The following is a 143,610-nucleotide window of genomic DNA, read 5'->3' as shown; positions in this document are numbered from 1 at the left end:
TCATCATCATATGACCACGTTCCTTACAATGGTAGCACTTTTCGGATTTTTTTTAACACGATCCTGGATGGGATCTCTGACAAGTCTGACAAATAGCTAACACTCCAGTGCTATTGTGGGGCCTCGGGTTGCTAATCTCAAATCTTAAAAGGCAATTAATGAATAAGCATCATTAATCTAATAAGGAAAGAATAAGGATCAAGAATTTTTTATTTTTTTTCAAAAAGGGGTGCGCGCGGGCGATCAAAAACTGCCGCGCGGGTGCCCCTATTTTTTTTTTCCAAAAGAGTTGGCTGAGCACCAGGCTGCGCGCGGGCGGTAGTTTTATGCCGCGCGGGCGCATCCTGGGCAGAAAGCCTGCTCTGTTCTTTTGTCAGCAACTTTGATCCTTTCCAACAATTCCAATCCATCAAATTCAAGTCTAGAACATGAAGATTAACATATAACCAAAACTAAACATGTTCATAAGGAAATCGATACATCAACAAGAAGATTAAAGTCTAGAAAAAGTTACAATTTACATATGTTGTTCACTCACAACTCAATACCAGCTACTTCAAGTTTTTTTAACATTCAATCTAGAACTTAAACACCTCGATTCAGCTAGACACAACCCGAGTCCACATCTAATCTTCACTCATTAGCTACTATCGTCGTCCTTGACCAGCTCCTGCCCCATCTGTTGTCATGCACACATACAAAACAAGACAACAACCGGATAAACTCCGGTGAGAAATCAATCCCAGTATAACCAACATATAGAAAGCGTTAAATAAATCATATCGACTCTATTTAAACTCGATTCAACAAATAGAGTAAATTAACGCTTTGCATAAGAACTGATTCATATAACTTCGAAGCCATCAAGATTCATAAATGATCTTGACATAGATATCCATCTATCGTAGCCATTTTGGCTAGAAAATAAGGTTAACCGCAACCTTGGCATAGAATCAATTCAATATACTATCATATCGACTCAAACTTAAAGATCCACTACCTGAGATGGATCGACAACATCAAACATACAGAAAAACATATCAAGTATGTGGTTTTTGCGGGCCAACTCAAGAATAGTCGTTCTTGAGTTTCAAAGTCCCTAACTTGCTATGTCGTCATTATACCTTCGAATATCTCTATTCTGAACACTTCAATCTGCAATATAACAATCAGAACATATATATCAAACTTCATCAACTCAATCATTTCAGAACGAATCAAAACCATCAACAATTCGTCAATCAATCGCATTTCAAACCTCAAGCAACTTCTGCGGTTCAAAGTCGACGTCTTGAGTCGTTGGCCTTCCAAACTCAACTGAAACTGAAGAATAAAAATGCTATAACATTCATAACATCTAGATAAGGACTTCAGCTTAGACATAGACTATCAAAATGGCTTCAAAACATGATTCGACGGCGTAGCGATTGAAAATCGGTAACCAACGAAATATCGAAATCATTACTAACTCCAATATCATTCATTCGTGCATCAACTCAATAAATCATCATCCAAATCATCCTAACATCAGATATAAACTTCGAATCATAACTGAATTCAAGATTAAGAACAAATAGGATAAACTCTTCGATCCGGTTTCGAATATAGAATTGCATATATGTCAATAAACATGATCAAGAACTCAGAATCTGATATCTGTCAACTACTGATTTCGAAATCCATATAGAATAATACAAAACTTACACGAGATCGAAGCCCTCGTCGTAAGGATTCCAGAACAATTTACGGAATCAAAATCGGATAACCGGAGCAAAAGTTTTGGCAAATCGAAAATCATGAAATCAAAGAAACAAGAAGATAAACTCGGCTCTATACAAGTTTCTGAATTGGATATTCAAAGCACACGTCCAAGTGATGACTATACACTTAAAATCGGATATGTTATAATATAATTTCAATTTAGTCCCTCGTACTTCAAAAATTGCAATTCAGTCATCGGTCCTTTTTTTAATTCAATTTCAATCCTAAATAATTTAAGAATATTAGAATTTAAATCGAAACTCTAAATATTCCCAAATTAAATATACTCAGATTAAAATTAAATAAGTTCGGATTAATATTAATTAATCCCGGGCCTTACATTTCTCCCCCACTAAGACATGAGTTCGTCATCGAATTCATAAACAGTATAGATATGTAGTCTGTAAGCACATAAGAATAAGGAATAACTTAAAACTGAATAAAAACTCACTTCAGTGGAATAAGTAGGGAAATCTTTGCTTCATATCTTCCTCGACTTCCCACGTCGCTTCTTCAACTCCGTGTCGATTCCATTGAATCTTCACCAAAGGAATGGTTTTGTTTCGGAGTCGTTTTTCCTTCATATCGAGTATCTGAATTGGTCGTTCAAAATAACTAAGAATAGCATCCAACTCAGCTTCATCATATCGAATCACATGAGATGTATCAGATATATACTTTCTCAACATCGATACATGAAAAACATCATGTATTCCAGATAAAGACATAGGAAGAGCGAGTCGATAAGCAAGATTTCTTATCTTCTCGAGAATCTCGTACGGCCCAATATATCGCGGAGATAACTTTCCTCGTTTACCAAATCGGACTGTGCCCCTGAATGGTGAAATCTTCAGAAACACTCTATCTCCCTGATCAAAAGATAACGGCCGTCGTCGTACATTCGCATATCTGGTTTGTATGTGCTGCGCTGTTCTCATTCTTTGCTGTATAAACTTTACTTTCTCAGTCATCTGTCTGATCAAATCTGGCCTTAAGTCAGGTATCTCAGAAACATCATCCCAATACAATGGCGATAGACACTTCTTCCCATATAACGCTTCAATAGGAGCCATCTCTATACTTGTATGATAACTGTTGTTATAAGAAAATTCCACGAGTGGTATAGAATCTTGCAATGTAGTACCAAAATCAAGTACTACTGCTCTCAACATATCCTCAAGCGTCTGAATAGTTCTTTCAGATTGACCGTCAGTTTGAGGATGGTAAGCAGTACTCAAATGTAAGCGCGTACCTAGAGCTTCCTGTAGGCTATGCCAAAAGTGCAAATTCAATCTCGGATCTCGGTCAGAAACTATTGACTTTGGCACACCGTGTAGTCTTACCACTTCTCGAATATAGAGATCTGTCATTTGATCATGACGATAAGTCATTCGGTAAGGAATAAAGCACGCAGATTTTGTCAATCTGTCGATGATCACCCAAACAGCATCGCATCCTCGAGATGATCGTGGCAATTTTGTTACAAAGTCCATGAAAATGTGGTCCCATTTACATTCAGGAATCGATAAACTCTGTAATAGGCCACCTGGTTTTTTTATTTCAGTCAAACATTTGGAAACAAATTCAGTCACATCAGACTTCATTTGTTTCCACCAGTACTGATTTTTCAAGTCGTTATACATCTTTCTGCCTCCAGGATGAACACTGAAGCGACTGCAATGGGCTTCTTTCAAAATATTCTGTCTCAAGTCTGCAACATTGAGAAAAACTATTCGGTTATTCACATACAACATATCATCATCACTAACCTTTTACTCAGACTAATCCTGATCGGATTATTTCAATTGATTTCTGTACATTCTGATCGGCTTTCTGCGCTTCTTTGATACGAATCAGCAATTTTGGCTCAGCACTGATTGCATATACTCTCATCGGCCTTCTATCTGTCTCAAATACATACCCAGAAATATAACAATCCTCAATCAAATTAGATACACCTACCGTAGACAAGGATAAAGCACATAACTTTCTACTCAGGGCATCCGCTGCTGCATTAGATTTCCCCGGATAGTATTTGATTTCACAATCAAAATCCTTCAATAAATCAAGTCATCGTCGTTGTCTCATATTCAATTCGGATTGTGAGAACAGATACTTCAAACTTTTGTGATCAGAAAAGATTTCAAACTTCTCGCCATATAAGTAATGTCTCCAGATTTTCAATGCAAAGACGATTGCAGCCAATTCAAGATCATGAATCGGATACCTGACTTCATGTGGTTTCAATTGTCGAGAAGCATAAGCGACAACATGTCCTTTTTGCATTAAAATACATCTCAAACCCTGGTGAGAAGCATCACAATAAACAACAAAATTACCAGTACCTGTAGGGATTTTTAAAACCGACGATGTAGTCAATCTCTTCTTTAGTTTGATAAAACTCCTTTCACATGCCTTAGACCAAATAAATGGTGCATTCTTCTGTGTAAGCTGTGTAATAGGCTTCGCTATCGATGAAAAATCTCGAATGAATCGACAGTAATACCAAGTTAAGCACATAAAACTTCGAATTTCTGGCACAGATGTCGGTCTCTGCCAACTGATCACAGCTTCTACCTTACTCGGATCAACCGAAATGCCATCTCCTGAAATTATATGGCCAAGAAAAACAACTTTCTGCAACCAAAATTCACATTTGGATAACTTGACATACAATTTCTCTTCTCTTAATGTTCTCAGTACAATTCAGAGATGATCAACATGTTCACACATATTTTAGAGTATATCAAAATATCATTGATAAAGATAATCACAAAGTCATCTAAATATCTTTGAAATACTCTATTCATCAATCCCATAAAAACTGCTGGTGCATTCGTTAGACCAAAAGGCATGACTATGAATTCATAATGGTCATACCTGGTTCTAAATGCAGTCTTAGGAATGTCCTCGTCTCTAACCCTCAACTGATGATAACCGGATCGTAGATCAATCTTCGAATATACCGACGATCCCTGCAATTGATCAAATAAATCATCGATACGAGGTAAAGGATAAAGATTCTTTACCATTGCTTTGTTCAATTGCCGGTAGTCAATACATAATCTCATCGATCCGTCCTTCTTTCTAACAAATAAGACTGGATCACCCCATGGGGACACACTCGGTCTGATATATCCTTTGGCCAACAAATCTTCAAGTTGGTCTTTCAGTTCTTTCAGTTCAATCGGTGTCATTCGGTAAGGTGCTTTCGATATCGGCTGTGTACCTGACATCAATTCAATACCGAAGTCTACCTCTCTGTACGGTGGAAATCCCGGAATCTCGTCAGGGAATACATCTGCAAACTCATTCACCACTGGTAAATCAGTCAATTTTGGACTAGTCTTCAGCACATCAACTGCATAGATCAAAAATCCCTCTGCTCCCTTCTGTAACAAATCAGTCATAGCAATAACAGATATCAAGGGAATTTTAGATCTAGCACCCTTACCATAAAATTTCCATTCGTCAGCCATCACTGGTCTGAACCTCACTATCTTCTGAAAACAGTCAACTGTAGCTCTGTACTTGGTTAACATATCAATACCGATTATATAGTCAAAATCAGATAAACCAAGAACGATGCAGTCAAGCTCAACTTCATTACCTTCGACTGTAGTATACAGTTTCTGACAGACTTCACTGATACTATACCTTTTCCCAACGGTTAAGATATAGACACTACAGTAGCTAATGACTCAACAGGTAATGAATGCAATGCAACAAACTGCTCAGAAATGAAAGTATGCGACGCACCAGTATCAAATAAAACATACGCAGGATAACCAGAAAGAGAACAGTTACCTGCAATCACATCGCCTGGTTCCGCTTGTGCTTGCTCCTCTGTCAATGCAAACACTCGTGCTTGTTGCCTTGGAGGTTGATTCACTGTCTGACCTCCTCCTCTTCCTTGTGCTGCAGGCTGTGGTTGAAAGAAATGAACAGAAGACACTTGTCTTTTAGCCTGAGCTACCGGTCTAGACGATCCAGTACCCTGAGCACCTTTAGAACCTCGTTGTGGACACACTCTCGCAAAATGTCTCATATTGTTGCAAATATTGCAACTTCCAAACACACCTCGGCACTGCTCATTTGTATGTCGACCTCCATATTTGGTGCAATAAACATCTGACCTCTGTCCAGCTCTAGACTGTCGGGAACTACTTGAACTAGAAGAGATACTACCACCTGATCTCTTAAACTGTTTGCTCCTACCCTTGAAGAAACTTTTCTTTCCACTGCTACTACCTCCAGCTTCAAATCGAGGTGGTGGTGGAATCGATGGCTGTTCTTGTTGTTGTTTCATAGGTTGGGGAACAAACTGAGCTCCTCTTTGTTTCATTATTCCCGCTTCTGCACCATTTGCACGATTCAGAGCATCAGCGAAGGTACTTGGTCTTCCCGAATTTACAAGAGTACATGTCAGGATTCAAACCATTTATAAATTGATTGGCTTGAGCTTCGTCACTAGCAGCAACATGTGGAGAAAACTTCATCAAACTCGTAAATTTTGCAACATAATCTTCGATATTCATTTGGACCTGTTGCAAACTTGCGAATTCCGCTCCCTTGTCCTTCCGATAAGACACGGGAAAGAAACGCTGATAGAAGGCAGTTTTAAATACAGTCCAAGTAATAACTGTACCTTGGTTTTCAAATGCTTTCTTTGTCGCTACCCACCAATTCTTCGTCAGGCCATGTAACTGATGAATCACTAATCTCACACGTCGTTCATCTGCATAATCAAGTGACTCGAATAACTGCTCTATATCCTCCAGCCAGTTCTCACAGTCAATAGAGGTCTCAGTCCCTTGTAGTGTTGGTGGTTTGAAGGACTGTAATCGCTTCAAAAGCTTCTCCATCGGATTGGCATCACCAAACAGATCAACAGCAGTATTACTCTGTCCATGTTCAGTTGCTGTCACTGGGACCTGTGCAACATTTGTCTGTTCTGGTTCATTCACTGTCAAAGTCTGTCTAACTCTCGGTACTGGTCGGGGAGGCATATCTGATAATCAAACAGATTAGTGTACAATTCATCATATCATAATACATTTCAGGTTCAGTCTTCTTCTGAGTAGCACAATAATGTCTTCTCAAGAGATCGAATCTAATTCATACTTATTCAATACATGCTATGTCTTCAATCAAATAATCAGATAGCATGTCATTCAGAAAACTGTACGGCATACGCTTCTCACTCTATAACAACATCATATGATAAATAAACATCGGGGAACAAGAATTCATATACCATACAAGTATGAAAGCAATAAATAAATCAGAATAGAAGACTCGATCTACCCCGCTCATCTATTCTCAGTCCAAGAAACTTAACGCTTTGATACCACCTGTTGTGGGGCCTTGGGTTGCTAATCTCAAATCTTAAAAGGCAATTAATGAATAAGCATCATTAATCTAATAAGGAAAGAATAAGGATCAAGAATTTTTTATTTTTTTTTTCAAAAAGGGGTGCACGCGGGCGGTCAAAAACTGCCGCGCGGGCGCCCTTGTTTTTTTTTCCAAAACAGTAGGCTGAGAACCAGGCTGCGCGCGGGCGGTAGTTTTATGCCGCGCGGGCGCATCCTGGGCAGAAAGTCTGCTCTGTTATTTTGTCAGCAACTTTGATCCTTTCCAACAATTCCAATCCATCAAATTCAAGTCTAGAACATGAAGATTAACATATAACCAAATCTAAACATGTTCACAAGGAAATCGATACATGAACAAGAAGATTAAAGTCTAGCAAAAGTTACAATTTACATATGTTGTTCACTCACAACTCAATACCAGCTACTTCAAGTATTTTTAACATTCAAGCTAGAACTTAAACACCTCGATTCAGCTAGACACAACCCGAGTCCACATCTAATCTTCACTCATGAGCTACTATCGTCGTCCTTGACCAGCTCCTGCCCCATCTGTTTTCATGCACACATACAAAACAAGACAACAACCGGATAAACTCCGGTGAGAAATCAATCCCAGTATAACCAACATATAGAAAGCGTTAAATAAATCATATCGACTCTATTTAAACTCGATTCAACAAATAGAGTAAATTAACGCTTTGCATAAGAACTGATTCATATAACTTCGAAGCCATCAAGATTCATAAATGATCTTGACATGGATATCCATCTATCGTATCCATTCTGGCTAGAAAATAAGGTTAACCGCAACCTTGGCAAAAAATCAATTCAATATACTATCATATCGACTCAAACTTAAAGATCCACTACCTGAGATGGATCGACAACATCAAACATAAAGCAAAACATATCAAGTATGTGGTTTTTGCGGGCCAACTCAAGAATAGTCGTTCTTGAGTTTCAAAGTCCCTAACTTGCTATGTCGTCATTATATCTTCGAATATCTCTATTCTGAACACTTCAATCTGCAATATAACAATCAGAACATATATATCAAACTTCATTCAACTCAATCATTTCAGAACGAATCAAAACCATCAACAATTCGTCAATCAATCGCATTTCAAACCTCAAGCAACTTCTGCGGTTCAAAGTCGACGTCTTGAGTCGTTGGCCTTCCAAACTCAACTGAAACTGAAGAATAAAAATGCTATAACATTCATAACATCTAGATAAGGACTTCAGCTCAGACATAGACTATCAAAATGACTTCAAAACACGATTCGACGGCGTAGCGATTGAAAATCGATAACCAACGAAATATCGAAATCAGTACTAACTCCAATATCATTCATTCGTGCATCAAATCAATAAATCATCATACAAATCATCCTAACATCAGCTATAAACTTGAATCGTAACTGAATTCAAGATTAAGAACAAATAGGATAAACTCTTTGATCTGGTTTCGAATATAGAATTGCATATATGTCAATAAACATGATCAAGAACTCAGAATCTGATATATGTCAACTACTGATTTCGAAATCCATATAGAATAATACAAAACTTACATGAGATCGAAGCCCTCGTCGTAAGGATTCCAGAACAATTTACGGAATCAAAATCGGATAACCGGAGCAAAAGTTATGGCAAATCGAAAATCATGAAATCAAAGAAACAAGAAGATAAACTCGGCTCTGTACAAGTTTTTGAATTGGATATTCAAAGAACACGTCCAAGTGATAACTATACACTTAAAATCGGATATGTTATAATATAATTGCAATTTAGTCCCTCGTACTTCAAAAATTACAATTCTGTCCTCGGCCCTCTTTTTAATTCAATTTCAATCCTAAATAATTTAAGAATATTAGAATTTAAATCGAAACTCTAAATATTCCCAAATTAAATATACTCGGATTAAAATTAAATAAGTTCGGATTAATATTAATTAATCTCGGGCCTTACAGCTATGACCATTAATCCTTTGCTACTGCGATTTCTACTGGCCCTGAGGCCGCCGCAGCTGGCTAGGGGGATTTGGACCCTTAAACGGCTCAGTGAACTGCTTCTTCATTGGATATTGCGAAGTCTGACCCCTAAAGAGTTGTTGTAACTACCTCTTCTTCTGATAATTCGATTACATTTATCTTCTCGCCTTCTTGGACCTGAAAGCTCTATTAACTGCTGCTATGTAGTCCGCTACATCAACCTTATACATGTCGTAATTAATATCCGATCTCAAACCATTTGTGAAATGTCTTGGCTTTTCTTTATCATCTCCAGCAATTAAGGGTACAAAATGACATCCTCTCTCAAGCTGCTTCACGTAGTCGGCAACAGAATTGTCTCCCTGACAAAGACTCATAAACTCCAGAATCAGTCTGTCACGTGTCTCTACAGTGGAATATTTCCCGAAGAACATCTTTCTAAATTCTACCCATTACAAGGTCTGCAAATTCATCTTAATCATTGTTCCTTCCCACCAAAGTGCTACATCATCCCTCATCATAGAGATAGAACACCTTATTTTATCAGCATAAGTGATCTCCATGTAAGCAAATCTTATCGAATCCACTCCTAAATAAAAAGTGGTTCAGTAGTACCGCTAAACTCCTTGGGCCCTTGCTTATAGAATCGCTCTGTCACATCCTCCTCGTGGGACTTCCTTGGTTGTGCAGCCTGGTGCTCAAGTAGCTTTGTGATCTCAGCCAACATATCCACGCTGGCTCTCTCAAACAGTGCAAGCTGAGGTAGTGGAGATAGATTATGGTTCGTCTTACCACACCGATCACCATTATTGGTACTGGTTTCCCGAGGACTCCTTCAGGGAGGCATAATGCAATTTCCATAAATCTCTCACATGAATCACATGCATAACTAAGTATAAAAAAAAATTCTCATAACTTAAATCATTAAAGCATTATTCCTAATTAAGCTCCATACAAATAATTAAAATATTTAAACTTACAGACTGGTAGTGCGACTTCTGAGCTCCACGTAGCAACTAGTACCCTCTAAGGACCTTGCTCTGATACCAACTGAAACGACCACTACTACTCTGAATTTTTTTTTAATTTAATATTTTATATCTATAACGTATAAAAAGAATTATTATATATAAATATGTTTAAACTCAAAATAAATTTCCATAAAATATTCTACTTAAAAATTTTCATAATATTGCATGAAATTAAATATTTTTAAAATAAACATAAATTCATGCATAAAACATCCAAATCAAAACCCCTAAAAATCCTTCACATAAAATTCATAAGCTCATAAATAAATATTAAAACTTGTGCGAAAAATGTATTAATATTCAAATCCACTCAAAACATAAACTTGAGCACAGGTCACGGGCTAGCCGACTGCAGGGAGGCTCATACGTCTTCACCATCAGTCGGGGCAATAAACTTTAGATCAACTGCAGGTTCACCTGCACCATTTAAGTCTAGTGAGCCTAAATGCTCAACACGTTCTATCTCATAATAACAACATGCTAAAATCCATGCAACATTAAATAAATGCAGTATACATAATATATTATATATATGCATGTTCTTAACATTTCTATTTCATAATCATAACATAAACATATCATACATAATCTTAGCATACATATTCATCATGCATAATACTTAGGGCATATCATAACTTAAAAATTTACTGAAGGTTATATCCATGCCGTGTGACCGTGAAAGTGATTGATCAATCAAAGAACCAACGTACGTGGCAGTGGGATCTCCACCTCTTGGCCCCTTCACCAGGCTGACCCCGGAACCGTAGGCAAACATAATCATAATCTTATGGAAAGGCAATCGGGCCCCAGTATCCCGACCCACAGTCCCGTGGTATATGAAAATGTCTCCGGGCCTAGGCATCCCATCTCCAATCCCGTAGATTGTCACACACCCACTTCAACTTGCTTAAAATATTTTCTTATGCCCAGCATCATACATATATCATCATGCACAATCATAAAAATTTCTTCATGATCATATTTTCATAAACTTTTGCCCCTAAATATATATTTAATTATTTAATCATATAAACATAAAGATAATACTTTTTAATACTTAAAATATTCATGCAATAATTAAATATATATTTACGGATCATGAATATTTTTAATTGATTGGTTCAGGCTGCTGACTCCTTATACTTAGGCCCAATAACTTCTAGACTGTCCCAATAACTCATCTTAAGCTCATTAACTTACATTTAAGCCCAAATAAATTATTCAAGCTCATTAAGACATGTTTGACCCAATATTGAAGTTCAAGCCCATTAATCACCTAGACTGGCCCAATGAGCACTCCAAAACTGGTCCAATAACTTTCACGGACTCTAGGCCTATAAAATTTAATGAACTCACTTAAATAATTATTTAAGCCCAAAATATTATCCCAAGTAGCCCAAATAATTATTTAAAACTAACTTCAACCCATCAAATCATAACTTAAAGTATTCATCAAAATAAATTAAAATACCCAAGCTCAACTAATATAACCCGGACCCGAACTCATCTAACTTAACTCACAATAATTTAGACCCGAACCGGACCCAAGAACTCGAGCCTCGCCCGAAAAACACCAAATTTCAGAACCTACGCTGGGCTGTCCCATGACCAGCAACCAACATACCTATATGGACTTCGGCCGCCTGGCTCCGGCCACCACCGACCGGAGCACCACCCCTCATACCTAGCCCACATCGAGACGGTTCTAACAAGACCAACCCCAGCCCCTAACTCATCTTATGGACCCGAAACCAGCCCCTCCTTCCTCAACCTATAATCTGCTCGCGCGCAGAACACAAACTCAGACTTCAGGCCGTTCGACCGTCCAACGCCGGACATCACAGGCCGGAAACCCACCTGGAGGACCTTCCCCAAGGTCTTGGGGTTCTAACACAACTAGAACCAGCCTCTAAATCGCATCCTACAGCCTACACGATCCATTCTCCCAGAACTGATCAACCTGCGCGCCTGGTGCAAGTTTCTGTTCCTGTTTCATTTCCAACCTATTCCATGTTCATGAACTCATCAAACTCGATCCTAGGGACCCTTAGACACCCCTTAACCATGAGCCAACAGACCTTGAACGATCCAACCAAGAAAAGCTTGAGGAAAAACTTGAAGAGAGCAAGAAAACATGATCTGCTCAAGGTATGAAGCAAAATTCACAACTAAATCATATAAAACATGCATGGTTAAATACTGTATGAAGATAATGCTGCATGTGTTGCTCAAATGAAAGAAGGGTACATCAAAAGTGACAGAACCAAACATATTCCCCCAAAGTTCTTTGCATTCACCCAAGAGCTTGAGAAGAACAAATATATTGATATCAGTTACATTCAATCAAGTGAGAACTCATCAGATCTCTTTACAAAGACAATTCCTACGACGATATTCAGAAATCATATATATAATATTGAGATGCGCAATCTACTAAATATGTGAAGAATTGTTCGTGTTAACATGAGGGAGAGTTTACGTGGCTGTACTCTTTTTTCCTTACTATGATTTTTATCCCAATGAGTTTTTTCTAGTAAGGTTTTTAACGAGGCAGTATAAAACACATAATAAAGACAATAATCGTATCACGATCACAAGAGGAGGGAGTTTTGAAAATATATTATTATTATTTAATGTTGAATCTTGAAAATTGAGTTATAAAATTTTAAAAATTAGTGTGTGATGATGTAGATGATTATATATTAATTTTTGGACTAATCTCCAAATGATATCTATAAATAGATCTCACCAATTGTGTAGAAAATCACAATTTAAGAGAAATTTTTTTTTATAAAATGTTAAGTTTGATATATTTCGACTTTAAAATTTTTAATTTTTATCATAATTTTTTTCTTTTTTAACAACAATATATATATTTTTAGATTTGATTAATTGATTTATTATCCTCGCGAAAAACAAACCCCTCTACCTTTCCAAACGGAAACCCAAGATCGAGGGCTCCACAAACTCGATCGATCAAATCCGTATTGAACAGTTGAATCGAACTCTCTTCTGGAAATTCCCCACGCGAGAAAGTCCGCCGTCGGCTGAAATATTCATCTCCAGCCGGAAATCGGTCGGTTTTCATATATTACCGATGTTTGACAATAACAGGTCGGCGCCTGTTCCCGCCGGATACAGGCCAACCCAGGGTATACATACGCAGCCACCTGTTTATTTTTTGGAAGATTTGAAGGGCAAGGTGCTTTGGGAAGCAATGGATCCAGATTGTTGTCACTTCTTGCGTCACGTTCTCGAGAGAAGGAGACCGGATGGCTTGCAAATGATCTTTTCCGAGGTGAAAGATCATATATGTATTTTGATGCTCGATTGGTACGGTAGCTATGTAATCGAAAAGCTTTACGAAGTCTGCGACAACGAACAGATGGAACAGGTGGTTTTCTCAGTCACCTCTGATGCCGATGTACTTATGGCTGTCTGCCTCAACTCTCGAGGGTATGTTAACAATTGCTCATATACACCATAATATGTGTTGTATTGTACTGTAACTATTTGATTTCTGGATTTTCTTGCAGATCAAAGTCTATGAAGAAATTTATAGAGTGTCTCAGGACACCAGAGCAGAAATCCCATATGATATCCATCTTCCAAAGCATGACTGTTCCACTCGTAAACCACAAGACTGGTGTTGGCGTAATTCGACATTGCTTATATATATTCCCTGAAAAACAAACTCAGGTATTTATCATTGAATGTCTCCTAGTTTTCCGAATTTACCACATCTATAACATCACTTGTGTTTTTGCAGATATTTGATGTGATAGCTGATAATCTTTTCGAAATCGCCACCACGGAAAGCGGGGCCTTCCTTCTTCGGGAAGTCCTCAACTCACAAGTCTTTCCACCGGAAATCAGGCAGCATATCCTCTCAGAAATAATAGAAAATGTGCATCGTTTGTATCTTGAGCCATTCGGGTACCTATACATAGGCACACAAATCATTTTCTTTTTTATAGCCGTCTTGCAAATTTGCATCTACAATACATAACCCTACAGTTTTCTGGTTTCAGGAGTCGTGTGGTGCTGCATGTAATAACTGTCAGGTTGGAGGAAGGGGTAAGAGATATAGTAGCCCGGCTGACAGGGGCTTTTGCATGCATGTCTGTGAACAAATATGGAACCTGGATTGTAAATGAATTGATGGAGATATACAAAAAAGAATACACGCCTCAAATCATCAATGAGATAATATCCAGTTCTGATTTCCCGAGAGTCCTACTTCATCCTTATGGCAAAGATATTATCGAACACGCTAAGAAACACACTACGGTACCATTAACGATGTTCATGTTTTTTTGTTTCTTTTTTTACAATCAAGCTATAGCTCGAATCAAACATTAAGGTAATACAAATTTATGCAATTTCACAGGGAGCCGTTCTCAATAGTTTGAATCATCAGATCGCCCTACACTCCGATCACTCGCGTAGCCCTTGCCATGGAGAGAACGTTAAGCCAAAATGGAAAATTTAGAGGTATGATAATGAGAAATCTGGTATCCTTTCTGTCCCCGCAATGCATATGAATTTTTTTGTTTGTTTCTGTGTGTCCTGGTCCTTGATAGTTGATACTGATGTTTTTGTGTTTTAGGGTGAAAATTGAAGGAATAACTGTATTTGAACTTATGTTTGTCTTCTTTTCTTTAAAGTTCAAACCCATATCAAGATAGATTTCCTTTCTTGATCATTTCATTTATTTGGATATTTTATTCCCTTCATATTGATTAGATTTCTAGTATTTGCACCTAATTGATTAATATTGATGGCTAAATTTTTTTTTCTTATATTAGTGAATGTTTCTATCTTGCTTTTCAGTGCATGATTGATTATAAGGTTTGATTAGTAGAGAACAGTTGAAAGTAAAGTTCAATCTCTCCCCCATTACTTGTAGTTCCAGTTGGGGTTTAGTGGACGCTGGGAGAGGCCCATTCTTGTCTGTCTGAGGTGGTGATGTCAAATTTTAGTTTTCCTTTAGACAACTGATGATAAGTGTTTTCTTTTTTATTTTTCTTATGAAAATTTATACAAGGTTGAGGTGAAATGTAACTTTTGGCCAAGGGGTGAGTGTAGTCGTGTGGTAAAACTGATGAAATGGACGAATTGTTTGGTGATATTTGAATGGTGAGACCTGTTTGGTAAACTTCAGTTTCTAAGCAAAAATTATTTGTGAATGTCTTGAGAAGTACCAACTACCAATAAAGCTGCAGATCTCGACCGGTGATAACCCGGAACCTTACATGTATGACACGCATGTTTTATATCCATCTTAAAGCAAATTTTCATAAATGATTTGGTTCGAAATGGAAAAATAATTCTAGATATTTGAACCTTTTGTGGGATTGCCATTTATCGTATTTATCATCACTTCAGAATTATGCTCCTTTCCTGGTGTATATGTTCATCTACTACTTAATGGGAACCCAAGATAGAAACATCATCCATTTCAGGAACAAAATTTAATATGTAAAATAGCTTCAATATTCTCACTGGAGTTCTGTTCTTCCTTGCAGGCTTTCGAGTTCAGGCTTGGATGTGGTGCTGGAACTGAGTACTAAAGTCACGTGATAAGATTTCACTCAAAGATAATAAACAATACAATAAGCAATAAGTATATGAGCAAGAAAATTAGATCATAAAAAACCGTGGAACTGGCATATGAATATGCTTCTCTACAGGAGTATGGCCGTTATATTGGCTGTACTGGTAGACTGTAGAGTTAGCTATGCAAGCCCCTTTCTCGACAACCTAGGTCTACATTTGAAAATGATTTTTCAAACTGCAAAAATGTTCAACTGGATCTAGTGAAAAATAATAGATGCTATAATTTAACAAATTGGGTTAGAAAAGAAATATACAAAGAGTAAATGACACTAGAGTTTGTTGAAGTTAAAAGTGTTAATCCTTCTACGTCTTCCTTTTTTTTTTTTCCACTCGGAAATCAGAAGCCCGTTAGAATACTTTGTAGAAGTTAAAAGTGTTAAATCATTTTACATCTTTTTTTCCACTCGGAAGAAAGAAGCCTGTTAGAATACTTTGTAGAAGTTAAAAGTGTTAAAATCATTTTAGGGAAAAATCCCAGTTTAGCCTCAAATCTTTTGGGTCATTCCCGGTTTAGTCCCAAATAAATTTAATGGGCCGATTTAGTCCCAAACGTTTAGATTTTTTTCCCAATTCAGTTTTCCGTCAATTGAAGAGTTAAAATAGACGGGTAAATTTGTACGCATCTTCATATCGATATTTCTCTCCCCAATTTTCAAACTCAGTCCACCCTATTTTTTTCTCCCCAACTCTTCTTCTTCTTCCCTGCTACCGCCGAGGTCCACCGCCGGACCACCACCTACCGGCCTATCTCCTCCCAAGGTTTCTTCTTTTCTCCTTGCATTATTTTTCCCGTAAAATTTAGTTCAGTTAAAAAAAACATTTCTTACATTTCCAGATCATGTGCTAAAATAATTAGAGATTTTGTATTTTTTTACGAAATATGGTAAGCAATAGATTGATACAAAATAGGATTAAATATAATCGAGATGTTGTACCGAGTATTTTTGTCTTTCAGATTATATATGATTAGTCAATTGTTTTTTTTTTTCTTTTTCCAAATAATTAAGAAAGAGCATATTAGAGTTGATATGATATAAAACTTTTGTACGAGTATTTCGATTTCATCAGCAATTGTGAAGAATTTAATTTAAGAGTAGAAAGTTTATTTGCACAATTCATATTAATGTATCAGTGAAGTCCATAATTATTAATTCTTGATGGAAATATTGAGACTCACAAATTATGTTTATAAATACCTCTCTTGTTAAATGCCGATGTTTGTCTCATGTGGCTGCTTCAAAAAGAAACCAATGATATAATTATTAGAGGCATAAAGACATAACGATCGACAACTAATGTAAGCTATGAAAAACTTATTTATTGATTTAACACAAAGTATTTTGTAAAATTTTATGTATTGATATAGGTTCCTGCCAAACCAGCTTTTGTGAAAGGTGGCGTCAACTTCACAACAGTATCGCGACTGAGATCTTCCATGGGTGTTCAACCTAGAGATGAACAATCAGCTTCACAACAGTCTACTTCTTCCAAACGATCTGTCATGAAGAATTGATTCTGAGAGGGATAAAAAAATCAGCTACTGAATCTAGAGATGCAACATCAGATGCTGAACTTTAATGAAATGATTAGGATAACTATTTACGTCTTTTGGTTAGGCATGGTAGATGAATTATCTTCTTTTGAGATTCTTGTTCTATCAATATATTATTTTGGTGGCTGCTGATATTAGTTCTATCAATATCTAATTTTTGGTGGCTGGTTGCACTTGATGGATGTATGAGTTGGAATTGTTGATTTTGGAGTAGTTGTTAGAGGTCTCTATTAAAATTTTGTGTAGTTCCAGTGGTTGGATTTATATGAAATTTGAGCTTCGTAAGCCACTTTTATATTTGTGCGTACTTGGTACAAGTTTGCTTTGGTTCCTAGATCCACATGGAATGGTAAGGATTTGTCTCGGATGTGTGAAAATCTCAGATTAGTTTTTTTGGGAGAGCCTAATGAGTTTATTGCATCTGTCATAATTACCCTCAACCAAAGTAAGTTAAACAGTAAACACCATAGAAAATGTATTCTAAATTTATTATATTTAGTACTTAAATTCAAAATTCAATTAACTTCTTCAAGAATCATGTGTATATTTTGAGTAAAAATTCTGATTTTAGTTATATAAGTTGACATGTTTTGGATTTTGGCCTGTAAATTGTCAAAATTTACTTTTCTAAATTATTTAAACTCTTCCAAAGAATAAAATATACAAACTTTTCACACACCCATATATGGATGATACATACGTAGGGGTTGGTAGAAGGATTAACAAAAGAATAAAGAACAGAACACCCTCTATGACCAAATACATAATCGAAATTCCTTTTAAAAGAAAAAAAAACAGAAAATATAACAACATACATATTTGAGATTCTAAAAAAATAAAATAAATAATCGGAACAGAAAATACAGCAACATTCATATTTGAGATTCTGAAAAAAAAAACATCATCATACATATTTTAAAGGGATTCATAAAAACAGAAAATATAGCAACATAAAGTATCTTGAGATTCTTCATATATTGCTCTAGCTTAACAAAGTATATTCCACATAATATAGCAGAAAAAAATAGGACCAATAATATCTTTCAATCTCCTTAACAATAATAAAATTAACTTCTTCAAAAGTCTACAATCTTATATTGTCATAGGATATTTAATCATCAACCACTAATTTCTAGAGATGCAAGTTGTTGTTTTATATCTTTCATTATCTCTTCAACTCTCGCCGCATGTTTGTCGTTCTCGTTTGCTAAATTTGATAACGCATCTTTCAACTTAAGTTGAAACTTGTTTCTTCATATAAGCATCAAAGGCCTTTTTTGCATCGTCCCTGCTATAGAATGACCTGTGGGAAGCGCCGCTAATTATTCACTTGCTCTTGTGTCTCTTCACAAGTTGATCTATATATACCAGGTTTACGCCCAATGAAAACAACATATGTTTTTCCCTACATTAAATAAAAAATTACAAGCAATGCTAATTATTTCATATATAAAAAATAATAAAAACAATACCTTACACCAAAAAAAACAAAACAAAAACTCACAATTTAAGAGAATATAGATGCGTCCAAGTAGTTTAAAAAAAACACAAAAAGTTACTATCCGACCTCAACAACTTTGCAAGCACAGCAAAACAAGACACTACAATGTCAAAAATAAAATTCAATGCATCATATTCACTTCCTATAAGAGATATTTTCTTAGCATTACGCGTTTTGGGACTAGATAGAAATGAGAACTCCAATAATTTCTTTGTTTTCAACACTCCTAATTTCTTAGAATAAATCACTTCAACAACCTTCGATGGTGAAATTGGTATACCTATTCACTGCCTCGTTCCAAAATTTCTTAAATTATATAGAAAATAATCGTCATTGTACATTTCGCAAATCTAAATATAACACCAACAAATAACTATAAAAGAGTGGCATACATATATAGTTACTATTAAAGATACTCAACATGGAAAGTCCACACAATAAATTAGCTCAAAATGAGTATTCTACCGCTCAATCTTATGTGCTTAAAAAAGCACACCTTTTTAATCATATTTTGTATCAAGCTATTGTTTACCATATTTCGTAAAAAAAAAATACAACACGTCTCTACTTATTTTACCACAAGATCTGGAAATTTAAAGAATTTTTTTTTTTTGAACAGAACAAAATTTTGATTAGCATCATTTTGATTATCATAATCTCAGAACACTATTCTCGCTAGCTGTATTTGAAGAATGCTATTTTAGCATAGGATCTGGAAATTTACGGGAAAAATAATGCAAGGAGAAAAGAAGAAACCTTGGGAGGGGATCGGCCGGTAGGTGGTGGTCCGGCGGTGGACCTCGGCGGTAGCAGGGAAGAAGAAGAAGAGTTGGGGAGAAAAAATTAGGGCGGACTGAGTTTGAAAATTGGGGAGAGAAATATAGATATGAAGATGCGTACAAATTTACCCGTCTATTTTAACTCTTCAATTGACGGAAAACTGAATTGGGAAAAAAACCTAAACGTTTGGGACTAAATCGGCCCATTAAATTCATTTGAGATTAAACCGGGAATGACCCAAAAGATTTGGGACTAAACCGAGATTTTTCCCATCATTTTACATCTTCTTTTTTTCCACTCGGAAGAAAGAAGCCCGTTAGAATACCTTTGTTTTACGAACTTTGTAATAATTCACTTTGATTTAGAACATATCTTGTGTCCAATCGAAACTTATAGTGTAACACAACACCAAATACAAAGAATGTTTGTTTATCTTAAACCCTTCTACAGTAGCAAAAAACTTCAACTACAAACCTTGGATAAAAACTTGAGTGATTGCAATGCAAAAAGTAATCATTGACGACTTCAATGGACAATGATTACTTTAAACTCAGACTTCAATTTTATTCGATAAATTAATGACATAATACTAACATTCTACCGTTATTTAAAGAAGAGATTTTAATAAATCGGTATTATATAACTCGATGTATTTAAATAGTGTTTGCAATTTTTAAAAATAAGTTATTATAGAGATTGTAAATACTACCTTAATTATTAAAATGATTTTCTAATAATAAAATTTTACCATTAGTTTTTCTTCTCCCCCAGTGCTAAGCATTGGATAAAAGGAATCCGGTCCATATTTCTACGTTTTTTTTTAACCTCGTTATGTTTCAAATAAAAAAAATGAGTTATTTGTACCAACCATCCCTGTGAAATATTAAAAATGCATACTTCTCCCCTGTGAAATTTTAATAGACATCTTCAACCCTGACATTTTAAAAAATTAGCACACTCGCCCCTTCATATGAGTGATTGTTGCGCACGCGCCCCTCATGCGACTGGGCAAAGATTTTGATATTTTTTGCACCAAATACCCCTGTGAAATATTAAAAATGCATATTTGACCCCTGTGAAAATAATTTTTAAATCTATTCAACCCATAATACACAATTTTTATTAAAATCTAATTACAAAATATTTAACAAACATTTTTCGTTTTATTAATTTTATTTTTATTTTTAAATTTATTATGATTATATAATTGTTTTCTAAACAAATATTTTTTTTATTTTTTTCTAAAAAAATATTATTATTTTATTTTTTAATCATTATTTTATTAAACTTTCTTTTTGTTTCCAACTTTTCCATTAAAAATGCATTCATAAACAAGATTTAAATACCTAAAAGTACCAAAATATTAAATCAAAATGATAAGTTAATGATAAGTACCAAACATTTTTAATTTTATTTATGTTTAAATTTAATTTATAATTTATAATTAATTTATTTTTTAAAAAAATTATTACTTTATCTCGTTATCATTATTTTATCTAATCACTTCGTATTTTCAACTTATCCATTACACATGATTCATAAATAAAGATTTAAATATCTAAAAATACCAAAATATTGAACCAAATGATAAGTTAATGAATGTTACTTTTTCGATTTAGAATTATATAAGCATGTATTTTTTTTTATTATTTATTAAAAATTATTCAATGCATATTCTCGAAAAATTTAAATTTTGGTTCAATAATATATAGTCCTAAATCAAAAAAACAATTTGTTTGAACTTATCAGTTTAGTTCAATATTTTGGTACTTGAAATTATTTAAATACTTGTTTATGAATGCATGTTTAATGAAAAAGTTGGAAATATGAAGTGAATTTAATAAAATAATGATAACAAGATAAAGTAATAATATTTTTTAAAAAATAATTAATTAATGATAATATATTTAAAATAAAAAAATAAAAATTTAATAAAACAAAAAATGTTTTCTAAATATTTATACTTGGATTTTATTAAAAATTGTGTATTATGGGTTGAATAGATTTAAAAATTATTTTCATAGGGGTCAAATATGCATTTTTAATATTTCACTAGGGTATTTGGTGCAAAAAAATATCAAAATATTTGCCCAGTCGCATGAGGAGCGCGTCCGCAACAATCACTCATCTGAAAGGGCGAGTGTGCTAATTTTTTAAAAGGTTAGGGTTGAAGATGCCTATTAAAATTTCACATGGGAGAAGTGTGCATTTTCAATATTTCATAGGGGTGGTTGGTGCAAATAACTCTAAAAAAATTGTATCGTAAACAAACATTTTATATTAAAATATAAGCGTGCCTGCATTGGAGGCGAAGTTTTTCTGAGTTATTTTAAGGTAGTGTTTGCAACAATTTGTTAAAAAAATCTTCATAATAATTTATTTTTAGAGATTACAAAAACTATTTAAGTTTGATGTGTTTAGAATACTTTATTATTTTTTATTCGTTTAAATTATCTCAATCATCATTCTTTTGATTTAAAGTAAATTAAATTAAATAATTTATATTCTAAAAATTAGATAAAGTTTATGTGAGAAGTGAGAACGACTTGAACTTCATCCAACTTTATTATAATTTAACATAGTGCATCCACTAGAATTCCTAACTGATAGCATCCGTCAACTATGTTTTCTATTTTATTATCCTGAATATAATATTCAGTAATTTTTTTTTTAACTCTAATACCTCTATTAAGTCTTGAAAATTACGTGACAATTTTTTCGAATACATTAAATTTAAGAAAATAAAGTAATTTGTTTTCTAAAAATTTTTCTGAAACTGTGTGAGAAGAAAAAAATAGGTCTACATAACTGAGACTTAGAGCGTATGATATAACTTTTATAATGCATATTAGCATTGGTATATCAAGAAAAATTAGTTAAAACAATTAAACGCCATTAAGAGGATTCTTAGAATAAAAATTTAATTTCAAGAGTCTAGAGTTATAAAAGTAAGCTTATCATTGATGAAAACTTAACATTATGATTTCACTCTTGTTTAACAAGATATTTATTACTCCCTCCGTATCAATTATATAGTCTACGTTTTCTTTTTTGTTTGTCCCAAATACATAGTCATATACCATATTTAGTAATATTTTTTTTACACTCCTTTACCAATATACCCCTATTAACTACACATTGAAAATTGTGCAATCATTTTTTAATACATTAAATAGGGATAAAATAATAACTTTGTATAAAATTTAATTTTCCAATAATCTTTTCTTAATCTGTGTGAAAAAAAAAGTAGGACTATGTATTTGAACGGAGGGAGTATTTGATAAGTGGAATGAATAAGAAAATAATGAAGGCGAGGAAACGAATTATTATACGATCTAATGATTGACACGTGGCTTTTAATAATTTTTTTGGGAAATTGCATATATCACCCTTGTGAAATTCCGTGCGGGCTAATAACCCATGTGAAAATTTTTTAAGCTAATAACCCCCTGTGATTCTAGATTTGTAGCATACACACCCTTTTCGGCTAAAAAATGACGAAAATGAATAAATTAAATAGTTCATAAAAGTCGAGGGTATTTTCGTCATTTTTTAGCCAGAAGGGGTGTGTATGCTACAAATCTAGAATCACAGGGGGTTATTAGCTTAAAAAATTTTCACATGGGTTATTAGCCAGCACGGGATTTCACAAGGGTGATATATGCAATATTCCAAAAAAATTATTAAAGAATGCGGCTGTTTTCAGTCACCAAATCTAAGAATTTGTATTGGCCTTTTGAAGCCCTTGATATAAGCTTCAATTTGACAACTTTTACAAGGGGCAATCTTCGTATTCGAGTTTCTCCAAGAACCCTAGGTAGTGATTGGTGTTTGTTTATTGATTTTTCCGCGGGGTTATTGTTAGAGATGGCGTATTTGAGCTTGTATAATGTTTTTAGCTAAATCTAAGCATTTTTTTTTCAGAAGCTAAGGGTCTTGTTCTACGTAAGCTGGAGTGCGCCGTGCGACCGCCTCTGTGGACTGTTTTCAGATTTTCTTCAAGTGTAAGTATAAGACCTCTTTTGGATAAACTAATGTTTATATTTGATTGCTTCTTTTGACTCCCAAATTTTTAGAAACTGATGAACAAACAGAAAATATCTTTTTTCTAAGCTTTTGATGGTGTGGTTATTGGTTTATATGGTTAATGGAATTCTTTTGGCATTTTGATATTTATAAATTTTTAGAAACTAATGATACAAACAAAAAATATCTTCATTAAGTTTTTGATAGTGTGGGTATTGATTTATATTGGTGATGGAATTCTTTTGGCATAGCGATATTTATAAATCATAAATGTGGTGATGTTATATCAATGTGTGGTTTTCGAATATTCTGAATGTAGTTATATTTAGACAAATGTGGTGATGTTATATCAATGTGTTGTCTACAAATATTCTGAATTTAGTTATATTTAGAATAATTTTTGATTTAATTTTCCTTTTTAGGTATTCCATTTTAATTTTTTTTCCAGTTTTTATACTCACTTGAATGCTTGAATGTGTGTGTGTGAAGAGTATGTCGTTCGTTGAGGGTTCTAGCTGTAGCACAAAGGGAGCTGGTAGTGTGGAGGACGCCACACAATCGCAGCTGCAGCATGGGAATGTATCGGTTTGGTGGGACCTTGAGAACTGCCCTGTTCCCAAAGACTGCAAAGACATTCTGCCGAGGGTAACTTGCAACATTATCCAAGCAATTAGGGGTTTGGGATTCCGGGGAAAAATTTCCATACATGGGTATGGAAATACAACTATTTTCTCCGAGGAAGTGCAAAATGTCCTGCAATCCACCGGGGTGCGGTTTATCCACATCCTTTCTGGTGTGTATATTTTTTGAATCAGTGTTTATTACTTAATGTATTGTTTCTGTCTCATTTCTTTTCGTCTCATTTTTTTTAATGAAAGAAAAGATGCTGCGGACAAGAAAATTACAACCGACATGTTTTTTTGGGCGTACAAAAACCCCGGGGCAAGTTATCTTTTGATATCGGGAGATGTAGATTTTAAGTATGCCCTCAGCAAACTGAAGGGCCACGGCTGCAATATAATGTTAGCAGGGAAAAAATTTTCATACGACACTGGTGCTTTGACCGCTGTCGTGTGGGATTGGGGTAGCCTATTGCGTGGAGGGACGCCTAGGTTGACAGGCTGATGTGAACTTTTACTTTTATGTTTTATGTTCTCGTGTTTAGGGCGCCAAGATTGAGTGTAAAGTGAATATTTTGAACTTTTATTTCTATATTTTATGTTCTATTTTACCATTACATTTGGTGAAACTATTAACATACATATGTTTTTAATTGTTGTTTATTATTGGTTTTAAAAAAAAATTTGTTGTTTATTATTCGAATTTTTTTGACATTAGCATCTAACATTCTTCTCATGAGTGACCTAAAAATGGTATATACTAGTTAAATAATTTATTCAACCTCTAACTTTATTTTCATTACACAAATGCTATTCAATCTTCGTTTATGGAAATTGAACACTAATAGAAGTTACAAATTAAATACTTTCAGTGCTAAACATTATAAATACTTTCAAATAACTAGTCTCTCTCATATATTTTTATAATAGAAAAGTTAATTTGGTTTTCCATATTAATCATTCTCATTTCAACAACTTTACAAAATATATCATCTACACTTCAATTTTTTTCTTCTATTTTTTTATCTTCCCCTCTTTTATATTAGTTCTTCTCCTTTTCTTGTTGAAAAACGAACTGTCTTTTCACCATTTATAACTTCCATCTCGACGCCTATGTTTTGTTATTCATCAATGAACTTTTTTATTATTTGCATGAATATGTTAAATATACTATTTCGTTGTCTGACCTTAAATAATTAGGGTGTGTTTGAAGTTATAGATAATTAATCTACCTATAAATTATCTTATCTATTTACGTTTTTTTGTGATATTATTTATACATCTTTCAATTATTTATCTCACATAAATCAAATCATAAATTATTTATCTTACATCAATCAAATCATTTGGTATGTGTGATGGGATTATTAATGTAGAGATAATTATATTTTTTGAATATAATTATGAATATATTTATAAAATTTTAATTTGTTTGTTTGATTTTGTGTGTGTAAGATTAAAAGTTGGACAATCGAGTTTTTTTTTCCAAAATTGCCCCCGATCTCTGTATAAGCCTATGAAAAATGAGAATGATCTAATCTCTTTTGACATCTTCAGTTTTTCTCCTTTTTCTCCACCCACACACACATTAGCTGCTGCATCGCCTCAAAGTGGGAGACCAACAATTCGACATTTCAATTTTTTTGCGTTCAAATCTGTCCATTTCTTCTATGATTCACGTCGATCTCTTCATGTGGTTCTCCTTAAGTAATGCTACTGATATTGGTAATGAGAAATTGTGCAGGAGGTGGCTTGATTAGTCGATAATTGTTCTGAAGTTTGTTGTAAAAACAATAAAAAAAATCATTACCATCTTCAAATTGTGAACAAATTTGCAACCTCATATTTTGTCCAGCTGTGGAGCACGGCGCCTAGCTTGATATGGGAGATAAGATATGGGTGGTGAAGTAGGGCGAAGGGTAAAAGGGAAAACAGAGTTCCTTCTCTTTCCACTGTAGATATAGGGATTGCTAATACCAAGGTGAAAGGGAGGCTTATTAACCTTCATTTTCCGGGCATCCACAGTAGTTAATCACGGGCCGGGAGATGGCAGATTTTGCGCTAAAAACGAGTCAAACAAAGGACTATTGTCCTTATCCCATCCTAATCCCACGTACCAAACGTGGCCTCAATGATTTCAAAAAAATTATAATTTATCGATCAAATCAAATTTTATATTAACTACTATTTTTTATTACAATATATTACTTATTTCTATATTATTTATCTTATATCCAACTTCAAACGAACACTTGTATTTTGCAGTTTTTTGTATTTTGCATGCAACTGCTTTAAAATAGCAACATGTGTTCAATATATGCTAAACATAGCCTGAATTTTCAAAAGTCATCGACATCATTATCTAATTCAATACTAAAACAATATACAAAAAATTTAAATATATTAATATACTAGAAAGGTACATTTCACGGAAAATTTGAAATGTACGCATATAGCATCGCGGTTCACAACCACAATGCTTTTGGAAAAAAAAATTGATATGGCCGGCTAAACTTAAAAGAAGTCATTTTTATAGGTTAAAAATTTTTCAGATTAATCCACTTCCAGGGCTATTAAATATGATATAATTTATTGTAAATTCAGTGGAACAAAACACTTTTCCACTCATGAAGTCTCTTAATATACTAATGTAAATAATGTATACTAAACAATGGATCTCCATAAATATGAGATGATTGTTCAGATTTTTAATTTGATGTACTTATCCGTTTATTTTTTATTATTATTTCATCTAATTACCTAATAATAATTTTAAGATAAAAATTTCAATAGTAATGAAATCAGTTTTGAATTTATTGCAAGGAGTCATTTATTTTTGGGTGAATTTTCTTAAAATGATGATTAATTATAGAAATTATTTATGCCAAAAAATGATCGATGTAAATGTAATTAATCTGTTCATATTTCATATCACATTCATAAATAATATATTTGGCTCCATTCACTCAAAGGAATAAGTGGTTATATTTGTTTGGTAAGCTCCTTCGTAAAATTTCGTCACTTTGAATCTCTCTTCCAATGCTGTGATGAAGAGAAAGGATATTATGATTAGTTTGAGCATTTGGTAGCGGATACAAACCCATCTTGAAAAACAATAAATGATGACAACATTATTGGCACATAATTTATATGGAAATCCTATTTTGTAATGTTTTAAACTGATATAAGATATGAATTGAGATGAGCGAGGTTATTTAAAATTTGTTCATGTTTTCTGGACAATGAAACTTATGACTTAGCATGTAAGTATACTTGTAATACACGCATTTATATTTCAGAACTATAATTGAAGTAATAACTTTAAATGAAACATAAATCTATATCATTCACACACGGGAGGAAAATAAATTAAAAACAAAAACCATCCGCACAACATTTTCTAATTCTAAGGAAATATTTCAGTTACGCAGCCAAACGAATACTTCTAGCTAGGTTCTAGCACTTGTTTGTACATTTTTTGTTTGTGAATCATCTGTTTGATTAACATCTGGTTTGATCAAAATTTTAGTAGTATTCATAAAAACTCCTCTTGATATTGCAACATATATAATTGCTGTGTACAGGCTTAGGGCAAAATCTTTAGAACACCAAAAATAATAATGAGCTAGCAAAGAAGAGAAAGAGAAATTCAAAGAAGAATTAAGTTGAGAGACATATATAATGCAAGAAGAGTACCAAGTTTTGTAACACTAACGTAAATGAAGCCCCCAAGACACCAAGTGGGACACCGAAATTAAGAGACAAAAAATATGCATGGGGGAGAAATGAAAGCTAAATGCAACTCACAATTGTCTATGCTGCTCAAATATTAACGAAGCGAACAGCCATTCACAGGGCCTGCAAGTTGTGAAGAAATTAAAAAAAAACGATACAAACATCAACAACCATAAGCAAATTAAAAGAAGCCCGAGATTCAAGTTATACCAACCATCAAGGGGAAGGAGTGGAGAACAATCGACACGCACCTCGGCAGAAAGATTCATGTGAGGAGAAGTGAGAAAATGAGAATTGGGAAAATGAAAATAAAGAGCATCTTAGATATAAAGAAGAGAAGAGTGTGGTACGTAGTGAGTAAGCAGACCTTGAGTGGGCTTCCTGGCACGGGCCATTATTTGTAGAAAGAAAAAAAAACAAGAAACGATGAAGTCACAGCAAGGGGTAATATATAGAAGAAACGTCTAGAAACAAAAAACGTAGTCAAAGAAATTGCAGTGAAAGAAACAATCAAAGAAGAGTAATTAATGATGGTATCAATTAATAGATAATTAATAATGAGAAAAATGTTAATTAGAAAAAATAACAAATGAAACCCCTATATTTATAGGGGTAATAGTCTAGATGAAAGAATTGAACATTTTGAGTAGTTGGGTGCCTAGTGGTACATAGATGGAAGTATGAAGAGGTATAAATAACGAATTACTTTAGATCAACAACTCAATATCAAGAGTGCAAAATAGTTCAGGTATAATTTTTACTAGAAAAAAAAATACACGACATGTGTGAAAACTACATAAATACAATAATTGAAAGAAAAATTTGAGTGAAAAAAAGATAAAAAAAACATGAGATATTTTATGTTTTTTTATCACATAAATAAATTGTTTTTGGGCGAGGAGCACAACCAAATATTATACAATAGTGAATAAATCGTGAGAGAGAGAGGTTAAGAAAAGTGGGATAGTAAGAATGAAATATTACTTTATTATTATTTTTTATTGATTTTTTAAATTTCAATTAGTAAAATTAGGGGCATTTTAGGATGTTCACTTAAAAATACCAAAAGTAATTTTTATGATACTCTCTTCTATTATAATATAGTAAAAATTTATAATATTTAAATATAATAATAAATGAAATGAATATTCATGATAAAATGAAAAAAAAATTGGTTTCAAAACCACCGACGTCGTTTGAATCATATTTATTTTTTATTTTGTATTAGAAATTTTCAAAATCTTTAATGACGTATATAATATTCTTATAATTATTTATTAATTGATATACGATTCATTTAACACTGAAATATAACAATTAAATTAATTTTTTATAGTAAACAATGAAACAATTAATAACATTAAATTACTATGATTTGAAAGTTATTATATATTGAGTAATGCTACATATACAACGAAATTTGTACAACAAATTTTACAACATAAAAATTCAGTACAAGAATTTAATTATCAAAATCTCACGATAAATTAAATATAAAATCTCGTGATAAAATAGAAAAATATCACGATATTATTGTTGTAAATATCGTTGTACACGATATTTATTGTATCTCTAACATTTTTCATTATAATAACATTTTTGGTTGTATGTCATTGAATTACTAATATTCATATTTATACTATACCGCTGAAGAAAAATTTCAGCAGAATTTGAAAAATAGATTTGATCTATAAATTCAATCCAATCCATTAATAAACTTTTGTTATCAAATGACGTCACAAAGTAGTTCAATCTGCAAATATGTGAACGTACGATACAACTCATTTATTGATGTTGAATATATTAATTGTTTGTATATATATATATATATATAAAATTGATCTAATAAAAATCTAATATGAGAGAACGAAGATATTATAAAACAAGCTTGAGAGTTTGAATCAACCCGATAGTGGGAATGAGAGTTTACAAGTTTTAACATGTAACAATTGAGCGGGACGTCGAAGTGATTGATGAGTAAGTACTATTAACAGACAGAGGTGAGAAATTGATAATATGTTTGACTGTACGTAGTCGGATCAACAATGGTGGAAGGGTTTTCGTAGAACTTTTGGTACAAATTGATATTTGCATATTGTACTGTCCAAACAAGTTCAAACCACTCATACGATTATCAATTTATATGCAAAGTGATTGACCAATTAATTTCAAAAAATATATATAATAGCGGAAAATATTGGTAACTAATTGATGAAAGTGTATTCGTTTTATTATGGTAATTGTCATTCTAGAATTTTTTTGTGGTGAAAAACAAAATTAATTTATGTCTAATATGCAAACAAATTACTATTTTCTTTTCATTGTTTCTACTGTTTATTTGGGGGAGTTTTGTCAGGAATTTCGTTCATTAGGGTAGATGAAATCTTAGCATATGAGTAATACCCAAACCATGCATCCAACAGTTCGTATTTTTACACATAGGCGTAATTAATTATATATTGTTGACGTGACAAATTATGAGACATTAGCTCTATCATTGGGGTATTACCTATATGCTAGGTTGAAATCTATCCTTCATTAGCATTAGTATTACTGCATTGGTGTATTTTTTACCTTTTTTTTGGCTTGTATTTCTTATGCATTGCTTCTTCTTCTTCGTTTTTGTTTGTTTTGTTTTGTTTTTTTCTTTTTAACAAAAAGCCTATTGATTAATAAAATTAAAATTTTAAATTATGAAACTCTTACACAGATAAAGTAGTCGTTTGATTTTGGTACATTTATTTTGTTTTGCTATGAAAATACTAGAAAAATAGGTGTAGAATATTTTTTTAGGCTACTTATTAGATTCATTCGTTATAATTAGTTGAAATAATTAAGTTTTTTCCGAAATCTATGAAATAAAATTAATTGTCGTTGTGTTTCCTAATATTTTTTTCTTTGAAAAAAAATATTTAATCAAGAAAATAAGAAGATTTAATTAGTCTAAAAAGATAGACTCTATGCATCTTTAATTAGATGATTAATTTCACTTCCAAATGATGGTAATTTTATAAACATGTTAATAATTCATATGTTCTCACGTGCACCCCTTCTAGTTATTATAAAATTTCAAATAATATATGTTCTACACCAAGGAATTGGGTCAAACAATGGTAAGATAGAGACTCATAACTTCGACACTTAAACGAGAAAATGATATTAATTAATAGCTTGGAATTTGGAAAAAAAAAAAAAAAAAACAGAAAACACATGAGCTACATTATGCATCACAAGATCCAAAAGACAAATGGTGCAATTTTTTCATTTTCAGCTTTTCTTTTCACAAATTTCAAATTGTTATGAAGGACAAGCTGAATCTCTCCAAAACACTGTCTAACACTAACATCATCACACATCATGTGATGACAATGATAATTAAGCTAGTGATCGTCATTTGGACAAATCATGCTATTTGGTGATAGAAATATTATAAATTGGCGTATAAATAGATATCAATCTAACCTCTATCTTACTAATGCACCCTCAAATGCGAAAATAATATTTCATTATTAATCAAACCATTTGATGGCTTCCCTCAAATTTTTCATCGACAATAAATGTGGTATGTGGATAGATTAGATTGCTTTATGTATAAACACAAGATATCATATTTCATTCGATATTTTTGATGGTAATAGTAATAGTAATTACGCAAATCAGTAAAACAAGGAGGATTACACCAATATCAATAAAAAATTATAACACTCAAACTAAAAGCTACGACCCGAAATCTCACTAGAGATCCAATATATTTACTTTATTGTGTTATGTATGAATAAGAATTAAGAAACATATGAAGTTCCAATGGCAAGACGCCAATACCCACACCCACACCCACCTGACTCCTTTTCCTTTCTTCTCATCTACGAGCAGTGTCATGACAACTAAACCAAAAAACTAAAAGACTAACATATATGAACTGTTTAGTTGCATACCTTGGTCCAAATTCAAGTTAAGGTGATAGGCTATATTTTTGTAGATGCTACGAGAGAAACCCAACGGTTAACAGATTTTGTGAAGAATTAAATACAGCAAAACGACTCCATTCTTAGCTTTTGAAAATTTTTTGAGTGCAAGTATCAGCTAAGTGTAGAACAATCAAAGTTGGCAAACCGTGAAATGGCAAAACGAAAAAGTGTACTTCAACGTCGCAGTTACACCTCTTTCTGTAAGGTCATGAAGCAGAATGGGGCTCAGAAGTGAACAAACAGAAGTTTTTGAATGGATAGAATGGCACAAAACAGTCGGAACATAATGACCCTCCTCCACTCATTAAGTTCCTTATTTTCTTGTGAATCTCTAGAAGTGGAATTTTGCCTCGACTATGCACCTAATGAAGAAAAGAGATTATATCTCCAGTGACACTGCTCCATTATAGTCCTAGGCAACACAACCAGAAAGTTACTGTCCATTCGTGCGCCATTTTCCACATCAAGACTCAACCACAATGATCGTAAGTTACAGATGGTGGTCAAGTTAAACTTGGGATGGGATGTACTTCAACTTGTTTTGTCATGTTGACAGGCGACAGCAGCTACAAACATGGTGTATAACTAAAACAGTTTTTTTCCTTTCTATTTCCTGGTAATTTTTTAAGCCGCGAGACTTTAAATATTCAGCAACACTACATAGACCTACATGAGATAGAATTGAGAGGTGTCAAACGCGGTTTAGTTCAACCTATGCTAGGATCTCATTAACCGTCAAACACATACTTGAAATAATCGCAGATCAAAAAATCAATAAAGCAGAAGATTTTATCAACAATACACTTCTATAATCATGAAACAAGAATCAACTAATTGTCTAGTGTCTACATATGATGCCTGACGTAACTACAAAAAACCAATTTGAAATCCACCAAAACGCAATTCACACCAACAGACTACATATAATTGAGAATATCGCACTGAGTATTAGACTGAGAAAACTTCTGCTAATCAACTGTACACTACATCATGATTTTTACACACCATTTAGCAAGCAGCCTATAGGCTATAGCCAACTCAAATACTCAACTCAATCAACACACTCTCTTCAGAAATGGAGAAAAGCTGATTTCCAGAATCCTGGAGCAAATAATTGGTAGAGACAATCTATCTTGAGATGGGATGGAACAAAGCCAGAACACAAACATAAGTACTAATATTCATTCAATCTTTAAAACAACACCCTAAACACAAAAATATTAAGTATCGAATATCAGAGAACGAACAAAAACATGCAAACAAAGTCATATGCACTGCAGGGGCGGGTTCATCAGTTGAGAGTACCGGCCAATCAGATCATTCAAAGTCTTGCAAACAGTTCCCTGCAAGATCAGATAACCTTGTATTAACCTAAAGCTTTGTTTTCTGTTTTCCGAGCTAGCTAGACTGTAAATAAAGAAATAAAGCCGAGCATTTTTATTGGCACCTTAGAGTATTTCTTCGCAGTTTGGAGAACAGAGTTGCCACAAGGATCAACTACTAGACCTGGTAACTCATCACTACTGAGTAGCTCATCGATGATTTGAGGGGCATATTTGTTATCGGATGCCTCCATCAATTTCTTTACTACCTCGCTTCCATATAGGTCCCTCGACAGGATATCAAAAACCCCGGTCAGTTTAGATACTATACGTTCTGTCAGATGTGGCATCTCAAATCCTATTACATGTTGTACTAGACGATTTCTGAAACCGGAAAAATGTTTGGTTTTGGATAATAAAGCAAATTTGTAACTTGGGATATGAAAAGGAAACGTACCCAAATTGTTCTAGAGACAGATCAAATATATTTAGGAACATTACTGTAATAATATGCTTCACACTCCCTCGTGAAGAGCAGTCTTTTGTCATGATGTCTTGCAGAAGGCGGGATCCACTGTCTTCCACAATGATTTCCGAACAATCATCAGCTATCACCTTGAGTATTGGCTGTGAAATACACAAGTACTGTTATAGATATGGTAAATACACAAAAAAAAAAAAGAAAAAAAGAAGGAACATGAAACTCAATTATAAATATCAAATACTTCAGTGTCTTCTGCAGGGAAGATACGGAAGAAATGACCAACAACAACAGAACCAAACTGGTTTTCTACGAGGGGAACCGTGAAATAACTGAAGACCGCTATCATATAAGATATTTGCTTCTGTGTGATGAGACACTCGAGAAATTTCTTCATGGACTCAGAACTGCAAAGAAACACGAAATCGAGTTATCGCATTCACGGAGGTCACAGCGAAACACGAACATCCATTTACATACCCTTGAGGGTGGAGACAGACTGACATGAGTAAACTGACATTAGCAGTAATCAAAGAAACCAATTGGTTCATCTGTTCCTCGTCGCATACATGGAAAAGCTTTTGAATCACATAGCTACCCCACCGATGGATCATCAAATCGCATATGCAATCTTTCACCTCTGAAAGGATCATTTGGATGTCTTCCGGTTTCTTTTCTTGGAGCTTCTGATGCAAGAACTCACAACTACATTCATCCATTGCTGCTTCCGAAAACACCTTGCCCCTCAGATTTTCTAAAGAAGAATTGGTTGGCCCATCTCCGGCGGCAACAGGCGGCGAAGGGTTATCGACATCCATGGGGAATCTGTGAACACCGGGATAGGAGAGATCGAGAGGGATGGTTTCAGACGAGAAATTCGTAAGATCTTCTATCAACGTCGGTTGATTTGCGGGAGAAGGCGAGGAATCCATAAAAGTATTATGATCAAAACATGGGCTTGGAACTGTTAAATAGGGCACTATTTAGCGGGGGAAGAAAAAAAAAAACTTAAAATATGTTTTCGGAATTTTTATAAATTTTCTTTGAAAAGTTTTTTTAAAAAGTATTTTTCAATTACGCTTTTTGAAAAATAAGTGTAAGATATTTTTTGGTGTTTTTAAATTAAAAAGGGCGGGTTAGATAAGTTCGAACGAATTTGATGTTATTTGTTTGAAATTGTTGTTTTTTATCTTCATACACGTCTGAGAATCCTATCTTTTCTCTTGTTTCATTTGATCCCAATCGGCGGTCGGCATCCATCATGTGCAAGTCCTAATTTTGTAGTGAACTATTTCAAAGTGTTGTAATAGTCAAAATCTTCTAGATTGAATATTTCCGAGGAAAAAGAAGGGATGACGCAAGAGTTTTGAAATCTCCGAACATCCAGAAACAAATTATCTTGTTGATTAATTTCTGCACACACAACCATTCGAGTCATCTTGAATAAATTCAATTTGTTAGTCGACCACATTCCACTCTTATCTAAGTTGGTCGAATAATATAGACACACAAGAATATAAAAAAAAAAAAATATTTAAGTTGACGTTCAATTTAACATCATTGGTGGTCAATTGCTACAATGTCAATCAATTTACCAAACTCATCCTATGTCAATGACGGGAATGTCTATGCTGCCCTCCGGGGTAGTGCCCAGAGGGCAATCCAATGGCCCCGGGCCTTGACACATCATTATGATGTGATGTGCAAAATGGCCCGGGGCCATTGGATCCGGCAGATTGGGCACTGCCCATCTGCCGGCTAAGAATTCCCCGTCAATGACATCAAAGCAGTTTACCCAAGGTATTCTCTACCTATCCATCTATGTCGGTTTTGGGTATAGGTACCCTTTTGTTTAAAAGTTGTTTGAGCTTTTTCTGAGAGTATGACATGGGTTACTTCAGCACCATAGCATTCTACTCCTTATTACCCTGAAAAAAATGTATTTTCATAATTATCAAAATTGACGAATGACCATACTGCAATTTAATGTGAAACATTGCAATATAATGAAGGTCATACAAACCTGCAAAAGTAGTTCTTGTGAAAAATTGATATGCATACACACCCTTAACTTATTATATTATTTGCACACTTGTCCAAAAACAAACGATGGTTAAATTAATTTGTCATTTTACTAAATTAACGTTGTTTAGATTTCAACCATAAAAAAATTAATAATGATGCATTTGTTTAGATTAAAAATAATGGTAAATAATATCATTATGATGATTTTTTTTCCTAAATTTAATATTGAATTTTATGTAAGATTATTTTTTTAAAAAAAATAAATCAAAGTGTCATAAAAATGTAGAACGGATGGATTTCCAATTTTCCATTGACTTGATAATTAATCTTTTTTTAGATATTTATTCGCAACAGTCACTTCATCCACTTGATAACTAATTCATTTTAGATATTTTTTATTTTTTTGAAATAAAAAATTATATAAAAAATTAATAATATTATTTGCAATCACAAATTAATTAAGGAAAATAATATGGAAAATAAAAAATTTAATAATATACAAAATATAAATTATAAAATAAAGTGAAAAATGTTTAATAAATGTTTTATTATTGGATTTTTTTTTTTGGGTAAAGGAAAATGGTTGTATTATGATATAGGTGTTAATGTTATATTTTTACAAATCTAAAAATTATTGTAATAATATAGAGGCTCTTTTGTATCACATGGTTTATATTGTCAAGAAAATGCATACCCAAGTGCAGGAAACACACGTGTCCACCCGTCACAATTAGAAGAATAAGTTATAAAATTTTTATAAAATGTTAAGAGTGGATGAGAGAAGCACATATTTTCATTAAGGGTTGTCAAAAGTGAATCTAATTGTCAACTCGACACGAGTCGATCCGAAAAATATCGGATGAAGATTTGAAGTTTTTGGGTTAGAGTTGAATCGGAACTAATTCGAAAAAATTAATCGGGTTTGCGCTCGGTTCAACCCAGATTGACCCGAGATAACCCGAAACTCGTTATTATAATTATTTAATATAAAATTAAGAAATATTTGTTAAATTTTTATATATGTTAAATGTTTGAAAAAATTTATTGTATAATTGATATAACATATTTTTATCATGTAATACTTTTTTTGTACAATTTTGATTTTAAAAATAATTTTTTTATTTTTTGTAGTTAGTATATTTTAAATTTTATATGATTAGACTTTCAAATTTAAATTATACATAAGTTTAAATTTTGTAAATTCAATATTACTCTCATTATTGTGTGCTTTTAATTTTTATTTAATTATTTTTTTAAAAGAATAAAATAGGGTTGGTTCGGATTAATTGGTTAGTCGGATTAGTTGGGTTCGGGTTGACCATTATTGGATTCGGTTCGAGTCAGATTGAGAAAATTTTTAAAAATATTTTCGTCGACCCGACCCATTCGAATTGACATCCTATTTTAGTTATACAAAAAATTTTGTGAGACGATGTGATGGATAAAATTTGTGAGACTAATCTTCTAAAATAGATCGCATACGATAATACATTATTTTTTTAGGTAAAAAATATAACTATTTATTTATCGTACATATGAATGGTGTGATCTCAACGAATAGACCAACTCTTTTCAATATTGCACAAGCGTGATTGATAAGAAAAAACGAAAACTCAAACTGTCGAATCTCTCGTAAAAATCCTCAGAATTTCCCTCCGTATATTTCCAATGTTCGACGCGCCGCCTGTTCCCGCCGGATACAGGAGAACCCATCCGGAGCCGCATGCTTATTTCTTGGAAGAATTGAAAGGGAATGTGTTTTGGGGAGCAATGGATACAAACTGTTCACAGTTCTTGCATCTAGTTCTTGAAAGAAGGAAACCGGAAGCCACGCAGATGATTTTTTCGGAGCTGAAAGACCATATATGTATTTTGATGCCCGATCGCTGATCAAGTGCATAGCCATTGCCATGGAAAGAACATTCTGCCTATATGGAAAATATAGAGGTGTGATTATTGAGAAATATGGCCTCCTTTGCAATATGAAACCCTGTCACCCCGCTATGCATATGACCTTATTGTTTGTTTTTGTGTGTCCTGATTTTTTATACTGGTATTTTTGTGCTTTAGGGTGAAGATTGAATAACTTTATGAGTACTTATGTTTGTCTTTTGTCTTTAAAGTTCAAACCATGGCAAGATAGATTTCGTCTCTTGATTATTTCATTTATTTTGTCTTTAAAGTTCAAACATTATTGTTGTTTTTGTGTGTCCTGCTTTTTGATACTGGTATGTTTGTGCTTTAGGGTGAACATTGAATGAATGACTTCATCAGTACTTATGCTCGACTTTGTCTTTAAAGTTCAAACCTGTATCAAGATAGATTTCCTCTCTTTTATTTACATCTTCTATTTCCTTCATATTGATTAGATCTTCTATTGTTTGCACCTAATTAATTAGATTCACTAATATTGATGACTAAAATCCTCTTTCTAATATTAGTGAATGTTTCTATCTTCCTTTTCAGTGCATAATTGATTATATGGTTTAGTTAGTGGAGAACAGATGAATGTAAAGTTTAATCTTCCACATTACTTGTAGTTCCTGTTGGGTTCAGGGGATGCCGAGAGAGACCGGTTATTGTCTGTTTGAGGTGATATTTATGATATATTTAAGTTTTCCTTGGACTACTGTAGATGCGGGGGTTTTTTTTTTTTTAGTTTTTCTTGGAAAATTTATACATGTTTGAGGTGAAATGTAACTTTTGGCTAAGGGGTGAGCGGAGTAGAGTGTTAAGACTGATGAAATGAACGAATTGTTTGGTGATATTTGAATGGTGAGACCATCAGAATTCAGACATGTCTGGTAAATTTCAGTTTCTAAGAGCCAAAAAATATTTTTGAATGTTTGAGAAGTACCAGTAAGGTTCAGAGCTCGACCGGTGATAACCTGGAACCTCGCATGTATCATATTACATATACATCTAAAAGCAAATTTTCATCAATGATTCTGCTTCGAAATGGAAAAATACTTCTAGATATTCGAAACCTTTTGTGGCATTGCCATTTTATCTTATTTTTATCACTTAGAATTATGCCCCTTTCTTGGTTCATATGTATCTACTACTTAATGGGGAACCCGGGATAGAAACATCATCCACAGCCATGTCAATGCGAATCTATTTCAATATCCTCACCGGAGCTCTGTTCTTCCTTGCAGGCTTTCGAGTTCGGGCTAAGATGCAGTGGTGGAAACTGAAAACGTACTAAACTCCAATATAAGATAGGATGGTATCAAGTATCATTTTTTAAGGTTATGAACTTGTAGGAAATGTAAATGTTATATTGTCCAGTTAAAATGGAGATTGCAAATACTCGTAAATTCAAACTAAACTTTTATAAAGTTGCTCATGGGTTCCAATTGCATCCAATTCTCAATTAGAATACGGAAGTTCACTGACAAACATCCTCTATCAAATTGAATGAAAAATTCATGCAAATTCCATCAGACGCATCATGCACGTGTGAAGATTCTGGCAAACTCCAGTTTCTAAAAGCTTTAACAATAATGGATCCATTTCTCAGTGATCCACAGAGAAGAATATATCACAATGACTAATATAATTTGATTTATTTTCCGATTCATGGAGAATACAATTCGTCTACGAGCAGTTTTTCATGACATATAAGAGTGTGATATGATTACCACACTGATATGAATTGTTTAGGTGCAAGTATTGATTCAGATTCAAGTTTAGATGATTAATTTTAACTTTTTGAATCAAATACAGCAAAAAGCCTCTTTCTTGGCTTTTGAGCGCAAGAACATATCAGCCAATTGCAAAACTATCACATTTGGAAGTTCTATATTATATATATATATATAGAAATGATATGGTGAGCAACCACCGTGAGCACTTGCTGACGTGGCATCATGCACATCCAATAGTTGAGTGACACGTCAGCAGGTGCTCACATGGATGCTCACGATAGTTGCTCACCATATCATTTCTATATATATATATAGGGATAATTGCATTTTGACCCCTTGTGAAACGTCAAAAAAGCTGAAAACCCCCCGTGAAAAATAAATAAGCTAAATACACCCTATGTTATTAAACAAGTTACACACGTGCCCCATCTTAATATTTTAGTTTATTTAATTATATATAATTTGGTGAAGACTATTTTGCCCTTCAAATAATAATACCCTCACAACTGTTAAACGTAATCCTTCAGAAACCCTATTCTTCAAATCTTCGCGATCTTTGACCACTTTCTTGCAGAAACCCTATTCTTCAAATCAATTTCCCATTTCTATTTCTTTCACGCTGTATGGATCTTTCAATTAATTTCGATGTATGGCATGGAGGTACGTTTCAAGTTAATCCCAAGAGCACATACCCCAAATTAATTTATGTTGGAGGGATTAAGCACGAGTTTAAAAAAGTTAACTTCGACAGGTTTAATTTTATGGATTTATATGCTCTGTACAAGCTTTGTGGTGGAAAAAAGTTGAATGTTAATTTTTTTTTATAGAATTCCTGGTGTAGTGATTGAACACGGTTTGGTGAATATTTTTGGAGATATGGATGTGTCGAATATGTATTCGTTTTATAAGGATTCCGACTTGGTAACCATATGGATTGAAGAGACAATGCCAGAACCAGAAATGGTGTTAGATGAATTAGGAAACATTGTACCTCCTAATCCCGTGGGTTATATTGAATATAAAAAAGATGTTACAGCCTCTAGTGAAGTGAGTGAGAATGAAATTGATCCTAAAATCCAAGTCTCTGACCAGGTACTTGAGAATGAATGTAATCCTGCCTCTGACCAAGTGCTTGAGAATGAAAGTGGCCAAACTAATTGTGAGGCTCATGTTTCTGGCCAGCATTTGGATGAAGACCTTCACTTGTTTGATGATATTTTTGACAGTTATCATCAAACGCTTCCTTTTCAAAAACCAAGCTCTCATGACCCTGATCCTACTAATGTTGTTAGTGGTGCAGATGATGACATTTCAGATTCTAGCGAATTTGATGATTCAAGTGATGAAAATTATTCAAATCCATCATCCAAAGGAGGTTTGGATGATGTTCAATCGAGCACTGATGAAGATATATTCGTTGAGAGTTTGAGTACTGAGGGTGATGGCTTTTCAAAGGAAAAAAAAATTAGAAATGAGAAGAGGGGGAAGAGTAAAGTAGGTGAAAAGAGGAAGAAAAGTGAAACTACAGCTGAGTGTGAATGGTATAGTGATGGAGATGAAGATGATGTTGATGATCTTAGTATGAAGGGCTCTGATGAAGAGGGGCCTAGGCATCCAACTTTCAAAGATGGACAAGATATGAAGAATTTTTCACTAGTTGTGGGCATGAAATTCAAGAGCGCACAAGAATTTAGGGAGGTTTTGAGAGATCATAGTGTTAGACAAGGTTACAAATTAGTTTTGAAGAAAAATGAAAGGACTAGGATAATAGGTGAGTGCAAAAATGGTTGTAATTGGAGGATTCATGCGTCTTTGGTAATGGGTGGACCAATATTTCAAATCAAGACAATCTCAGGTCAGCATAATTGTGCTAGAATTAATGAGAACAAGCTTGCAAATTACAGGTATTTGGGTAGGAGAATTGAGAAGATTGTTAGAGATAATTGTGACATTAAGATTGACCAGCTCAAAAACACGATAAGGACAAAATGTGGAGTTGAAGTGAGCAAATGGAAAGTGATTAGAGCTAAGAAGGCTGCTGTCCAGAATCTACGAGGGATCAACAGTTTACAGTACCATCGACTGTGGGATTATTGTGAAACAGTGAGAAATTTTAACTCAAGAAGTTCTCTTTTTCTCCAAAGAAAGGAAGATTTTGAGCCCCCAACATTTGATAAGCTTTATTTTAGCTTGAATGCTATGAAATGCTCATTTTTAGCAGGTTGTAGGCCTATTATTGGTCTAGATGGTTGTTTTTTGAAAACAACACATGGTGGACAACTATTGGCAGCTGTTGGTAGGGATGGAAATGATAATATGGTGCCAATAGCTTTTGCAGTAGTGCAAGTTGAGAACAGAGAGAATTGGGCTTGGTTTCTTCAAATTCTGTTGGAAGATATAGGAGGAATAGGAGAAGATAGGTGGACTTTCATCTCAGATAGACAGAAAGGATTAGTAGAAGCATTGAGAGAACTTGTTCCTAATTGTGAGCATAGATATTGCTTGAGGCATACGTATCAAAACTTCAAAAAAAAATTCAAAAGTTTAGAGTTGAAAGACTTATTTTGGAAGGCTGCTACAACAGGAAACAAGAATCAGTTTGAGGAGCTACTGAAGAAAATTGAACAAGTGAATCCTAAGTCAAATGAAGGTCAAGAGACAGCATATGAATGGCTGAAGAAAATTCCAGCAATTCATTGGGCTAGAAGTCATTTTTCCTCAAGATGTTTGTCTGACTGTGTAGTCAAGAATTTGTCCAAGTCATTCAATAGTTTCATTATAGATGCAAGGGATAAGCCTATCATAACAATGCTTGAGTGTATTAGAAACAAGTTGATGAAGAGAATTCAAGTCAAGAAGACTGGTATGGAGAAATACATTGGTCAGATATGCCCTAACATTTTGAGAAGGATTAACAAGAATCAGAAGTTTTCCAGAAACTTTTTTGCTATATATTCTGGTGAAAATGAGTATCAAGTTCAGTGTTTGTCAGTACACGGAGTTTTAACACAACACGTGGTTGATTTGTTGAAGAAGACTTGTACATGTGGGATGTTCCAGTTATGTGGTTATCCCTGCTCTCATGCATGCACTGCTATTGGTCATAGTAGGTTGAGATTGGAGGATTTTGTACACAACTGTTACAGCAAGGATGAATATTTAAAGGTGTACTCACACATGATACATGTTGTTCCAGGGGAACTTGATTACTGCAAAACACAGTATCAACCACTTAATGCACCTGTTTATAAGAGCAAAAAGGGCAGACCTCAGAGAATGAGAAGGAGACAAGTTGATGAGGAAACCAGTGTTTCTACAAGAAAGGGTCTTACTCATACATGTTCAAGGTGTTTGAAACAATCTCATAACAAGTCAACTTGTAAAAATCCAATACATCCAAGATCCAAATATTTCAAGGTAATTTCATATATATATTTCAATCACATGTTCATAACATTGAATTATTTTGATAGTGGCTTCAATGCAGGGGACTAATGAAGAATCTGCTGGAACGAATACACAATCTGTTCATGCTAGGTCCCAAAGCAGAGCCAAAACTGCTAGGCCCCGAAACACAGCTGTGGGAATTCATATTTACATTTCAATCACATGTAATCATTTGAATTGCATATTCATAACTGAATGTGTTTGACATTAATTTTAATGTAGGGGACTGGTGAAGGACATGTTGGAAATCAAGAATCAGCAGGAGCAGCTACAAGTGAAGATGCAAGTGCTAGATCTATGCCTTATGAATCATTGAGTGGTACACCTCAAAGTTCTGGAAAACAAGATTTTATTGGTTCTACATCATTTGCATCAAATATATGTTCAAGTGTAAGCAATAGATTGATGGTATTGGGTACTGTGCCTCTTTTGTGTGTTGTGTTGTGTAATTTAGTGTCATTTTATGAATTTAACATGTACAAAATGATGATAGGATATTAACACTACTGCAAGAAGGGTGCAAATGAGTCATTTGAATAGGGCAAAACTACATGCAAATGCAAGTGTGGATTCTAATTCTATTGCAAAACCAACTGGAGGTGAAAGTTCCAAGGCCAGAGCCACTGCAATTGGAGATGCAACTACAAGAGGTAGAGGTAGAGCTACTGCTACTGCAATTGGAGATTCAAGTGCTTTTGGTGCAAACTCCAGTGCTAGAGCTACTGCTACTGCAGCTGGTGATTCAAGTGTTTTTGGTGCAAACTCCAGTGCTAGAGCTACTGCTACTGCAGCTGGTGATTCAAGTGCTTTTGGTGCAAACTCCAGTGCTAGAGCTACTGCTACTGCAGCTGGTGATTCAAGTGTTTTTGGTGCAAACTCCAGTGCTAGAGCTACTGCAACTGCTAGGTTGGGAAGAAGGTTGCCAAGATGGGGGCCGTAGTCTCTACATGATAGTATTTTTGATGTTTTCTAGTGTTTTGTATTAAGTCATGAATGATGGGCTACTAATTATTTTTGGTTTGTATGGAATGCAATATCTACAAAGACATAAATTGCTTTTGTTGATGCTTTATGGTGTTTTATTCGAAGTTAGAATTATGTAATGGTTGTTTTTTCTTCAAAGAAGTTATGATCTTTAGTTGAAATTATAAGACATAAATTGCTTCATTGATGAACTGAGAAATTACAGAAATTGAAATTTCATATCTAAACACTTGGATTCAATACATGACACGAATTTTTCATATTGCAACACAATGAAACACAACTCAAATGAAACACACACAATGCAACAGAATGAAACACAACTCAAATGAAACACAATAACTTCAAATACATCAACAATGGGCTATGACACATATTATCTTCCCACTACTTGAACAAAAGAACGGTTAGCACTAGTAGAAGCAACGCACAAGCAATCCATGAAACATGGACATAACCAGCTTCAATTTCAACAGAATTTCTTCCTCGCGCAGTAGAAGTAGCCTCCTCTTCAAAGCCTTTATCTCTGTTCTTCACACCACCATAGCTATTGTAACTCTGACCTTTAAATTCACCATCAGATTCATCTCCATCTTCATTTGGAAACAAAGTATAATCATCGGGGTGACACCAACGGAAGAAACCACACAGGTTCTTCGAGCAACAGTAGTATAAAAGGCCCTTGGTTTTCTTCTTTTCGGACAACACAACTTTGATATCAGCTCTAACATTGCAAGAACAAGTTGGAGGAGTTGGGTACCTTAAATCCAAGCGCTCCAAAATGGTTGGATTTCTGGGTTTGTAAGAAGACTCCATTGCAATCTTTCACAATTGTCCCGATGGAATTATTGAAGAAGAGCAAAAAGTAGCCAATGATTTAATAAAGGGTTAAGGGCATTTACGGTACTTTGGGTTGAAAAATCTCCAAATAGCAAACAATACTCACATCACAAGCGCGTGAATATTACTTCACGGATTTAGGGGTACGTGTGCTACATTTTGTATAACATAGGGTGTATTTAGCTTATTTATTTTTCACGGGGGGTTTTCAGCTATTTGGACGTTTCACAGGGGGTCAAAATGCAATTATCCCTATATATATATATATATAGCAAAATTTTTGCATTATGTATTTACAACATTGCCCAAAAGATATGAATGATTGATATTAATGCATGGACATGAGTGAAAAAATGGTGTAAAATTTAGGGTTAAATTTCGGATATGAAATTTAAAAAAATCAATGTGTTGTTCATTCATTTACTCTCTTTGATGCATTTATTATTATTATTATTATTATTATTATTATTATTATTATTATTATTATTATTATTATTATTATTATTATTATTATTATTATTATTATCCCTATATATAAAGAATCTTTCCCTTAGACATCATCTTTTCATTTGCCGAGATTGCTCTTACGTGATATAAATATTACACTTTTATTTTAATTTGTTTTTGTTTTTTCAAAATTTTGATATTTCAAATTTCGATATTTTTCTCAAATAGATATTACATATAAGATAAATTGATAAATAAATTATAATTTTTTATATTATTTTATAAATAAAAAAATAAATTTAAATATTATCGAAAAAATAATATTTATATATAACATACAATATTAAATATATTATATAATTTTATACACACACAACGCGTGTGTGCAATTATGCTAGTTATATATAAAAGTTGAGCACCTTAGAGGGAGGACACCATCTTTTGTTCCAAAATATTTTTATTTTTAATATTAATATTTATGGGTAATAATGATTTTTATGTTGAAAAATATAGAATTATGAGGTAAATTAGGAGGAAAAAAATGTTGTGATTATGATAATATAATAGTAAGATACTAATAAAAATGATGAATTGATCATATTGAAATAGATAATAAATTACATAAGGATTGTAACAAATATAGCAATAAAAAGAATTCACATACTTTTTGTACTATGACAATAAAATAACTCATCATTTAAAATATTTAAACAATATTTACAATTTTACAAAATTTGATTTAATATAATATATAAATATATAACATCACAATAAATTTTATGAATAATACGTTTCATAATGTAATAATATATTAATAAAAGCATGCTATATTAGAAAAAAATAAAAAATAATATAAAAAATTTTGAACTCTTTCAACACAATATTTTAATTGGTTTTTTAAATATTATATTGCATTTGTAAAGTTAATCATTACTATAACAATATTAGTGAAATCAAGAAATAAATTATCTTTATATAGTTTTTGTGTTATTAAAAATACATTGTGTCAATTCACCTTTTATTTAATTATAAAAATTCTCCATAAATGAATTGGTTTGAATTATTTTCTATAAATTTAAGAAAACACATTTTTAAAAAAAATTATTATGAAAAAATAAAATTTGGTTATGACATAATTGTAAGAAAATTTGAAAATAATGATACATCAAAATTGAATAATATTTTATTATAAAATAAATTAGAAAAATAACATTTTATCGAAACATAATTCTTAGGAAAATCTAAAAAGAATTAACATAAAATTGATTTAGATGTTGAAAAATAAAAATATGCATTTACTCATTAAAATTATTAAAGATAATATATATTTATTTTATTATAACTATAAAAGTGTAAATAGAATGAATAAGTTTTTTACTGTAATTTTTTATTTTGCCATTAGATTTATATTCATTCAATTAATTGTATTGAAATGAGATTTTCTACATAGTGTTTTAAAAATATAAAAATTGATATATATAAAGTGAATATAAGTTTGAAAAATAAAATATGTTTTTAACTGAAATTATTTAAAAAAAATCATGTATATTTAATAATTTTATCTTTAAAAGTATCAATAGACATAAAAAAAATTCATTAGAGTATTTGTCGATAAATAATTGCATAAACATTTGGTACTCGATACGCTATACTTGGCCGACGGTGGCTCCATACGTAATAATACTATATGGAATTTTTTTTGACTTTGAGATAAATAATTGCATAAACATTTGGTGAAAAATGAATGTAAAAAATTAAATATATATATAATATAAAATTTATGGATAATTTGGACATAAAACAAAATTAAATATTATAAATTTCATTCATAAATATAAATAAATCAAAGATAATTATGGAAAAATAAAGAAAAAATTGTAATTTTGTTCGGCTAATATTTGCAAATTATGATTTTGGCTCTATATTTTCATATGAGATAATTATATACATACCTCTGTGAAATCTCAAGATTACTAAAAACCCATTATGAAAAATAAATTATCTATTAACTCCTTGTGTTTTCAAATTTTGAGCACATATATCCCCATATTTTCAAATTTGAGCATGCATCCCCTTATATCCATACGTGTTTTTGTAGGTGTTTATATTCAAAATTTGAAACACAACGACTTAACAGATATAGAGAGCTTTTAGCGATAGAGAAATTTAAGTTTTAGTTTAGTTTTGCGTGTTTCGATTTTTGGTAATTTTAGTTATTTTTCATAAAAAATGATGATGCAATACTATAAATGTCTACGCTACAGAAGTGTCACATCGAAAATAATACTCTAAAATCTTCCAAAAAAAATAAATAAATACGACAAATTTTGAAATCTGATAACATAGAGTATCAGAATTACAAATAAAGAAACTTATAGAATAAAAAAAACAATTTTTTCAAAAATAAATGTCATAATTTAATCCATGCACATTTATCTAAATAAATTTAAGACTCATAAGACTTTATCAAATATTAAAAATTTACTATATCTTTAAAAAAAACAAATGGATATTATTCAAAATTTTAACCATTAATTATTTTAATTTTATTTTAAAGGTGAATAAATTTAAATATATTATTTGTTTTATGTTATATCTAATACATTTTCACGTGTCTCACGTGCGAGACACGTGTTAATTGATTTTTTAAATATCATACTATATTTATAAAATTAATCATATACTATTATAATATAAATGCAATCAAAATAAATTATTTTCATATAATTTATTTGTTATTAAAAATACATTGTGTTAATTCGCATTTTATTTAATTATAAAACTTCAACATCAGTGAATTGGTTTGAATTATTTTCTATGAATTTAAGAAAACAAAATTTAAAACACGTGAGTATCAAAGTGGTTTTTTTGAAAAAAAAATCTAATTGAAAATTAAAATTTGGTAATTTGGTTACGACATACTTATAAGAAAATTTGAAATAACGATACGTCAAAATTGAATAAAATTTTGATAATAAAAATAAATTAGAGAAATAACATTTTATTGAAACGTAATTCTTAGAAAAAATTTAAAACAATTAACATAAAAACGATTAGATGTTGGAAAATAAAAATATCTATTCATTAAAATTATTAAAGATAATATTTTACTAGATTGTGTATTATTTCGATTAACATAAAAATGATTAGATGTTGAAAAATAAAAATATTTATTCATTAAAATTATTAAAGATAATAAATATTTATTTTATAGATTTTTTTATTATTTTAATCTAAAACAATTAACATAATAAATATTTTAACCATAAATTTTCTATTCTTTAGATTGTGTATTATTTCGATTAATTGTATGAAGAATTTCTACATAATGCTTTAAAAATATAAAAATTGATATATAAAGTTTTTCTTTGAAGAAAAAAATTGATATATAAAGTGAATATATACATATTTGACAAATAAAAAATATTTTCACTGAAATTATTAAAATAAAATCATGTATATTTAATAATTTATTACGTTACCTATCTAAAAGTGTGAATAAAAGGAGAAAGATTACCATTGTGAAATAAAAACTTTGTCATTTTATTTACACTATAAGTAAGATCATATAAAAATATATAAAGATATAAAGTAAAAACAACATTTTAATTAGGACATAAAAGTAATTAAATATTTCTATTATATTATATGTAAATATTAATATCCATAAATATATTATACACATTCATTAAATTGCAACTAATGCGTCCATTAATACCATTACATAATTAATTTTTTAATTATTATTTTCTGAAAAGGATCATTTTTTAATTTTTTCGCAATTTGTTTTTATTTATTTTACACTTTATGTAATGTTTTTCAATATAAAAATATATAAGAATAAGCTAAAATTTAGTTTGTGGCTTAATTGAGTTGTAATTTTTTTTTTGGGAAAAGTAATACTTGTAATTTTATTGAATTAATTGAAGTCATCACTTACAAGATTTACCAACCAAAACGAAAACTTTCATGAGACCAAACAAAGGAATCCGGGGAGGAAATAGCAAAAATTATAGCAAGTTTATGAGCAACTATATTCTTATTCCTTCGAAAATGCATTAGATTTATATTAATTCTGCCCATTAGCATGTCCTTAATATTTGGGGCAATTGCTCCAATGTAACTAAAATCCTCTTCTGGTTTGATAATTGTTTGCACCACCAAAAAAGAATCCGAGTTTACTTCCTTAACTACAATGTGTCGATCATAAATGAATTGAATCCTTTGATAGCCAAAAGTTCCGCCAATGTTACTAAGGTTGGTTTGGAGATCTCCTTTCCATAGCTAACATAATATATCCCTCTCGGTTTCGCACCACTCCTCCTATGGCATACTTCCCTTGAGAATCATTCACGGCTGCATCAACCTCAATTCTCAAGGAATTGGAAATCAAAACAGAAGGTGGAATTGATCTGTCATTGTTGTTTATGCCGTTACCAGGTTTGAGAGCTTGTAAAGCGCAATGAATATTTCGTAATGGTGTCTCACTCCATTTCATATACATTTGCTCGAATTGACCTCCTTTTATCATGCTTGAGTTGTAGTTAATTAAATAGATAAATAAATCTTGAAAAGAACAAAAGAAAAAACTAAAACTTAACGTATTAATATAAAAAGTTAGAATTAAAAAAATATAAGAATCTTGAAAAGAACAAAACTAAAAACTAAAATTTACGGTAATAATATTAAAAGTTAGAGTTAAAAATATATATTTACGAAATTAATATAAGAGTATAAATTAAATCTATTATTTACCTAAAAATGTGAATAAAAAAGGTAAAGTTTTATCATTGTGAAATCTATCTATCTATATATATTTATCTATTATATATTATTATCTATTTAAAAGTGTTAATAAAATGATAAAGTTTTACCATTGTAAAATAACAAATTTGTCATTTTATTTACATTATATATAGGATCATATAAAAATATAAAGGGATATAATACAAGTTAAATGACAAAAAATAAAAATAATATACAAGATAGATGACTATAAATAAAAAAAAAAATGTGAGTTAAATGATCAAAATAAAAACAACATACAAGTAACATGACTAAAAATGAAAATGCATCGTAATATGACTAAAAATAAAAAGCATTCAAGTTACAGGATTGAAAATACAAATTCACCATTAACATGACTAAAAGTGAAAAAAAAAATGATTATTGTATTATTTCAATTAATTTTCATAATTAATAATTCAAGTTTATATTATTTTTATTATGAGGCCGTGAAAATCTCACTAAATATAATTATAAAAAATAATAAATAGATATATTATATAAACAAAATATCATCACGTGTATCGCACGTGCTGTTTACCAGTATTTTGAAAAAGAATACTTCCACGACACTTTCACAACCTTTTCAGTTAGATCATGAAGCAAAGTGGTGCTAAGAACTGAACAAGCACAAGTTTTTGAATGGATAGGACACAAAACAGACACAACATATCACCCCTACACACATTAAGGCACCGTTTGGTTTGAGGTATGATATAAGTAATATATAGATAACTAGTATAATGCAATAAAAATAAATAAAAAATGATAGTTAAAATAATATTGGATTTGATTGATAGATTATGGTTTATTTGATTTGATTGATTAAATTTTATATAAAATATTAAATGACTATTTTGTCTTTTTAATAATAAATAAAATAAAATTTATATTATTTATAAAGGGTAATATAGTAATTTGAATCCAATGATTTGATTGATATGAGATAAATAATTAATAATTTGATTGATGTAAAATAAATAGTTAATATATGGATAAATAATATGATGAGAAGAACGTGAGATAAAATGGGATGACTTATACATATATTAGTAATACGGTAAAAAAAACGATGCCTAAGTTCTTTTTTTTCCTTGGACAGCTGATGCGGTGATATTTATGATATATTAAAGTTTTCCTTGGACCATGAAAATAAAAATAAAATCAAAATCAAAATATATATAATGACGTTAACATATCGATGAAATATAAATAAAACCAAAATATATATAATCAAAGTTAGTGCAACAATCCAATTCTTAATTTAGAATACAGTAGTAGTTCATTAACAAACATCCTCTCTCTAGTAATGTCCATGGGGGAATGACTAATCCCAAACGACTTGTATAAAACCCAGACTCTGACTGACCAAAGCAATTCTCCAATCTTGATGGCTAGTTAACCATTAACATGAATACAAAATTGATGCAAATTGAATGGAAGGGGATAGGTCGCAGTCGGAAAAGGTTGACCTCATCAACATCAAATAAGTTTAGCTACAAAGACTTTCTCTCAATAGCTTCCTTGAGTTTTCTTCCCAGTGCATATGCTAGAGGAGGTGGAACAGCATTCCCAATCTGCCTGTGCTTGTGAAGAACAGTGCCAGAAAATTTATACTTGTCCGGAAAGCCCTGCATAAACAAGTCCAATCTGGTTTTAGGAAACAATATCCATATTCATCGCAATCTAGAAACCGAAATCTCACATGTTCTACCAGGAAGTGTTTTGACTTTGAAAGGAGAAGGCAATAATTAGCGTATGGAAATATGCATGATACAATTAGATCCATTCGACAGTTTAAGGCCTTAAATCTTGGTCTCCACAAGTATAATACAATCAACAGATTAGCAACAACATAATATCAAACAAATACTGAATTATCTGATATAGATGGTGTGTTCATGCATAAATTTGGTGCATTTGTTTGTATAAATGAGGTTGAGTCAACATCAAATGAAGTCTTACCTGTGAACGTGAGCATTCACGAACAGTGACAATCCTATCCTGATCGGGATGAAAGCACATCCCCACTTTACCCATTGGCTGAGGGTCTGTTATGGAAGTAGGAAAATTTCCCTCCCAATCCAACCTTCCAAAAAGACCCTTCCACTGATTGTGCCTCTTGGCAGTATTTGGTAGGCACCAAGGTATCAGATCGACATCTTGGCCAGTAGATAATTTGACCTGTAAGGCAATGAAGGACAAGTTAAGACTTTCAGATAAAATACAGTAGGATATTTAAAACCCAATCCAATCCAACCTCGCTTAGTTATAATGATACCTTTTCGTCTGGAAGATCACGCCAATCTGCACCAGGACGCCTGGGAATCCTCTGACACCTAATTAGGTTGAGCTCATTCATCTCTTTTGCAATGTGATCATTTAATACCTCCATGTTCCCACGAATTTTCTTCTGGAACCATGATATAGGATCACTTTGATACTGCATTTCAAGGTGTGAGAAAATGTAATTAGCTAATTGACCTCAATTTGTTACCTATAATCTACGGAATATCTGACCAATACTATTACATCATACAACTTTTTTTGTTCTGGATGATTCCCATCCTTAGTACCTCTATGCTTGCCTTAGATGCACCATTGCCAACTGGTGGGAGATCTCCAATTGTATCTCTAACAGTAAGAGAACGAAGAGGAGCCCCTCTTGCGGTACTCCTAACAGCAGAGTAATACAAATTTCCTGACAGTGAGATTTTCAATTCTGGTACCGCAAAGACATGCATTGGCTCTGGCCACTCAGGAAGCATCTCCTCAGGAGAGGCCGCCCATATGAAGGCTCTCTTCCTTGACTGAGGTACTCCAAATGCACCAGCTTCAAGGATACCAAATCTCACCTATCCATCAACAAATACACATGAATACTTCAGCAGATATATTAAATCAAGAACCTCATACTCCTAGTAAAAGCCACAGCATGTACCTGATATCCCATCTCAAGAAGGGAAGCTAAAGTTAAGCGGAATGTCTGTCCTTGGTTGAAAGTCACAAAATTCCGCACATTCTCCAAAAGGAAAAACTTTGGTCGATAGTAGTCAGCGAAAGATAAAAAAGCTAAAATCATTTCACATTGAACTTTACTCCAGGTACTGTGATTGAATCTATTCATTCCAGAAAAACCCTGCAGGAGAAATTATGCCCACAATACACATTTATCAACGTGGTTAATTCATTTAGTTTGGAAATTCTGAAATTCTGACGGTGGATCGTTCAAACAAACAATGAAAAGAGTAGGTTGCTTAACCAACCTGGCAAGGAGGTCCTCCATTTATAAAATCAACTTGCCCTGGCAGTGGGAGTTTATCAAGATCCTCCTGGTTCAATGATGCGGCCAATTCAGTGGCCTCGGGGGTTGAAATGCAGTCGTCTGCGTCACCACATTTCTGCATCACAGCCCTGCATATAAAACGGTTTCAGTAAATATCGTATCTGTTCCGTTGATGCCTGATGGTATGTCTGAGGTGGCTTTGTGCACAAGCATCTGTATATACATGTGTGTGAGACAATATTAAATCTTATGAAAGAAATACCTCAAGATTACATTACAGTTGCTAACAAACACTGAAGCCTCGGGATGATTGAGTTTAAAAGCATCTCCAGCAGCTTCATCGTACTCAATAGCCCATTTAGTAAAAGAGACACCTGGAAAATCAGATGCATCAGATCCCAAATGAGAGGCTTCCACATGCAAGGAACTATAAACTTGAAAATGTTCACAAAAACAAAAGCAAGTGAAAGTAGTGCCTGATTGCTGCAATCCCTCAGACAAGCCACCACAGCCAGCAAATATATCTAATGATGTCAAGCGATTCCCCTGAGATTCTTCTTTTAGTCTGCCAACTTCTAAGTCATCCTCTCCTTCCTTGGATTTTCCCTTATTTCTGTATGTAGCATCATCACTTGGCTTCGCAGATGAATATCTTATTTTAATATGAGATGGCAACTGCATGTGAAGTAGATTGGAACATTTATTAAAAAGCGTCGATAAGGAGGTGACATACCCAGTTTAACTTTCTTGCATCCAATAATTTTGAATAAATGTAACGGGAAAAGGAGCAAAATATTACTTGCTTGATTGATCCTTTGGAGGGATCATACAAACATTCACAAAAGAAAGCATGGTCAAAGGTGCAAGGGACATCTTGAAGTTGAAGGTCTTTCCTTTTCCTGATCACACATTTGCCTTCAATCATATCAACCGGTACAGTATGCATTTCCTCACTGTAGTAGAGCTAAGAACGCTCCAGAAAAAGGTGATTTCAAAAACCATCAAAAGATAACAAATTCAGTATAGATGAATTCACTCAGTACTGATATGAATCTTTATTCCAGTATGATTATGATAAATATAAAAGGATTAAGTAATTAAGAATGACATTAGCGTAAATATGATGGTTTTCAAATGTGGTATGAAGCAATTACCTCTCGAATATCTGAAGAGTAAGCCTTCGTCACTGATATGTCCTCTGGTCTGAAGAACCTCCTAACTTTGACCTGAACTGAATTGGCATCATGTTGCTCAGACTTCTTAAGATTGCAAATTTCGAGCAGCTGGCAAATAACATGGGCCTTTAATCCAACATTTCTTCCACTTTTGAAAATTTCACCTTCCTTTTCTATTGAAAAGTAACTAGGACTCACATAGACATAATCAAGAATTGAGTATTTATTTCCTCGGTATATAAAACCATTCATAGAATCATGCAGGATAAATTTCTCATTATCAATGTCAGCTTCCTTTGATTTGCATGCTTGACAAGAGCCAGACCCCAGCCCCATCGATTTACAGGGAAGAGCAAAGAAGGCACCCCTCTTGGGTGAATACAAACTTTTGCAGTAATATTCAGTTGGCAATCCCATTTTCTTCCTTTCTTCTGCTCGCGCCCTATTCATTTTTTCAGTGTCGGCATTTGCCTTTCTATGATGATAACCCCATGGCGTTGATCCAATCTTCACATGTACACTCTGTTTGACTTCCTCTAGTTGAAAGTTCATACAGTGCTCCGTCAAAAATAGCTCCCTTTCATTTGCAGTGTTTCCAAGCACAGTTTCACAGCCTTGTTGCATCAACCTCCCATGAAACATTTTATCTCCATCAATTTTTTCAAACATGTACTCAATAAAACAGATGGCCAGATCATTGACTACATCATCAACTTGGACAGTTCCACCAACTTCAATTTCATATCCATGGACTGTGGCCCTTTTATATAAAGCCTCGCCAGTTGGTAATTTGCCCGCTGATTTCCCATCCCACTTTACTGACTTGCTACCTGAACAAGACTTGGTTTGCCGTTGTGCTGAACCATGTATCTGACTTTTGTCTGGAACTGCCAATTTCTCCTCAAGAGCATCATCCTCCTCATTTTCCTCTTGCTCTTCAATCTCATCATCCTCTTTTACGTCACTAAGGATTCCTTCATTTGATTCCTCAGGTAAGTGATTTGAATAATAACCACCCCAGATTCTATTGATTAGCCTGGTTGTCGTCGCCTGCATAGGCTTTCTTTTGGACACAACAGGCTCAATTGCAGATCTGGGATTCAAGTTTTGCCCATTCCTCAACACAACCTTCTTCTTGCTGACTAGCCATTTCCGATGATGTCTCTCTTCCATCTTCTTGATGAGGCCAATAACAAACGCACACTTCTTTATATCCCTGTCAGGAAATTCTAAAAAGTGCTGCAGAATAATCTGACCATGCACAACAACATATCTTTCCACCACTTCCTTATTAGAAGATATAAAGGCAGGATGATCTTTGGTGAAATCTGAAACTCTCTTGATAACATCATTAAAAGGAAGCCTTGCCAACCTAATCTCGTCCTTTAGCATAGCAAGGATGCTAATTGCAACCCTTACTGTTTTCAAGACCCGCTCATACCAAGCAGCATATTGTTTTGAGGGCTTTCCAAGCCTATACCTGAAGAGTTGAAGGAAGATAACAGTTGTGAGTGAAGAAACTTCACGTGTTTCAAAATCTTCATGAGTTTTAAAATTTGCCATGTAATAAAAACAGTATCGCTGCTGCTTTCTCTAAAATGAATCCACTGTACTAATGGGTTTTATAATTTATTTAAGGTACTAACATCTTGGACAATTATGTCACGTGCTCTAACCAAACGCCAATGACAACAAAAGTGCTTGCTGTTTCAGTTCAAGTAATATGATGCATAGTTAACAGATGCATGCTAGTATTTTTTTTTCCCCGCACAGAGTTACATTCACGAGAGGAATGGATGGTTGGAAGGGGAGGGGTGGGGGGGTTGGGAGGGGAGAGAAATCGTACCAGGACATATCAGTCCGTATGAAAATAGAGACCATCGCAGATCCAAACTCAATTACCCAGTCCTTAATCTCGCTCAAGAAAACTGGTATCCCTTCTATTTCAGAATCCACAAAACCACTAGAAGAATGAGCACATTCACCATCAAAATTATAACCAGAACCATCATCAACAGTCATTACTCCTGAACCAAATATGGTCACATCAATTTCAGAGCATGGTTTCATTGGTAGGAGCTCTAATGGAACCAATCTAGCATCTGAATTGTACAAAGCCCAGTTGTGGAGCCTGTTTTTAGGCAAGTCATTTATATCGTATACACCAGCACCACTATCAAAAATTATATACTCATCAGTTTCTTCACTACACGCCTTATAATAGGCAGGTAAAGGATAGTCATGGGCAATTTCATCCTCATTGATCTTAATGTAGTATTGGCTAGATAAAGAGGCAGAACCCTGTCTTTTCTTCTGCTTCATGGAGCACCAGACCTCCTGATCCTGGTATAGCCTTGCCATTTTTGAATCTTCAGTTTCTTCCGTTGGACAAGATATAGCAGATAAACTTTTGTTGTTTTCATCTCCATATTTTGGACCAATCCTAAGACTCCCAGGCAACGAGCCAGGCTGAGCTTGGACAAGATCTACTAACTTGCTGCATTCATCCTTCAAGGCAGACAGTACAGGGAGCTCAATAAATAGGTTATCAGTCCTTTTTGATGACTGGTCCAGACCTATAAGTTGGTTGTAGATGAAGTCTCCCTGTGAAACAATGAAATCCCTTATAGATAGACCACCACGGAAGCATTTCATCCCACTCATTGTGCGCACAACCCCAGCAAGCAATTCATCAAGGCTTACATTGGGATCCCCTCCAGAAGATTTTGACAATTTCTTGTAAACCTCAACACAGGCAACAGCCTTGGCATAGAAATGGTCATAGAACTTCTTGAAGCTTCCCGACGGTTTAACACAATCATAATCAGCTGTCTCTGTGGAGATCCATATTACTGGCAACCCATCTTCATAGCCAGATATGGACCATTCTTCAATGCGCCCAAATCCATCACATCTTATTCCCTTTGCTTTGTCTTTATCAACAGCTTCATCAAGCGGCAAGATGTGACCAGATATAAAAATATCATCGACTTCTGACATTTCAAAAGGTTGGGGTATCCCATCTGAATTATGAAAGATGAAATCCGTGAGCCTCCTGCATGGCCTGCCATTTTCTTGTCCAACAGTCAGACGAAGTGCCAACAACTCATCTTCCACACTAACGTCTTTTTTTGTTTCAATTACGGAGTCTTTTTCCGTTATGTTAAGCAATTTTTCCTTGAAATTTGAACAAGCAGCAGATCGCTTTGGCATTTTACGCAAGACAACGGAATCCTCATTGGCTTGTGAGGAAAGCCTCTTTCTCTGTTTTTGCTCGGTTGCCACTTTTACTTTATCTGAAGAAAAAGATTTCGTTAGTGTTCTTTTTATGTTAACTGTATCAAGATCAATTACAAATAATATTGGACACAAATAATAAATAAATAAATAAATATATATATATATATATATATATATATATATAATTCATTCAATATTTCAACGACTTAGCTGTGAATGAACAGAATAGAAAGTTGGCATCAGAATCAATCAAGATTTAAAGAGTAAAATGGGTTTGAATGAAATAAATGTGATAATACTGGTTTCTTGTTAATGCTTAAAACTAAGGCTGCACGAGGTAGACATCTCTTGAACTGCAAATATAGCAGTTCCATAAATTGTAAATATGAATAACATTTTTGGCAATTAAAAGTTAAAAATCAGTCATCTACTTGTATTCGTGCTAAAATAAACAACTTTACGCAAAAATCTGATTCATAAAGTTATGAGCTCACTTGAAGTCGACTTCCTACTAGATTGTGGATTTTTGAGGCGTTGAACTTGTTGGCTTGAATCAGACTGATTCTCATGCCTTCCTTTTTGAGTCTGCTTGGCCATTGCTGCATGTATACAACACCAAACATATTTATCAAAAGCCCAATGTTGTGCACTCAGGATTCTAGAAATTTGATGTGTTCAAATTGTTCACTTCAAGAGTTCAAATTACAATGCAACAAAAAATATTGGTTCACATTTCAAACTCTAAAGAAACTAATTGAACATAAAAAACCAAAAGTTGCTTTCACTGGTCCTGATGCAGCCGCACAGGATTACCTTATCACTGTGTTTAAACAACTATTGTGTTCCCAGGGAAAAGAACCACGAATTAAATGCACTTCAACTAAGTCTTTTATGTTTTATACTGGTTCATACAATTTAAGCTTTGTCATAATTCATCCTATTTAACCTTGTGAAAATGCAAAATGTAGGAATATATCCACCCACGCTTATATCTACCAGACTTTGGCATGTTCGTCTAACATTATGGCATAATTACACTCAACTCAACAACCTCAGCTTTGGCAACTATTATTGAATCGTGATTATCAAAATGATACTGCATTAGTTCACTAAAGCAATTCTGACAGAGTAAAAAATTTGATACATGTTTGAAACAAAATAACTATGGCAAATCATTAACATAACCATGGAAATCCCCATAGTTGTAATTTGTAAAAGATTTTTATAGATTCTTGTAGACTAATTTTGCAAGATTTTTACAGAAATTTATAAACTTTTTAGGACCAAGAAAAACCAAAATCGGCAATCAGAAACAGCTCGAATAATCCCTCAATTGTTTACTTGGTTGGGACTGAATCTGCACAAGACTTTGATCTATGGAACATAGGTAAAATTGAAGCTTCTAGTTTAATATTTTTAGATGATATATGATAGAGTTGTATATATTATATATTAATGTATCCCTTTAATTACTACAAATGTTTACATTTTTTCAGATAGTTCACTAATTTTCTTTTTTTTTTCCTATTATTGTTTTAAAAATTTGCGCGCGCCGACCGTTAAATTGGAACTGAAACGGCAACCTCCACGGCTAGATCCGTTAAATTCGCGCCACAAAAATTCCAGCAAACCTTGCTTCCGATGGATTTTATACTTCGGTTTCTATCCCATGGATGATATATCTTTTTTTTTCTTCTATAGAAGTTCTGACAAATCAGCAGCGATTAAAAGGGCAAAAGAAAGAAAAAACAAACATAGATAGAGGAAATTGATGGCGTTAAGGGAGCATGTCCAAGAGTCAAAAAGATAGATTTAGTAAAGTAGAGCCCTCATTCATGATTCAACCATCAGACTCCAAAAAAATTTAAGAAAAACGCAATCTTCGGGTATCAATGTAATGCAGAATCATTGAAAGCGTGATAGATTGAGATCTTCAATGGATTGTTTACAAATCAAAAGCTGAACTCGAAATCATCAAGCCCAAAAAAGAATTAAACCAAAATCAATCAACAAAAAATAAATGCCCAAAATCTTACCCCAGACCTCCTTCTATTGCTTGCTCTACTGATTCAATCCCTCGAGTCTAATCAAACAAGAGGCCAAAATGCACCAATTTTTCGCCAAAACAATGGGCACACAAATCTGCTTCCTAAGCTGTAATAGAAGATGAAAAAAATTAGAAAAAACAGGAAAAAGTAGGTTGTCAAAGAGACGACAGGTGGGAGAGAGAGGAACCTGTTCCAAAATCCAACACCTGTAAGCAGAAATTAATTTCTGGTGGGTTTTATTAGGGCTTTTTGCCTCTGGATTTTGAAAAGCATAGGGAAATTTAGGCAATTTGGATGAGCGCCAAAAACCAAACGGCATCTTCGATGCAGCGGGATTTCTCCCAATTTATGATTTCTTTGTAAATTATATTTTTACTTTATTTATCTATTATTTATTTATTAGTGGTTCATTCATTCCAATGGCCTGCAAAAGTGCAAATATTAATCATCCAATCCAATTTTTAAAAAAGAAACATTTACTATTCTTTTTTGGAAAATAAAATTTATTCAACTTTGTTTTCACCAAAAATATTTTATACCCAATGAAAGTAAATAAAAGAGCATTAAAGTTGTGTAATTCATAAAAGTCTCCATTATATATTTAACTTGAAAAATAAGAATTTGTGTTAATAAATTAATTTGCTAGATTCACGCACGTTCGATATTTTTTAACTATGACATATATTAAATAGTCATATCGTCGCTTTTTGGATATTTCAAAATCTAAATAAATGATATTAAATTATTGAATCTTTCTGATTTTATCCCCATGTTTAATCTAATTTATTATCGTTGTAATCATATTATGTCACGTTTGATTCATACTTTTTTTTTCTTTTGGTAAGTCACGCTTATGGCAAAAAAATACCGAAATGCCGTCATACCGCATTTACTGTACCGAATTTCGATATTCGGTACGGTATCGGTATGAGTTTATGTCATACCGAAATTTCGGTATACCGAAATTTTCGTTACGGTATCGACCGAAATTTCCGATACGGTATGCGGTATTTGGTACGGTATGCGATATACCGTACCGAACCACCCCTAGTCAGGCATATGAGATTTTCCCAATTAATCTCGAGAGAAGATGACCTTCCCCTAGTAACATAATTATTTTATTTTACAATTTATATCCCGCATGAAATAAAATAAATTTATATTGCGTATAAGTTTAGTAAAATTAAATTATGTACTTATCAAATGTATCCAATCATCTATCCATTGTAAGTATACTTTCCACCAAGCAAAGATTTGACTTTACTCTATAAAAATAAAATAAAACAAACGGTGCATAAAAAACAATAATAATTAATAACGATAAAACATAAGACAATAAAACGTGCATAGTGTCCACTTGATAATTGGGCCGGGTCGGTCGTATGTTCCAGCCCATGAAATAAGTAACCGAATACGCCATAACTATGATACTGGGATAGGCTTGCTTATCCCTCGAACCCAACATATCGTGGGCCAAGAAATGACCCAGGATCGGCTCGGCGCAAGTGGCGTTCAATGTTCATGTAAGTTGCCCAAAATAATTTGGGTGAATTAAAAACACTACATGTTGGATTACACATTGCACTTAAAATTACATAAATATTTTTAATGTATGTTGAAAAGATTTTTTTTCAAATAAATAAGAGGGATAATTTTATAATTTCAAGTGCAACGTATAACCCTCCGTGTACATGTAGCATTTTCCTAAATATTAACTATCTGTATGTTCAATTGGTTAGGCACACATACCTCTAAAAACATATGTAGACAAAGATGTATGTTCTCAATATTTGGAAAAAAAAAAAAAAAAAAATGGGACAAGTGTTCTTATGATTTGAAAACACGATATGTTAATTGATTTTTTTACGAGGGGTTTTTCGCAATCTCGTTATTTTCACATTGTACAACAAAAATTACTCTCTCCATTTTAATATATAGACCACGTTTTTTTTATTTGTCCCAAATATATAGGCATATATCATATTTAATAATATTTTTTTATATTTTTTTATTAATATATCATTATTAACTGCATATTGAAAATTGTGCAATTATTTTTTTAATATATTAAATAAAAATAAAATAAGAAGTTTGTACAAAATTCTTTATTCCATGTGGAAAAAAAATAAAAATAGGACTAAATAAACGGGGCCCAAGAAAAAAAGACAAAAGATTGCTATAAACATGAGTAAGCCAACACCATCGGCAATGGTAAACCTTCCCAAAAACTTAGGCTCGTACAAACAAGAAATGCTGAAAGAAAAAAAAATTTCATAATATTTACAAATATTCGCTCATGAAAAGAAGTTGTAAATCATTAACAAGATGGAATGATGAGTGCAAGTTCTCTGTAATGTTTCTTGAATTAAATGTGCACATGAACACTTGCAGTCTTCATTAACCGACAAACGGGGCAAACGTCAATAAATCCTTCACAATTCGGACACAGACACAGATGTCTGCAAGGCAACAACAGGAACGAGACTTCTTTGTTCTTGCACGATCTGCATATCAGTCGACCATTCAGTTTAAAAGTTTCAGAATGATCTGTGCCTGATACCGCATCGTCTACTTCGCTTTCACCCGTGCCTTCATGAGCTACAGCAGTTCCTTGTGCCATGAGTTGCTGAATATTGCTTTGCAAGACACTCACTACTGATTCATTGTACTGCGCTCGGTAGTGCCATGACTGAGCTTCCATTGAGACCTGCCTTATTTTATCACCTAGCTCCTTGTTCTTGCGGTTAATATTCTCTATTTCGAGCTCCTTCTCGTGTATTTTCCGATTGACTCCTTGTTCCAGTGCATTCATTAAACAAACCATGTGCTTCTGATTCAACTCTTTTATGCCCTTCAGAACAGTTTCTTCCTGCTCATGAAGTCAAACTTAGAATAAACAACACAATGTCCACAGTTGACAGTACATAGATGCAAATATCTTCGAATAAATATGGTAGGAAATGTTTCTTATAACTAAATCTCAACAGCATCCTAACAAAAATACATCATAATACAATGATACCGATTTTTTTAAAATGTTGAAATATCAATAGAATGTTTGCATGCGGGATTTGACATGAATTGCTATTTCTATACCTGAAGCTTGGCGTACCGATCAAATTCTTGTGCCTGCAGACCCATTTCCATTCTAAGAGTACTATCAAGGTAAAAGATGCCAGGAACCACATTTTTCATGTGCTCACTGGCATAAGTAGCAGATGAACTATGCTCTTCTTCCTCACAAGAAAGCTTGAGCCCGGTCGATACAGGATTAAGATTTTGTAGATTCCCCATTTGACCGACTTCATTTGGGCCATAATTCTTGGCCGAAGATATATGAAGCTTATGCTGCATAAATACTGGATTTTCTTCTCTAAGTCTTTTGTTAAAGCCATTGCGCGTGGGTGCATGCTCATTGCTCCTACAGTTTGTGGAGCCAGTGCCAGCATGGACTTGTGCTGGAGCTGTAAAAAGAAATTTTGATTATTGAGTTAGAAAAGATGCCACCACTGAAAAAGATAGTTGATGCAACATATTAATCCTAGACACCAGAAAAGGTTGGAAATACAAATTGGAAGCACCAACACGCCGATTGCTGGATCAGAAAATAACAATAGCACCCTTTGGAATCTACTAATGACAAACAATCCACAAAATCTGATCAGAATCAAAGGGGGGGAAATGGGAATGGAAAACAATTTTGCTACCAGCCACAAGCCATTTGGAAAGAGAAAAACATCATCTTTTGAATTAATTTATGTACTCATCTCCTCAAAGGTAACAGATCAGTCAGTTTATCATATGTGCAATCGAAGCACTTGAGATCACTTGCGAATAAGTAAACCTCACCTCCAGCCCAACTGAGATCAAGATGGACTATCGAGTAATCAAAAATCAATTTCCTACTCGAATCTAGTTTCCATTGCACATTTTCAGTACTTTGGCAAAGAATTGCAACAAAACTAATAAAGGTTGTGACTACTTGCCAAAATTATGAAAATTAAGGGGAACCAAACTGGGTGAATCATGCTAGAGCACAGCCTACACCACAATTTGCAGGGATGGGGGTTCCGACGACCTTTTGTCATTGTTAGAAATTAGATGCAGTATCAGGGAATGTGGCTAGACACTAATATTCAAGGTGTAATGACACACCAAAGTTGAATTTTATTTAACACCATATGTTTTAAACCTTCGAGTTTTGACCTCCTGACTCTGACACCATATTGAAACCATTTTCTCCAGAGGTTAAAGCTCAAGGAAAGTGAACCAACATATGCTTTACTAAGCTACAAGCCTAAAATCATGTGTTGTGTGGCTAGCGCAAGTTGTTTGGTCCATTAGGTGGGGTGCGTTGTGGTTATAGCCTCGTAACAGGCATGAACATGTAGTCATAAAGCAAGAAACTGCTCCAAACAAGGTTCTTCCTCCTGAGATCGATCCTCTCCTCCCTGTTCTTTTTCAGACTTATAATGCAGACAAATTCAGAATGATACCTAAAACTTTTCATGCCATGCTATGCAGAAAAATTAAAAGTTGTCTTAAACAGTAATCACAGACTATATAAATGACATGGAGATAAGATGAGAGTTGAGCGTTAGTAATGCGAGCAGCATCATTAGTTCATTACCCATTCAAGAATGGAGCATTTGGGGAAAATACTTTAAAATGAACATAGTTTCTTAGACAACTGATAAGTAAGCTCACCGTGACCAAATAATTGGAGGTGAGGTAATGTGTTTATATCATTTGGGACACGATTTTCCTCTGTGAAACAGGGGATCATCGTATTTTCATTAGGCCGACCTCCTCCTAACATCTTCCTGCAAATCACACGATTATGTATCAAACTCAATAACCAATTAACGAAAAAAAAAAACCAATCTTGATGGTTCAGATAAGGGATTTTGAGCAAGCAAAAGCTTAAAACATTAGAAACTCGATCTCTCATTGAGAAAGAACACTTAAATTTATGAGTTATTGATTTCACGAAATACAGAAAGCAAGCAATATGCACAGTGGATAAACGATAAACTTTCACAGAACTAGTTCTATCAAGATCCAACATAATCCCTCCGATCATTGAGTCCACTTGGTTTCAAAAATCCCAAAAAGACAGCATACATGAAAAAAGAGATAAAAATCACCGTCCTTAAAGTCAAACTCCAAAGTCCCAAGCAAATCCTGCCGATAAAAGTAACAATACCCAATAATTACAAAAAAATAAATACCACAAAAGCATGAAAAGGGAACAAGACAGCTCACCGAGATTAACCCAGAACAAAAACAGACCAGTACAAGGGCTGTCCACTTTCTTGATTTATTTCTCCGTCCTTATTTTAAAGAAAAAGGGTCAAAATGGATGGTGAAAACAATAATAAAGGAACCGAGAGAAGAGAATGCCAATGAGAACAATAATGCCAACAATGATGGATGGTGATAATAATGAAAGTTGGATGATGGAAGAGTAGCAGTTGTTTTGGTCAAAGAAAACAACGATTCCATTTCGTAGGTAGTGGAAGTAGAGGACTAATCGTTGTTGTCTTGTTGAAGAAATGTCGTCCGCCATGTTTTTTGGGCTCTCTCTTTACATATAATATAATCTGTCTTTTTCTTTCACCAATATCTTGATTCTTGGGCATGTTGTGTCCAGCTCCGGCTACAGCCCATATATAAATAATTACTCTACAAGGACGTTCGAGCTAAGCTGTTAGCAAACCTCTCACGAAAAAAGATAATTTAATTTTTTATTTGACGGAAGTTTGAACCCGATAATAAGTCTAAAATTTAAAAATCTTGACGTCAAATGAACTTAAATGATATGCATGATATAGTTATCATACATTATGGCATTAAATACATTGTCAGATGTGCAAAAGCATAAATCGGATAAATAAAACTTCTCCAATGTGATTAGATAATTGTGGAGAAATTTAATGATTTTCAGACAGCGAACCCCAAATCACAAAATACAGATCAGACCCTATGCAGGACTAGAATTTAGCACAAGGGCATGCAAAGGAGAAGCAAAATCGATTTGAAAATGCAATAGAATACAATTATCCACCAGTCCATTGTATTAACTAGCTTTGTAATTACAGTTAGAAATCCTTGCATTTGATTCATAAATGGCTGCCAAATCATTTGTTTTCCATGAAGTTCGACCTCGAGAGGATCAACTATCAGCTTAGCCACCGGATATTTTCAGGAGTTCAAGTTTTTCTGAACTGAGATGCCACACTCTGATCCTCTATCTGATGCAAAAATGTCTTCCAACTCTTTGAACAATCCCTTTGATTTTGACCTGAAATCTGCTGATGTAGACGTAGCAGATGAGCTACTTCTCCATAATTCACTTAATCTAGTCTTACTAGTTGAGGGGTCGTTTGGAGTAGCCTTGTTTCCTTCTCTACTAAAGCTAGACCGTGTCAATTCTCTTATACGCCTCATCACTGACTTATCGCTTGAGTTCCCGCTGCCGGAGCTCCCATGTCTGCCGCCTGAGGACGTCGTATATCCCGTTTCACCAAGGTTGTATATAGGGAATCGACTGTCAAAATTCTTAATGAAGCCACCAGGGAATAAAAGTATGAGTAATCCGATCAAAGCCGTAGTTAAACCTTGGAAAAAAGAGTTAGTCATGGGATCGAGATGCTTTATCTGTTTGTATAGGGCATACCACTCGTTGATCATTTGAACTACAAAAGCTAGTAAGAAAACCGAGAGCATTGAGATCCCGAATCTTTTCTCGTCTTTGGGTGAATATTCATGATCCGAGAGAACCAAGCAGAGAGCGAAAATAACAACTTCACTGGACACTGATACAATCTCAACAAATTGAACCCTTTTCTTTATGAATGGCTTCTTGAGGATCATGAAAAAGAGCTGAAACGATGTTACGCTGAGTAGGGTGATTGAGGGGGTTCTTGAACACCAGTCTTTTGAGTATGCACCAGCTATGATTCCAAGAACCACGCGCTTCACACATTCGAGCAGTGTATAGTATATTCTCAGTGTTCCGAAAACTTTCTGAATGAAGGATCCTTCTGCATCTTCTGTTTCGTCATCTGAGGCAATGATTCTATCCTCTTGTTTGCTTGAACCACCTCCTTCAATCTGTGAGACCATGTACTTGGGAGGACCACTCAGATCCTCGAATAAAGGTCCTAGAATGGTAAGATAAATTGAATGGGGTTGATTCTTCCATGTCCACTGGCCTCTTTTACCTGGACCTAATGCCAGCCGAATAAGTTCTTGATACCAGTGAAATTTCCGGTCCTCTTGTTGTACTTCTTTGTATTGAAGTAGCTTTCCAGATATAATTCCAATGGAGAGGAACAAGAGCAAAGATAACAGCAGAAAAGCTACTAAACCCAATATCAGAACACCGACAATTATTCCAGACGTCGTTCCCCCTTGCAATGTAAAATCAGAAGATGTAGATTCTTCATCAAATCATTAGATCAAAGCTTGTTTCGTTTCTAATAGCCATAATAAGAGAGTATCTTGTTTTTTCTTTCTTCTTTTTCTTTTTTTAAAGAATAAGGGAGTCTCATGTTACCACAAACAAAGGCTAAAGTAAAAATTACTGATGTGAAATACCTTTAACTATAGCTGCTGAGGATCCAGAAAAGCCTGGTAAAGAGAGCACGAGAAGAAAAATTTCAAATCTTGGAAAAACTGATGCTCCATAGCTCCATTTTGGCACGTCCTTACTTTTAAATTTGAGAACAAGAAGCAATAAGGCATGCAACAGCATCAAGCTGCCGCCAATTACTGCCAGCCAAAACATGCTTCTACTGAAATACCTCCACCTACAAAAAACACTTTGATTGGTTAAACAAAAATGCCCATATTCGCGGAAGTAACCGTACTCAGAAAGGACTGTCAGAATAATATCGAAAACTTACCCATCTGCATTTTGTGGATCTAAAAGGGAATCAACTCCTGGCACGATACCCTTGCTCTGTCACCCAAAAAAACCAAAAAAACCAAAAAAAACCCACAATCAACATACAGAGGTTTAAACATAGTCCGAGTAAAAGCAATGATGTCAAACCTCAAAATATGCACTGTACTCCAAAGGAGTCAGTGGCAAGCCATAAACCTTTGCAGCTGAATCTGGATTTCCTGCTACTGGTTGAACACTCTCGATGATTATCGAATCATGAATTCTAGAACTATGTCGATCCATGGGAGAACTTGACCCCACCATGACTGGTTGAACATTTCCCCTTTCCCATGGGAAACTGTAGTAAGGTATACTCCATTGCAAACCTCTTGACATTTCATAATATTCAACAGGCAATGTAACTGCCAACCATCTGGATAGTGCAAATACTTGAATGTGGTAAGCAATTCTCTGTGTAAAGTAAAAAAACACAAGATGCTCATGCTAAGTAAATGAACATTGTCATGTGGTATGTGATCATGATCAACATGAGCCACTTACGAATATTGACCATGAATGACACAAATGCCAAAAATCATTTTGGTCACAAAAATAGTTGTTGGATTGGGTAATTGTCGTAGTATCAAAAATTAAATGTATATTTGGTGATCTGGATAACTCAAATATTTTAAACATTCATACTTCATATTTCGATTCTTGTGGCACATAAGCGCCTGTACAGGATAGAATATTTCCATCTCTAGGCCACATAGGACAGTACAGGCAATTTTTGCTCATTTACAGTGGGCTCATGGAGGCAGCCATGTGTGGTTACTTAACTTGTCACATGATTAAAGGAATTTGAGTTTCGTTTGTCCTCCACAATCTCCGAACAAGATGTGTATACAACATGTTTATTGAATCATGCATAAATGTGAAAAGAAAAGAGAGCTCACAAAAATATTTCTAGTGGGGTAAGTGGATAAGGAAGAACTTGGTCTAGAGAATGCCCCAATGGATAGCAGACTGGAAGTCGAAACAGTGAGAAACACAGCGACTAAACATGTCACTGCGAATGTGATATTCACAAAGGTGGAAACCACCAAAGACACAAGAGGTACAGAATCTGCAAAAAGAAAGAGTTTTAAATAAATAAAATAAATAAATTTATTCATAAGATACTGCATTTGTCATTAAGGAATAGGAGGAATATTCTGTAAGTGAAAAACTTTAAAAAACTTACAGTGCCTCACTTGTAGTTTATTAGAAGCTGTATTTTTATTTCCTGAAACATCAGTCGTTACATTTTGAGGGATGGTGATTGATATTACGTCAGTATCTGCTTGTATCTGCGCAATGTAGGTGCTTCTACTCATCTCCTTGAAGCTGAAGTATTAATTCAAGAAAAAACCCAATGATGAAATGCCCATTTTTCCTACAAAAGAATCCATCATCAATGATATGTCTAAAAATTTGTTCACAGACTTGCTTACCTTAGCAAATGCCCCCCAGAGATGGATATATGAGAAGAGTTAAAGTCAAATACAGGCTTTGTAAACTCAATCAGTATAGGAACGCTCCTTTCCTTTGTCCGAGCAGAACACCTTGTGCTCAACCTCACAGTAGGCCTTTGAGAATCTAAGACCAAATTACAAGCAGTTAGTTCCTCTTTCTGAATTCTGTAGCAATTGATCAAAAGCTTGTAACTACAGGCAGTTAATCGTTGTGTTTTGGCTATCAGATTCATCAAGTACCCATGTTAATAGCTGAATATATTAGAATTTAAGAAAATCTCGTTACCGTTTCAATGTCTTCCTTTGGTTGCATTATATTTTATATGAATATTTTAAGGAAGTCCTCAAAAATGTCTTGGAAAGAAAATGTCTTTCTTTGGAATGATCTGACACTCCATTCCATTTTCTTATTACTTCATCCGCATGATTTTCTCCAAAAGAAACAGAAAATACCGTAGAGGAAGGTGATCGGAGATACAGAAGCAATGGGGGTTCCCTGTCTGCTTATCACAAAGTTTGAATACAAGCTCACCGTGATAATGGCAATCTCTGGTATATCTGTCAGCTGCTTGGTGACCAAACAAAAATATAAGAAATTAGTTATTTCCCTGTCATAGATGAAAATACCATCAAATAAAACATTAAGTATAAACCTGATATCCAAATCTACGTTTTCCGAAGTTTTTCCCAGTAATGGGGACAAGTAACCCTTGACTAGTGTTGATGGTGTTCAAGATTTCAGCTGACGAATTCTTCACAGGTTCTGTAAAGTACAGATACACCTTTAAGTTCTTAATCTTGTTGGTTGCCATCACTGCTCTAGTTCCTTCGTCGATCTGAAGCAGTCTTTCCGGTATATGAGTCCTCATATTTACATACACACTTCTTGTATCTTCAAAATTTCACAGTAAAATATCAGTGGTTTTTAAATTGTGCTCAATATTTTTCAGTGCATAAATTCATATGTTTCTCCATGTAGACATACGAGAAAATGGAAAGCAGAATAAGCTAGTGTTAAAAAATCACAACCTTTTTATATAAACATGGAAGCAATGAACGATTAATTTCGTTGATTTTTGAGGAGAAAGTACTAATTACAGCCTTTTCCACGAGATTTACTCACCAACATGTATGAACAGAATTGAATTATCTGTCCTTGTAAATTTGTTTCCAGTAGAGTCTGTACAGAAATCTTTTTCCATTACTAAAATCAGACGCCCAAACCGAACCCTTTTAGCTAGACTAACGGTAATAGAATATTTCAGGTTCGGCTGTATAATCCTAAGTGTGTTTGGCACAACCTGACCAGGGCCATACACAAGAAGCTGCCAACATTAAAAAAAAATCTGAATACAAAAAAGTGGATAACTAAATCTCGATCAACATTTCTAGCAGATAATTTACTCACATTGCAGGCACTTATAGAAGAACATCTGAAACCACCTCCACCACCACATGGCTCGCTGAAAGATATGTTTATGGGAACATGAGAAGTACTTGTGAAGGATGATGCAGCGGTAATATATGCCGTAGGATTAAGTGTATCTGCAGAGGACATTTACAGCAAATCCTGTTGATGTTGAGAACCATTATAGTCCTAAATAAAGTTCAGTTAATAGTACTTTTTGGCACGAAAATAATGTCAGTTATGAAGTCTAAATATTCTACTAAGTTGAGAGACTACAAGATATACGAGAAGATTTGGTCAATGCAAGAGAATGTGCAACACCAAAATTGAATAAGATTTGTTTTGCAAACTTAAAAATCATTGATTCTATTAGGATTTGATGCAACCAAAGAAGATATTTGACTATTACAGATACATTGTAACTAGTTTTCTTGTGTCCTTACAGGCTATGAATATTGTTGTATTCCTTCAAAATGTATCCATTCGCTTCATATTTTCTCGGCCTTGAGATAAAATGGTCTACATGCTATTCACAATGCTCATTTCGAGGTCCATACGTGATACGTGCCAAAAATAGTAGCAAACTGCCTGAGAGACAGTATTCTCCAGAGATTTGATACAGCTTTTCAAACCTGAATCCAACTTGAATGATTTATTTTGAGCCAAAAAAAAAAAAAATTGATACGATTTAAGTTGCTTAGGAATAAATACAAGTATGGGATAAAAAGCTGGTATTTTCTTATTTATACACATTTTGTATTGAAATGTTAAATTTCGAAAGATGAATTTTGAGAAGAAAAGGAGTGGTGTTCAACCAACAGTCCAGTTATAGCTTGCGCAGGCGACTCCGTGAGGAGAACCGCTGGTGCACACCTCAAATGAATGAAGCCCATCCTGCAGCCTTGTATAAGACTCCTCCCCACCATTACAAGCCGAGAATGTACCATGATCCAGCTGCATTTGCCAAAGATAGCTTGTCAAATCGAAAGAAGATTCCACGGGAATCCATCCTAGAACTTGAACCAATCGTTTACTGAAACAAGGATTATAATATATCACCTAATGTCTCCTCGAGTAGCAAGGAAAGATTAAGTTTTTTTAACTTGAAATACATGCAAAAACTGGAAATCATATTTCTTGGTCCATTTCTGTCAGTTTGTAAAAGAATGGTACTGAAGCTAAAATTGATTACCTTGCAAACCGTGGAACAATCGGAGCAGACGCTACCAGAATCGCTCACAAGAACTTGAAAACCAAATGTGACGGAATTACTGTTCGAAAATGGAGAAGGGGCCTTCAATAACTTCACAGAAAGCTCAGATATTCCGCCACAACAAGCTCCCAAACACAAAGCAAGAAAAACCCAACATTTAAGATTCAAGAATGAATGAAATTTCGAACCCATCTCGGTACAAAAACAAGCTGAAACTGTCTGACCTCAAATCACTCGAAAACCCAAGAATGAAATTTTATCTTTGCAAAACTGGGATTGTGCTTGGGATAATTCCAGAGAGGAGAGGAGATTGAATGCAGTGGTCACGAAGTCTGAGTGGGGGGGATAAAGTGCTCGTGAATTTTCGACAAATACATAGCAAGAGACAAGAATGGAATAGGCTTGGAGTTGGCTAAAACTCAGACCTCTAACGTTCAAATGTATATATAGACAACACCCGAGGGGTGCCAAGTGTGAAATAAGTTATCCTGTGACACAAATGGCGAGGATTTGGATTATTTTGTCAATAATTTTTTTAATGAGTGAGTCTCTTCACAAATTAAAAATTACTTAGTGCGGTTTAATTTGCATTTGATTATTTTAATCCTGTAATTGATATCGAAGAATAACTCTTGCGACTTCCCAAGCACTTTGCATGGGATATAATATACGAAATTATTCAAAAAGTAACATATTAAAAACCAATCGATTATTTTCTTATAATTGCTCGTAAAAATTAACTGTCACTTCGTCGGTCCGATGAAATTAGTGCGAACCGACAACCTCAAAAATAAAGATATGAAGATCAGAGACAACTAAATTTATTTAAAGCATTCTTGTATTTAATGAACATGAATGACCCATATCAAATATATCAATATACATTGGATTTATCATTAATTCTTTGCAGCTTGGATTGGAAGAAGACGTATAGAATCTTGCACATGCAGAAATATGGGAGTTTTCTTCCTTTGGAAAGTGATTTTTAATTTGACATTAATATACAATTGAAGGGGGCCCTGTTTCTCTTATTGCTTCTTGGCCTTTCATTGATTGATATTTTCTTCAAGTTCCGGTTATCATCAGATTGAGAGTTATATATGTCAACTATATATACACACACCACACGATGACACGAAGTACTATAGATCATTTATATATTCTCGATAAAGATGGATTTTTTTTTAGAGCTGAACTCGGCAAATTTAATTTTCAAAATAATTATCTGCCCAAAGAAAAGAGCAAAAATTACTTAATTATATTTTTAAATGGAAATGTTTTTTTTTTTGTTACCGATTTTTGAAAATATTTTGTGTGTATATGTATACTATATACAAGTATTTCCATCCCTCCGAATTTTAATCAAGCTTATGAGCATTAATTTTCTATCAAAATTTCACGTTCTTTCATGATTTTTATTTTACTTTTAAATTTTAATCATTTTAATATTGTAATGCTCTTTCATTATAAATAAACTTAAATATCACAGCATATTCTAATATATTAATTTGTGATGTCTTGGGTTGATAGTGTTGTTTAAATTAAACACATAATTAAACATATATTATATTTCCTAATTTATAATTTTAAGAAATAGTTTATAGGAAATAATAACCTTGATGTGTCGATCCAACACAAAAATTGGAATCGAATGTTATCTATGTTATATTACTCGATGCAACACGAAATTCTGAAACCGATGTCGTGCCAGATTCAGAGCACCGCAGACCCCTGCCTGGAATTTGTGGGAACTTTTTTGGAAACTTAGTGCGATTGTAGGTACTATATAAATAGGGATTCTCACATATCCGGTGAATGAAAATATTTTTATTATTATATAAAGCTGTGTTTATTTATTTTGATAAATGAAAGATTACATAATTTATATCGACTAATCCTATTTTTACTTGCAAAATTGAAAATGAGTATGATGCCCCGAGAAATTATTTTGACCCGAACCCGTTCATTATGGGTTGGCCCAATTTTGGGATTATTATTATATATCAGGTCCAGCCCAGTTTTCTACCTGTTAGGGCATGTCAAGACCTGGGCTGCTTATTACTGGGCTGACTCGAGCTGGGGCCTAATAGGGCTTGGTATGTTTTATAGGTCAAGTGGAACTTGAATACATTGGAGATAAGCTTGACCATGGCACAAGATATGAATGAGATAGGGATAAACTCAAGGGTGGACCAATGAGTGAAGAGTCCTACTCCATGACATGTTATAATTCGACTAGGTAACTTACTCTATTTTTCCTATAAATACAGGTACTGTTATGGTATTCATTATTCATTACTCACTTTTACTTTCACGCACTCATATCTCTCAATTTTCGCATTAATCATACCATCTGCCTTCAAGACACTGACTTAGGCATCGGAAGGGTCACGCCGAAAACACTTTCGGCGACCCTTGACCTAGCTGTTGCTTGTGCAGAACTTGGTGTACCCGACCCGACCTGCTACATTGGAGATTTGGAGGATCCATTCTACCAGACCGAACCCGAAATAAAATTCCAACATCATCAATTGGCGTCGTCTATGGGAATTTGAAGAAAAAGAGTTTCGATGGCTGATCAGAATGGAGATCACCCAAATTTAGAGGTACTAGTAGCTCAGACTGTTCAGAGGGCTTTTGCAGAAAGAGCAGGGGCCAATCCACTACACATTGATCATAATGCCCACCTCGATGAAATCAGAAAGTTGAAGGAGGAGATGGAGCAGTTAAGGAAAAAATAGTCCGGGTACCTAGCTACCACAACAAGAAACATTCCTTTTACTCAGGAGATATTGGACGCCGACCTCCCCAATCAGTTCAAATTGCCTCATATTGGGGAGTATGATGGCAAAGGGGATCCTGAAGACCATTTGGCACGCTTTGAGAATGCAGCTCTGTTGCATAAATATTCTGATCAGATTAAGTGCCGGTCTTTCCTTATACTCTCATAGGACCAGCCCAGCAATGGTTCAATATGCTACGTCCTGGGGAGATCAAGGAATTCAAGGATTTCAGCAAATCCTTTTTGCATCACTTTGCTAGCAGCAAAAAGCATCCTACCACTACTTTCAGCCTCTTTGCAATCAAGCAACGAGAACATGAAAATTTGAGAGCATACATCCGCAGGTTTAGTGCCTTGGCTCTCGAGGTACCCATGGCTACTCCAGACCTGCTCATCAGTGCCTTCATGCAAGGGCTGGATACAAAAGATTTTCTTAAATCTCTAATAAAGAGGCCGCCAGAAACATATGAAGAATTACTTGCCTGAGCTGAAAAATATGTCAACATGGAAGAGATACAGGTTTCGCGGGCAGCTGTGAAGAGGGAACGGCCGAAAAGTCCAAAGAACAATAGGGTTCCAAACAATAATTCAGGGATGGGACAGCCATTCCGACCTGCGTTGTTGGGAGAATTCACCTCTTTCACTCCTCTACACATGAGTAAAGTCCGAGCCCTACAAATTTGTGACGATCGAAAACTCACACAAAGGCCTTCGTGGACGGAAAATAGACCCCGAAACAGGCAATCAGATAAATATTGTCACTTTCATAATGAGTATGGGCATACTACAGAAGACTGCCGACAATTAGATCAGGAGATTGAGAGGATAATACAACAACATTCTGAAATAAAAAATATATTGATCCGACAAGAGGGGTACCGTCCGAACAGGAAACAACGAGGAAGATCGAGACAGAGAGCCAGGACTACTCCTCCTCATGAGGATTTCAATCGCCCAAATCAGGACCAGCCCAGGGATGACCGAGCTCATCAAAGATCGGCTCCGCCTGCTCGGGGAATTATCAATATGATTTCAGGAGGCCCTACTGATGGAGATTCCAATCGATCTAGGAAAACTAGCAGCCGAAAATTAATAAATATGGAGATTGACAATCAAACTGTCAACACTGGCCCGACCCTCTCTTTTGGGCCGGAAGATTTAAAAGAGGTTGCTAACAACCATAATGATGCACTGGTAATAAGGGCCATGGTCGCGAATTATGATGTGGCCCGGATATTTGTGGATTCAGGCAGTTCTGTCAATGTTCTATTCCAAGAAGCTATCAATCAAATGGACCTGGGACAGCACAAAATAGAGCCCGTCGTCACATCACTCTTTGGTTTCACGGGTCATGCAATCCGGCCTGTTGGGTTAGTACATCTACCCCTAACTCTTGGGAAAGGCAACGGTCGCAAGACCAGGATTGTGAGCTTTATTATAGTAGACGCTCCGTTTGCCTATAACGCCATACTGGGTAGACCTGCCATGACCACTTTCATGGCCGTCGCATCAGCTCTGCATCAGAAAATTAAGTTCCCAGTGGGTAATGAGGTCGGTGAGGTGCAAGGTGATCAATTTATTGCACGAAAGTGTTATGTGGAGGAAGTCAGAATAGAGCAAAAAGTAGCCAGGACTGATAATGTTGACAGACCTGGATTTGCTGGCATGGAAAAAGTCAACTTGATAGAAGAAACATCTGTCGCTGCTGAAGAAGAAATTGAAGAAATAATGATCTCCCCTCCTTCGGGGATGGTAAAAATTGCCCGTACCCTTGAAGCAGAGTTGAAGCAACTACAACCGGAATGCTTGCAAAAAAATAAAGACGTCTTCGCGTGGTCAGTTTCAGACCTGGTAGGGGTCCATCGGGAAGTAGCAGAGCACAAGCTCAATGTAATAAAGGGCTGTCGCCCTATTATTCAAAAGAAAAGGCACTTCGGTCCTGAAAAAGATGCAGTAATAAAGGAGCAGGTGGACGAGCTACTCAGAGCTAGGAATATTGAAGAAATCCACTTCCCGACCTGGTTTTCTAACATAGTCTTAGTCCCGAAATCTACGGGAAAATGGCGTATGTGTGTAGATTTTCGAGATTTGAATAAAGCATGCCCTAAAGATTGCTAACCCCTACCTAGAATAGACCAGCTTGTCGATTCCACTGCAGGGCATGAATTACTTAGCTTTTTGGATGCTTACCAAGGATATCACCAAATTCCCTTGGCAAAAGAGGACAAAGACAAGGTCAGTTTTGTCACATCAGCAGGAACCTATTCCTATGTGGTCATGCCGTTTGGACTCAAAAACGTCGGGGCTACATACCAAAGGTTGATGGATAGAGTATTCGAGCAGCAAATTGGAAAAAATATCGAGGTCTATGTAGATGATATCCTGGTCAAGACCCGAACTGCGGACCAGTTCATTACCGACCTAACTCAAACTTTTCAGACTTTGAAGCACTATCGGCTTAAGCTAAACCCCAGAAAGTGTACCTTCGGAGTCCGAGCTGGAAAGTTTCTGGGTTATATGGTTACAAGAAGGGGAATCGAAGCTAATCCCGAAAAGGTCCAAGCCATCATTACTATGATCTCCTTCAAGAATATACAGGAAGTACAGAGATTAACAGGAAGAATTACAGCACTGGCCCAGTTTATAAGCAGATCAGCAGATAAAAGCCTCCCTTTCTTTAAGGCACTACGAAAAACGAAAAATTTTGAATGGGATGATGAAAGTGAGAAAGCTTTCCAGGACTTGAAAGCTTACTTAAAGCAGTTTCCCGTGCTGAATAAGCCTATCCAAGGGGAAGAATTGTTCTTATATCTGGCGGTGACCAACTGAGCAGCCAGTTCAGTCCTAGTCAGGAAGGACGGAATAAATCATCAGCCTGTGTACTTTGTGAGTCATGCCTTGAAGGGAGCTGAACTCAACTATTTAACGCAGGAAAAACTAGCCTTAGCTTTAGTTATCACTGCGAGAAAATTGCGTCCTTATTTTTTGTCACACCCCATCACGGTGCTCACCAACAGCGTTCTGGGAAAAATTGCAGCTAATCCAGATGCATCAGGGAGACTTATCAGATGGATTACAGAGTTGAGTGAGTATGACATCAAATTCGAGCGGACAGCCATAAAAGCTCAAGCCCTAGCTGATTTCTTAGCGGAGACAGTACAACTAGAACAAGAAGAATTATGGAAGATTTTCGTAGATGGGTCATCATGTCAGTCCGAGTGCGGAGCTGGAATTGTGATCATCTCACCTTGGGGGGAAGAAACTAATATTTCAATCAGGTTAGACTTCAAGGCCTCAAACAATGAAGCGGAATATGAGGCATTATTGCTTGGGCTCAAAGCAGCACGAAACTTGGGCATCTCCCGAGCTAATCTGTATTCCGATTCCCAATTAGCAATCCAACAGAGCAACGGGAGATTTGAATGTAAAGATGAGAAGATGTTGAGATATATCAAAGCATTAGACAAAGCCAAAGAAGGGTTCATCGAGTTGAACTTAGAGCTCATCCCCCGGGCTGAAAATATGAAGGCAGACCACTTGGTCCGCTTAGCCAGTGCTCTGAGTAACCGATCTGATCCCATTGTCGCAGGTCGGGAACTTGTTTCGCAACTAGAAACTCTGGATAAAATTATAGCTCAGGTACCAGAAGGAGACTGGCGATATGATATGCACAAATATCTAATCAAGAAAGAATTACCGAGTGATAATAAAAAAGCAAAGGAAGTTAAGAGAAGGGCTCTCCGCTTTGTCGTGATCGATCAAATTCTGTTTAAACGATCTTTCTCTCAGCCTTTGTTAAAATGTTTGGGTCCTGATGAGGCCAATTATGTCTTACGAGAAATTCATGAAGGGTCTTGTGGCAGTCACCTGGGCAGTCTGGCCCTAGCTCGAAAAGCACTTTTGGCAGGATTCTTCTGGCCAACCATGCGGAAAGACTCAGCAGATCTGGTTAATTCTTGTTATAATTGTCAGAGACATGCTAACCTACAATGGAGACCTGCAGAATACATGAAGGCAGTGGTGGCCGCTTGTCCTTTTGATCAATGGGGAATGGATATTGTGGGGCCATTTCCTGTTAGCACAGGACAAAGAAAATTTTTGTTGGTCGCAGTCGATTATTTTTCCAAATGGGTTGAAACCGAGCCCTTAGCAAAAATTACAGAAAATGAAGTGCTCAATTTTCTATGGAAAAATATAGTGTGCCGCTTTGGAATCCCTCGCAGGTTGGCATCAGATAATGGGAGACAGTTATGTGGATCCAAAGTTCGGGCATGGTGCCAGGAAATGAAGATCGAACAAGTTTTCACCTCTGTAGAATACCCGCAAGGGAATGGACAAGTCAAAGTTACCAACAGAACGATAGTCCAAGCCCTTAAGACACGATTGGATGCAGCCAAGGGCAAGTGGGCAGACGAGCTCCCTTCAGTATTGTGGTCTTACCGAACTACAACTCGATCCGGTACGGGTGAAACCCCTTTCAGCATGGTGTATGGGACTGAAGTTGTTCTCCCAGCAGAGATCGGACAAGAGAGTTCCAGGATCATAGCATACGGCCCAAACAATCAAGAACTGCGAGCAATGGATTTGGACTTACTTGAGGAGCACAGGTCCCGGTCTGCAATTAGGCTCGCAGCCTATCGCAAACGAATGACCCAGACCTACAACAAAAGAGTATACCCTAAGGTTTTCCAGGAGGGAGATCTGGTTATGCGAAAGATACAACATCCAGGGGAAAGAGGAAAGCTAGAGGCCAAATATGAAGGCCCATTCAAGGTGATAGAAAAAGCTGGAATAGCTGCATATTACTTGGAAGATGCCCAAGGTAAGAGGGGTAAAAGGCCATGGAATGCTCAACACTTGAAAAAATACTATCCCTAGTAGCTCAGCTCGGGCCTCATCATGCTATAGCTCCCTAAGCTGGATAACCAGTTAGTCATTCTTTTTGAGCTATTTATTTTGCAGAAGTCAGTCCTGGTTTGTTTACTTTATGGTCAGTCCTGTTTAGCGTCAATTTTTGGAACACTTTAAATGCAAAATTCAATTTTGTTTTATGGAACTTACCCTACAAAGTCCACCTCAGTGGCCCACATTAGTGGAATTCAAAGCCCAGGCAGGTCTGGCACACAAAGTCCACCTCAATGGCCCACATCAGTGGAATTCAAAGCCCAAGCAGGTCTGGCACACAAAGTCCACCTCAGTGGCCCACATCAGTGGAATTCAAAGCCCAGGCAGGTCTGGCACTCAAAGTCCACCTCAGTGGCCCACATCAGTGGAATTCAAAGCCCAGGCAGGTCTGGCACTCAAAGTCCACCTCAGTGGCCCACATCAGTGGAATTCAAAGCCCAGGCAGGTCTGGCACTCAAAGTCCACCTCAGTGGCCCACATCAGTGGAATTCAAAGGCCAGGCAGGTCTGGCACACAAAGTCCACCTCAGTGGCCCACATCAGTGGAATTCAAAGCCCAGGCAGGTCTGGCACACAAAGTCCACCTCAGTGGCCCACATCAGTGGAATTCAAAGCCCAGGCAGGTCTGGCACTCAAAGTCCACCTCAGTGGCTCACATCAGTGGAATTCAAAGCCCAGGCAGGTCTGACACTCAAAGTCCACCTCAGTGGCCCACATCAATGGAATTCAAAGTCCAGGCAGGTCTGGCACTCAAAGTCCACCTCAGTGGCCCATATCAGTGGAATTCAAAGTCCAGGCAGGTCTGGTACTCAAATTCCACCTCAATGGCCCACATCAGTGGAATTCAAAGCCCAGGCAGGTCTGGCACACAAAGTCCACCTCAGTGGCCCACATCAGTGGAATTCAAAGCCCAGGTAGGCCTGGCACACAAAGTCCACCTCAGTGGCCTACCAGTGGAATTCAAAACCCAGACAGGTCTGGTACTTAAAATTAGTAATGAGCAGTACTAACACCCACATTTTGGTGGGTAATTAAAAATCCAAGTATGATTCAATCTCGAGGGTCACATTAGAGCTTAAAGAGCTTAGAAAAGGTACTAATTTGCATTCAACCAGTCCGGGCACCCTTAAAGGTCGGAATTCAATTCTCACTCATCCAGTGCGAGTACATGTAGCTCGGGTTTTAGGGATACACTTGATTAATTATGACTTGATTTTCATTCAGCCAGTCCGAGTGCATATAGGATGAGTCCTTAAAATTTTGTTTAAGGTTATGGTTTTTTCATCCAGCCAGTCCGGGTATATTTAGCACGGGCTTTCAGTAATTTACATGGTAAAGTTTGACTCAACTGGAATTCAACCAGTCCGGGTATATATGTAGGTCGGGCCCTTAAAGGATTTATACTTGATAAATTTTGTGGCTGGATTTGCATGCACATTTATAACAGTAAAACCATGTTAGAAAAGGAGAATTCTTAAATAAACCTGAACTGGGCAAAAACATTCATATGTGAAAGAGTAAACAATGTATCAGCCCTACCTGGGCAACAACCGAAATCAATGACCTCGCAGGGTCTACCATTTAGATCATGTTTTTAAACAATATTTATACAAATAATCAAGGGGCGGAGGCATCCTGTGGCTTTGAGCTCTGGTCGGGATCTCCTGGTTTCTCTTGCTCGGTCTTTTCTGAGTCTTCGTCGGGCATGTCGTCAAGAGCTTTGGTACAGTCAAGGAAAAGGGCGGGGTGCTCGGTCTCCGAATACCCATTAACCCTTAACTGGGCGAGGTACCCTTTAAAGCCTTCATCAAAAAAGGTAGCCGCCTTCTCAGCTACCGCGTTGGCAAAATCCACGGAGTTCAGGAACTCCTGTTTCCCGACCTCCTTCGCAGCCTCAAGCTCCTTGGTCAGGGCCCGTACTCGGTTCTCTAGTTCAATCTTATCCACCTCCAGATCGGCAGCCTTTTTGTGGGCAGCCTCAAGAGCATCTCGCCCGGACTCAATCTCCACCCTCATCTCGGTCACCTCCTCGTCATGCTCCTTCTTCATCTCACAAGACTTCCGTGTAAGTTCAGAAATCCGAGTTACGAAAGCTTCCTGATTCAGGGCATGCTCCTCTCGGGTTTTGAAAGCTCGGCTAGTGATCTCCCCTCCCCAAGCTAAAGCCTGTGATAATAAATGCCAGCTCTGTAAGTGCCAGATCAGTATACAAGGTAAGATTGAAAAATCGCAACATACCTGCAAGGATGCCAAAGCAAAGTTTTGTTCAGCTTCTAGGTGTGGCACCGCTTGTAGGATTTTCAAGTCAGAACGGGAAATTAAGTTCTGCATTATGCCCAGGCACCCTTGGGGGTCGGGCTTCGAGAAAAATGACATCTCTGGGACCCCGAGCTGATCGGGCATTCCTTGAGGCTCAGCGTCAGGTAGGGAACCGAACTCTATTATGGGTTCCTTGCCACGGGCTCGGGACGAGGAAACAATGGACGGCTGCTTAAGCTTGGGAAGATTAGTGCTGGGCTTTTCCTTGGTTTTGGAAGCTTTCTTTTTTGACTGTTTAGGGGGAGGAGGTTTGGGATGAGTGTTGGCCTCACTATCCTCTATTTTCTTCCTCTTCAAGTTCTTCAGTGCAGCTCTGAAGTTGGCAGGCATAGCGGCAAATCTGATCCTGTCGTCTAAAAAAAAAAAATACAGTAAATAAAAGGCATAAGGGGAATTAGTCTAAGATAAGGATAACACGGGTACAGGGGTACTACCTACATCTCCTTGGATCTCTACTCCCTTCCCACTGAAGCCATAATGACAGAGCAGATCCTCCTCAATCAGGCTCTCAATATCAAAAGTTTGCGCGGACATGGTGTTGATAAAATTGGTAAAGTTATGAGTAGGCAGGGCTGGGGATTCAGGACTGGTGAAGTTCATAGCCCAGTTGGATCGGCATTCCCATGGCTGGTTGGGGTTGACAAAAACGTATCTGTTTGTCCAGCCTTTGTGTGAGCTAGGCTTACCCTTCAAAAAGGGGTATTCGGGTCGCATGGAAATATAGAAGCGGCCCGGGGCGGTTTTCTTAATTTGCAAAAAGTAAATTAAATTTCCTATGTCTAAGGGAATTCGGAAGAAACAAAAAAGTACACCTAATGATAGAATTGAACTAAAAGAGTTCGGGGATAATTGACTCGGGCACACACAAAAGTATTGACATAAATAGGATACGCAGTTCGGGACTGGAAATCTTAAACCCATCTTGATCTGATCTAGGCTGAAGCTCAAGAAATTAGGGGGCGGTCTGTGAGCCCGGTCTTTATGGCCCGGGATTATAAGATCATAGGTATCGGGCATTCCCGATTTCTCCCTAATGAGAGGACCCAGGTCTGGACTTAGATGGGAGGCCAGGACTTCATACCATTGTTTCCCTTTGGCAGATAATCGGGCCTCATCCGACCTGAGTTTGTGCAGTCGCTTTAATTTTTCTATACGAGTCTCCGACAGATCCAGCTCTGAGCTTGGATTATTGGAATCGGAGGGCTCGGAGTTGTTAGAGGGAGAATTGGATGCTTCAAAAAAGGCCACTATTTCCCGAACAGAAGTCTCGTCTAGGGAGGACATATTAATCAACCTAGTGTAAGGACGGTAAGACTTACAGGTGAAAGAGTTGTAGCTCGGGATTGACACAAACAAGACAGACGCAGCAGTCCGGGTCGGGCGAGCTCTTGAAATTTTTGCAGCGTAACAGTACAAGAGTGAAAGGTGAAAAAACAAAATTTTTACTGCCCAGTATATATAGAGGTGGTGAATCGATCTGGACCGTTGATTTTTAACTTGATCTACGGCTCGGGACGGGACAAGCCGTGTTTTTTTTGGCTTTGGGAAAAGAACCGTCAGAGGACATCTGAGCCGTTCATTAAAAACACATCATGCGGATCCTGATCTGGACCGTCCAAAAGAAACACATTGCATGAATTAAATTCTGAACTGGTCGAATGACACATGCATAGTTCGGGATCCGGACTGAATTCTTAGTCTAACTTCATTCTTCTTTTAGACCGATTAGGGAGGTACTATTGATGCCCCGGGAAATTATTTTGACCAGAACCCGTTCATTATGGGTTGGCCCAATTTTGGGATTATTATTATATATCAGGTCCAGCCCATTTTTCTACCTGTTAGGGCATGTCAAGACCTGGGCTGCTTATTACTGGGCTGACTCGAGCTGGGGCCCAATAGGGCTTGGTATGTTTTATAGGTCAAGTGGAACTTGAATACATTGGAGATAAGCTTGACCATGGCACAAGATATGAATGAGATAGGTATAAACTCAAGGGTGGACCAATGAGTGAAGAGTCCTACTCCATGATATGTTATAATTCGACTAGGTAACTTACTCTATTTTTCCTATAAATACAGGTACTGTTATGGTATTCATTATTCATTACTCACTTTTACTTTCACGCACTCATATCTCTCAATTTTCGCATTAATCATATCATCTGCTTTCAAGACACTGACTTAGGCATCGGAGGGGTCACGCCGAAAACACTTTCGACGCCCCTTGACCTAGCTGTTGCTTGTGCAGAACTTGGTGTACCCGACCCGACCTGCTTCATTGGAGATTTGGAGGATCCATTCTACCAGACCGAACCCGAGGTAAAATTCCGACATCATCAGAGTATAAGTCCTAAATTTTTCATGGGATTATAAATCTTTACAAGATGAAAAAGTAAACAAAATTTTTTAATCCATCGAACTAAACATATTATTATTTATCCATAACCACTTTATATCCTATTAAATTATCTTAATAATCATACTTTAATATATCTTTGTTCAATCCCAATCCCACTATTTAAAGTAAACGACTTGAAGAATTTCTTTTTTTTCCTAAAATAATCTTGCATGTTCGAATTTATTCGTTGTTACCTTGGGCAGTACTCAAAGGCCACATCAAAATAAAAAACTTTTTAAATGATTTTATAAGGCATAATTCCTAAATATGTTTCGTTATTGAGCCAATTATATCCCTTTTATTTTTCGTATCCTGAAAATATCCCCTATCAATTAAAAAGTGTCTCGAACATGTCCTTGAAACTAAATAATACATATTCTGCCCTTTATTTCTCAATTTTATTAAAGTTATACATAAGCCCATCATGCTTCCGTAAGATTAATTAAAATTAAATACCTCTTTGACCATAGTGTCGTCGGGTCATACCTGCCGAGTTTTACGAAGTGCTCCTCACACTCAACCATGCAGTCGCAACAGATGGTTTCTGCACAAGCTCCTTCAACGACACCCAGCACAGCCTTAATTCGTTTTCTACCTTAAGGCGTATGGTATATAAAATTAATTATAAAATATAAGCATGGATGAACAAGAGACTTAGGAAATTTATTCAGACAACATATTATTACATAAATCAACCTCCTTTGAAGAGGAGAAGATAACTAGTTTAGCTACTTATAGTAGCCTTGTTCTTGAAATACATAAAACAAAAATTTAACACAAACTCAGAAAGAGAAATATTACAATGATTTTTATTTCGTAAGAAAACTGAAGAGAATGATCGATGTCTTCAGCTTCCTCAAAATCCTGTATTTATAGCCGAAGTTTCACTCGTTTTACCGAGAAACTTCAGGGAATCTTACAGTTGTCTTGAATTCTTTATGTCATTATTGATGGCATCTTTTGCTAGTGAGAGAGTCACATGCTTGACTTTTTCTTTTGGATTTATTCTCCTCACATGCCTTTTTTATTGTTGTCGGGGCATCTTTTGCTTTTGCAGTGGGCTCCTGGGAAAATGTGGTTTTGGTGGTCCCTGTCCACCTTTGCTTGTCTCGGAAAAATCTTTTCGATCCGTTCGGGGTTTGAAAGTTTTTCCGAATTCTGGCTCCGTCTGGTTTGTACATTCTGGGCAGATATTCTCTGACCATCTTCCGATATAAGCCATGTTACAAAATTTTCGGCGAGTTTTTTTACTCCCCGTCAGCTTGTTATTCCACAAAAAGTTCTTCTTCTTTTCGAAGAGTTTTTCCGCAAAAGCCATAGTTTTTCCTATCATTGTGTTTAACAGGAATGATCCGTTCACAGAATTTTGATAAAATTTGAACGGAAACTTGACCTTATCCATCTCGGTGAAACAAACCCAAATACTCCATGCCCTTCTGGTTGAAATTTCATTTTCTCCAAAAGTGGACACCAATGGTATTTCTTCAGATATAGGATCCTTGATAAATCTTTGATTATTCATGTCAGGTTTCCTTAGCTTGATGAAATGAAAGGGCTCGTGTGATCCTTTCTCTGTTGGTTCTGGAGCTGCACTAAAGAAGTATAACTCGAGCACATCTCCTCTGGACAAATGATCATTATTTGCCTATGTTTCTTGGACTGCTTCCTGAATCCATTTTGGTAGTTGTGATATTTCCTGGAAGCCTGGTGAAGTTGTATAAACTGAGGCTAGAGCCCCAAATTCATACCATAGCTTTACATCTTTAGGATTGACATTGTTTTTTAGCCAAACCCTTGGATATATTCCTGCAACATCAACCCTGCAAGTGATCGGGTTGATTTCACTTCTTGTGCTTAATTTCTCCCATCTTTGTTGATAAACCTGAAATGGAGAAATGACAGCTGGGTTAGTATCGATCTTAGATTTGCCCTTGTCAGTGTGGAGCCTAAGATTGATCTCTTCCTCTTTTACCCCAGAGGCGGAGGGTTGACTTGATGAGTTATCATCATCAATTGTTGCTTTATCTAGATCATCAAAAGCTGATGATAGATTAGCGTTTGTTTCTTGAGTATTAGGATCCTCAACATATTGTTTTATAACCGGTGGCTGTATTTTTTGTTCTTGTAAAACCAATGGTTTTAACATTTTTTATTTTTGAGAAACCAGTGGTTTTTCTATGGCACACATAATTGGCCCTTGAATAGCAGCCCATAGTTGAGTTTGAGCTTGCATACATCCTGTGATTCGATTGGATACTTTGATCCGATCAGCTTGTTGCAACCTACCCGCCATATCGGCACTTAGGACAAGCTGGTTGAACTCGGTTTGAAGCAGCTCAAGGTGTTCTCTGAGATGCCTCTGCATTTTCATGATGGAATCTACGTCACTTCCTTCCATCTCTTGTTAAGAAATCTGCAAGAATATTTTCATGAGATTTAATAATAACAATATAAAAAATATAATTTTGACATAAAGCTTGCCATCTTAATAACCTAGCTTTCTCAGATTTAGATTCAATCTTATTCCTTAGGAAAGCTTTTACCTGAGTGTTATCAACCTTCAAAGAGAATTTTTTAGCAAGTAAAAATAATGGCCATTTTTCGAAAGCCCTTTTAATTGCATAAAATTTCTTCTCGTTGATATGCCATCTGATAGCTTTAGATTCTGAAAAAAGACCGCTACAGTATCTGCATGGTATTTCTCCATCCGGAGTGATCTTAGTAAGCACTGCTGCCCACCATTCATCACTAGCATCCGTAAATAACACCAAATCATCTTCATCCACGGGTATAGCCATTTTTGGAAGATTCTTACATATCTCCTTTAATTGGTTCACCCCTTTAGTAAGGTCATCGGTCCATATAAACCTTTGCATCCTTTTTTAACAAAGGGCTAAACACCTTTCTGTACATTGCCAGATTGTTTATGAACATCCCTGCAAAAATAAAACAACTCCAAATTTTACATTTTTGAGTTTATCTGGAAAATTCTTTACCTTTTCCACAATATGAGGTTGTAGAATTATTCCAGTTTCATCAATCTCAATCCCAAGGAATTCAATTTTCCTTGTTGCTATGACTGTTTTCTTTTCAGATAAAACCAGTCCTTCTTGTTTACAAATTTTAGAGAAAATCTCTAAATGTTTAACATGTTCATCTATGTTTTTTGATGCTATAAGAATATCATCAATATAAACAAACATAAAGTTAAAATAATCTTTAAAAAGATTATCCATTTTTCTTTGAAATATTTGGGGTGCATTAGCCAATCTCATAGGCATAACTTCCCAGATATAATGTCCTTGTGGTGTAGAGAAGGCTGTGAATTTCTTACTGCCTTCTTCCATTCGAATCTGATAAAATCCAGACTTACAATCAAATTTTGAGAACACTTTAGCATTTCGTACGCAGCTAATTAGATGTTCTCTACTGGGTATGAAGTACCCATCAAACTCCAGGATTTTATAATTCCTTGGTAGTTAATAACTAACCTGGGTTTCCCTCTTTTTATTTCACCATGATTTCTGACCAGAAAACCTGGGCTGCTATATAGTAAAACTCCTTCTTTGATTAGACCAAGGTCCAAATGTTCCTTGATAATCATTCTCATATCCCTTTGATCTGTTATGTTTATTGGGATAGGCTTATATCTGACGAATTCATAATCTTTGCCTTCTTTTAGAGTAAGACTGGCTTTGAGTTAATTTCTATCCCACCATGCCAAAGGATGCTCATTGTAACTTTCTTTGAGCCTCTTTTTGACATCTTCAAGGGATACCTTATTTTCTAACTCTATATCTCTTTGATTTAGAGTTACTTTGAGAAGCTCCATATCCTCTGTTTGGAGTTCTTGTTCTATTGTTATTTTCAACATGGTTTCTCCAAACCTTCTTGGATCTTTCATTTTTGGGTGAAAAAGTTGTCATTTATCACCACGCTGGCTGCGAAATATTATCGACAATTGTCGATAAAAAGCAACTTTGAGTCGTTGAACGATAATTTTATTATCACAAATTGTAGTGAACATAAGTCTTCTTGACTCGTTGTCTTGTGTGTACTTCTTAAATATTTGTAAGAAGTTATTTCCTAACATGATATCTGCTCCTATATCATGAAAATAGATTGGTGGTGTTTTTACCTTGTACCAGGGTGTTTGACCTACTCCTCCCATAAGGATCTCTGCTTGTTTTATTCCTTTGCAAAGAATTAAAATTCTTCTAGAGAAATCTCGTCCAGCAATTTTTGGCAATTCTTCTTCACATTCTTCAGGGAAAACTCCCCTATTTGCTGTACAAATTTCTGCTCCCGAGTCAATATAAGCTGCAAAGTATTCAGCCTTATATTGTTCATACAACATACCAATCGGTATGTATATGGAGAAAGGACTTGTCGTCATTTTTTAAAGGGATTACTAAATGGCCCCGCCATTTTTAACAGACTATGTTGTACCTTAGTAATCCGATTAAGACTATTCACCTTTAGTTTTTCTAAGGCTTCAGAAGGTAGAGTATGGTTAGTCCTTTCTACTTCCTCAATGCGTTCTAGTAAATCATGTTTATGACTTACTAATTTCAACAATTGATTCTTCCTCTGTTTGTGAACAGAGTTTTCGAATCTGATTAAGGAATTGTCCCTTATCCAATTGTCTTGGTTTTTCATCTCGTAGAATTCTTATTGAATCCTCCAAGTCTTTTCTTTTGCCATAAACTCTATTCCTTTTTCAAGGCGTTTCCATGATTTATGGTCCTCCAGAAACTCTAGGCCAAGAATGAGCTGATCCACTTCTTTTCCTGAAATTCCACATATTTGAACTTCCAATTCTCCAATATTTATTAATGCTTGGTAAGTTCCCATTACCTGCTGCTCTAAATAGTAAATCGAGTTACAAGGAAATTGGTTCCTGTGACTTGTAATTTCGAATACTATTTTGACTTTTTTCCATCCTTCTGGAGATTTAAGTTTTCCTATTATCGAAAACTCCTTTTCTTCTGGTGGAATTTCCTGAATAGGAGATTTTTTCCACCTTCGACTTGTCATTCGGTCACCTTGGAAAGATAACCTTCGGGGTTCTATTTTAAGATCTCTGTATAGAACCGGTTTATTTTGTATTTGAATGTCTGTTTCTTGAATTAAAGAAAACTCGATTCTTTTCGGGTATATTACTTGAGCAACTTTCCCAAAGATTTCTGGAATTTCAATAAATCATTTCTAATAAATAATTCAGAATGATGAGTATTAGAAAGAGCATATGAAATTTGATAAGTGATAGAATATGGTATATTACCTTCCTTCATTAATCTTTTTTCCTTGAAGTTTTGATGCAACGTCAAGGCTCGACTAAAGTCTCTGTCAGCTAAATTGTAGGCTATTCTTGGATAAATAACTCCTACAATTTTTTCTGCACATAGATTTCCTGAGATCGTTCCCAGAACAACATCTTGGATATTCCCCATTCTTTTATCACATACTACAATATCTATGGGTGAATCTATTCTTTTTTTAAAAGTTACCTTGATCATTATTTGGATTGCTCCAATATGAATCTAAGATATCGTTCTTGCTACCTCACTTTTCAGCTTTTGTAATTCCTCTCTTACTTCTTCAAAAGGAATTAACTGCATCTCTATTTGATTACTTGTTAACTCCATAGGGATTGCCATTTCCCTTCTGAATACTTTGTAAATCAAATGATGTCTTCTTTGTCTAAGCCCTAGTTTGCCTAAAACTCTTTCTACTTGTCCTGCCGAAAATCTTTGGTACTTTTGTAATGTTGGATTTTTTCTCATAATCCTTTGGACCATATTATGAGATATCGTGGTTTGACTAAAAAATCCAGCCAAACTCTCATGTGTTTCGTGTCGAAACACTTCTTCTTTATTCTGATTTTGATTTTGATTCATCTTCAGATTCATCTTGGTTAAACAATATCTCTTCTTCGTATATACTTTCATCTGAGGGGATATCCTCAAATTGATATACTTGGACTAGATCTTGAAAGAAGACCGCATCATCCATATCTGGTGTTGCTTCAAAGAGTTTAACTCCTTTTCTCTCGTTTTTTGGACAGTTTGTAGATATATGGCCTCTAACTCCACATGTCCAGCAATTGCAATCCTTGAAACTTTCACTTGCTCTCGTATGAGTTCTTCTGAAAGTTCTTCTAGATGGTGTTCTTCCCCTGTTTTGTGATGAGTTTGTTGCTGGGGATGCTCGTGTAGGTCCACTTCTTCTACCTGATCTATAGGCTCTGGCCTTTTATTTGGACCAAAATGTTCTTGGTTTCTAAGAACTTTTCATTCTTTTATTGTAGAGATTATTTTTGAATTTCTTCCTCTTAAACCCCTGTTATCTATTCCCTATAACCGTAGGGAGATCATTTTCTCTACAACATAGAGGAGTATGCTTATTAATACCCCTTATTTTTTTGTAGTTCTTCTGTAATGCTGTCATATGGCACCATTCTGCCAATTTACCCTTTAAAAAGGAGGCGCGTCTTGCCAATGTATCAAGATTACCTGAAACGTATTCTTTTATCAGCATTTCTCTCCAGGGGCTTGGCATTTTTGCGAAAAATAGCTGAATGACTACATTTTCTTCAACTCCTGAATTTCATCTGTATTTGGTGAATAACATAATATATTCATCAACTAAACATATATCATGTAACTCGAGGCTATACAGAGCTTGAGTATATCTTCTCTTTTTTTCTGTATCTTGATTATTGAAATAGTCTACCCCTATGAATTGTGCTTTAAAAAGGGTGGCCATTCTTCCTCCAATCTCGCTAAGTGATTCTCCTGCTAAGATTGATTCCTTGGTTTCTGGCATGGTCATTTTCCAAGCTATCTTGACAGATCCCATTAGACTCATTTCCAGAAGTTTGATAAATCATTCTTTATTGAGATCTAAAGTTCCTGCTGCTATTCTCATAGCTGATGTCCAATCATCTATAAGATCTTCTCTGTTTTTGAAGTCCAGAACATCCTGGTTTAACATAACCCCATAAGGATGTATCGGGTCTAGAACAGTTTTTCCATAAGGAGTTTGATGTATTGGTATATTACTCCTTCTTGATCTGGTTCCGGCTGGATGTGAATTTTTTCCAACATGGAACTCACTATGTGGTTCTTCTATTTTAACCACATATCTAGGGGGATTCCCCATGGGTTGTTCACCCTCAGGAGAATTCATTTTTAGATCTACTACTTTGAGATTCGCAAAAGAATCCGCAAGATCTTGTAGATCATCGAGATTTAATCTTTCTAAAGTAGTCATCAGATAGTGTTTTTCTCTGATACTTGCTTTATAAGATTAATCATCATTTCATCATCTGTTAAAGGTTTTTGAACCATTTTGGTTTTACCTTTCTGATGTAACAGAGGTTCGGTACCAAACGAGAGTGGTAAACTTCCTCCTGTATTTTCCTTTCTAGAACTAGAAGTGTGTTCTAGATTTACGATTTTGGTTTGAAGATCCTTTATAGTTACAAGAATTTCTTCTTGTTTTTTAAGGATTTCTCCAATCTACTGAGGTATTTTATACAGCTGATTACTATAATATTGCACCGTCTTTTGAATTTCTCTAAGATCTGCGGAGAGTTTAGAGGAATCTGGTGTGATCTCTAGGAATTGAGAATTAGAAATCATATTTCTTAATCTCTTCAGAAAGTATATAAGACCTAAGTCTCTTTAAGTTTTGTAAAGAATCTATTTTAAATAGATTCACTTGTTTTTAGGATTTCATATAAATGAAATCCTTCTGGTTCAAACTCTCGTTTGAATCCATGGTTTGTTGAAAAACTCTTCCTCAAGAAAAAAAAGTATGATTTAATGAATAATATAAAATCTGAATAAAATTACTTAGGCTCTGATACCATTTTAGCCATAAGGAAATGTTTATACAAAATATTAATATAAGGGTAGTATAGGAAATTTTTAGTTTGGAGGACATATTAAGAAAACTTTTTATAAAAAAAGGGACGTAATTAGCCTCGAAAAAAATGTTAGTATATTTTTGGAAAAATTAGAAAACTTTAGAAACATAATCATTAATTATCCCATTTTATAATATGGGCATGAAAGAATCAGCCGAAAGAAGTAGGCCAAATGTCAATTTTAAGAAATTATTCTTCTAATACAGCTGAATTGCGATTGCAACAAAACAATGTATATACAAAAGCACACAAATATATAAAGCATATGATTTAAATTCATAACATGAAATTGCACAAATTTGAGAGCATTAGAGCTTATGGCACTTGCACGAAGTCAAGTGAATGACAAGCACCTAAATCACCCATGTAAGAAGCTAATTTAGACACACATAAGACCAATGATGTTCCTCTTAACTATTAATTTAACACAAGTAAAATCATAAACTGATCACCACATTGAAATGAAACAATCTATATAAAGATTTCTAGACTGGTATCATATTGTTTGCTTTGCCGCAGTCGATAAAATTCGATCTCACGCGACCGCGGGCAAGTCTTTGATCCATGCATCAAGTGGCTTACCAATTGAGTAGACAACGAATCCAATTTTCCTTAGCTTTTGCACATCAGCAATGTTTCTCCCATCATAAACAAAGGCTGGTTTCTGCATGTTGTCATATATCCTCTGGAAATCGAGCATTTTAAACTCATCCCACTCGGTGAGAATACAGACAGCATGAGCATCCTTCGTTGCCTCGTACGCATCCCAAACCACAGAAACTTTCTTGATTGTGGTGGGGCTCATCGGCTGGGTATGAAGGGGATGATCCAAATCAAATTTGTCCATGGAAAGGTCTCTCTGGATTTGGTCCTTGGTGACCTGAGGATCGTATATGCTCAATTGAGCCTTGTCACCTAATAGACCTTTACAGACATCGATAGCTGGAGTCTCTCTTGTGTCACCGGTATCCTTCTTGAAGGCGAAACCCAAGATCGCTATTTTCTTGTTGGCGACTGTGTTGAACATGGATGAAACTATGCGGTTGACGAATCGGCTCTTTTGATAATCGTTAATCTTAATAACTTGTTTCCAATATTCAGCAACCTCGGGGAGACCATTGCACTCACAGATGTATACTAGGTTGAGGATATCTTTTTGGAAGCATGAGCCACCAAAGCCAACACTAGAGTTGAGAAACTTGGGGCCAATTCTCGAGTCTTTACCGATAGCGTAAGCTACTTGGGTAACATCGGCTCCAGTAGCCTCACAGAGAGCAGACATGGCGTTGACTGAGGAAATTCTTTGAGCCAAAAAGGCATTAGCAGCGAGCTTTGATAGCTCCGCAGACCATAAATTAGTGGTAATGATACGATCTTCAGGAACCCAATGGGCGTAAACTTCCTTCAGTGTTTGAACTGCCTTAAGGCCATTTGGGGTTTCCCTGCCTCCAATAAGGACCCTGTCTGGTTTAAAAAGATCGTCAATGGCAGTGCCCTCAGCAAGAAATTCGGGGTTCGAGAGAATCTGATAGTTAATTCCTTTGCTGTTGTGTGTCAAAATTTTTTCAATTGCCTCGGCCGTTTTGACAGGTACTGTGGACTTTTCAACCACAATCTTGTCGGATTTGGAGACATCGGCAATCATGCGAGCCGCACTCTCCCAATATGTCAAATCTGCTGCTTTCCCAGCACCGAGACCCCGAGTCTTGGTGGGAGTGTTGACAGAAACAAAGACTATATCAGCCTCAAAGACATGTTTTTCCACATCTGTGCTGAAAAAAAGATTCTTCCCGCGGCACTGCTTCACCACATCATCAAGACCTGGCTCATAGATCGGAAGCTGATCGCTGTTCCAAGCAGTAATTCGCGGGACAGATATATCAACAACCACCACTTCAATTGAAGGGCATTTCAGCGCTATCACGGCCATGGTAGGGCCTCCCACATACCCTGCTCCAATACAGCAAATCTTCACCATAGTTTTACTATGTTTCAACAACCTGAAAAGTTGATGTCCACATTTATCATATGCATTTACATGTTTCCTGACCAACACATGTCAGTCACCAGAATGCAATAAAGATTTAGAACCATGTCAACAACATAAATGCATACGAGAACGTTGTCTGCTTCTAACACTCTAATCGCATGAACTATGATCTCAAATCTTTGGATAATTTCACATCAGCTACCAATCAACTAACTATTACACCATGCGAAATTAGAAAAAGGAAAAAGTGAAGTGGCACAAACATGAACCATAGAATTCTGAAAATCGATCATGTTCTGTTTGTTTGCATGAACATGATGAAGCTAACATTAAATTATAATGTATTCGTCCACAACTCGGAGCCCAAGATCCGATGGTCACGAATATATGCTGAACCTGATACTCAGATTAGAGGCGCTAATAGAACCAAAACTATAAAGAAACAAAGACAACAACAAAAGACCCAAACCAAACAAAAACAAAAGACTTCATTTCAAGAAGAAAATAATAAAGCTTTTCAGCAACCCTGCAAGATAAAGACAATAGCTATACCAGATCTACCGGCACACCACCAATTGCATGCAATAAGTTCTAACACCCACCCTTGCAAGTTTAATACTTTTAAAACAAGAAACTCAAATCAAATACCACAGCTCATTCTTTAGAACAAATTACACCCCCGCCAGCTAATTGGTCGGTCCACATCAAATTCCAACCAACTTAGATTACGAGAATACACGTAACAGGAACAAGAAATCAGAAGCCAACCATGAAATGAGAAATCGACTCGATTGACCTAAATCACTGAAACCCTGTTTCAGATCAAACCCGACCAATACAAGGTCAAAAACAAAACAGTACACAGCGTCTGATTCACAAGATTCTCAACCAAACCAAAAACCCAGAAACGCGCACGCTAAATCACACTCACATGCACACAATTCATGCATAAAATCATCTGCAGACCGCACGCATACCTCTGAGTTCACATCACCAATAATTAATTAATGCAGAATAAAGAGACATCGCGTACATTCAAACATTTAAAAAAAACCACGTGAGAGCTCGGAAAACGAAGAACTTACCCGCTGGATTTGTAGAAATTAACAGATTCGGATTGGATTTCTTAAAAAGATGAGAAAGATCTGAGAGTGAAAATGTATGCGACGAATGTTGGCACCTCACCACCTTAAATAGTTGTTTGGATTCCACCGTCAGAACACAGAAGGACGTGTCGGAAAGACAATAATACCCGTAATTACATGTCAAATGTCGAGATTGCCATTCCAGAGGGTTTTTTTTTTCTGGGATTTAAAAATTACTCTATTGATTTTATTAAATAATAAATTAAATTAAACCAGGAATTATCCATCAAGTAAAATATTTTTGGTCTGGTTAAATAAATTAATAAATGAGTAACCTTGCAAACTATACAATATGTATAACCTTGCAAACTATACATAAAAAGCATAAATTCGCAAAATGAATATGAAATAGATAAGATACTTATAAAAAAAATTATTTTCTTTGGATTTTTCAAATCTATGAGTGGAATCATTTCATCGGTTTGAATTTGATAGAATTTAAAAACTAATCCAAGTCAGAGTAGGCTAAAACACTATTCAAACTGTGCTTTTTTATTCTGTTTTTCGTTGTAGATTGGTTTGGTTTGATTTCTTAATATCTTTAATAATAATAAATTAATAATAATAATACGATAACATAAGAACTAGTAGTTATTTTTATTCCCTCTCAGAAAAAAAAATAATTATTTATTTACTTGTCACAATGTTCGAATGAGAAATGTCGATGCTGGTTTCAGGGTACTGAGGGTACGGTTTGATCTGCAAAGAGAACTGAGTCGTCCGATTATCCTTCGGGCATCGTGCCAAAACAGCATAGACATGATCGTTCGAATGTATGTGAGTGTTAATTCTGAAACATATATAATATATATATATGGCCAAATTCGGCAATAAATAAATATTTGAAAATAAATATAAAGAAACCTTTCTGAAATTTTTCAGCTCATAAGATTAAAACCAACCACGGTCTTAATTATGGTCTAAAAGTTTCTTTCTATGTACAAAACAATAATCTCAATAATTTGTAAATCTATTTCAAATATTTGACACGTGTTGATTTAAATAAATAATATAGCGCTTTGATGTCAATTTGTGATACGAAGACAATATTCAAGTTAAATTACAAATGAAAGAGTACATATTACTATATCAGTCAACCTAATTAGCAAAATGCCGATAACTTGTTAGCTTGTTTAGCATAAACCTCTTTCTTATTTTGGAGAGACCCACGTTAAACATCATCTCACCCTCCTCAAGTGCCAAATGGTAATTAAAAAAAATTAGCGAACTAGTCAATAGCCCATAAATGCGCCAATAAGTAATTTATTATGAGAAGAAAATGAGATTAATATATATATATATATATATATATATATATATATATATATATGTATGTATATATATATATGTATGTATATATGACATGCAATAGTTTCAAAAAAAAGTTATAATTATTATTAATTACTAATTATTAATTATTAAATGACTGTGATTCATTAGCACAATTACATAATTAGTTAGATGATGTTTGATTAAACTTATTAAAAATATCTTTTGAAGCAGCTTATGAAATATAATAATTTATTTTTAAAATAAGATGTTAAAATGTTCGAATAGACTTATTTTAAATAAATTAAAAATATTGATATATTTAGACTCATGACATCATGTGCATATACAACACGTTTAAGTTGTATTTCATTTTATGCAACATTATTAAAAAATAGATATGCGAGACAATCTCACAGTAGACCTACTCTTACGCATATATAGCATGTTTAAGTTGTATTTCATTTTAATATCTTAAAAAAGGTTATATTTCATTTGATAGTTATATATAAATTGATTTAATATTCGTTTGTAATATCGAAAATGTAACAAGTAATATTTTTAATTATTTTCACTCTATAAAAACATAATTTTTTTTATTTCCACATCGCCTCGTATTTATTGTTATATTTAAACAGTAGTCAAACCGCATCTTCCCGAATCCGCGAAAATCAACGGTTTAAAATCGCCCAAATATTCAAATCGATCGATCCAACGCTCCAAAACCCGCTATCCACTGTACTAGCCGTTATATATGCGTTCTTTCTTTTTTTCTTCTCCGCGCTCACGCTGCATCGCCTAGTGTTGAAATTCCTCTTCGTTTTCAAGTTCATTAATCTCGGTTTCCTCCGGATTTCGAAATGTATTCGAGTTTAAATTCTTCGGGAGCAGTTACTCGAGCAAAAGAAACTGACAATTTGAATTCATCGGGATTTAATGAAGCGTGTTTTTACACGGAGAATTTGAATCCAAATGTGTCGGGATATGTATTGAAGGTATCTAATTCGTCATCGATCAAGTTTGGTGATAGCACAAAGAATTCTGATTCCAGGAACCCGGATAGGAGCACGGTGGGTTCGCCTTTGGTGGAGAAGACGATCGCGAAGATGAAATCGTGTAGCAAGGAACTGAATTCTTCTAAGGAAACAGTCTTTTGCAGCGAATATGAGGAAAGAGGGAATGGGAATCTGAGGGCTATTCAGGAACACTCGTTTTACCGGGATATCGATTCGGGGTGGGAGGAAATAGAGAGACAATATGTTTTGTCTCAGATTAAAGGCGAAAACGAGGATTGCACGGAGAAGAACAGAGTGAGTTCCGAGATCAATTTGAATATGTGTATGGATAGACTATTGGAAGAAGCGAGAAAGAATGTACCAGAGCCGGGATCGGGGAGGGTGATGCATTTGGTGAAGGCATTTGAAAAACTTCTTTCAATTCGATGGAGGGATTATGAGGGACAGGTACAGGAGCCTCAGAAGGTTTCCAAAATGCAGGACTCTTCTTCTCCCTTTCCGTTGGAATTTTTCGTCGCATTGGAGAGTTTAGAGCTCGATTCACGCGGATCTTGCTCGTTGGAAAGCAGCCAAGAGAGGTTTGTGTGATCACAGAAACTTAGTTGGATTTTGATATGATTAAATGCTGAAACAAATTTTCAAGTTTTGGTTCTGAAGGGATTTCATGCCTTTCAAATTGCAGCATTTTAACTCAAACTTCTGCTGGCAGTGGAAGAAGCGAGCTAAGCGTGAGAGCTATCCACCAAAACCTATACTCTGCTAGTACTAGAATAATGGTTATTCTTTTAGGTGTCTCATCCCTTTTTTTTTCACGTCTGTAGAGCCCCGAATCCGCTGAAAATTTTTCTAGACGACACTGGAGGAGGAGGCCTAGAACGACCTCACCAAAGCCCTTCATGCTCCGAACTGAGGTTCGTTTGTGTCTCAAGATTAGTTCGGTTTGTGGTCATTTAGTGGCTTACAATTTTTTTGCCCATATTGTGCTGTTTGAGAGTATATATTTGTTATATGATCAATGATTAGCATTGGCCAAAACCATATCACCTTTAATCTTTGTTAACTATGTTACACTCCGTCTAAATGTTAATAATAATTTGGACGTCGCTCTACAAACAGGAAAGAGGAAAAATCAAAGAGAAAGAATTCATGAAGAAGTTGCAACAGATGATGGTGGAAGAGGAGAAATTGCGGACGCCGACTACTCAAGGTCTTCCTTGGACAACAGAGGAACCAGAGGTAACTCATATTTGTTGTGGCTCTCCTAATTTGCCAAATCAGAACTTTCGTCTTGGTTTCACATGTCTTCATCGCATTTTTCATAACTATATCAAGTATTATGCCCAAACATATCATCTTGTAAAGATATTTTTGTTAACTATTGGTCATCTTGGGGAGTGATCATATCCTGCCTAAAATTTCCCTGATTTCATCATTTCATGTCAGTTTGCTGTTTTCTTTTTCATTCTATGAAAGGGAAAATTCTGAACCTTAATGGCATATTTGAAAAGAAGTTGATCGATGGGATCTTTTTTGTGTACCTCAGTGTGTGGTGAAACCTCCAACCAAAGAGAATACAAGACCTATTGATTTGGTAATGCATAGTGATACTAGGGCCGTGCAGCGGGCCAGATTCGACCATCAGGTACAATCTTCGCTATCAAACCTACTATGCTGGCTTCCTTTCCACTAAGATAGTAAGATACATATATGGATCAAATGCTTCCACCCATCTTCAGGCTTCAGCTATAGCTATATCATCGGGTTTATCAATTTTCGGTTTTTATCGCTGTTAAAAATTTAACCATACATCTTATTCATGGTGCACTTTCTTAGGTGGCCAAGAAAATTAGCCTACTTGAGCACTACCGGATGGAAAGAGAGAAACAGCAGAAGGTAACTTGTAAAACTTCAGCAAACCACTTTGTTACATAATGTTACGAGTTTCAGATTACGAATTCCTCTTGCAGCTAGCGGAAGAAGAAGAAATCCGGAGACTAAGGAGAGAGCTCGTTCCAAAAGCTCTGCCCATGCCATATTTCGATACGCCTTTTGTACCCAAAAGGTAAATCTGCCTAAACTAAACTTAAGCTAGATGTAACTCAATGAGAATCAGCTGTATTCCAATTTCGCAGGTCTACGAAGCACCCTACTATACCAAGAGAACCAAAGTTCCAAAAACCTATAAATTACAAGAAGATGAAGTCTCTCAAATCTTTGGATGGCTTTTGTTCACACTAGCGAATGCCTAATGGCAAACGATTTTATTCCTCTGTGTATAAGTTGCATTCTGATTACTTATCACAGTTCTGCAAACTTGTGACATTTTCATAGTAAAACAAGAAGAAAGTAACATTAATAGAAACTCAGAAAGTAAAAGATGCCGACTCTTTCAAAAGTTGACAAACAACATAGAGCAGTGTTTGCAGAGTTTATTTTAACTTGAGAAACAACGTAGTTATGCTCACCAAACTCCATGTGATAATGGCTGATTGTATCTTTGATGTAAAATAATTTGATCAGAAACTTATAATTTCTTTCTGACATATAACATGAAATGCATTAAAATCTTCTTAATCGCTTCCCTTTCCTTTAATCCAATCCACAAAATCTTGGAAATTCTTGTGAGAGCTACCCCCTTCAGCTACACAATCCAAAGCCTTTTTCTGAAGCTCGAAAGCCCTCCTCTTCATTATTTCATCCCTCAGAAGCTGCTCCACCTTATTCTTAATCTCTTTTCGTGTAATGATCCCACTTTCATCTTTGTCCAGTCTCAATCCAACCCTCCAGTAATCACAGACGTAACTCTCGTCGATGAACTGATCCGCAAAGTACGGCCAGCACAAGAACCGCAGACCGTTGCTCACGCCCTCCATCGTCGAATTCCATCCACAATGGCTCAAGAAGCACGACACAGAAGGATGCGACAGCACCTTCTGTTGAGGCGCCCAACCCACAATCTTCCCTCGATCCTCGACTCTTTGTTCAAATCCTTCCGGGTAGGATTTACCGGTGTCTTTCCTCACGACCCATAGGAACGGCCTGTTTGTGCCTTCCAGGCCGAGCGCCAGTTCTTGGAACTGTGTTTGATCGAAGACGGTGAAGCTCCCGAACGCAACGTAGATGACAGAGCACGGCGGCTGCTGGTCGAGCCAGTCGAGGCAGGCGGAGTCTTGGGGCCAGAAATGGCCTACCGTGCTGCCGAGACGTTTGCTTGCTAGAAGAGGGCCCACGGCGGAGCAATGCGGGACGTAGGCGAGTGCGGCGGGTTCGAGCTCATGGGACGTGTTGCAGATCACCCTTTCTGCTAAATTTATCAACTTGGTGTTGTCTTTCATGAACTGGAATATGATCTTTTGCGTGGCGAAATCTCCGATGGTTGCCCATGCTAGGTTCATTGTGTTGATTCCAGGCATGCCTGGTGATAGCTCGATTACCTGTTTCTTGAACGGTGTTCCTGCACATAATTCGTTTAATAATAGTAACTTGAGAGTTAATAATAATTTTTATTTACTCTGTAATTTCATGATCTGACTTAAAAAAATCTTCAGATATGTTGTTATTCACTATCTAATTATAAGATCATTAGTTAGTTATAAAGCAATAAAATTAAAGTGTTCTACCTATTTCAGCAACGTGAAAATTTTAAGGATGATGCTACATGTACATGGATGGTTACACGTTGGGTTACACGTAACACTTGAAATTACAAAAATGTATTTTGGAAATAGTTTTTTCAAATAAAATGGAGGGATACTTTTGTAATTTCATGTGTAGTGTGTAACCTAACGTGTAGCTCTCCATGTACACATCGCATTTCCCAAATTTTAAACTAAACAAAGACCCTCAAATTCAAGAGCTTAACAAAAAAGCAAAAATAAAAATAAAAAATCATGTAGATATTTTATCAACACATTAATATTCATCACATACTAATGTTCACACGAAAACGAAACTTCTTTCAAACCAACCATTTTAACCACATTCAAGATCGAGATAGCTATGAAATCATCCAATTCAAAATTGCAAAAAGTATATATATTATTGGAAGAACAGAAAAAAATGGAAATTGATCATCACCAAGCAAGGAGTGAGAGAGTCAAAAAGTGCTTAAAAAGTGAAAAATCATTAAAAAAAATAATGACGTATTTGATATTAAATTAGAAATTGATAGTTTTTATTAGGATATATAATTGTTGGGCTAGACTACATACCTACTCTTGTGAGACGGATCAACTATACTCATATTTATAATAAAAGTGATATTTTTGGCATAAAAAATAATAATTTTTCATAAAAAAAATAAATATAAGATCCGTATCACAAAATTGACTTGTGAAACCGTCTCTCGTCAATAATCATTATGTTCGAACTATTTTTTGTAACCGGCCGTCTCATGCACGATGAAATAGTAGTTCACGAGCCGGCCTAATACTTTATTAATATAATCTCAATTAATAAGCTTAGCTAGAAGCACAAAATTAAATTGAGTCGAGCTCGAACTTCAACTCTAATTTTTAATTCTAAAACAGAAAAACATTTAATTATTTTGTTTTTCGAATCGAGCTCAAACATAAATGGGACGGAATGAACTTACCGTTACAATCAACTATCCCATCATCAACCAGCTTTTGCACATTCACACTCAGCGCAGACATTGCAACAGATGCAGGCACGAACGCAACTCTCTTCACTCCAAATCTCTGCGCCACCTCCAAAGACCAACCCAGCCAGTAATCCGAAACAACGCACGTGATTTCATCTCTTCCTTTCGCGTTAATCTCTCCGATCAAAGCCGCCAAATTTCCCGGCATCTCCTTCACCAACGTTTCCGTCAACTTCCCTAGATCGCTCCTGTCGTCCCAAGGCTCCAGCCCGTCGGGGATCGAAACCAAGTCTATCGCTTCATGCATGTGATTTCCTTTCTTGGACATGGATTCTACGACCCTCCGGTGACAGAACTCGGTGTTCACGAACGTGACTTTGATGCCATTGTTTGCTAAGCATTGGGAGAGCTCCATTAATGGAATAACATGGCCTTGTGCTGGATATGGAAGAACTAGGACATGGGGTTTCCCCATTTTTTATTTTTTTCTTGGCTAGATGACTATTCTTTAATTTGCTCACTTTGAATCGTGCTTGATCGCTTGGTGTTAGAATTTGTGTCATGTATATATATTATATACAGGTGCATGTCGGGTTTGTAGTTATCTTTGTATTTCGTACTATTAGCTACTGTTTGACATAATAAATGAAAATGAGAAAAGCTACAATTGTTTGCAACTAACAAGGGCATTTAAGACATTATATGATAGTAAATATAATGTTCCTACAAAATTTAAAATTCAACCTATTATCCATCTATATATATTAGTCATTGTGATTTTTTGAATGGTTAAATTAACTGCTTTTAAATTAAATTAGCACTTAAATTGTGAGTTTTGGTGGTAAATGTGATTTTTTTTTGGACAATTTCATAATTATATTAACAAAATATGAAAATAATTTCATATAGCTCGATTATATTTGATTTCTTAAATGGGAGTTGATATTTACACTTCACTTTGTGTTACCTATACTCCACTTCATTTGTAGAATGTAGTGCAAATTTATTCACAAATAGAATGTAAATAACAACAAATAGAATGTAAATATCAACTCTCTTTTTAAATTAATGTAAGAAACTCTTATTTTAATCTTCGCATCGGGCCTCTTTTTTCTTTCGACCGCCCCTGATCACACTTATACACATTTTTCATTCATCACATCCATAACACCAAACAACACGTGGGTCTCTCATATTTTAATAGATGTTAACATCATGTGTTGAATGTTGATAATTCAAAAACTAGCATTATGTGCACCACTAGCATTATGTGCACCAGGAGACACATATCAACTTTTACTTGAGGTTGAGTTCTTTTATATTATATATATATATATATATATATATATATATATATATATATATATTACTATTTATTAAGTGTAGTCATATTAGAATAATTAACTTGGTGTCATGGTCTATTTTTCAATATACCCAAAATATCTTTCCTTTCAACTTTTTGTTTTCTCCATGTTTCTTACTCATATATATATATATATATATATATATATATATATATATATATATATATATTACTATTTATTAAGTGTAGTCATATTAGAATAATTAACTTGGTGTCATGGTCTATTTTTCAATATACCCAAAATATCTTTCCTTTCAACTTTTTGTTTTCTCCATGTTTCTTACTCACTATCCTCACATCTCCAATAACTCTCTTTGTCAATTCCAATTTTTTTTTCTTTTTTTTCTAATTAACCTTATATGTTAAGCATCAAAATTCATATACATTGTAGTTATTATTTTTCACACGCAAATGCGTGTGCACCGTTGCTAGTATATATTAAGTTTAGCCCAATTTTTCATTAGCATCATTGCCCCAAAATTTAAATAAAAAAAAAAAACCTATAAAAAGAAAGGACTTGAAAAGTTGTAGCCCGGGTTGGAGCGATGAAAACAAGGAGTGGTTTGAGATCAAGAACTTCGTTATTGTTTTCCTCAAGGAATTAAACGTGGATGCCTAAGATGAAATCGAATAATTTTCCGTTGTTTAATTATATGATTGTTGTTATTACATATTTTGTATTGATGCATTTGCATCTTTGTGATTGATTACTTCACTAGTTTGTCTGTTGTATTGTTGTTAGTTCTTGGAATGATTAAGAATTGTTGTATTGTTGTTAGTTCTTGGAATGATTAAGACTTCAGTTGTCTATTTAATCTCCTACAGGATCTTGGGGCCTTAATTCCTTGGAGATTACATCAATGTGGAGCTATAACTTGTTCCATGATGCCAAAATTAGTACATTATCAAATAGCATGCGAATTAAAAATTAATGTAAATATATATTACGAGCTTTTAAAATTTCTGGTAAATCTACGTACTAGATCTCGAGCTCGAATTATATTTAATTTTTATTAATATAGACGACAATTATCTAAATTGAAGTAAATTATAAGTTTAATAGTTTTTCATCAGTCAAGCTAAAGGATATTCGAAGTATTATAGAGTGGAAGAGGAAATTAAGATTTAAGCCTGAGCATGTACGTGTTGAAGAGTGCTGGTAGAATTTCAATGGCTTTTGGTTGGGGACCTCTAATTCTAAGTTTTTATTATTAAAAGCGACATTTATTATTTCTAGTCTTAAATATGATAGCAAAATATTTCTCCAGTTTTTGAGACGAGTCGAACCGACATATTTTTATAATTTATATGAAATTATATGATTACTTTCACGAGGCTGAAGGATTTCCAACAGCAATATAAATTTATCAAATATTTGATGGACTCGAATTTTGGACTGATATCGAAGTCGACGTAAAATGTGTATCCAGCAATTTATCAAAGCTTTGTGCGTGAAACATAAAGGATAGCCCATTGTCCTATGGGATGTTGTTGTACGACTTATGTGGGCTTCAGCCCCAATAATTTTATTTATTTATTTTTAATTGTATAATGGTGTTTTTTGTAATTGAATATATATATTTTTTTTCCAAAATTGAAACCTTGTTGAGAAAAAGCTGTAGCCTATTAGCCATTGCTCAACCCATATATATATTGTTTTAAGAGGATTTTATATTTGTCGAAAACTATCCAAATTTTTATGGCGCCACACTGTTTGTAAATTCGTGTAAAAAAAATTATAAATTGTGTTACATCCGGTAGAGCATAACATATTGATTCCCCAAAAATATATGGGTTTGATTCGACCCGAATCCGACAAATCGATATTTAGAAAAGTTCCCCAATTTTCACCAAGTTCTATTATGCGGTAAAACTCAAGCTTAGTAAAAGCCCAATCAATACCAAAAAGTCATAGACATGGTTCAAGCCCTAACTGATGAGTTCACTAGGCCGAGCCCTGCCTGGATAGTGTATACGACGACCCGGGCCCAACAAAAAGAGTCTTGAGAATCTAATAAAGAGAATCCCAATACATTCAGGACTAGGATAAGGCTATTAAGTCAGCTTAGAGTCTTAACCGACATGGTAATTGAGTTCTACTTAATTTATTCTCCTACCTTTGAGCAGAGTGTTGCTCTAACAAGAATTTTACCCTATCAAGGTAACTTACCCCTCCAGCCTCTACAAATATCAGATATTTTTTATGGTTTTACACATTCATTTTGGCTCACGCATTCACTCACTTATATATTTTGTTTTCTCAAGCTCTTCATCTTTTGAGCACTGACTTAGACATCGAAAGGGTCACGCCGAACACACCTTCGGCACCCCCTAACCTTGTTTCTATCTGCACAAAACTTCGTCACGTCCGACCCAACCCGACCCGTATTACAAAAGATTTGAAAATAAACTCTACCAGACCGAATTCGAAATAAATTTTTGGTATCATCACATATCTTTGCACAAACTTTCATTTTCTCTCACAAATGGTAACGTATTATTAAAATAAAATTCATGATATTGTTAGAATAACTTATTATTTAAAAACTGAATTATTATTTTTATTTAATTATAGAATAAATTATTTAATACATAATTAATTTTGAAATTGGTTCAAAGGAATTTTAGTAATTTTTGGAGGAAAGCATATGCCTTATTAATGAAAATTTGGATACAATGTACAAAAGGTGAAAGTGGCCTTTAGGTCCTTTACCTCCCAAATACAAACAAATCCAATTAGTTTTTAAAGGTCTTCCAAATATAATTCTGTTTCATATCGTATTCACATTCACAAGTTCAAAATCCATCAACTGCAGCGACCCATATGATACAATTCAAAATAGATGAAATTCACAACCACCGAGTGATGAACTATGAGAATGGGTTTGTGGTTGACACATAAAATGATATGAAACCGTCTTGCAAATTAATTTTGTGATATGAATTTTTTAGTCTATCGAAAATAAAAATATTTTAATTTTTACAAAAACTCTTATGAGACGTTCTCAATTTTCATTTTTAATAGGGAAAGTTTTTTTTTGCCCCGACCCATGAAAAAATATTGTTTTTATGTCAAAATATTACTTTCATGATAAATATGGGTCGCTTGACCCATCCCACGAATATAGATCTGGGATAAATATATTACATGAAACATATTTTTTACTTTTTATATCAAATGTATTACTTTTCACTACAGATATTTGCGAGAGCATCTCACAAAACATCACTATTATATAAATGGTCAGCAAACATAATTTGGCCATATGAAGTGATAACTAATTGTTTTTTAAAAAAATATTTGAGAAGAAACAATCAATCATTTCAAAACTAAATCGGACATGTCGGTTCGACCGAAAAACGATCACAAGTTTTGTCCGATACACTCTCAAAGACCGTTTTAATGATTCAATAGATCAAAATAAGTCAAAAACCATAAAACCAATTCTACTGGTTTTTTTATTTTTTTAAACCTTAAATTCAATATTTTATTATATATATACATGAGTATTTGTACATCGTTAAAAATATCATTTTAGTAATACTATAATTTTTTAATAATTAATTTATATTTTAAAAATATATAACTATAATTGATATTTTGAATATATTTATGTAGTTACTTAGTTTTCAAATTATGAAAAATGTATTTTTTTGTCTATTTATATACATTTTTTAGGTTTTTAAATTTTAAAATAAATTATTAATTATATTATATAGATCAACAGTTTTCTAGTTCAACTGATTATATTTTTTTAAAAAAAAATAGATTAATTTGATCATCGATCTAATTATGAAACCGTCGGAAACAATTAACAAGTAGGGGCGCACCAATTTTCCTTGTTGTTACGAGGGAAATGGAGGGGAATTTGGAGTGAAACTTCTATCTGATTGGTGGACATTTCCAAGGTTTTTTTGGATCACATGTCCAACCCACAAACTCAACAAAAAGGAGAAGAAAAAAGTAGCTTTTTACAAGTGGGAGTGCCCAATTTCAATGATTAGACTTTCCAATCTTTCCCAAAAACCACCCTTTCCCACCATTATGTATTTTTAACCGTATATTCTCCCTTGTATTTTATCTCACATTTCATAAATAATTAAATATATCATTTATATCTTATGATAGATAAATTGAATGTAAATATGTAATCGATCAGTAAAGTATAATATAATCAAATGTTTTTGTCAATTTGAGTAGTTTTTCATTTTTGGTGGGTAGAAGATTGATGGGCCCTAGACCTTGTCAACTTGGGAAAAAAAAGAGTAATAATTGAGTCCATCAAAATCAAACCCAAAATGGTAAAATCAACTTTTGCCATTGGCTTTGGGCCTGGGCCCACAACTCCATTGACGGGCTAACGCATTAATTGACCGGCTGATGGTCCCCTATCACCTCCCCCACAAAAAGGTTTACTAATTAAGGTACTCACTCAACAATTTGTTTAAAATTCTATACATGTTTATTTACTCTTATCATAGTTTACAAGATATCAAGATGTCAAATTCGATACTAATAATTATATTTGAGATCTATTTATCAAATTTGGGATGGAGTTATCATATTCATAATCCGATTGTAACAAATATGGTACTTGTAATAATTTATTATAACATACAAACGTCTTTGATCTGTCTTGATTTTTTATGTGATAAATTGGAATTAAAAATACATATTATTTGGTTTGAAATTAATGGTTGATTAAAGATACCGTGACAGTTAAAAAATACTTAAATAGATTTGGTCGCTTTTTTAACGACAAAAGAAAATTGGATTAATAACCCATCAAATTGATCAATTTAGTTTGCAAATTTGATCCAAATAACTTAAGTAATTTCTTTTATGACACATATCTCCTAATTTTGTCACTCATTAAAAAATATTATCTTTTATTTTAAACAACTAAACATAGACAGAAACGAGACCCGTTTCACAAAATATTACGCTCAATTAATTTGAAAATTCAGATTTTTATTCAATGAAAAAAATTAGTTTTTTCAATGTTTGCAAAATTCGATTATGACGATAACCGAATGTAAAACCCCGCAACCATAGTCCATAAGAAAGAAACGAACACAATACATGGTGGGAAAATAATTCAGGTACTAATTAGAGTTGTTTTCAAAATATTTTTTTAAAAAATTAATTCAAAAAAAGATATTTTTAAAAATTAGTATTATTTTTTTTTTAAAAAAAGGGTGAGAAAGAAATAAAGTTCGGTGAAGAAAATGTAATGACTAGGGAAAGTCCAATCTGTAGTCATCGTAGTCCAGCTGATGACCATGAAAAATTCTCTGAAATATAAAAATGGTGAACATAAATATTTTTTTTTTTAAAAAAAAGGGAAAAAAAAGGGAAAATTATTACAAGAGAAGACCAAAGACACAGAGACAATGAAATTGCGAAGTAACGCGTTTTGTCAAAGGAGAACAAACAAAGAGCAACCCCACTGCTTCTTCCTCCTCCTCCTCCCTCTCTCCTCTCTTTGGTCTCTCCGTGGACTCCATTTCACGACTATAATTTGAAGAAGAAGGAGAAAAAAGCTAATCCCGAATTAGGGTTAGGGTTTTTCACTGCTCTCCATTACCTGATTGCAAGAAAGAGGGGGACAAGCGAGGGTCCGAGCTTTTCTTGGGGCTTTTTGAGGAACACTTTTGGTTCTTCGGCAATGGGTTGTCGTTCTTTTCTTATGATATGGCACCATCTTCACAAGCCGTTGAGGGTTTTGGTTTTCCTCTGTGTTGTCTTGTTTTCAGCTCAGGAGCGAGCTGTTTCGGGCTCCGATTCGGATAAATCCGTGCTCTTGGAGTTGAAGGATTCGCTTTCGGACCCTTCTGGTGTGCTGAGTAGCTGGAATTTGAATAGCCCGGATCACTGTGCGTGGGCCGGGGTTTCGTGTGATTCGGGTTCGCGGGTCGTGGCGTTGAATGTTTCTGGTGGAGGTAATTCTTTGTCTTGTGCTAGAATTGCTCAATTCCCTTTGTACGGGTTTGGAATTAGAAGGCCTTGTCTGGAAAGTGAAGGTAAAATTTTGGGTACACTGAGCCCTTCTATTGCAAAACTTACTGGACTCAGGATTTTATCCCTGCCCTTCAATGAGCTGAGTGGTGGGATTCCGGCGGAAATTTGGGGCATGGAAAATCTTGAGAATCTTGACCTGGAAGGGAATTTGATCTCAGGCTCTTTGCCCGCTCAATTTTATGGTTTGAAAAAGTTGAAAGTTCTTAACTTGGGATTTAATCAGATATTTGGGGGGATTCCAAGCTCTCTATCTGCCTGTGTTGCTCTTGAAGTTTTGAATCTAGCTGGGAATCGGATTAATGGATCAATCCCGGTGTTTATTGGCAATTTTAAAGATTTAAGCGGGCTTTACTTGTCCTACAATATGCTCAATGGGCCGATTCCCGTTGAGATTGGTGATAACTGCGGGAAGCTTGAGTATTTGGAGCTTTCAGGGAATTACTTGTCTGAAGGCATTCCTAAAACTCTTGGAAACTGTAGCTGGTTGAAAACGCTTGTGCTGTTCTCAAATATGTTGGAATATGCTATTCCAAGTGAACTTGGTCGGCTGAGTCAGCTTGAAGTGCTGGATGTTTCAAGAAACAGTTTTAGTGGCACCATACCATCTGAGCTCGAAGGGTGCTCAAATTTATCTGTCCTTGTGTTGTCAAGCTTATGGGATCCTCTTCCGAATATCGAAAGTCTTGGAAGTGGTCTCACAATGGAAAAGTTGGCTTATACTGGTGATGAATATAATTTCTATGAAGGTACAATTCCAGTCGAAGTTACTAGTCTCTCAAGCTTGCGGGTGGTCTGGGTACCTCGAGCAACTCTTGAAGGAATGTTGCCTGTTAGTTGGGGTTCTTGTGACAATTTGGAGGTGTTGAATTTGGCTCAAAATTTTCATTCTGGACATGTCCCGGAGGCATTTAGTAATTGCAAGAAACTGCATTTTCTCGATTTGAGCTCAAATAGACTTAGTGGTGAGATCCCTGACAAAATTCGTGTTCCTTGTATGACTCGGTTTGATATCAGTGGGAATACTTTAACTGGTACAATTCCCAGATTTAATGGATCTTGTGCACCAGTGCAATCAACATATGTGGAATCCCAAGAGCCTTATGATCCATCTGCAGCATATATATCGTATTTTGGATATAGAACTCAGATTGAAACTTCTTTGCCATTTTTTGAAGATGCTGGTACTTTCTCCGTGATCCATAACTTTGGTTCTAACAACTTCACAGGCCTCGTGCAGTCAATGCCTATTGCATCTGAAAGATTGGGAAAGCAAACAGTTTATGCCTTTCTTGCTGGTGGCAACAAGCTTACTGGATCGTTCCCTGGAAGTTTTTTTGAAAAGTGTGATCAAGTGAGAGGTATGATTGTCAACGTCTCTGCGAATTGGTTATCTGGCCGAATTCCGATAGATGTTGGCACAATGTGCAAGTCTCTGCTGCTTCTGGATGCTTCGTCTAATCAACTGGTGGGTGGTCTTCCTTCCAGCCTCGGTGACTTGGTGTCACTTGATGTTCTTAATTTAAGCTGGAACCGTTTGCAAGGTCTGATTCCTAGCAACCTTGGCCAGATAAAGGATCTACGATGCCTTTCTTTAGCTGGAAATTCTCTGAATGGTTCCATCCCTGCAAGCTTGGCACAGCTCCACTCTCTGGAAGTTCTTGACCTGTCTTCAAACTCTTTGTCTGGTGAAATTCCTAAAAATCTTGAGAATTTGAGGAACTTGAAGGTCCTCCTCCTGAACAACAACAAGTTTTCTGGGCAGATCCCCGCAAAGGTGGCAAACATGACCACTCTGTTGACATTTAATGTGTCATTCAATAATTTTTCTGGACCTCTGCCTCTGAATAATAATTCCACCAAATGCGACAGTTTCGTTGGGAACCCTTTCCTCCAGCCTTGCCCTTCGTTCTTGCTAGCTTCGCCAGCTGCTGATCAACACAGAAACCCGCAAAATGATGCTACTTCTCCATCATCAAATCCAAATGAAACAAGTGGACGTGGAGGCTTCAACGCAATTGAGATCGCTTCTATAACATCAGCTGCAGCTATTGTGTCTGTTCTTCTTGCTCTTATTGTTCTATTCTTTTACACAAGAAAGTGGAAACCACGGTCCCGAGTAAGTGGAACCGCCCGAAAGGAAGTGATCACCTTTGCCGACATTGGTGTTCCACTGACGTTTGATATTGTTGTGCGTGCCACAGCAAGTTTTAATACAAGCAACTGCATCGGCAGCGGAGGTTTTGGAGCAACATACAAAGCTGAGGTTGCTCCAGGAGTCCTGGTTGCCGTAAAACGCCTTGCACTGGGGCGTTTCCAAGGTGTTCAGCAGTTTGATGCAGAAATCAAAACCCTGGGGAGGCTTCGCCATCGAAACCTTGTTACTTTGATAGGATATCATGCCAGTGAAACCGAGATGTTTCTGATTTACAATTATTTACCAGGTGGCAATCTTGAAAAGTTCATTCAAGAAAGATCCACCAGAGCTGTTGATTGGAGAATACTACACAAGATTGCTTTAGACGTTGCAAGGGCACTCGCCTACCTACATGATCAATGTGTCCCACGTGTTCTTCATCGTGATGTGAAGCCAAGCAATATTCTGCTGGATGAGGAGCATAATGCCTATCTATCCGATTTTGGACTGGCTAGGCTACTGGGGACTTCCGAAACTCATGCCACAACTGGTGTGGCAGGAACTTTCGGGTACGTAGCTCCAGAATACGCCATGACTTGCCGTGTTTCCGACAAGGCTGATGTATATAGCTACGGGGTTGTGTTGCTTGAGTTAATCTCCGATAAGAAAGCTCTGGATCCATCCTTCTCTTCCTATGGAAACGGATTCAACATTGTCGCTTGGGCGTGCATGCTTCTACGGCAAGGCCATGCCAAGGAATTCTTTACTGCTGGGTTGTGGGATTCGAGCCCGCACGACGATTTGGTCGAAGTCTTGCATCTGGCAGTTGTTTGTACTGTCGACTCGCTGTCGAGCAGGCCAACAATGAAGCAGGTAGTAAGACGGCTTAAACAACTTCAGCCTCCATCTTGTTAGATATACAGAAGAATCTCATTTTATTGACACTTTTATGGGAGAAGTGGTTTCGGGTGTCTTCTTGGGCTACTGTTAGTATTGAATTCTTAGCGATTTGTATATTGTAGTGTAGCTTTTACTACCTTTACCCCCTTTTTTTTTTCCGTGCCCGAGTCTTAGATCATGGGGGAATTCATTTACTAATGTTCTGCGGAAGGAAGCAGATATTTGTTTATGGTGCTGTATACTTGTATCTCGTCTCTATTTTTTTTTTCTTGGTTCAAGTAAAAGTAACAAAGATTAGTGCTTTATTTGCAAGATATCGTGTAAATAATGTTTTGCTTTGCAGAAGTAGTTTATTCTATTCTGAGGTGTTTTCAGAAATTAGTTTGACATCATCCTATTCAGAAATGAGCCGGGAATATGACCATGTTTGGCTTTGATGATGTATGAGAAATAATTTCATTTCTTCTTTGTTCTTTTCATGGGAATGGATATAATCTTCGTTACATTCATATTCAAAGTAATTATGGAGTGTTTGCAAGAAATTATGCTTTTGGAGAATTGATTAAATTTATAGATTATGGTGGAATGAGAAAAAAGCATAAGTGGGTAGTGTTTGAAATCAAAAGCTAAGAGCTGAAATTTTTTTAAGGTGATGTATTTTGTACATAAGTGATTTTCATACTAACTTTTTAATAAAATGCCAAAAATAACCCTATTGGAAAACACATTTACATCTCTTTGTGAAGAATAATTGTGATCTCGTTTTCTTTCTTCTTTTCAACTTTTATTAATTTTGCTAGTGTGAAAATGGTGTTACACACTAGTTTTTTTTTTTAATTTGTTTTGTTTGTTTTTATTTTGTTTCCAGAATTTTGGGATGTTTATTATCTTTTTTATGTAATATATTATTTTGTTAGGATAAAAAAAATATTTATAAAACAAATATATTTAAATGAATAACTTGTATAGCATGTCATATACGAAATTAGAGAGGAGTGGGCAAAAATATAGAAGTTTCTTAAATTTTTTAATATTTATTTAACTTATTTATAAAATTGAATTTTATTTATAAAGTTTTTTTAAATTAGGCTCATATTTTAAAAGTTTGTATTATTTCCCAAAAAAAAAAAAACAATACATGGCATCATTATCGTAATACCATCAACCCATTTAATTCCTATATAATGTGATATTTATGTTCAAAAAATGTTCAAAAAAAAAATGAATTACATGCATACTTTTCAACAAAATGACTACATACGTACAAATCCTTCAATTGTGATACAAATTTTTAAACATTAATATTTGCTTTGTTTATTTTTATTTTGTTTTCCGGCCTTTTGGGTTGTATTTATTATATATATATATAATATATATATAATTTATTTAGAATTTAAAAAAAATCATGTTTATAAAAACAAACATATTTGAGCTTTAAACACGAACTTATATATAGTATATTTGTCTGTGTAATTCGAGAGAAATATTCAAAATATTTTAATCTTTTAAATTTTAAATAAACAATATATAAAATTGAATTTTAGCTCATAATTTTTTTAATTTTTAAATAAACAATATATAAAATTTCTTGATTGAAGATATTCTTGATGTGTACATAATACAACGTAAAACATATAAGTTATATAACATGTTCAAAAATCTCACATCAGGTATGGAGGTTTGTAAGACGACTTTTATATAAACATATATATACACACAGACATAAACACACACACACACACGAATCATTACTGCACAATTTTTTTAACAAAACTAAAAACAATCTGGAAGTTTTCAAGAAATTAAAAGAAGCATGTTAGAACGAACAAGCATATATAGAATAACAATAATAATAAATGACAAAACAACAGATTCAATACCACAAAATTCATCATTCATCATGCCAAAATATCCGACTAAAACATCAACATATGCAGCGAACTATATCAAACATCAATCACCTTTAAGGTGAATTACAAGGTCTACTTGGATTAAAGTAGTTAGTTTAAGCCTAAAAAATAACAATTTCAGCCAAAAGATGAATTGTCGTTGTGATGGAACTCTCGATGTGCATGAAATGATGTGCCTAAAGGTGTCCTGCGTTGCATGTCAATTTCCATTTGTTGTTGCAGCCACTTCAATCGAGTCTCATTCTTCTTGATGGTTAGAAACATCTCCCTTATAGAAGGTTTCAGGAATAATCTGGTTGCGTACATCCACAAATCATCACCTTCTTCAATTTCAAAGATGTTGTCTAATACCTCTAAGCATTCTTGGATAGTGAATTGTCGTGCGGTACCAATAGAAGCTCGAGATGATGCAGATTCACTTTCTATTGTATCAACCATACGCTCTAGGCACTTAGCAATCTTCTCAGCTGTTGATATCTTCTTTGATTTCTTATGACGAATACGTGATGAAAACTCTCCATTCATCCTCTTAGATCCTCCAATTGGTCCAGCTTTTGTTACATTTTGTGGGATTTTAGAAGTTTCAGTAGTTGGATCAATGTCATGAGAATCATCATCTTGCAAATGTGGTGGCAACAATCCAGAGTTAGGGGCCCATTGACTTTCACCAGTTGCTAAAACATCTGAAAATAAAATTTGCTGCTCATTTAACAACAAAGGTCCTCTTTCTCTAAACTTGGCTGCTTCGGGCAATGCCTACAAAGTAAAAATAGTATTACATAATTAAGCATAGTCTTTCATCATAATATGACAGATTGTACATCTATTATTTCTGAAATAATGAGTAAATTACTTGTATCTTTTGTTGCCACCACTCTGGAGTTGCATCAATTGTTCCCTTTTCATGATTCCATCCTAGTCCAGTCTCTCCTCGCAAAAGTCCTTTCCAGTGTCCCCATTCTCTTCTCATGTTATCCCAACGATTCTTTAATTGCATTCTTGTATACTTACAATTTGTAATTGTTGTGAACTTACGCAATATGTTCTCCCAACCAAGTCTAGAAAAGTGGCTGCCTGGCCTATTTCCAGCTTGAAGTTCCTCAACACATATCCTAATAAATAACTCTGTAGTCCTAGGATCCCAACTTGCCTTCTCCAGAGAATCATTTTTTCTAACAGTTTGTCGTCCACCACTGTCAAGGCTTTGAGAAGTTTGTGAATGCATTTTTTCAGTTCTAGGATCCAAACTTGTCTTCTCTAGAGAATCATTGCTTCTAATCATGTCTTGTTTATCATTGGCAACACTTTGAGCACGTTGTGGATGTCTTTCTGTAGTTCTAGGATCCCAACTTGTCTTCTCCATAGAATCATTACTTCTAATCATTTGTCGTCTACTACTATCAATACTTTGAGAAAGTTGTGAGTGCTTTGACCAAGGCATTTGTGAATCAATAACTACATAAAAACAAGTAACTGATCATAATTAAGATTAATGGATTCAATAGCAGTAAAGTTCAAATAAAAAGCACCCAATCGATCAAATCTAAAGCCAAGAATCTAGTCATGCATAAATTTCCAAAATGGAAACACTGTTAGATGGCAGATTTTGAGGTGAAAATTGCAATGAGAAACTTCAGTTTTTATAGGAGTCATTTAGGCTTCAAGCACCAAGCCACGTGTGGCATACCCTTTAGTTTATTCTTAGTTTAATCCATTACACAAAACCAGTATATCTTAAATTTATCAGCAACTCATAAAAATATATAATCAAAATACGAAGTGCGCTTCTTATCTAAATGACAATATAACGAGCTAATCGTCACTAGCTGATTAGTTTGGTTCAATGGCATTGGCTAACAATTTTTCCTGCACAACATTTGGGTACAGAGATTAAATTTTCATTTACTCCAAAATAGTATATGGAATTTAGATATAAAAATTCATATTTGGATTCCAGAAATATACTGATAAAACAAACATCCCAATTCAACTGTTAAATCAAATACTCTTGTCATTGCCACAAAACAAATGGTGTTTTGATTTAATGCTAATGAATGATTAGTTCTGTTGCTCCCACCTCTTAACCCAACGGTAGATTTGCAGACCAGCTAGTTCTTTTATTTGGTCGGATACTCAGACAGCAATTGCACCCGAGTTCTTCAAGAGCCTTGATCGCTATATCGATTGCATTTCAGTATCAGGCAATGGTTGACAGCCACACTTCTCAGAAATCTGGACACGTAAAACAACACATTAGTATCAGAAAAAGGTTTCCACGTTTGAGATAGCTTCTTGCATCATGCAGATTATTTTAGGATTCCCTCGAACCACAACATGCGTGTATAACTAAGTTGATGATGCATATGTGTAGCAACATGTATCCTAGAGCCCAAGCCCACAGATATCGGTTCTAAGAGAAAAAAGGTTATTGTTCATTAGCTGTAACAGTGTGATATTCATCGAATGCCATCATAGGGGATTGAATATTTCAAGTTTTTAAGATTCCTTGTCGGAAAAACAGAAGCAGCAAATGGGTTTGTGTTTCTGCGATCTTGGGAGCAGGACATGTAGCCGTAATAGATCAGCAGCCAAGAAAGAAGCAGATCCTGATTGTGGGCTAAAAATGACGAAATTTTTTAAGCCGAGGAGTTTTTGGACTCTGGAAATGAAGCAGGAGCAGACGAATTACAATAAAATCACCTACAATACAATGTTAACTTTGAAGGATTTGATTCTTTCTTCACCAGCTTTAGTCAGTCTAACCATCAATTCACATCCCAAACCGCCTAATTCTCCAAAAGATTTAGGAATAAAAACTCAATGCAAACCAAAACCTCCAATAATAACAATCGCATCCAATCACACTCATTTCCGTGTATCTAATAACCTGCATATTTTACTATAATCGTAATCACATAAACATGAATAGAATTCCATGTTGGTTTACCTTGATTTAACTCGGTTTCCTTAATTGAATCTCCTTAATTAACTCTTCGAGCTTGTGTGAATTTCTGCAACGTAAATGAAAAATAAAATTTTAAAAATAATGTAAAATTGTTGCTAAACTCCAATTAAAAACCACGAATTCAAGGAAATTTTTACCTTTAAGTGCAAATTATCTCGAGAATTAAATACCTTGTTCTCGACATCGATTTCTCTCGATGACATACGAACAATCGAAGAAGAAAAATGAAGGAAGAGAGGATGTGGAATGAGAGAAACGAGAAGGGTTTCCGGAAAAATGACAGGGGCAAAATGGTTCAAAAGAAAATTTTATTTATTTATCAAAATAGTTTAATCACTTTTGAACAATAAAAATCACCTCATGACCAGCTTTAAAATTTTAATTAATTAATACAAACACAAGCTAACACAAAATCTGACTTTAAAAAATACACAAATATGATTTTTTTAAAGCTAAAATCTAATAATCACTTATTTTTAGTGAGTGCAAACACTCCCTTATTATATCGCGAGATTTGTAGTTCGTTATATCGATATTTACCAAATTGTTATACAGAGAGATTCACCGGAAGAATTTTCCCTTTTTTTTCGTTTTTTTAGAAAACTTAAATTTTGTAAATATTAGTTTCAGTTGATTTACAGTATATATGCTCTCAAATAGAAGATTAGATATATTATAAATTAACAGTTCATGATTAGGGCTGATTCGGTACGATGTATCGATTTTGAACGAATATCGCATATCGTACCGAAAATTTTGGTATCGAAAAAATCGATACCGTTATCGACCGACATTTCGGTATATCAAAATTTCGATATAACATAAATTTTATATCGTTATTATCGAAAAATTTCGATATACCGAAATTCGATACGATATCGGTATAATACCGTCTATACCGACATTATTTAAAAAAACTCTTATTTTTCACCATAAATTTATACCGTCTATACCAAATTAATTATATGTATATTAATTAATTTTTTTAAAAAATATGAATGTTTACCGAAATACCGAACTTTTAAAAAAGTATACCGATAACGAAAAGTTCGATACCGTATCAAAATTTTCAGTATATACGATTTTTTTTCGGTACAATATATGCGATATTTCAACCTTTCGATATTGATGATGTCGAAATTTTACCTCGGGTTCGGTCTGGTAGAATGGATCCTCCAATTCCTTTATAGAGTAGGTCGGGTCGGGTCGGGTCGGGTCGGGTATCAATGAAATCTGCGCAAGCAACAGCTAGGTCAAGGGGCGCCGAAAGTGTTTTCGGCGTGACCCCTCCGATGCCTAAGTCAGTGTCTTGAAGGCAGAGGGTATGATTAATGCGAAAACTGAGAGATATGAGTGCGTGAATGTAAAAGTGAGAGTGAATGTGTGATGAATAATGAAGAGTAAGTAATGAATAATGAATACTGAATAATACAACCATAACAATACCTGTATTTATAGGAAAAGAATAATAAGTTGCCTAGTAGAATTATAACATGTCTTGGACTAGGACTCTTCATCCATTGGTCCATTTGTAAGCTTATCTCTATCTCGTGAATATTTGAAAAGATCCAGATTTATCTCATATATATCAGAGTTTTACTTGAATTATAAAAGAATACTTGCGGCCCATTAGAAACAACTTGGGTGGGCCCATAATGACCAGCCTTGGTCAAAGTCCAACATAGTTCAAACTGGGCTGGACCTTGACATGTTGGGTCATATCGGGTTGACCCATTATAAACGGGCTCGGGTTGAAATATTTTCTCGGGGTAACAGATATTATTTCTCACCCCTATTAATGATGCATAAGTTCATTTTTTGTGTACTATCTTTCTCCAATATTAACATATCACTTGAAAAAAGAACGTACATTTCTCGTCTATGATGATCCGTATTGCATTTTTCTTGGGTTGTGGGTTACTTTAAATTGTTAAAACATATGTTTTTTGTGGGTGTGAAGAATATGACGATTTAATTGTTTTCAGAGTGGCGAAAAGTTAAATGGTGTGCCGTGTGGGGAATGAATTGGAAACGAGTTGCTTTTTGTGCGCTTAACAGATATAAATAAATAAAATAAATAAAATATTCCCCAAAATTATGTCCATATTTTAGATAACTATGAGCAAATACTTGTTAATTTAAAGATTACAGGAGACCTTTAAATACCAATCTTCCAAAGATTAAGCATTAAAACATGAAATTTAGAACGAATTCTTTGAGCTCGTCAACCGTTGGATCAATCAATAATAAACACTTGCTCCAAATAAATAAAAAGGCTAATCGTTAAAATCTTCTCACAACCAAGTCTCTTCCCTTCGGGAACCATGTTTTCTTCATCAAGTACAAGAAAGTTGGAAACTTTCCTGCACAAACTAAATCCAGAAGCTCCAACCCAACCGCCCCACCAAAGTTCGCCCCCGGCTCGATAAGAAAGATACTTACAAAAGAGGAGAAGGGTTAACAACTATGTGCTTCAAAGGGTTCTCCACATCACCGCCTCCGCCATGCTTCACGAATTCGGCTGGTGAAAGGAAAAGGCCATGGCAAACGCACAGGATTCTAACTTCCTCCCCTTTTTTGTATCCGTATAGAAATCCGTCGACCTTATTGCCATTTATTCCATCCCATTTTGTGGATACGTAAGGCATATCGAGCATGGCGTTCTTGAGCATTTCTTTTCCTCCGTTTGTCGTGCCCTTGTCGTCAGGTTTATGATCCATCGGACCAGCCGGGGATGATTGAATACTAGAAGGGCTCTTCACCTCTGTATTTTGCTTTCCTGTTATAGGAAAAAAGATGCATGAAATCCCACATAGATTTAGAGTAAATTTAGCCAAGAGAGTTGACTTTCAAGGATTATGTTAGGTTGTATTTAGATTTGAGAAAATCCTTCAAAGAATTTGAAATAACTCCACATGAAGATGGTTTGAAATCCACGGCAATGACTTGAAAAAAAACTAGTTGAAAAGAGTTAAAATTCATCATCCCAAACAAACCTATGGATTTGTTATTATGAATTTGAAATCGCTAACTTCACATCCATCGTTCCAAACGCAACCTAACTGATTTAGCTAGCTGAAATTATAAAAGACTCAGATCATGCCCGATTTTCCAGATGTGGACGACAGATTTCTTTACAAGACAATACTCAGAGTCTCCAAATTTATAATGCTGCATCAATGAAATGATCTTGAAGAGTACTGTCGTTGGCCTCATGTTGCTAACATGAAATGCGGTGCACGGAGTTCAAACAAAACGCTTGTTTCTTCTCGAGGCGGATAAGCAACAATACATCCTATTATTCTCAAGTCTCAACTACACAGATTCAAAAGATTTGGGCGAAGGGCAGGAAAAAAAGCATGTTTTTCCAACTCCAAAATCACCCAACTTTGTTCATGATAATCACATAAGAAAACCAAGTCCAAAATTGCATCTGCTCGCTACTATGGGGTAAATTATATGAGGAACAGAAGTAAATGACCGAATGAGGAAATTCTAATAAATGAAAAATGAAAAGACTCAGAGCCACACTTCACATTTGTTAGTGCAAAAAAGAAAAATAAAGTGCATATTTTAGACATAGCACCAAGAATAAAAATTGACAAAGATGTGGATTGTAATATATACCATTTATATGCTGGCTCTGAGTTTCAGAAACTCCAGATGATCCACTTCCCAGTGATCCAATTGAGCCTTCCATTCCATGTCCATTCTCCAAACCATTACAATTCTCATTGGAAACTCTTTGAAAGTCACCATTTTCAGGTTCCAAACAGCTCTCTTTATCCTTCACCACTCTCACATTCTTCAACTTCTCCATTCTCTTCTTCCTGGCCTCCATGCGCCGCATCGACTGCATCTCCCTGCGGTGGCGGACCTCCTCCGCCGCCGCCTCTGTCGGCAGAGAGCAGGCCCTCATCAACGGCAGCCCGTAGCTCTCAAACGCGGCTACGCGGGGTGGTTGTGTGCCGCCCACATTATCAGACGCAGCCTCAACTGGGGAGACCAAATCCGAAATCGAAGAATAACGCTTCAGCTTCTTTCTTGCTGGGTCCACGCCAAATCTACCGTTCGACGAAAGCCCTAAACTCAACTCTATCTCATCGTCTTCCTCCTCAAAGCCCTGGCTCGTGAATTTATGCTGCAGATCTCTTCGAACCCCGTTCACCCGCAAAGAAAGATTGGATTTCTCCCCTTTTTCTTGAACTTTTTCCATAACTCAAGCAAGAGAAAGAAAACCAAGAAAAAAATATATCTGAAAGAATTCGCCGAACCCAGATGGTAAAACACACCTCCGAATCAAAAACTCAGGCGGGGTCTTCAAAAACCAATAAATTCCGCGCGAATTTCAGCGCACAAAACAGCATGTTTTCTAACAGAACAAATGAAAAACAAAAAACCCGAATCTTCGGCGCATCAAACCAACGAAAAAAAAATCTTATCTTTACTTGATTTTGCTACGAAGAAAAAAAGCCGGCGATATAGAGCAAAGCCAATGGTGAGAGATTGTTGGAGCAAGAGGTGGAACGGAAGAGGGATCTTGATTCCAGGAGACAGCGTGAAATGACGAAAAGGCCCATTCAACCGCAACGTAGGTGTGTCAAAAAATCGACACGTGGCGACAGGAGACGCGTTTGCTCTCTTGCCACGTGGTTGAGACAACCAGTTTTCTAGGTGGAATACCAAACAGGCGTCTCCAGCTACTCAATTATATCCATTTCTCAAGATTTACATTTAACTTTTTTTATAAAATAATAATAATAATAATAATTTTATTATAGACTATCAATGGTTTCGAAAAAAGAATACGGGAATGTTGACTAGTTTTGCAATCGCCATCTAAGTTGGAAAATGGATCAAAACATTGTACTAAATTAGAAAAATAATTTTTGGAAGTGGGTGAGGATTAGACGACATTGTTATATGCTATATTGTATCATGACCAATAGAAATGGGAGAAGCATTGTTGAAAAAAGTTATTATTATATTGAGTAAAGTATGAAATAAATAAGCAAGTTGGTGTGCAAGTAACAATAGACAAATGTCAATTGGGCATTTGGTGATTCATATTCCAAAACGAATAATTTAATGTGAAAACAACACAAAACCTAATAATACCTCCCAATCTTTTCGACTTTAAAACATAACTATACAATGCAAGTTGATATTACATTGTCTATCAATCTTTATCAAAAAACCTCGTTGACAATAATAAAATTTTGCGACGAACATAAGTTATCAAATTAAATTTTCCACGTCTTATGATGGGATGTATAGTTTCTTTTCGATCGAGCACATGTTACTATGAGCAAGCGCTATAGATAGTGAAGAGTTTGATTTTTTTTTATTAACATCTTTTTCTAGCAAGCATGTAACACGAAAGTTTTGTGCAATCACTGCGAACACCCTCGATCAATTCAATGAGATGTGTCTATCTGTATACTTATTGACTTGAAATGATAGTTGATCTGAACTTTTGATTTTATGAGTGTTTAGGATTGGGTCACGAGGGTCTCTTAACACCTTATTCTTGTTTTTCATCATAATTATTTCACACACACTTGTCGGGGTAAAGAAGAAAGGTATGATGTTTTCCTATGTAACGTGATTTGCATATTATTGTGTTAATCCATAAGTTTATCAAGTACACATCAAATAGTAACGGCTACATGTTCCATCGTCATATAAATTTTTTTTACTATATTATTAAGTGTGCGTATCCTAGAAAAAATATTTTTGGTATCATGGTAAATTTTCTTAAATTTTCCAATTATACCCCACACTCCCCAAAAAAACTATCATGTCTCATTTTCTCCCACTTTTTCTTCGGTTTTTCTTCTAACCCCCTTCTTTCTCTTCCATTTTTTTTCACTGTCAAATTTAAATTTCTTATGCCGACACTTTATCAAGTTGAAGTATTTACCAAATTATATATTTACGGGACACGCATCGCGTGTGCCACAATGACTTGTATCAATAGTGGTGATAATGTAATTGAAATGTCTTCAAACATACACGAAAGTAATCACCACACACCAATCATTGTACCGGTGTAGTCAAATTATTACTTCTCTACATTTAAGAACACATATATTGTTAGAAGGTCTAAAAAATCTATATATGTTTGACTAGTCTACCCAACTTGTATAAAAAGTATTTTTTTTATGGGACGAATCAGTTAAAATATCTGTTTCATAAAATTGATCCGTGAGACCGTTTAAATATAGTTTTTGTGTGAAATTGATATTAAAAAAAACTTAATTCCACAATTCGAAAATAAATGTAAAAAATATATATATAAATCGATCGATTTTAATAATCTTGAGAGCGAAAACCGGGCCCCCCGCAAAAAGGCACGGCATTTAGAGTTGAATGATTTGAATGTCAAGTTGGAGGGGAGGGTCCGAGAGAATCCGTGGAAAATAAAAATGAAATCGGAGGTGGACCCGAGCAGCGATTCAAGTTGCACTTTCCGAAGCGGGTCGGTTTCTGCCACGTGGAATTGTTGGTGATATGTACACGTGTCGAGTTTTGGTGCGGAACCACATGTTACACGACAACATGCAACTTGCACAAGGCAACGTGCTCGGTGTCAAATTTAATGAGAGTGGGGCCCATCTAAATCAGCAAATCAAATATTTATTATTATTGTTGTTAAACTTATTTTAGTCCGTAATTATTTTTTAATTATGAGGAGTTGGAATAATTATCGGTGGCGGATATTTTTTTGCGTGTTGTTTAGATTTATATTTTAATTTTAATTTTTTGAAGACAGATTTGATATTTTGATTATTGCATATACATATATGTGTGTATTTGTGAGTTTATAATAGGAAAGTTTGTGCTATCGAATTGGAATGAGTGAAGCAAATAATTGATAACTTCTAGCGGTTTGTGTTTATGTTAGCATAAATGTATATTAAATTTAAGGTGCAAAATAGATATATGGGGTTCATATAAATTACCTGCAGTTCATGCAATTAAATTAAAATTAAATTATTGAATGTAGCGTGATCATATTAATGCTAATATCTCATCAACTCATGTAGTGAATAATCTTTTTTTATTTAACCTATTTTTTTTAACGTGAAATGAATTCCAGAAAACCTTGCAAAAATAGAATGTCCTATGATTATTTAGGTCTCAACTCTCAACAAAAGGAACACTGATATATTTTATTCGATTCAAGAACTCAAGGATCATATATGACTAGCTACGAAACACACGCGCATTGCGCGTGAATAATATAATATTTGAATATAATAATAATCAATTTCAATAAAATATAAGATCTATTAGCATACATTTGCATAAATTGTAAGAAATAAAATCGTAGGGATGAAATGGGTTAACATGATGGGAGTTGGGCTTTGTTAAATCTTTATTTTGCCCCTCTAATTTTAGATCAAGAAAAAAATGGCAATTTTGTCCGTTCACATTTTTAATCAAATTCAGTTTCTCTAATAGTTTTATACATTATAATATAGTAAAGAATAGTAAAGATTTATGTATCATAACGTGGACAAACTGTTTATTACATAAACATGTTAGATTAGATTAGATTATATTATTATTATTAGGCTTTTCTATTTATTAGCTAATAAGGATAGAGTAGTTTTTTCATTGTTTGCTTGTATTTAATCTAACTATATAAAGATATTGTTGTGTAACTTTTATACATAATTTTTCATTATATAAAAAACCTAGTTTTCTCTCCTTTAATTTCTACATGGTATCAAAGCTTCTATTTCTATGGATTTCGATCGTTTGATTGAAGGACTGTTAATCTCGTCCACAGCTTTCGCGGATCGAACTATGGGACCAGTTGACACTCATAGCATCTTCAGAATTGCAAGCATTCCCGGCTTACGTCACTCATAGAGAAGAAAAACTTATGGTCCAATTTTTGATGGCTCTTCGTGATGATTTTAAAGGATTGCGTGGGACAATCTTGCATCGTAGTCCTCTTCCTTCCGTTGATTCGGTGGTACATGAATTGCTTGCTGAGGAGATTCGGTTTAAGTCTCAAGCTGATAAGGGGACTCATGTCCCGTCTACGCCATCTGTTTTTGCCGCACCACAGCGTCCTCTGCCTCATAACCAAAATCGGTCTACTTTGAAGATTTCTACTGATGAGTGTGCTTATTGAAAATAAAATGGACATTGGAAGTCGCAATGTCCACAATTGTTGAACAAAGGTAAACCACAACCGCAGCAACAGAAACGACCACCGCAACAACAACCTCAGCAGCCGTCCTTGCTACCTCAGAATGCTTCAAGGAAACCTGGTACTCAACCACAACAGTTTCCATATCGACCACCACAGTCCAGTAATGCAGTGGCTGCCCCCTCTTTGGATCCATATCTGTTTGAGCAGTTTCAGCAGTTCCTTGCTTCACAGTCCTCTGCCCAGCCATCTGCCATGTCAGTCTCCTCTCATATAGGTTTGTCGTCGTCTGCTCCTTCAGGTATACCCTCATCCTTGTGGGTCTTGGATTCTGGTGCCTCCCACCATATGTCACCCTATTTGTCCTCATTTGTCTCTTTTACTCTCAGTTCATCTATATCTGTTGCAACTGCTGATGGTATTGCTATGCCATTAGTAGGTGTTGGTTCCATTGTTAATTCTTGTTTGTCTCTTACAGATGTTTACTATATTCCTAATCTCAGTTTAAATCTTGTCTCTGTTAGTCAATTATGTGAGTCTGGATACTTAGTCTATTTTATTCCTCCAATTGTTATGTTCAGGACCCACAATCTCAGAGGCTGATTGGGACAGGCCGTAGGCAAGGAGGACTTTATGTCTTGGATTATCTCAAAGTACCAGATGTTGCAGCTTCGAGTGTGGATTTATCTTCTTTTCGTTTGAGTCGTTTGTCTTCTGAGTTTTATTTGTGGCATTCTCGTTTAGGTCACGTTTCAGCGTATCGTTTGCAGTTTTTAGCTTCTACAGGAGTCTTAGGATCTTTCAAAAGTTTTGATATTTTTGATTGTAGTGGTTGTAAACTGGCTAAATTCTCTGCTTTACCGTTTAATAAAAGTATTTCATTTTCTTCTGCTCCATTTGATCTTATTCATTATGATGTGTGGGGACCCTCTCCTGTTTCTACAAAAGGGGGGTCACGATACTATGTTTCATTTATTGATGATTTCACTCGTTACCCTTGGGTTTATCTTATGAAACGTATGACTGATTACCTTACTAATTTCAATAACTTTAAAGCTCTTGTGAAAACTCAACATTCTAGTGTCATAAAGTGCTTTCGTTGTGATTTGGGGGGTAAATACACTTCGACCGATTTTTCCCGTTTACTGGCTTCTGATGGTACTATTCATCAAACCTCTTGTACGGATACTCCTGAACAAAATGGTGTAGTTGAAAGGAAACATAGGCATCTTGTTGAAACAGCTCGGTCATTTTTATTGTCTGCTAGTGTTCCTAGTGCCTTTTGGGGGGAAGCAATCCTTACCGCTGCTCACGTGATTAATAGAATTCCAACCTCACACAATTCAGGCTTGTCACCTTTTGAAAAATTATATGGGCATGCTCCTGACTATTCCTCTTTGCGTGTTTTTGGTTGTACCTGTTTCGTCATACGTCCACATGTCGAGCGTAATAAATTAGCCCCTCGGTCTGCTCTGTGTGTCTTTTTGGGTTATGGTGTTGGTCAAAAAAGATATCGTTGCTATGATCCTGTTAGTCAAAAATTGTATATTTCTCGTCATGTTATGTTTCTTGAGCATATTTCATTCTTTTCTATTCCTGCTGGTTCGCATAATATGACAAAGTCAAATCTTCTCTGCATTGATCCCTTCGAAACTGATACTGAAGAAGCTTCACAAACAGCCCCTACTGGTAGCTCAACCGAATCTGGTACTGAGACACCTGCAACACCTCCTCCTGCTACTGTCACTACCCAATCATCTCCTGAGGTTGCAGATGATCCTTCTAGCCGTCGTCAGTCTACTCGTGTTCGTAAGTCTTCTAAGCTACCAGATCTTGCTTACTCTTGTTATTCTCATTCTTTTTCTTCATTTATTGCATCTGTTTGTTGTCTATCTGAGCCTGTATCCTATAGAGAAGCTGTTCGTAACCCTGTTTGGCAGAATGCTATGGCCGAGGAACTGACTGCTCTGCATCAAACTCATACATGGAATTTGGTACCGCTGCCACTAGAAAAACACACAATTGGTTCTCGTTGGGTCTATAAGATCAAAACTAAATCTGATGTGTCTATTGAATGATACAAAGCTCGTCTTGTTGCTAAAGGATATTCTCAGGAGTATGGCCAGGATTACGAGGAAACATTTGCCCCTGTTGCAAAAATGACGACTGTTCGTACTCTGATTGTTGTTGCTTCTATTTGTCGATGGAGAATATCTCAGATGGATGTCAAGAATGCATTTCTTAATGGTGATCTGCATGAAGAAGTTTATATGACACCTCCTCCTGGTGTTCCTCACCAACCTGGTGAAGTTTGCAGGCTTCGTAAAGCACTTTATGGTCTCAAACAAGCACCCCGTGCTTGGTTTGAGAATTCTCTACAGTTATCACTTCGCTTGGTTTTCTGCCTAGTAATCATGATTCAGCATTGTTTGTTAAATGTACTTGTAACACCCGAAAATTTTAATACGTAAATTTGCATGCATAATTAGGAAAAATAATTATTTAAAAATTTATATTTGGGTTAAATGACATTTATGTGTTATTATGTGAATTATATGCATGATTTAAATTTATTTTATCATTTAACCCGCAGTTATGGTATTTTTGGATTTTTGAGAATATTTATTATTTTGATCGCGTAGACGGGACCGTGGACGGACGAGATACAAAAATTCTTAGCCAAAAATATTTTATGAGTTTATGAGCCTTAAAATCTTATTTTAAGGTATTTTATCAAAAAAAATTAGTATTTAATTATATATTTATTTAAGAGTTGATTTTTAGCCAAAACAAGTCATTTTAATGACTTTTATTAATTTTTAAAAATACTATAAATTAGTATTTCGGAATTTTTGATTAGTTATCAGATTAGTAGGTATTTTTAAGAGTTTAAAATCTTATATTTATGTTATATTATCTATCTAATTATTTTATACTAGTTATTATCCTAAATTATTCCTAGTTACAAAAATTTAAAACAAAAACCTACCCTACCCAAACCCCACTCAGCCGACAACTCCCATCCCCTCCCACCCCCATTCTCACGTTCAGCAGAAAGCAATCTCCATAGCCGATCCTTCATAGATTCTTGGAGTCTTTGGTTCGTTCGTCGTCCCGGAGCGCCGTACACGCGATTATTGTCTCGTTTCTCAATCTATCTTCGTTTAAGGCATGTCTAAAACTTTTATTTGGCCACCATATAAGCTATTATTCATGCATAAAGTTTTGTTTCAGAATTTTCATTGATTTTCGAGTTTTTGTGCAAGCTTGAATGATTTGTTGCTTGTTGTTGGTGATTCACGTTCATGAGTTTTTTTTTATTAGCATGGGTCGGTCCAGTGGATGGGGTTCGGTCATGGGGTGTTCCAGAGTGTCATAGGGTCGAGCAAGTTCAATGGTGCAGGCTGGTTCGAGACAGGGGGCTAGCTGGTTCAAGTTTGGGTCAAGGGAGTCGGCAGTTTAGGGTTTAGTGGAAAGGGGGGTTCGGCTGGTCATGCTAGGCCATGACCCAACCGAGCCAAGGCTGGGTTTGAACCGGCAGGACCCTGGGAAGGTCCTGCCGGCGGCGCTCCAGCTGGCCAGGGCCGGAGCAAGGCAACAGCAGCCCTGGAAGGGCTGCTGCTCGCACAGCCGAGGGCAAAGGAGAGAGGGGGTGTCGGGTTGGGGGTTCTGGGTGGTTCCGGGTCGGGTCAGGGTAGTGGGTCGGGTCAGTAAAGTCTAGGGTCGGGTCAAGTGAGTCCGGGTCTGGGTTAGGTGGGCCGGGCTCGAGTATTTTAATTTTAAAGTATTTTATGTTTTAATTGGTTTTTGGGCCAATTAATTAGAAATAAAATTATTTGGTCTTCCAAATAATTTTATTTGGGCTTTCAAAATTATTTTTAAGTTAGCCTAATGATTTTTATGGGCTCGTGGGCCCATAGGAATTTTTGGGCCAGTCAGTGATTTTATTGGGCCAATCCAGGAGTTTATATGAGTTAATTAGTTAATGGTCTTAAATATTTTTATTTAAGCCCAATAATATTTAAGTATTTTATTTTAGTAAAAATTATAATTTTAAAAATTAATTATTTAATTATGGGCTTTAAGTTAGTTAACAGGCTTTAAGTCAGTTAAGGGGTTTAGTAGAGAGACCAGCAGTCTGGACCAACCCATGAAAATAAACTAAGTCCGGAATATATATTTAATTATTTTTATGCATGAATTCTATTTTAAGTAAAAGTATATTTATTATTAAAATTAATTAAATATATATTACGGACATATTTTAAGTGCATGCATACATGAAATATTTTATGATGTGTTTATGATTAAGAATTGAGCATGAAAAATATTTTTATGGAAATTGAAGTGATGTGACAGCATAGAAGTGGTTTTACCACTGACACAGAGGTAGTTCTACTACCGGCATAGAAGTGGTTTTACCACTGGCACAGAGGTAGTTTACTACCAGCATAGAGGTGGATTTATCCATCGCCATGTACGATGGTTCTTTAGACTGATCAGTCGGCACAATTATTAGTCACATTCATGGATATGACCATACTCAGTTTTTATGTTTATGACATGCTCAATTATGTTATGTATGATGAAGAAAGTTATGTTATGTTTAAGATTTATGATTCAGCATTTATGTTATGAAAAATGTTTCCATGCATGCTCATGTACATGTATATGTATTAGTATCTACGTGATGCATTATTTTTAACCTTGTTATAAAGGATTAGACATGTTGAGCCCCTAGGCTCACTACGCTTATATGGTGCAGGTGAGCATGATGACATTTATGTAGCTCCTACCGATGGTGAGGACGTATGAACTCACGGAGCAGTGGACCCCGTGACCGTCGCAGTTATTTAGTCTATTATGATGGAATTTTGAAACATGTTTTATTTTATTATTATTCCGCATATGAGATTTTTCAGCAGCATTGTTTATCATTTTAAATTGATGCATGAAACATTTTTAAGGATTTATTTATTTATTTAATATTTTTCAGGTTATTTAAGAAATATATGTTATTTTTATATACATATATGTATGGGCGTATATGTATAGTATTATTTAAAAAAAAAAGTTTTTCCGCATTTTATTAGTAGTAGGCATTTCAATTAGTATCAGAGCGCGGTCCTTGGAGGGTGTTTACTGTCACGTGAAGCTCAGAAATCCTGCTACCGGTCTGTAAGTTTTAAATGCTTTATTAAGATTTAGAAGGAGCTTATGTATTAATTTTAAGTATTTCATGTTCAGTAAGATTTTTGAAACCCTTAGTTATGCATTGCGATTTACGTAAAGAAATATGTGGTGGCACAGAATGCCTCCCAGACAGATGAATAGACGCGGAGGACCTCCACCTCCACCTCCGCAGAACCCTCTCTCAACATTGGAGCAGGCCAATGCTAACATGATGGCAGGGATCACTGCTTTGTTAGAGCAACAAGCTACTCGTCCTAGGCTCACACACGATAAGGATGTAACTGAGCGGTTCCAGAAGAAGGGACCAAAGGAGTTTACAGGCACCACTAATCCGCTCATTGCTGAGGGGTGGATTCAATCATTGGAGTCTATATTTGACTATATGGGGATTACAGATGCTGATAGGGTCAAGTGTGCGGTGTATATGATGAGAGGGGATGCAACCTCTTGGTGGGAAGGCGCTGTTAGGGGCGTGAACCTACCTACTTTGACGTGGATAGAGTTCAGACGTATGTTCTATGCCAAGTATTTTACTGAGGATGTGCGCAGCCGCATGATCCGGGAGTTCATGAGTCTCCGTCAGGGGGACAAGTCTGTGGTGGATTACATCACCCAGTTCGAGAGAGGATGTCGTTTCGTGCCTCTTATTGCTGACAGTGCGCCGGATAAACTGAGGCAGTTTGTTGATGGATTGCGGGCTGACATTAAGCATGACGTTTGTATGTTGGATGTCGCTACTTATGAGGCTGCCGTTAGTAGAGCATTGCGCTCTGAGGAGGGGAGAAGAGATATACAAAAGGAACAGCAGCGTAAGAGACAATTCCAGCTGGAATCCTATCAACCATCTTCGCAGTCATCTGCGAAGAAACAGTTCACAGGGCCATCTAAGGACCTTAACCAGCAGAGTCAGCAGGTTCAGCCACAACAACAGCAGAGGGGCGGGGCCCCTAAGTTAGGAGGAGTACCAATTTGCCCGAAGTGTCAGAAACCACATTCGGGTCTGTGCCTGAGTGGGTCGAATGTGTGTTTCCATTGCAAGGAGCCGGGGCACATGTCCATGAATTGTCCCAGGAAGAAGAGCACCACAGGGAGGGTGTTTGTCATACAAGCAGCTGAGGCAGACCCAAACACCTCTTCGATCACCGGTATGCCCTAACTTATTCTTTTAAGGAACCTTTAGTGAAGCAAAAATATTTGATTTATCAGAGTGCGCAGCAGAAGCATGACTTTTGGGATACCGAAACTTGGGAACTAGATATGTGATAGTTGGTTTAGTGAAGTGGATTTTGAAGAACTCCGTTATTAGAATTGGATCAGTCGAATTTCGAGGACGAAATTCAATTTAAGTGGGGGAGAATTGTAACACCCGGAAATTTTAATACGTAAATTCGCATGCATAATTAGGGAAAATAATTATTTAAAAATTTATATTTGGGTTAAATGACATTTATGTGTTATTATGTGAATTATATGCATGATTTAAATTTATTTTATCATTTAACCCGCAGTTATGGTATTTTTGGATTTTTGAGAAAATTTATTATTTTGATCGCGTAGACGGGACCGTGGACGGACGAGATACCAAAATTCTTAGCCAAAAATATTTTATGAGTTTATGAGCCTTAAAATCTTATTTTAAGGTATTTTGTCAAGAAAATTTTAGTATTTAATTATATATTTATTTAAGAGTTGATTTTTAGCCAAAATAAGTCATTTTAATGACTTTTATTAATTTTTAAAAATACTATAAATTAATATTTCGGGATTTTTGATTAGTTATCAGATTAGTAGGTATTTTTAAGAGTTTAAAATCTTATATTTATGTTATATTATCTATCTAATTATTTTATACTAGTTATTATCCTAAATTATTCCTAGTTACAAAAATTTAAAACAAAAACCTACCCTACCCAAACCCCACTCATCCGAAAACTCCCATCTCCTCCCACCCACATTCTCACGTTCAGCAGAAAGCAATCTCCATAGCCGATCCTTCATAGATTCTTGGAGTCTTTGGTTCGTTCGTCGTCCCGGAGCGCCGTACACGCGATTATTGTCTCGTTTCTCAATCTATCTTCGTTTAAGGCATGTCTAAAACTTTTATTTGGCCACCATATAAGCTATTATTCATGCATAAAGTTTTGTTTCAGAATTTTCATTGATTTTCGAGTTTTTGTGCAAGCTTGAATGATTTGTTGCTTGTTGTTGGTGATTCACGTTCATGAGTTTTTTTTTATTAGCATGGGTCGGTCCAGTGGATGGGGTTCGGTCATGGGGTGTTCCAGAGTGTCATAGGTTCGAGCAAGTTCAATGGTGCAGGCTGGTCCGAGACAGGGGGCTAGCTGGTTCAAGTTTGGGTCAAGGGAGTCGGCAGTTTAGGGTTTAGTGGAAAGGGGGGCTCGGCTGGTCATGCTAGGCCATGACCCAGCCAAGCCAAGGCTGGGTTCGAACCGGAAGGACCCTGGAAAGGTCCTGCCGGTGGCGCTCCAGCCGGCCAGGGCCGGAGCAAGGCGACAGCAGCCCTGGAAGGGCTGCTGCTTGCGCAGCCGAGGGCAAAGGAGAGGGGGGGTGTCGGGTTGGGGGTTCTGGGTGGTTCCGGGTCGGGTCAGTAAAGTCTAGGGTCGGGTCAAGTGAGTCCGGGTTAGGTGGGCCGGGCTCGAGTATTTTAATTTTAAAGTATTTTATGTTTTAATTGGTTTTTGGGCCAAGTAATTAGAAATAAAATTATTTGGGCTTCCAAATAATTTTATTTGGGCTTTCAAAATTATTTTTAAGTTAGCCCAATGATTTTTATGGGCTCGTGGGCCCATAGGAATTTTTGGGCCAGTCAGTGATTTTATTGGGCCAGTCCAGGAGTTTATATGAGTTAATTAGTTAATGGGCTTAAATATTTTTATTTAAGCCCAATAATATTTAAGTATTTTATTTTAGTAAAAATTATAATTTTAAAAATTAATTATTTAATTATGGGCTTTAAGTTAGTTAACAGGCTTTAAGTCAGTTAAGGGGTTTAGTAGATGACCAGCAGTCTGGACCAACCCATGAAAATAAACTAAGTCCGAAATATATATTTAATTATTTTTATGCATGAAGTCTATTTTAAGTAAAAGTATATTTATTATTAAAATTAATTAAATATATATTACGGACATATTTTAAGTGCATGCATACATGAAATATTTTATGATGTGTTTATGATTAAGAATTGAGCATGAAAAATATTTTTATGAAAATTGAAGTGATGTGACAGCATAGAAGTGGTTTTACCACTGACACAGAGGTAGTTCTACTACCGGCATAGAAGTGGTTTTACCACTGGCACAGAGGTAGTTTACTACCAGCATAGAGGTGGATTTATCCACCGCCACGTACGATGGTTCTTTAGACTGATCAGTCGGCACAGTTATTAGTCACATTCATGGATATGACCATACTCAGTTTTTATGTTTATGACATGCTCAATTATGTTATGTATGATGAAGAAAGTTATGTTATGTTTAAGATTTATGATTCAGCATTTATGTTATGAAAAATGTTTCCATGCATGCTCATGTACATGTATATGTATTAGTATCTACGTGATGCATTATTTTTAACCTTGTTATAAAGGATTAGACATGCTGAGCCCCTAGGCTCACTACGCTTATATGGTGCAGGTGAGCATGATGACATTTATGTAGCTCCTACCGGTGGTGAGGACGTATGAGCTCACGGAGCAGTGGACCCCGTGACCGTCGTAGTTATTTAGTCTATTATGATGGAATTTTGAAACATGTTTTATTTTATTATTATTCCGCATATGAGATTTTTCAGCAGCATTGTTTATCATTTTAAATTGATGCATGAAACATTTTTAAGGATTTATTTATTTATTTAATATTTTTCAGGTTATTTAAGAAATATATGTTATTTTTATATACATATATGTATGGGCATATATGTATAGTATTATTTTAAAAAAAAAGTTTTTCCGCATTTTATTAGTAGTAGGCGTTTCAGTACTAGTGCAGGTCGTATTCTCTTATCATTATATGTTGATGACATGATAATTACTGGTGATGATTCTGATGGAATTGCTTCCTTGGAGTCTGAGTTGGCTCGTTGTTTTGCTATGAAAGATTTGGGTATACTACGTGTTACGCCTTAAACGCATATAAATCTCGAATTATGAGATTAATGTTTTTAATGCATTAACAAGTCTTATTTCTCTATGTTTTGATGATTAACAAAACTAGGTTAAAATGTTACTAATATTTACATTGAGCTTATTACAGAGTTAAAATTTTCAAAGATGAATTAATACTAAATTCATACTCAAGATCAGAAACACAATTCGAAGAAGTTTACTACTATGGGATCGGAAGCTCCGATTGGCGATCGGAACCTCCGATCATGATCAGAAGCATCTTCGGAAGCTAAGGGTAGATCGGAAGCTCCGATCTTGGTTCGGAAGCTCCGATCTATTTCAGGGATTTTTATATTGGTCGGAATGAGGAACGGAAGCTACGAAGAACAGGTTCGGAAGCTCCGATCGTGGTTCGGAAGGTCCGATCAGTTTCTATGTAAAATTATATTGTTCGGAAGCAGATCGGAGGCAACGAAGTGAAGCAGATCGGAAGCTCCGAACGGGATCGGACGTTCCGATCCTGAACGGCCGCCTGATAATCTTGTCCGGAAGACTTTTGCCCGACACCATATTTATTGCGCCGATCGGAAGCTCCGAAGTGGATCGGACGTTCCGATCCATTACACCCGCGTGTCTCAAAATTCAAATTTCGGAAGCTCCGATGCAGGGATCGGAAGTTCCGATCGATGTCAAAATTTCAGCTATAAAAGGAGGCATTCCGAGGCCATTCAAATCATCCCAACATCTTCAAGTCTCTCAATCCTCTCAAGCATCATTCAAGTCATTTGTTGAGCAATTTGTAGCCCCTTTTGAGTGTTCAAAATATATTCACATATCGAGTTGTATTCGGGGTTGTAATATCGAGGGTTGTTAGTTTGTGAGTTGGTTGCTCGGTTTTATAAACACTTGTGTGTGAAGCCAAGTGTATTTTACGAGTGTTGAGGCTATCCTTGGAGCCCTTAAGGCCAAGAGTGTTGAGTTGTATCGGCGCGGTGATCGTGTCAAGTTGTAAGGCTATCCTTGGAGCCATCAAGGCCAAGACGTTCGAAGTGCTAGTGGATCCTTGGTTAATCGACTTAACCAAGAAGGGGAGACGTAGACGATTTATCGTCGAACTTCCATAAACATCTCTTATCCCTTTTACTGCTTTATTTACATTACGCATTTATTTACCGCACTTATTATTTGATTGCTTAAGTCTTCCGCTTGCGTACTTGCATAATCGCTTTAAATTGCTAAAGTTGCCAATAGAACCTAAATCCCCCCCCATTAGGTTCTAACACTACGCTACTTTCTGGGTATTGAGGTCGCTTCTTCGCCAAAGGGTTATCTCTTATCTCAGTCAAAGTATATATCTGATCTGTTTGAGAGTGCACGTCATACTGATAATAGAGTTGCTGATACTCCTCTTGAGACTAATGCTCGGTATTCACCGTGTGATGGCCCACCTTTGCCGGATCCTAGTTTGTACCGAACTATTGTTGGGAGTTTGGTTTATCTCACCGTGGCTCGTTCAGATATTGCGCATGCTGTTCATGTGGTTAGTCAGTTTGTCACTGTACCAACTACAGTTCATTGGGCTGCTGTTCTCCGTATTCTCAGGTATCTTCGGGGAACTCAATTTCAAAGTCTTTTATTTCCTTCTACTTCATCTTTGGAGCTGCGTGCATACTCTGATGCTGATTGGGCTGGTGATCCTACAGATCGCAAATCTACCACTGGCTTCTGCATTTTTCTCGGTGATTCCCTAATCTCTTGGAAGAGTAAGAAACAAGATGTTATTTCTAGATCTTCCACAGAAGCTGAGTACCGTGTCATGGCCTCTACTACTTGTGAGATAGTTTGGTTGCGTTGGTTGCTTGCGGATATGGGTGTCTCTCTTGCTCGGCCTACTCCGTTATTTTGTGATAATCAGAGTGCTATTCAAATTGCACGTAATTCAGTCTTTCATGAGCGGACAAAACATATTGAAATTGATTGTCACATTACTCGTCACCATCTTCAGTTTGGCACCATCATGTTGCCGTTTGTTCTTTCTTCTCTACAGATTGCTGATATGTTTACCAAGGCACATTTTGCTTCGCGCTTCCGTTTCTTGTCTGACAAACTCTCAATGCTTTTAGCTGTAGCATCGTGAGTTTGAGGGGAGATGTTAGATTATATTAGATTATATTATTATTATTAGGCTTTTCTATTTATTAGCTAATAAGGATAGATTAGTTTTTTCATTGTTTGCTTGTATTTAATCTAACTATATAAACATCTTGTTGTGTAACTTTTATACATAATTTTTCATGATATAAAAAACCTAGTTTTCTCTCCTTTAATTTCTACAAAACACAACATTGACTTTCATTGTATTTTTTTAAAAAAAAAAATTCACAAAAATAATTCGTCTATTTTTCCTATTACCTGGACACCGTTTGCCTTTTGTCCCGAATATCATCCCAGAAAATGGAGGGGTACACTAATCAATAACTAAATTTATCCGATTTTATCCTTTAGAGAATATCCAAATATTTTGATTTAATAGTTGTAAATGGCACAAAAATATGCTCGCTTTTTTTTCTTTTTTGTTTCTTTTTCTTTCAAATTCATCCTATAAAATATACTTTCGATCAATGGTTATGAAAAAGACACATATATGCTTGCTTTTTGTCCAAAATATCTTTTTACAAACACAAAAAACTCTCCACATACCAATTTTAGGAAACTGATGTCCTATTTCACGGGAGACATTCACTTTTATGACATAAATTTAGATATTGTTTGCAACCTCTAAAAATAAATGATTATAAACACTACCTTAGAGAACTGGTTTAAATTGAGAAAAATATAGATTCGAGCACAAAAAGAATATTTCAAACAATTCATTTTTAGTTTCGAGTCAAATCAATACAATAGATTATGAATATGGATTCGAAAGCAAATCCATTGACAATTTTTCGATCTAAGCCCAAACCAACTACACATACTACGTTATTTATTTATTTTATTATTTTATTTTAAAGAAAAATATACAGCAATAACAGATTTCAGTCCATTTTTAGAAATTGGGCTCGAGAAATTTAGCCCAATACTGTCTTCATTTCTATTTTGTAGCTGTGATTGGATCTCTTTCTTCCCCAATTCAGCAATGGCGTCAACAGTAAAATCCCTAATACGAACCCTTCGTCGATATGTGAAGAAGCCATGGGAAATCACGGGCCCTGCGGCCGATCCGGAGTACCTCTCAGCCGTTCCCAAGGCAACGGAGTATCGGCTTTACTGCCCCGCCACCATCCCCTCTGAGGCGATTGTGCCCACTTCCCTCCCAGAGACTGTTTACGACATCAAGTACTTTTCTCGGGACCAACGGCGCAACCGACCACCGATTAAACGTACTATTCTGAAGAAGGCGGACGTGGAGACGATGATGAAGGAGAAGATTTTCGATCCCACCAGCGATTTCCCACAGCCGTATTTGACTGCAAAAGTCGTGGAGGATGAGAATGCAATTGGCGGTGGGTACCAGAAATGAAAGATCCGGTATGCCATTCTTATTTCTCTTTTTTCTGAATGTTTATTATTCATCTGGCTGACATATGGGTGGTTTTGATTCTTTTGAATTATGTTTGTTGATGGATGTGTGGAGAACTACAAATGGTTGGGGCTTTTGATTTTTCCATAAATTTAGTTGTGGAATAATGTGGATTGTGTTGATGATCGATGATCTGAGAATGATTTGATATCAGAGGTGGTGATTTGCGAAATTTGAATTGATATGTTTTGGCTTAACGTGAAAAGTTGATTAATTTATTTCACAAATCTGTTTGTTCCTAAAAAATTCCATTTTTTGAAAATACAAGTGGAGGTTTAGGTTACATCTCGGTAGAACTTGGATTGCCATTTGATCAGATCATGCTGCTTGCTGCTACTGCTATTATCTATATATCCATTTGCTAGAACTTAGGAGGCATTGGCTTGGACATGATGAAATATAGTAGATTTTAGATATATGGGGAATTAGAAAATCTGACACTCTTTGTAGTTGTTTGAGGTCGCATGTGTACGTCAGAGCCGTTGGGGGCATCAGCAGGAACGAGTGTGAGGGTGCAATTGTCAGTTGTGTTCAGTGTTTGTGAGACTCCTGTTTCATTGATGTTTAGAAATATTTATTTGGATTTGGGATGGTAATCTTGTGCTGTTCTGGCACTCGCATCCTGTGAGTCTAGAGTTTGATAGTTGGTGATTATATCATGTTTTTATGCTTGAAAGATTAACAGTGGTATTCTGCGAGTTTTAAATAATCTTTTTCTTTGAATTGTATAGTAGTTGTTCGGTGCACTTTGCTTTATCTGGAGAATCATATTTATTTCGAATTCTGATAACTTACTTCAACCACAATTTTTACCAATTGATGAAATTGATGACTAGATTCTAGTTGATTGGGAATTCATACTTTGTTCTCTAGTGATTAAGTCATAATCTTATTTTCTTCCTGCAAAATCATTACAATGCGTGAATTTTTTCTGGAAAAGTTTTTAACAATATTATGCCCCTGTAACTTGCATTTAAAGTGACACGTCTTATTGCGTTTGGAATGCAATTTCCCTATTATATAACTATAGATATGTCTTCTCCATCTCCCATTCTTCTCTAGTTCTCTTTCAATGAGCTTGTATGCTGGATTTCCATTACGACTAATCTGGAGTTAGAAAATGTAAAGCAACTGGACATTCCATTTTATTCATCTGATGGCATTGGTAGGATATGATAGAAGTCGAAATTTAACCACTGAGGAATGCATTTTCTCTTTATAACAGATTTTTGAGCCGCGACAGACCAATTGCTGCTTACTACTTGAATTCGAGGTCATCCTAGCTTCACGCCTGTGGGCTTTGTTTCTTATTTCTTGCCATATCTCAATAATCACCCGTCTTTCGTCAACTTAGATGAATCTAAGTCGAGATAAGGAGGTTAAGGACCTGAAATGTATTTGTCGGATGATGATTTGTTGATAATGTATGGTTGCCTTCAAGTGATACTTTCTGATTCTATGTCACTTAAATCCAACTTAGCTCTCGACAATTGTTTATTTAATGTAATGCGATCGACCAATTGTTTAAAACTCTTCTGACCGAGACCTTTACAGCTCAAAATCGCGGTTACAACTGAAGCATCGTTCTATTACTGCTTACTTTAAGAAAGAATTAACTGTAATACAACAGTAGATAGATTTATCTGAACAAATAGATTATTAATGTAAAACTATTGTGATGTTATTAAACCCCATAAGCTAATGTATGCGAACTTATTAAAAAATAAATATAATAAAATAAACAAAAGTTATACCTATTTAATCACATGCTATGACAAAAAAAGTAGCAAGTTTTGAAAAACTGTCGTCTTCGAGCTAAAATCAATTAATTCTCAGAAGTGAGAGGCTTGATGTAAGCTGAATTCTTCGGTCGATATCCAAACACAAAGGAAATACAAAGACTAAATAAAGGGAAAAAAATGAGAAGGTTATATTTCAAAATCATGGTGAAACAAAGGTTGTTTAGTTAAATAATTCTTAAAAAAAAACCAGTGTCTCCCTGAGGTACCTGTTGAATGCGGGGAAGCTGTATATAAGGGGCAGCAGAAAGCAAACCATAATTGTACGTTTTCGTTTCCAATAAAAGCACAGCCAGCGCCAAGCAGTTGTCAAAGAAAAGACGTGAAATATTTTCTTGAATGGGAAGCTCGGTGAATAATTTATGGAGAAACCAAATTCAATCAACTTTCATCTGTCTTGATCTTGTAGCAAATATTGTCGATAGAATCCTAACCTTACCATCACAATCTCTTGAAAGTGCAAAGGCAAAAAATCAAACCAATCCATGCTATATGGTATTCATGACCGGAGCAATTTCTTGTTGGCATAAGTCTAGGTGGTAAACCTCATAAGAAGCCTGGTACGACTTACTCTTACCTTTTGCAATTCTTTGGGATCCAGTCATCTCTCTCATGACCAGTAGTTCAATTGCAGATAGATGGCCAGATGGGCTCTTGAACAAAATCCATTTCATGAAGAGGACCTTGTTGTTCACATGATTTCAATTGCACCTACAAGTTCATGAATCTCCAATTTCCTTCTATGGGTTTTTTTGTTGAACTAACAGACTTCAAAAGAACGCTGATGGATGATAATTCAGGCTACACTCCCTGCTCTTGCGATGGCTCCCAATCTCAACCAGTCTCGCCCAGCTCGTGTTAGGAGTCCTAGAACGGTAAATTCATCAACCTCACTTGAAAACACCCATTGTCGCCTACACTTGATCCTTCAACTGTGACTCAAGCTCTTAAAGACCCTCCTTTAGCAACAGGCTGTAGATGCTGAACATAATGCACTTTTGTTGAATGGCACTTGGGAATTTATCTCGAAGTTCATTTGTGTATACATGCATTGCAAATGGATATTTTGATTTTTGAGTGAGAGAAATCTAGATGGGTAAATAGTTAGATTCATAAATACAAAGCTCGTTTTATGGCAATTACAAAACCTGCAATGATGCAAATCTTTTTTTGTCTTGCCTTATTTAACAACTGGCCTTTGAATGAGTAAATGTTAGCGTTGTGTTTCTCCATGGGACACTACATGAAGATGTCTGTATGTTACAGCCCCTAGCCATACCCGCTAACAGCTTCCACATGCATATCTGTAGACTCAGGAAAACGCTATATGCTCTTAAAACAAGCGTTCAAGCATGATGCGATGCTGATAACATTTTTGATTGCCTCTGGGTTCAGTCATTTTCTGATGCATGCCTGCTTGTTTAGCATCACAATGGTGTCTCGGCTTATTTCATGGTCTATGTCGATAACATAGTTATAGGTAGTCGTCCTGATTTCTCGGATCAGTCCGTTGGCAGAGTAGCCAGTAATTTTTCCATCAAAGACCTTGGCTCTCTACACCACTCTTTGGGAGCTGAAGTCATTCCCACTTCAGATGGCCTTGATGACAACATCAGCAGATTGCTAACCTCTTGACCAGCTTCACATGACTGGTGCAAAGAATGCAGTCACCTAAATTTATCTGAAGCTCTCTCTTGTTTGATGGTTCTCCACATATTGACACTAGAACTCGTCCCCATGTCATTTACTCGTTTTCTGTGAATGAATGAATTGTCCCAATTTGTGCGTGCACCAATTCAGTTGCATTGATACGCTACAAGAGAAGTTCGTAAGTACTTGAATGCCTCAATTTGTCATCACTTGTTTCTCGAACTTGGTTTCCTCTTAACTTCACAGAGTTTTCGGACTGATAGCAACCGTGTTAAGGACAGAGGTTGTTCTACCACAACATATTTCAGATATCTTGGTTCAAATTTTATTTCGTAGCATGAAGTTCACCAAAATCAGTTTCGCGCTCCTCCACCGAGGCCGGATACAGGAGCAAATGCGACAGCAGAATTTTTATGGGTTCAAAATTGATCCCGTGAGATTGGTTTCCATACACACCGGCCTCCCACCTTATTTTGTGACAATACAGGAGCCACATATTTACGTTCCAATCATGTTTTTGTTTGTGTATGAAACCTTTAACTCTTGATTATAACTTTGTTCGAGAACAAGTTTCTGGGGATTATTTTGTATGCTTTCAGAACCTCTGGTTGGCAGTCCATTTCTCAGTTTCATTCCAAAATCAGAGACATTGATGGATCCTCCATCTCGCTGGGCGTGAAGAGGATAATTCAAAAGACTAACCAATTCCAATAATTATCTCATTTATCTTTGTATCTTTTAGTTACGTATTGTGTTTATATTGTAGCAATAAGTGATATCAATGATCATCCGACACCTTTATACTGCTCGTCTTAGTCTTGTGGTAGTTGGCAAAGTTGTATGACATGATCACTTCTCTGTGAAGCACCTAAACTACTGAGAATCAGAAAATGTTTTAGTCCGCTGGTAATGATTAACGAGAAAACATTGGAGGAGCCGATTTCTTGGCCTTTAATATTGCACAATGTGGGCTGAAGTGAATTTCAGCCTTGACATATATATTCTGATCCATTTATTTTATTACTGGAATTGCATATCGTTCATGAACTGAAGCTTAGACATGAAGAATAGTAGTATTTTGAAGTAAACAAGATATTTACTCAACTCTAGAGATATTTTAATTTACATATACATCTGACATGGTGTTTTACACAGAAGACGAGAAATTTATTAGCAAAGAGGGTAAACGTAACTTCTACTTTCTGAACAGTTGCCTGCAATGTTTCTTTGGCCAATTTTGCAGACCCATAGTGTCACTCGTAACTACCTCGTTTATCAAGTCTTTAAAGATCAAGCGTTCGATATCCAACGCCAAGGCTGGAAACTCAACACGGTAGTCTGCCCAGTCTTCCGATTGATACATCATATCTGCATTTAAGATTCTAATCAGCCCATCTTCTTCATCAAGAGTGCATTCTTCCTTCTGCTGCATCCGGTCCACCTCCAAATAAATTTCTTTTACGAGGACCTGCGGGCTTATCCTTTTCCTACCTGGGGCGAATGACCCATCTGCAGCGATTTTGCGGGCATATATCTCATTTACCATATCAAAAACAACTTTTCTATGGCTTCTACAACTTGACTGTAACCAATCACTCTTTCTGTTGGGTTCTCCGTCTGCCCCGTCCATGGTTTCCTCAGTTTGTTCAAGGATGTGGAACATATTTGGATTGATAAGATGGGATGAGGAATGGAGCTGATCGGTCAAAGAGATGAAGTTC

The 143,610-nt window shown here is 35.5% G+C and overlaps 14 protein-coding genes across 30 annotated transcripts in view; 5 read left to right on the top strand and 9 right to left on the bottom strand.

Annotated features, from left to right (window-relative positions):
- Nucleotides 1-13,080: 13,080 nt before the first annotated feature.
- LOC140882949 (pumilio homolog 12-like) lies at nt 13,081-17,637 on the top strand. Its single transcript, XM_073289213.1, has 7 exons — nt 13,081-13,617; nt 13,698-13,860; nt 13,931-14,097; nt 14,193-14,451; nt 14,552-14,655; nt 15,690-15,743; nt 17,147-17,637. Exons 1-5 carry the CDS (start codon nt 13,259-13,261, stop codon nt 14,651-14,653), a joined length of 1,050 nt encoding a protein of 349 aa, XP_073145314.1. The 5' UTR covers nt 13,081-13,258; the 3' UTR covers nt 14,654-14,655; nt 15,690-15,743; nt 17,147-17,637.
- Nucleotides 17,638-23,306: 5,669 nt separating this feature from the next.
- LOC140884377 (uncharacterized) lies at nt 23,307-24,876 on the top strand. The gene is made up of 4 exons (XM_073291118.1): nt 23,307-23,430; nt 23,538-23,617; nt 24,129-24,432; nt 24,523-24,876. Exons 3-4 carry the CDS (start codon nt 24,132-24,134, stop codon nt 24,762-24,764), a joined length of 543 nt encoding a protein of 180 aa, XP_073147219.1. The 5' UTR covers nt 23,307-23,430; nt 23,538-23,617; nt 24,129-24,131; the 3' UTR covers nt 24,765-24,876.
- A 7,374-nt stretch (nt 24,877-32,250) lies between these two features.
- Nucleotides 32,251-34,642, bottom strand: LOC140884607 (pumilio homolog 12-like). Of its 2 annotated transcripts, XM_073291407.1 has the most exons (6): nt 34,246-34,642; nt 34,010-34,172; nt 33,742-33,911; nt 33,410-33,668; nt 33,268-33,305; nt 32,251-32,628 (listed from the first exon to the last, which is right to left on the bottom strand). In XM_073291407.1, exons 1-6 carry the CDS (start codon nt 34,581-34,583, stop codon nt 32,619-32,621), a joined length of 978 nt encoding a protein of 325 aa, XP_073147508.1. In that variant the 5' UTR covers nt 34,584-34,642; the 3' UTR covers nt 32,251-32,618. The 2 variants fall into 2 exon arrangements, with proteins under 2 accessions (XP_073147508.1, XP_073147507.1); XM_073291406.1 differs by lacking the exon at nt 32,251-32,628 and having other exon boundaries at nt 33,120-33,305.
- A 16,547-nt stretch (nt 34,643-51,189) lies between these two features.
- LOC140878542 (DNA (cytosine-5)-methyltransferase 1B-like) lies at nt 51,190-60,020 on the bottom strand. The gene is made up of 14 exons (XM_073282145.1): nt 59,880-60,020; nt 59,681-59,798; nt 58,139-58,243; nt 56,251-57,700; nt 54,384-55,884; nt 54,029-54,193; nt 53,706-53,904; nt 53,492-53,603; nt 53,210-53,357; nt 52,885-53,082; nt 52,520-52,798; nt 52,225-52,386; nt 51,909-52,127; nt 51,190-51,574 (listed from the first exon to the last, which is right to left on the bottom strand). The coding sequence occupies exons 3-14, from the start codon at nt 58,239-58,241 to the stop codon at nt 51,440-51,442; spliced, it is 4,671 nt and encodes a 1,556-aa protein (XP_073138246.1). The 5' UTR covers nt 58,242-58,243; nt 59,681-59,798; nt 59,880-60,020; the 3' UTR covers nt 51,190-51,439.
- Nucleotides 60,021-61,881: 1,861 nt separating this feature from the next.
- On the bottom strand, nt 61,882-65,346 carry LOC140882489 (BOI-related E3 ubiquitin-protein ligase 1-like). 5 transcript variants are annotated; one of them, XM_073288532.1, is made up of 5 exons: nt 64,958-65,346; nt 64,657-64,876; nt 64,400-64,511; nt 62,789-63,156; nt 61,882-62,561 (listed from the first exon to the last, which is right to left on the bottom strand). In XM_073288532.1, exons 3-5 carry the CDS (start codon nt 64,509-64,511, stop codon nt 62,058-62,060), a joined length of 984 nt encoding a protein of 327 aa, XP_073144633.1. In that variant the 5' UTR covers nt 64,657-64,876; nt 64,958-65,346; the 3' UTR covers nt 61,882-62,057. The 5 variants fall into 5 exon arrangements, with proteins under 5 accessions (XP_073144633.1, XP_073144631.1, XP_073144635.1 ...); XM_073288530.1 differs by having other exon boundaries at nt 64,400-64,515; nt 64,817-64,876; XM_073288534.1 differs by having other exon boundaries at nt 64,400-64,515; nt 64,840-64,876.
- Nucleotides 65,347-65,639: 293 nt separating this feature from the next.
- Nucleotides 65,640-72,120, bottom strand: LOC140880697 (uncharacterized). 11 transcript variants are annotated; one of them, XM_073285357.1, is made up of 14 exons: nt 71,943-72,120; nt 71,698-71,843; nt 71,321-71,538; nt 70,506-70,642; nt 70,221-70,422; nt 69,751-69,989; nt 69,551-69,662; nt 69,077-69,221; nt 68,827-68,969; nt 68,540-68,709; nt 67,752-68,054; nt 67,603-67,658; nt 67,295-67,506; nt 65,640-67,107 (listed from the first exon to the last, which is right to left on the bottom strand). In XM_073285357.1, exons 3-14 carry the CDS (start codon nt 71,463-71,465, stop codon nt 65,897-65,899), a joined length of 3,075 nt encoding a protein of 1,024 aa, XP_073141458.1. In that variant the 5' UTR covers nt 71,466-71,538; nt 71,698-71,843; nt 71,943-72,120; the 3' UTR covers nt 65,640-65,896. The 11 variants fall into 11 exon arrangements, with proteins under 11 accessions (XP_073141458.1, XP_073141457.1, XP_073141460.1 ...); XM_073285356.1 differs by having other exon boundaries at nt 71,321-71,459; nt 71,698-72,120; XM_073285359.1 differs by lacking the exons at nt 71,698-71,843; nt 71,943-72,120 and adding an exon at nt 70,949-71,137 and having other exon boundaries at nt 70,506-70,667; nt 71,321-71,442.
- Nucleotides 72,121-92,312: 20,192 nt separating this feature from the next.
- On the bottom strand, nt 92,313-95,309 carry LOC140881204 (UDP-glucose 6-dehydrogenase 2-like). 2 transcript variants are annotated; one of them, XM_073286330.1, is made up of 2 exons: nt 95,133-95,309; nt 92,313-94,057 (listed from the first exon to the last, which is right to left on the bottom strand). In XM_073286330.1, exon 2 carries the CDS (start codon nt 94,033-94,035, stop codon nt 92,593-92,595), a length of 1,443 nt encoding a protein of 480 aa, XP_073142431.1. In that variant the 5' UTR covers nt 94,036-94,057; nt 95,133-95,309; the 3' UTR covers nt 92,313-92,592. The 2 variants fall into 2 exon arrangements, with proteins under 2 accessions (XP_073142431.1, XP_073142430.1); XM_073286329.1 differs by lacking the exon at nt 95,133-95,309 and adding an exon at nt 94,376-95,065.
- A 2,012-nt stretch (nt 95,310-97,321) lies between these two features.
- Nucleotides 97,322-99,715, top strand: LOC140877174 (microtubule-destabilizing protein 60-like). Its single transcript, XM_073280701.1, has 8 exons — nt 97,322-98,055; nt 98,160-98,253; nt 98,299-98,388; nt 98,594-98,713; nt 99,021-99,119; nt 99,311-99,370; nt 99,445-99,539; nt 99,610-99,715. Exons 1-8 carry the CDS (start codon nt 97,322-97,324, stop codon nt 99,713-99,715), a joined length of 1,398 nt encoding a protein of 465 aa, XP_073136802.1.
- Nucleotides 99,716-100,047: 332 nt separating this feature from the next.
- On the bottom strand, nt 100,048-102,555 carry LOC140877173 (UDP-glycosyltransferase 83A1-like). Its single transcript, XM_073280700.1, has 2 exons — nt 102,072-102,555; nt 100,048-100,931 (listed from the first exon to the last, which is right to left on the bottom strand). The coding sequence occupies exons 1-2, from the start codon at nt 102,553-102,555 to the stop codon at nt 100,048-100,050; spliced, it is 1,368 nt and encodes a 455-aa protein (XP_073136801.1).
- A 6,278-nt stretch (nt 102,556-108,833) lies between these two features.
- On the top strand, nt 108,834-112,804 carry LOC140879796 (LRR receptor-like serine/threonine-protein kinase RPK2). Its single transcript, XM_073283707.1, has one exon. It carries the CDS (start codon nt 109,113-109,115, stop codon nt 112,512-112,514), a length of 3,402 nt encoding a protein of 1,133 aa, XP_073139808.1. The 5' UTR covers nt 108,834-109,112; the 3' UTR covers nt 112,515-112,804.
- Nucleotides 112,805-114,526: 1,722 nt separating this feature from the next.
- LOC140877172 (L10-interacting MYB domain-containing protein-like) lies at nt 114,527-115,850 on the bottom strand. Its single transcript, XM_073280698.1, has 2 exons — nt 115,263-115,850; nt 114,527-115,165 (listed from the first exon to the last, which is right to left on the bottom strand). The coding sequence occupies exons 1-2, from the start codon at nt 115,848-115,850 to the stop codon at nt 114,527-114,529; spliced, it is 1,227 nt and encodes a 408-aa protein (XP_073136799.1).
- Nucleotides 115,851-119,554: 3,704 nt separating this feature from the next.
- Nucleotides 119,555-121,973, bottom strand: LOC140879801 (ninja-family protein AFP3-like). The gene is made up of 2 exons (XM_073283712.1): nt 121,002-121,973; nt 119,555-120,153 (listed from the first exon to the last, which is right to left on the bottom strand). Exons 1-2 carry the CDS (start codon nt 121,588-121,590, stop codon nt 119,813-119,815), a joined length of 930 nt encoding a protein of 309 aa, XP_073139813.1. The 5' UTR covers nt 121,591-121,973; the 3' UTR covers nt 119,555-119,812.
- A 15,967-nt stretch (nt 121,974-137,940) lies between these two features.
- Nucleotides 137,941-139,904, top strand: LOC140879803 (uncharacterized). The gene is made up of 2 exons (XM_073283713.1): nt 137,941-138,388; nt 139,666-139,904. Exon 1 carries the CDS (start codon nt 137,997-137,999, stop codon nt 138,378-138,380), a length of 384 nt encoding a protein of 127 aa, XP_073139814.1. The 5' UTR covers nt 137,941-137,996; the 3' UTR covers nt 138,381-138,388; nt 139,666-139,904.
- Nucleotides 139,905-142,935: 3,031 nt separating this feature from the next.
- LOC140879798 (protein LONGIFOLIA 1-like) overlaps nt 142,936-143,610 on the bottom strand; it is a 4,335-nt gene continuing 3,660 nt past the window's right edge. Inside the window, exon 6 of the mRNA XM_073283709.1 lies at nt 142,936-143,610. This exon is cut by the window's right edge and continues 253 nt beyond it. Coding sequence (XP_073139810.1) covers nt 143,085-143,610 — 526 coding nt within the window. The 3' untranslated portion in view covers nt 142,936-143,084.

The sequence above is a fragment of the Henckelia pumila genome, chromosome 2 (assembly GCF_033568475.1).
Source record: "Henckelia pumila isolate YLH828 chromosome 2, ASM3356847v2, whole genome shotgun sequence".
Lineage (NCBI taxonomy): Eukaryota > Viridiplantae > Streptophyta > Magnoliopsida > Lamiales > Gesneriaceae > Henckelia > Henckelia pumila.
Note: the sequence above shows the minus strand (reverse complement) of the source record. Positions and strands in the feature narration are given on the sequence as shown.

What these genes read in the sequence shown, in the direction of transcription:
- LOC140882949 (XM_073289213.1), top strand. Translation starts at nt 13,259, where the DNA reads ATGTTTGACAATAACAGGTCGGCGCCTGTTCCCGCCGGATACAGGCCA. An exon ending in GTCTGCCTCAACTCTCGAGG is followed by an intron (nt 13,618 to 13,697) that starts GTATGTTAACAA and finishes ATTTTCTTGCAG; the next exon opens with ATCAAAGTCTATGAAGAAAT. An exon ending in TCCCTGAAAAACAAACTCAG is followed by an intron (nt 13,861 to 13,930) that starts GTATTTATCATT and finishes GTGTTTTTGCAG; the next exon opens with ATATTTGATGTGATAGCTGA.
- LOC140884377 (XM_073291118.1), top strand. Translation starts at nt 24,132, where the DNA reads ATGTCGTTCGTTGAGGGTTCTAGCTGTAGCACAAAGGGAGCTGGTAGT. An exon ending in GTTTATCCACATCCTTTCTG is followed by an intron (nt 24,433 to 24,522) that starts GTGTGTATATTT and finishes ATGAAAGAAAAG; the next exon opens with ATGCTGCGGACAAGAAAATT.
- LOC140884607 (XM_073291406.1), bottom strand. Translation starts at nt 34,583, where the DNA reads ATGGATGTCGATAACCCTTCGCCGCCTGTTGCCGCCGGAGATGGGCCA. An exon ending in TCCCTGCAGAAGACACTGAA is followed by an intron (nt 33,912 to 34,009) that starts GTATTTGATATT and finishes TGTATTTCACAG; the next exon opens with CCAATACTCAAGGTGATAGC. An exon ending in CTGTCTCTAGAACAATTTGG is followed by an intron (nt 33,669 to 33,741) that starts GTACGTTTCCTT and finishes TTCCGGTTTCAG; the next exon opens with AAATCGTCTAGTACAACATG.
- LOC140878542 (XM_073282145.1), bottom strand. Translation starts at nt 58,241, where the DNA reads ATGGCCAAGCAGACTCAAAAAGGAAGGCATGAGAATCAGTCTGATTCA. An exon ending in TAGTAGGAAGTCGACTTCAA is followed by an intron (nt 57,701 to 58,138) that starts GTGAGCTCATAA and finishes CTTTTTCTTCAG; the next exon opens with ATAAAGTAAAAGTGGCAACC. An exon ending in CCAAAGGATCAATCAAGCAA is followed by an intron (nt 53,905 to 54,028) that starts GTAATATTTTGC and finishes CTTCACATGCAG; the next exon opens with TTGCCATCTCATATTAAAAT.
- LOC140882489 (XM_073288529.1), bottom strand. Translation starts at nt 64,775, where the DNA reads ATGATCGGAGGGATTATGTTGGATCTTGATAGAACTAGTTCTGTGAAA. An exon ending in CCTCCAATTATTTGGTCACG is followed by an intron (nt 63,157 to 64,399) that starts GTGAGCTTACTT and finishes TTCTTTTTACAG; the next exon opens with CTCCAGCACAAGTCCATGCT. An exon ending in ATCGGTACGCCAAGCTTCAG is followed by an intron (nt 62,562 to 62,788) that starts GTATAGAAATAG and finishes CTTCATGAGCAG; the next exon opens with GAAGAAACTGTTCTGAAGGG.
- LOC140880697 (XM_073285356.1), bottom strand. Translation starts at nt 71,910, where the DNA reads ATGGGTTCGAAATTTCATTCATTCTTGAATCTTAAATGTTGGGTTTTT. An exon ending in AACGTAGATTTGGATATCAG is followed by an intron (nt 69,663 to 69,750) that starts GTTTATACTTAA and finishes GTCACCAAGCAG; the next exon opens with CTGACAGATATACCAGAGAT. An exon ending in TCTGGGGGGCATTTGCTAAG is followed by an intron (nt 68,970 to 69,076) that starts GTAAGCAAGTCT and finishes TTAATACTTCAG; the next exon opens with CTTCAAGGAGATGAGTAGAA.
- LOC140877174 (XM_073280701.1), top strand. Translation starts at nt 97,322, where the DNA reads ATGTATTCGAGTTTAAATTCTTCGGGAGCAGTTACTCGAGCAAAAGAA. An exon ending in TTGGAAAGCAGCCAAGAGAG is followed by an intron (nt 98,056 to 98,159) that starts GTTTGTGTGATC and finishes TTCAAATTGCAG; the next exon opens with CATTTTAACTCAAACTTCTG. An exon ending in AAAGAGAGAAACAGCAGAAG is followed by an intron (nt 99,371 to 99,444) that starts GTAACTTGTAAA and finishes TTCCTCTTGCAG; the next exon opens with CTAGCGGAAGAAGAAGAAAT.
- LOC140877173 (XM_073280700.1), bottom strand. Translation starts at nt 102,555, where the DNA reads ATGGGGAAACCCCATGTCCTAGTTCTTCCATATCCAGCACAAGGCCAT. An exon ending in TGGGATAGTTGATTGTAACG is followed by an intron (nt 100,932 to 102,071) that starts GTAAGTTCATTC and finishes AATTATGTGCAG; the next exon opens with GAACACCGTTCAAGAAACAG.
- LOC140879796 (XM_073283707.1), top strand. Translation starts at nt 109,113, where the DNA reads ATGGGTTGTCGTTCTTTTCTTATGATATGGCACCATCTTCACAAGCCG.
- LOC140877172 (XM_073280698.1), bottom strand. Translation starts at nt 115,850, where the DNA reads ATGCCTTGGTCAAAGCACTCACAACTTTCTCAAAGTATTGATAGTAGT. An exon ending in GGTGGCAACAAAAGATACAA is followed by an intron (nt 115,166 to 115,262) that starts GTAATTTACTCA and finishes TTTACTTTGTAG; the next exon opens with GCATTGCCCGAAGCAGCCAA.
- LOC140879801 (XM_073283712.1), bottom strand. Translation starts at nt 121,590, where the DNA reads ATGGAAAAAGTTCAAGAAAAAGGGGAGAAATCCAATCTTTCTTTGCGG. An exon ending in TCAGAGCCAGCATATAAATG is followed by an intron (nt 120,154 to 121,001) that starts GTATATATTACA and finishes TTCCTATAACAG; the next exon opens with GAAAGCAAAATACAGAGGTG.
- LOC140879803 (XM_073283713.1), top strand. Translation starts at nt 137,997, where the DNA reads ATGGCGTCAACAGTAAAATCCCTAATACGAACCCTTCGTCGATATGTG.